The 134519-nt window shown below is 37.5% G+C and overlaps 1 protein-coding gene across 3 annotated transcripts; it reads left to right on the top strand.

Moving 5' to 3' along the window:
* The first annotated feature begins 35717 nt into the window (after window positions 1-35717).
* Window positions 35718-129060, top strand: RB1CC1 (RB1 inducible coiled-coil 1). Of its 3 annotated transcripts, none has more exons than XM_036990788.2 (24): window positions 35719-36083; window positions 58037-58150; window positions 59053-59172; window positions 61064-61190; window positions 61367-61537; window positions 62916-63118; window positions 63644-64070; window positions 83258-83428; window positions 88600-88784; window positions 88947-89133; window positions 89217-89298; window positions 89818-89879; window positions 91258-91361; window positions 91803-91929; window positions 92014-93911; window positions 111005-111170; window positions 113672-113780; window positions 113883-114123; window positions 118437-118491; window positions 119818-119865; window positions 122149-122207; window positions 124377-124504; window positions 126800-126870; window positions 127679-129060. In XM_036990788.2, the coding sequence occupies exons 3-24, from the start codon at window positions 59102-59104 to the stop codon at window positions 127754-127756; spliced, it is 4770 nt and encodes a 1589-aa protein (XP_036846683.2). In that variant the 5' UTR covers window positions 35719-36083; window positions 58037-58150; window positions 59053-59101; the 3' UTR covers window positions 127757-129060. The 3 variants fall into 3 exon arrangements, with proteins under 3 accessions (XP_073085605.1, XP_036846683.2, XP_036846681.2); XM_036990786.2 differs by having other exon boundaries at window positions 35720-36083; window positions 124377-124513; XM_073229504.1 differs by lacking the exons at window positions 124377-124504; window positions 126800-126870; window positions 127679-129060 and adding an exon at window positions 123621-124322 and having other exon boundaries at window positions 35718-36083.
* Window positions 129061-134519: the final 5459 nt, after the last annotated feature.

Below are 134519 nucleotides of genomic sequence, written 5' to 3'. Positions count from 1 at the left end.
CCCCCCATACCCAATTGCAGTCACTGTCCATCAGTGTAGTAACATGCCACAGAATCATACTTGTCTTCTCTGTGCTACACTTTCTTCCCCATGATCCCCCAACACTATGTGTACTAATCGTAATACCCCTCAGTCCCCTTCTTCCTCCCCCGAGGTGTACCAGACCTCTGCTCCTTTCCATAGTTGTGACCAGAATCCAACACGTTGGCGTGTCCATTCAAGCTGCTGCCAAAGAACCCATCCATAACCATCTTCAGTTACATGAACATCTAGTTCACAGGGCCTTGGTGAGTCCATTACATTCAAGTTCTATACGACCTTGACTGCCCACTTGGCAGCACTAAAAGCAGCTGCATGTGTCTCATCCCAGTCCCACCTGATGTCCTTTTGTACCAACTGGTATAAGGGCCTCAGAATTTGTGCCAAGTGCTGGATAAACACTTTTCAGTAGCCCAAAAGACCCCAAAACTCTTGTAATACTGCCACAGTTCTAACAAGATTCTATTGTGTTGCCCATAGAATTTTTCTTTCAGGTCCTGGAGATCTTCACGGGGCCCTGTGCACTTCTCCTTTCAGTCATAGCCCATACTTCCCTCCGTGCCCTTATTGTTTCAACCTCCCCCACATCTGCTAAAGTACAAGTAGCCTCACTTATGGGTTGCCCTAGTTGGGGGGCATTTCCTAGTTCATGTTGTATGTCAACTGAATCCTCAAAAGTATGACAATAACACATTAACTGTGTTTATACTCAGGTTAAATAAAATTATTAGTCTGTGAAATATAGCAGTTTTATTTGCAAGTTCTATGCAGAATAGCCTAAAAAAGAAAGGAAAGGGCTTTTATTAGAACCTGTTGTGTTATTTATGAGTAAGTAAGAGCAATGGGCCTGCCTATATTTCTGGAAAACAGCAACTGTATTCCACAAAACACTGATGGGCTAAGCAAGCTATTAATGACAGTTGCTTTTAACACTTAAAATGGTCAGGCTGTGTTGCCTAACCACAAGGACAAATAGGTCATCATTCTCAAACATTATGCAATATAAGAAACATAAATGAGACCTCTGTGGGGGAAAAAAACCTACAGGTATGGCTCCAGAGTTCTTTTGCTATTCAACTTTAACAGAAAGCATCCCACTTAAAGTTATAAACATGTGTAACTCTTTTTACTAAAAGATTTATCACCGCTTATTTAATTTTCTTTCTAAGGCTGAACAAGGTATTATTAGTCCTAGTGTCTAGCTCCAGTCCTAAAATACACAACCTAATATCTGGAACCAAAATAAAGAAAAAAATTATCCCTTTGTTATTCTTACACTGTAAGATGAATAAATTTCTGCCCCCATACAAACCTGTGTAGTGTCCATCTCTCTGGGTTTAAGAACACCTAACCAATCATTCATAGGTTGCAGAACCACATTCAGTGAATACATGGGGAAACATCTAGATTTTTCATCAGATGAAGAAGGCCTTGTTCATTGGCCGCCTGTCTTTCAAGTCAATGCCTTTCAATGCACTCTTCTTCCTGGTAGTCACTGGACTGCGAGCATTAACCTTACTTAGGATAAATTTAAAAAAATAAAATCTAAAATCAGATATTAAAAAAAAAATAACAGAAATGGAAGGGAAAATAATTCAAAAATAAAGAATAAATCATTAGGAGTCCAAGGAAAATACATTTGAATGAAAATTTAATAAGAAATGCTGAGTAAAATCAAGAAAACTGAAAGAATGAAGACAAAGTAGATACAATAGCAAAGAGAGAGAAAGGAACTGAAACAGAAAATAAGCAAAGAAAGATTTTATATATATATATATATATATCATATTTAATTGAACAGAATATAAATATATAATTGGAATCCTTGAAGAAAACAAAATAATGGAACAGAACCAATACTTAATACCACAATCCAAGAAAGTTATTTCTAGAAATGAGAAAAGTTAAGTCTATATACAAAGAAACCTAGAATAATTAGACAGAAATGATCAACCTTGAGAATTATCCTAGTAAAACATGAACAATGGAAAATATGTCAATACTTCAAGGCAAAAAAAGTAAGGATAAGAAAATAGACTTGCATCAGAAATATCAAGAGCAAAATAATATTTTCAAGAAAGTCAAGGAAAAAAACTGTAAGCCAAGGATTTTATGTTCAGTCAAGCTGTCATTCAAGGGGCCAGACTACAGAAAAACTTCTTAGAACGTGCAAGATCTGTGACTGTACTGTACACCTGAGCCTTTCTTGAGGAATATACTGGTGGATTAGTTTTATGCAAATGGGAGATCAGTGGGGAAATATCAGCAAAAGAACTAATGACAAATATCTAACATTTAATTTTGGAATTTATGTGAAAAAAAGATGACAGCCTGAGTGGAAGAACAGTATATAAACATTGCATATTTTAACAAAGTAGCAAGAATGAAACAGGAATAAATGGGAAGAAAAGGAAAGTAATACAGGATTGTTGACTATAATAAAGGTAACAAGTGAGTCAAAGGATGTCATTTAAAAGGTTATATAGGAATACTGAGTATTAAAAACATTATAAAATAGATAAGTTCTGTAGAGAAATAAGCCACTGATAGTTACAGGTGAGAAGTAAAATGATCACATTGGTCTTTTAAAAAAGACCAGTCCCCAAGATGGCAGTGTGAGTAGAGCACTGGAAATATCCTCCCAAAACAATATATATATATATATTTGAAAATATAACAAATACAACTATTCCTAAAAGAGAAACCAGAAGGTACAGTACAACAGCCAGACTACATCTACATCTGCGAGAACCAAGCGCCTCACGAAGGGGGTAAGATACAAGCCGTGGCATGGTGGGACCCAAGTGCACCCCTCACCCGAGCTCCCCAGTGGGAGAAGAGGAGTCTGAGCAGGGAGGGAGAGGGAGCCCAGGACTCCTAAATACCCAGCCCTAGCCATTCACACCAGGAGCACAGACACACAGTGCATGGTGTGCTGGATACTAGCAAAATGGGACAGTAAAACCTGCCAGTGAGTCCCCACAGCCGGCGACCCTGTGACAAAAGAAAAGCGAGTGTTTTTTGAAACTCTTAAAGGGACAGGGGCCTCACAGCTGGATGGAAGCATCCTGACACACTTAGCCCAGCAGCTGGGAATCCGGGGGAACTCCAGGCACCCTAATCCCCTGGGTGGCAGCACAGCTCGGAGGCCCCTCATGGTGATAAACAGCCTCCAGCCCATTCCTCCTCCAGAGTGGTCCCACCAGAGCAGGGCAGCAGCCTGAGGCCGGCCGTGCCCATAGCAACAGCGCAGAGCTTACTCCACAGTGGCCAGGCAAGAATAAGATAACCTGTCTGCACGCAACTGCCCAGCACACGCCACTGGGGGTCACCATTCTCATAGGAGAGGAAGGCCACAAATTAGCAAGAAGGGACGTTCTCCCAGCTGACAAACATGCCAACTCCCCACAACTACCTCTATCGCCATGAAAAGGCAGAAGAATTTGTTCCAGACCAGAATCACACTGACATCCTCCCCTGAGAGGGAACCTGGGGAGACAGACCTAACCAATCTTCCTGAAAAAGAATTCAAAATAAAGGTCATAACCATGCTGATGGAGCTGCAGAGAAAAATGCAACAGATAACTGACAAAGTAGGAAGGGAGACTATAGAAATAAAACAATCTCTGGAAGGACTTAAAAGCAGAATAGACAAGATGCAAGAGGCCATTAATGGAATAGAAACCAGAAAACAGAACACATAGAAGCTGAAGCAGAGAGAGATATAAGGATCTCCAGAAATGAAACAATATTAAGAGAACTGTGTGAATAATCCAAAAGGAACAATATCCACATTACAGGGGCACCAGAAGAAGAAGAAGAAGAGAGAAAAAGGGATAGAAAGTGTCTTTGAAGAAATGATTCCTGAGAACTTCCCCAAACTGGGGGAGGAAATAATCGATCAGGCCACGGAAGTACACAGAACTCCCAACACAAGGGATCCAAGGAGGACAACACCAAGACACATAATAATTAAAATGGCAAAGATCAAGGACAAGGACAGAGTTTTAAAGGTAGCTAGAGAGAGGAAAAAGGTTACCTACAAAGAAAACCCCATCAGGCTTTCATCAGACTTCTCAACAGAAACCTTACAGGACAGAAGAGAATGGCATGATATATTTAATGCAATGAAGCAGAAGGGCCCTGAACCAAGGATACAGAATCCAGCATAATTATCATTTAAATATAAAGGAGGAATTAAACAATTCCCAGACAAGCAAAAGTTGAGGGAATTTGCCTCCCACAAACCACCTTACCAGGTATTTTAGAGGGACTGCTCTAAATGGAAACACTCCTAAGGCTAAACAGATGTCACCAGAGAAATAAAATCACAGCAAAGAAAGCAGACCAACCAAATACTAACTAAAGGCAAAAAATAAAATCAACTATTCCCAAAAGAAGTCAAAGGAAACACAAAAGAGCACAGAATAAAACACCCAACATATAAAGAATGGAGGAGGAGGAGGAATAAGAAGTGAGAGAAAAAAAGAAACATCACACAGTGTTTATAATAGCTCAGTAAGCGAGTTAAGTTAGACAGTAAGATACTAAAGACACTAACCTTGAACCTTTGGTAACCATGAATCTAAAGCCTGCAAAGGCAGTAAGTACATATCAATAGTCACCCTAAATGTAAATGGACTTAATGCACCAATCAAAAGACACAGAGTCTTTTGTGTCTTTTGTGTCCATCCAATAGAATGGATAAAAAAGCAAGACCCATCTATATGCTGCTTACAAGAAACTCACCTTAAACCCAAAGACAAGCACAGACGAAAAGTCAAGGGATGGAAAAACATATTTCAGGCAAACAACAGTGAGAAGAAAGCAGGGGTTGCAGTACTAATATCAGACAAAATAGACTTCAAAACAAAGAAAGTAACAAGAGATAAAGAAAGACACTACATAATGATAAAAGGCTCAGTTCAACAAGAGGATATAACCATTCTAAATATACATGCACCCAACACAGGAGCACCAGCATTTGTGAAACAAATACTAACAGAACTAAAGAGGGAAAAAGACTGCAATGAATTCATGTTAGGAGACTTCAACACACCACTCACCCCAAAGGATAGATCCACCGGGCAGAAAATAAGAAAGGACACACAGGCACTGAACAACACACTAGAACAGATGGACCTAATAGACATCTATAGAACTCTACATCCAAAAGCAACAGGATATACATTCTTCTCAAGTGCACATGGAACATTCTCCAGAATAGACCACATACTAGCTGACAAAAAGAGCCTCAGTAAATTCCAAAATATTGAAATTTTACCAACCAATTTTTCAGACCACAAAGGTATGAAAGTAGAAATAAATTCTACAAAGAAAACAAAAAGGCTCACAAACACATGGAGGCTTAACAACATGCTACTAAATAATCAATGGATCAATGAACAAATCAAAATAGAGATCAAGGAATATATAGAAACAAATGACAACAACAACACTAAGCCCCAACTTTTGTGGGACGCAGCTGAAGCAGTCTTAAGAGGAAAGTATATAACAATCCAGGCACACTTGAAGAAGGAAGAACAATCCCAAATGAATAGTCTAACATCACAATTATCAAAACTGGAAAAAGAAGAACAAATGAGGCCTAAAGTCAGCAGAAGGAGGGACATAATAAAGATCAGAGAAGAAATAAACAAAATTGAGAAGAATAAAACAGTAGCAAAAATCAATGAAACCAAGAGCTGGTTCTTTGAGAAAATAAACAAAATAGATAATCCTCTAGCCAAACTTATTAAGAGAAAAAGAGAATCAACACACATCAACAGAATCAGAAATGAAAAATCATGACAGACTCCACAGAAATACAAAGAATTATTAAAGACTACTATAAAAACCTATATGCCAACAAGCTGGAAAACCTTGAAGAAATGGACAACTTCCTAGAAAAATACAACCTCCCAAGACTGACCAAGGAAGAAACACAAAACTTAAACAAACCAATTACGAGCAAAGAAATTCAAACAGTAATCAAAAAACTACCCAAGAACAAAATCCCGGGGCCGGACGGATTTACCTCGGAATTTTATCAGACACACAGAGAAGACATAATACCCATTCTCCTTAAAGTGTTCCAAAAAATAGAAGAGGAGGGAATACTCCCAAACTCATTCTATGAATCCAACATCACCCTAATACCAAAACCAGGCAAAGACCCCACCAAAATAGAAAACTACAGACCAATATCCCTGATGAGTGTAGATGCAAAAATACTCAATAAAATATTAGCAAACAGAATTCAACAGTATATCAAAATGATCATACACCATGACCAAGTGGGATTCATCCCAGGGATAAAAGAATGGTACGACATTCAAAAATCCATCAACATCATCCACCACATCAACAAAAAGAAAGACAAAAACCACATGATCATCTCCATAGATGCTGAAAAAGCATTTGACAAAATTCAACATCCATTCATGATAAAAATTCTCAGCAAAATGGGAATAGAGGGCAAGTACCTCAACAATATAAAGGCCATATATGATAAACCCACAGCCAGCATTATACTGAACAGCGAGAAGCTGAAAGCATTTCCTCTGAGATCGGGAACCAGACAGGAATGCCACTCTCCCCACTGTTATTTAACATAGTACTGGAGGTCCTAGCCATGGCAGTCAGACAAAACAAAGAAATACAAGGAATCCAGATAGGTAAAGAAGAAGTTAAACTGTCACTATTTGCAGATGATATGATACACTACATAAAAAACCCTAAAGGCTCCACTCCAAAACTACTAGAACTGATATCAGAATACAGCAAAGCTGCAGGATACAAAATTAACACACAGAAATCTGTAGATTTCCTATACTCTAACAATGAACCAATAGAAAGAGAAATCAGGAAAACAATTCCATTCGCAATTGCATCAAAAAGAATAAAATACCTAGGAATAAACCTAACCAAAGAAGTGAAAGACTTATACTCTGAAAACTACAAGTCACTCTTAAGAGAAATTAAAGGGGACACTAACAAATGGAAACTCATCCCATGCTCATGACCAGGAAGAATTAATATCGTCAAAATGGCCATCCTGCCTAAAACAATATACAGATTTGATGCACTCCCTCTCAAATTACCAGCAACATTCTTCAATGAATTGGAACAAATAATTCAAAAATTCATATGGAAACACCAAAGACGCCGAATAGCCAAAGCAATCCTGAGAAAGAAGAATAATGCAGGGGGGATCTCACTCCCCAACTTCAAACTCTACTACAAAGCCATAGTAATCAAGACAATTTGGTACCGGCACAAGAACAGAGCCACAGACCAGTGGAACAGATTAGAGACCCCAGACATTAACCCAAACATATATGGTCAATTAATATTTGTTAAAGGAGCCACGGACATACAATGGCAAAATGACAGTCTCTTCAACAGATGGTGCTGGCAAAACTGCACAGCTACATGTAGGAGAATGAAACTGGACCTTTGTCTAACCCCATATACAAAGGTAAACTCAAAATGGATCAAACACCTGAATGTAAGTCATGAAACCATTAAACTCTTGGAAAAAAACATAGGCAAAAACCTCTTAGACATAAACATGAGTGACCTCTTCTTGAACATATCTCCCCGGGCAAGGGAAACAACAGCAAAAATGAGCAAGTGAGACTACATTAAGCTGAAAAGCTTCTGTATAGCGTAGGACACCATCAATAGAACAAAAAGGAACCCTACAGTATGGGAGAATATATTTGAAAATGACAGATCCGATAAAGGCTTGACGTCCAGAATATATAAGGAGCTCACACGCCTCAACAAACGAAAAACAAATAACCCAATTAAAAAATGGGCAGAGGAACTGAACAGACAGTTCTCTAAAAAAGAAATACAGATGGCCAACAGACACATGAAAAGATGCTCCACATCGCTAATTATCAGAGAAATGCAAATTAAAACAACAATGAGGTATCACCTCACACCAGTAAGGATAGCTGCCATCCAAAAGACAAACAACAACAAATGTTGGCGAGGCTGTGGAGAAAGGGGAACCCTCCTACACTGCTGGTGGGAATGTAAATTAGTTCAACCATTGTGGAAAGCAGTGTGGAGGTTCATCAAAATGCTCAAAACGGACCTACCATTTGACCCAGGAATTCCACTCCTAGGAATTTACCCTAAGAACGCAGCAATCAAGTTTGAGAAAGACAGATGCACCCCTATGTTTATCGCAGCGCTATTTACAATAGCCAAGAATTGGAAGCAACCTAAATGTCCATCGGTAGATGAATGGATAAAGAAGATGTAGTATATATACACAATGGAATACTACTCAGCCATAAGAAGTGGAAAAATCCAACCATTTGAAGCAACATGGATGGAGCTGGAGAGTATTATGCTCAGTGAAATAAGCCAAGCAGAGAAAGAGAAATACCAAATGATTTCACTCATCTGAGGAGTATAGGAACAAAGGAAAAACTGAAGGAACAAAACAGCAGCGGAATTACAGAATCCAAAAATGGACTAACAGGTACCAAAGGGAAAGGAACTGGGGAGGATGGGTGGGCAGGGAGGGATGGGGGGGGGAAGAAGAAGGGGGGTATTAAGATTAGCATGCATCGGGGGGAGGGAGAAAGGGGAGGGTGAGCTGCACAACACAGAGAGGACAAGTAGTGACTCTACAACATTTTGCTAAGCTGATGGACAGTAACCGTAATGTGGTTGTTAGGGGGGACCTGATATAGGGGAGAGCATAGTAAACATAGTATTCTTCATGTAAGTGTACATTAAAAATTAAAAAAAAAAAAAAGAAAGAAAGAAAGAAAAGGGGGATTACTCCTCGACAGGATAAAACTATTGGTAAAGCAAAGATCAACGCATGCTTTAAATATCCTTAATGTTGATCACTTAAAGGGTGTCAGATGATTAGCTATGGAGGTACTCTTTTCTGATAATATTCCTTTCTCTTAATTTAAAAAAAAAAAAAAGCAGTTACTGCGTGCTGACCTCCAATGAGTTCTGCACAGTGGTATAAAGGGCATGTCAAAGTTTATGTCTTAGACATAAACATGAGTGACCTCTTCTTGAACATATCTCCCCGGGCAAGGGAAACAACAGCAAAAATGAGCAAGTGAGACTACATTAAGCTGAAAAGCTTCTGTATAGCGTAGGACACCATCAATAGAACAAAAAGGAACCTGTTTGTTTCTATGCAGAAGATCAAGGCCTAGCTTGGATACCCAGAAAATGAACTAAGATACAATATGAGGAGGAGCTTCCGGCATCAGCACTCTCTGGAGGACTTGTGCCGGGGGATGATCATCAAAAAGCCTCCACAGGGATCCGGACGATGCTGCGGTTGTGGCTGCATCCAGCCCACCGTCTCCTGGAGTTGCCATAGGAATGAGGAGGGAGATGTCTAGGCTGGCATGTGCATACAGTGAGACAACGAATTTGACCGGATCTGTACTGTTGGAACTCAATCAGGAGTTGGGAGGGGTGCAAGTTGTAGCGCTCCAAAATCTTACGACTATAGACTATCTACGGTTAAAAGAACATATGGGATGTGAACAGATCCAGAAATGGGTTGCTTTAATTTGTCTGACTTCTCTCAGACTGTTCAAGTACAGTTGGACAATATCCATCATATCATAGACTAATTTTCACAAATGCCTAGGGTGCCAAAATGGTTTTCTTGGCTTCACTGGGGATGGCTGGTAATTATAGATTTGCTTTGTTTATGTCACCCTATTCCTATTATGTTAATATGTGTGTGCAAGTTAGTTAGTAGTTTAAAACCTATACATACTTAAGGTGCTCTACAAGAAGATATGTCAAAGAAATAATCAATCCTCCTATGTTTTCTTCTATATGCTACCTCTATAGCTTTTCTTCTTCCTTCCTAATTACAACCCTTAAATAGATTTCGTGCCTCATATCGAATTTACCGAGTATCATAATTCCTCCAGGTGGTAAAGATACCTCGAGACAAGTGCTGGGCATAGAAGCCACAGGGCATAAATCTGCAAAGAAGTAAAAAGCTAACCTTTTCAAACAATATGGCTTCTCTCTCACTTACCAACTTTACATTTCCCTGTATGGCCCCGGAAGATGACTGGTTAGCCAGAGACAGGTAAGATTCCTCAAGGGAGGAACAAACTAAGACAGGCACAGTCGCAGGGGGGCCATCAGGTGAGAAATTGGGGAACAACAGTGGTGAAGCTTAGAACCTCACCCCCCCACCCCCCCGTGTTGAGAGAAAGCTTCTGCATCCATGGATGTTTTATTGCCTTTGTCTAGCTCGGATTAGCACATAGTCTACAGGCACACACCTGATCATCTACAATTGCTCTCTTACAACACTAAACTATGTTTTCTACCTTTATCTTGTATCTACCTACCACTTCAGCAGTTTATTAAAAATAAAAATAATAATAAAGGGATAAATGTGGGATCCACATATAAATCAAGTATAAAAATCAAATGAATATTCATATTTGACCTGATTGTTTATAGTTCATAATGCATGATCGAAACCAAAAGTTTCTGTGATGAATGCCATTGTACTGTTCACCATGTAAGAACTTATTCACTATGTAAGAATTCGTTCACCATGTAAGAACTTGTTCATTATGCTTCAGAAGATTGGAGACTGAAGAGAACTAGGCTTGAGATGGATTAATGACTGTGCATTGAGCATTGACCCCCCTATACAGAATTTTATTGTTGTTAACAACCATTTGATCAATAAATATGAGAGATGCCCTCCCCCAAAAAAAAATGAACTAAATCTAGATCTACCTCAAGAAAAAATTCCCTAATATCTGTGGATTTAATGTAACAGTGTTTTTAATGCATGTTAAGAGAAACATATAACTATTAAAATAAATTTGTTAAATTGTGTTTCACTAAAAAAAAAAAGATAGAAAAAAAAAGGAGACCAAACCAACCTCTCTGGTCCAGATATGCCCTTGCTATCCCATGTAATCACCTATTAATATGGATATGGACTGCTTCTCTCCACCCCTTGGAAACACTTATTGATATGGAGATGCACTAATGACAGGCAAGAGATTCTTGAAATATTGCAATTTTACCCAGAGTCCACCCCTCCAGAAGTCTCGCCTCACAATCTATTTGCTCTCCATCTTCCCCAATGGCCCCTGTGTAACATACAGTAACAACAGCAATAAAATCATGACAGTCCTCAAGCTGGAGGACTCAGTTAGGTTCAAAGTCCCATGCAGAATAAGTGCATAGCTCACCCATTCCAAAGGCAGTCAGTAGCTGAATGCATAGTGAGTTCAGAGAAATCATCATGCAGCAGCTTCAGCCAGGGAGTGGGTCCAGGCCACAGGGACTGAAGAAGAAAATAACCTTAAGGTAGATAAGATACATGTTTTAAGACACCAGCATAGGCAAATCTTGACCATCATCTAGGATACATGCAAGAGAATAGTCCTGTGATAGGACAGTGGCAGAAATGGGATCTCGCCTCCCTGTGGGAGTTACAGATGGGTCAATATATAGGGCTACAAGAGGTACATACACTGGCCATAACGATAAAACAATACTTCCCCATAATATGCTCTTAACTCCCAGATGTTTGGGTATACTACCTTGATCTTTGGATGCCATTCTGCTGTTACTCTAGGAACACACAGGAGGCCAACTTGCAGGCCTTTTCTCCAAGGTGCCAGAAGGGCCTGTCATCACCAGTCCAAGTGTTGAAGTGTCCAGGGCCAGGTCCACTTGACAGAATCTCTAGGGTTTAATGCAATTGGGGCTGGCAGCAGGATGTGGCTCTGTTGGCCATATCCTGGCTTCAATGACTCCTCTTTGGTTTGCATGTACAGTTGTATAGGAGAGGCAGCAATGTGTGTCAGCAAGTCCAGAGCACTCAAGGATCATTTTTGGGGCATCTCATTCAAATGCCTAAGCACTGTTCATAGCAAACTGACTAGCCTTGTAGAATATTAGTGTCTGAATTCACACCAGATTTCAACAAACTATTATAGCTCTCTATCATGCCTGCCCCAGTAAGGTTATATGGCGCATAAAACTTCCACTTTATTCCTAATTGCTGCACCCATCCTTGTAATGCATGTCCAGTACAGTGGGTGCCTTGATCACTCTCAATTACCTGTGGCCAGCCATAGGGTGCAAACGGACACTCTAGGTCATTTGCCGATCTGCACAACATGCAGGAAAAGCAACCAACAGTCCAGTAGCTGTGTCCGCAAAAGTCATGGCATACAGATATCTTGATATGGGCAGAGACTCAATATAGTCTATCTGCCACCTGACAAGGGGTATTGGCCCCTTTACTCTACTGCCCTATGTTGCTGTGGGACTCGGTGTAAGTTCCCCCTAGAGCACACAATTCACTCTCCCCAGGCTCTGCTGACTTCTTCAAACAGCAACGGCAAGCCCCACCAATGGGCTAAAGCCCACATGGACTTTTGCCCCACATGCAGCAAACGTTGACATAACCACTGAGGTACATCAGAGGCAGGCTTTTCTTCTAGTCAATACATCTGGGCAAATGTGCCTGCTTCATCATCCCCAGGGGATGCCAAAGGCAAATGGCCAGACACATGATATACGGTAACAGTCTTAGTCTGACTAAAGGCCCGTAAGTCTTGCCACAACTCTTGACCCCAAAGGGGCTGGTGATCAAATAACCAGTTGGCATGGTACCATGTTGGTAGCCACAGGGTCAAGCCCCAATAGACGGTCCAGTTGTCAGTGCTCACAGGTATAGGTGAGAGCTCCTGAGTGATCATGAGCCATACTGCCACAACTCAGGTCATTGACTGCTCTTCCCCTCTCCATCCTCCATCCATATTGTCTCAGTCTTAGGATGGAAAACCACAGTCCTCCATTTCAGGGACTGTGCACAACTAGAGCCGTCTGTATTCCAAGCATCTTCAGTTATAGGGGCTTTTCCCTCCTGAAAAGGACTCTCCACTACCAATGGCTAAAAAGCAAGTTCTTCCTGCTTTCCACTGGTATACATCACTTGCCCCAGAAAGTGTTGGAGTTCTTCACTTAAGGGGCTAGTAGAGAGGGTGCTATGCTACTGTAAATATGCACCCCATTCGGCCAGTGTAGGCATCTGTGCCACACAATTCCATGGCCTTTGGGTCCAATCTCACACCCAGCCTGCACTGGGATAGGTGGTTATTACCTTGGTCAGAGCTGTTCTGGTGATGAGCTCCTAGCCAGCAAGGCATGGTACATGGCAGCCAGTTGCTCCTCTTATCAGGGTGTACTGGAAAGCCTGGACCTTGTCTATGACTGTGTAAGGGATAACTTTAGTTTTACCCAAACAGAAAACCCCCAAGAATTTTACAGACAAACAAGGTTCCTGAACCTTGGTGGTGTTTACAACTTATCCTTTTACCTGTAGATGTTGCAACAGTATAGGAACTGCCCCTTCTAAATCTGCAAGAGAATCAGACATGAGCATAATATCATCAATGTAGTCACACAGCTGCACTGTGTTTGCAACTTCTTCCATGTGGACAAGTCCTGGGCTACAAGTCCATGACAGATGGTGGGACTGTGGAGGTATCCCTGTGGAAGGACAGTGAATGTCCACTGATGGCCTTCCCACATGAAGGCAAACTGTTCCTGCCTTTCCTGTGCTTTGTCAATAGAGAAGAAAGCATTAGCAAGGTCCACAACATAATGATACAGCCCTAGTTCATGACTGAGGGTGTCTATAAGGGCCGCTATAAAGGGTTCAGCTGCATGCAAAGGGGGTGTGACTTTATTCAATTCCCTGTAATTCACAGTCATATGCCAGGAGCTGTCTGGCTTTTTCTCTGGCTACACAGGAATTAAAAGGACTATGAGTGGGCTTTATGATGCCCATCTTCTCCAACTCCTGCAGAGTTTCTCCAATTTCCTTGTGTCCCCCAGACAATTCATATTGCTTAGTATTTGTCACCCACAGAGATACAGGCAAGAGCTAAGGTGGGAGCTTAACATGTCCCCTCAGTTTACCACATGTACCCTCAGTCTGAACTCACCTATGGTGGTCTGTAACCACAGGCCCTGCAGAATATCCATCCCCAAAATATATTCAGGGATGGGAGAAATGTACACAGTGTACTCCTTTAGGGGTAAATGCCCTATACCCAATGGGATTTGGGCTTTCTTCCCTCTAATTGCCTTACCCCCATAGCCATCTATCACAGCAGAGGTCCTGGGAAAATGCTCAGAGTTGCATTAAATGAGACAACATTCACCGTGTTCACCAATGCCAGGACACATTGTACATTCAGAGGGGACCAGTGAATTGCTAATTTTACATGTGGTCTCTGGTCATTATCCCAACTTGGGAGCTGTGACCCCACCTCAGTCAAAGTGCAACACCCAAACATCCTCCTTTTGGGGTGATAGTCTAGGCAGAGCCTGAATACTGTCCCCCAGGAAGTCTTGCATGGACACAGGCCAGACATGGGGCTTTGGCTCTGGCTTCTGTGTCCTGGACCTCAGAGGCTGGAACTGCTGCTCTGGCTTTAATTGGTGCCACAGTTCTAACGAAATCCTATTGGGCTGCCCATCATGTTTTTCTTTCATTGCCCCGACCTTTATCAAATCAACCCACATCTGGGACCTCAAGACCTTCACAGAACCCTGTGCAACCTCCCCTTTCGGTCATAGCCCATACTTCCTTTCATGCTCTTATTGTGTGAACCTCCCCCAGATCTGCTAAAGTACAAGTAGCCTCACTTATGGGTTGCTCGATGTGAGGGGCAAGAACAGTCACTAGGTACCCAAAGAGAGATGGAGGAGCTGTATGGAGCACCAGATTTCTCATTCCTACAGTGGACAACTCCTAGAAGTGGAGTTACTAGGTCATATGATATTTCTGTTTTTAGTTTTTTGAGGAAACTCCACACCACTTTCCACAGTGGCTGCACAAATTTACACTCCCACCAACAGTGTAGGAGAGTTGCCATTTCTCTATATCCTTGCTGACACTTATCATTTGTCTATTGTATAGTGGCAATTATAATTGGTGTGAGGTGATATCTCATTGTGGTTTTGATTTGCATTTCCCTGAAGATTACCAATGTGGAGCATCTTTTTTTTCATGTGCCTGTTGGCCATCTGTATTTCTTCTTTGGAGAAATGTCTGTTCATGTCCTCTGCTCATTTTTTAATTGGTTTATGTGCTTTTTTGGTGTTGAGAACTATGAGTTATTTATATATTTTAGATGGTAACCTTTATCAGATAAGTCATTTATGAATATATTCTTCATATTGTAGGCTGCCTTTTCGTTCTGCTGATGGTGCCCTTTGCTGTACAGAAGCTTTTTAGGGTGATGTAGTCCCACTCGCTCATTTAAAAAATTTTTCCTTGCCCAAGATGGCTGGGGAAAAAATTGCTCATGCTTAGGTTCAAGACGTTTTTGCCTGTGTTTTCTTCTAAGAGTTTTATCCTTGCATCCCTGAGATGAAACCCACTTGATTATGGTGTATGATCCTCTTGGTGTACTTTTTAAATTTGGTTTGCTAGTATTTTGTTGACTTATTTTGCATCTATGTCCATCAGGAATATTGTTCTGTAATTTTCTTTTTTGTGGGGTCTTTGCCTCACTTGATATTAGAGTGGTGCTGGCTTCATAGAATGAGTTTGGAAGTATTCTCTCCTCTTCTATTTTTTTTTTTTAAACTTTAAGGAGAATGGGTATTATATCTTCTCTATATGTCTGATAAAATTCAGTGGTGAATCCATCTGGTCCAGGGTTTTGTTCTTGGATAGGTTTTTGATTACCAATTCAATTTCGTTGCTTGTAATTGTTATGTTTAGATTTTCTGTTTCTTTCTTAGTCAGTCTTGGAAGGTTGTATTTTTTTAGGAAGTTGTTCATTTCTTCTAGGTGTTCCAGCTTGTTAGCATATAGATTCTCATAGTATTCTCTAATAATTCTTTTTATTTCCATGGGGTCCATCATGATTTTTCCTTTCTCATTTCTGATTCTGTTGATGTGTGTAGATTCTCTTTTTCTCTTAATAAGTCTGGCTAGGGGTTTATCTATTTTGTTTATTTTCTCAAAGAACCAGCTCTTGGTTTCATTGATTTTTTCTATTGTTTTATTCTTCTCAATTTTATTTATTTCTTCTCTTATATTTATTATGTCCCTCCTTCTACTGACTTTGGGCTTCATTTGTTCTTCTTTTTCCAGTTTCAGCAATTGTGACTTTAGACTATTCATTTGGGATTGTTCTTCCTTCTTTAAATAGGCCTGGATTGCGATATAGTTTTCTTTTAGAACTGCCTTTGCTGTATCCCACAGAAGTTGGGGCTTTGTGCTGTTGTTGTCATTTGTCTCCATATATTGGTTGAACTCTATTGTAATTTAGCCATTGATCCATTGATTATTTAGGTATTTAGGAGCATGTTGTTAAGCCTCCATGTGTTTGTGAGCCTTCTTGTTTTCTTTGCACAATTTATTTCTAGTTTTATCCTTTTGTGGTCTGAGAAGTTGGTTGGTTGGTAGAATTTCAATCTTTTTGAGTTTACTGAGGCTCTTTTTGTGACCTACTATGTGGTCTGTTCTGGAAATTGTTCCATGTGTACTTTAGAAGAATGTGTATTCTGCTGCTTTTGGGTGCAGAGTTCTGTAGATGTCTGTTAGGTCCATCCGTTCTAGTATTTCACTCAGTGCCTCTGTGTCCTTACTTATTTTCTGTCTGGTGGATCTGTCCTTTAGAGTGAGTGGTATGTTAAAGTCTCCTAGAACGAATACATTGTATTCTATTTCCTCCTGTAATTCTGTTAGTATTTGTTTCACATATGTTGGTGCTCCTGTATTGGGTCCACGTATATTTATAATGGTCATATCCTCTTGTGGAACTGACCCCTTTAGCATTATGTAATGTTCTTTTTTTATCTCTTGTTACTTTCTTTGTTTTGAAGTCTATTTTGTCTGACACAAGTACTACAACACCTGGTCTACACCTGGTCTTTTCTCCCTATTATTTGCATGAAATATCTTTTTCCATCCCTTGTCTTTTAGTCTGTGTATGTCTTTGGGTTTGAGGTGAGTCTCTTGTAAGCCGCATATAGATGGTTCCTACTTTTTTATCCATTCTATTACTCTGTGTCTTTTGATTGGTGCATTTAGGCCATTTACATTTACGGTGATTATTGAAAGATATGGACTTATTGCCATTGCGGGCTTTAGATTCATGGTTACCAAAGGTTTCAAGGGTAGCTTCTTTACTATCTAACCATCTAACTTAACTTGCTTATTATGCTATAATAAACACAGTCTGATGATTCTTTATTTCTCTCCATTCTTTATATGTTAGGTGTTTTATTCTTTCTCGTCTGTGTTTCCTTTGACTGCTTTTGTGAATAGTTGAGTTTATTTTTTTGTCTTTAGTTAGTATTTGTTTGGTCTGCTTTCTTTGCTGTGATTTTATTTTCTCTGGTGACATGTATTTAGCCTTAGGAGTGCTTCCATCTAGAGCACTCCCTTTAAAATATCCTGCAGAGGTGGTTTGTGGGAGGCAAATTCCTTCAGCTTTTGCTTGTCTGGGAATTGTTTATTCCCTCCTTCATATTTAAATGATAATTGGGCTGAATACAATATTCTTGGTTCAAAGCTCTTCTGTTTCATTGCATTAAATATATCATGCCATTCTCTTCTGGCCTGTAAGGTTACTGTTGAGAAGTCTGATGATAGCCTGATGGGTTTTCCTTTGTAGGTGACCTTTTTTCTCTCTCTGGCTGCCTTTTATACTCTGTCCTTGTCCTTGATCTTTGCAATTTAATTATTATATGTCTTGGTGTTGTCCTCCTTGTGTCCCTTGTGTTGGGAGTTCTGTGGACTTCCATGGTCTGAGAGACTATTTCCTCCCCCAGTTTGGGGAAGTTTTCAACAATTATTTCTTCAAAGACACTTTCCATCCCTTTTTCTCTCTCTCCTTGTTGTACCCTTATAATGCAAATATTGTTTCATTTGGATTGGTCACAGAGTTCTCTTAATATTGTTTCATTCCTGGAGATCCTTTATCTCTCTCTGCCTCAGCTTCTCTGTACCCCTGTTCTCTGATTTCTATTTCATTAATGGTCTCTTGCACCTCATCCAGTCGGCTCTTAAGTCCTTCCAGAGATTGTTTTATTTCTGTATTCTCCCTCTTGACTTGATCCCTTAGCTCTTGCATCTTTCTCTGCAGGTCCATCAGCATGGTTATGACCTTTCTTTTGAATTTTTTTTCAGGTAGATTGGTTATATCTATCTCCCCAGGCCCTCTGTTGGGGGTTGTCTGGGTAATTCTGGACGGGAATAGATTCTTCTGCCTTTTTGTGGTGATAGAGGTAGTTGCAGGTAGGTTGTACATGTGTCAGCTGGGAGAACAAAGTTCCTTCCTCCTTGCTGGTCATCTTGCCCTTCTCCACTGCCTGTGCGGTTACCTGCACACCAGGAGCAGCATCTGGATTAATCCCCTGAGCCGCCATGAGCAGGGCAGCTCTCAGGGTAGCCCAGAGCCCTGTAGGGAGTGACAGGCACTCCAGGTGTGCTTTCTTGTGAGAACCACGCCCCTTTGTGCCTTGCCCAGGCTTCCTCTGCCTGCGCCGGGCAGCTGCACACCTGCAGCAGCCTCTGGGTCTGGCTCGGTTGGCTGTGCACTGGGAGGAGACTCTGGGCAGTTGCTGTGGGCAGGGTCGCTCTCCGGCTTCTCGGCCACTGTGATGGGGCCGCACCAGTGGGGGAACAAATGGCATGCTTGCTATCGCCATGAGGGGCTTTAGGGCTGCATTGCCACCTATGGGGCTCCAGTACCTGAAGTTCCTTAGGATTCCCAGCCTGTTGGGCTGAGTGTGCTTGGATGATTCTGTGCAGCTGTGAGGCCCCTGTCCCTTTAAGAGTTTCAAAAAGCACTTGCATTTTTTTTTTTTTTTTTTTTTTTTGTCCCATGGGAGCTGGCTGTGGGGACCCGTTCACAGATTTTACTTTTCCATTTCCCTAATATCCCACACACCATGCAATGTGTATCTGCACTCCCAGTGCAGAATCTAGGGCTGGTTATTTAGCAATCCTGTGCTTCCACTCCCTCCCCACTCCAACCCCTTTCCACCCAATGGTGAGCTGGGGTGGGAGGAATACTCGGGTCTCAAAGGGCCATGGCTTGTATCTTACCCCCTTTGGTGAGATGCTGGGTTCTCGCAGATGTAGATGTAGCAGGGCTGTTGTACTATATCCTCTGGTCTCTCTTTTAGGAATAGTTGTATTTGTTGTATTTTTTAAAATATATATGATTTTGGAGGAGATTTCTGCTGCCCTACTCATGCCGTCATCTTGGCTACCTCCTGTTGGTGTATTTTAAAATTCAGCTTGCTAATATATTGTTGAGATTTTTCCATCTATGTTCATAAGTAATATTGGTATATTATTTTTCCTTATTGTAGTGTCTGTGTCTGTTTTTCATATTAGTGATACTGGTCTCATAAGATGAGTTTTGAAGTATTCCTCTTCTGTATTTTAGAATACTTTAAGAAGGCTGGACATTAGCTCTTTAAATGTTTGGCAGAACTCAGCTGTGAAGTCATCTGGTTCTGGATTTTGTTTTGGGGAGTTTTTTGATTACCAATTAAATTTCATAACTGGTATTTGGTCTCTTCAGATTTTCTGTTTCTTCCTGGGTTAGTCTTGGAAGGGTGTACTTCTCTAGGAATTTTTCCATTTCTGCTAGCTTTTCCAATTTATTGGCATAAAATTTTTCATAGAATTATCTGCAAATTCTTTGTATTTCTGTTTTATCTGTTGTGTTCATTCCTTTTTCGTTTCTGAATTTATTTATTTATTTGTGTATTCTCTTTTGTTCTTGATAGGCTAGGGGTTTGTCTAGTTTATTTTCTCAAGGAACCAGCTCTTGCTTTAGCTGATTTTTTCTATTGTTTTATTTTTTTCTGCTCTGATTGTTATTATGTCCCTCCTCCTACTAACTTTGGGTTTTATTTGTTCTTCATTGTCTAATTTCTTTCATTGTGTGTTGAGGCTTTATTTAGGATTGTTCTTGTTTCTTGAGGTAGGCCTGTATACTTCCATCTTAGAACTCCTTTTGCAGCATCCCACGTATTTTGAAATGTGTTCTTTTTCTTTTCATGTTTCCATATATTGCTTGATTTCTTTGAGTTGTTCATTATTTAGAAGCATGTTGTTTACCCTTCATGTGTTTGTGGTTTCTTCATGTTATTTATTTCTAATTTCATACAGTTGTGGTCTGAGAAGTTCCTTGATACAATTTCAATCTTTTAAAATCTATTGCAGCTCTTTTTGTAGCTTAGTATATTATCTATTTGGAGTATGTTCCATGTACGCTGAAGAAAAATGTGTATCCTGTTGTTTTTGGGTAGAATAGTCTGTATATATATATCTGTTAAGTCCATCTGATCCAATGTGTTGCTCAGTGCCTCTCTTTCCTTACTTATTTTCTGTCAAGTAGATCTATTGATATAAGTGGTGTGTTAAGGTCCCCTAATATGATTGAGTTGCAGTCTATTTCTCCCTTTAGTTCTGTTTGTATTTATTTTACATATTTAGGTGCTCTATTTTATGTCATAGATATTATAATGGTTGTGCCCTCTTTTTGGACTGATCCCTTTATAATTATATTATATCCCTGTTTGCTGTTACTTTGTTTTGATATTATTTTTTTCTGATACAAGTACTACTTTTTCTCCCTAGTACTTGCATGAAATCTTTTTCCATCTCCTCATTTTCAGTCTGTTTATGTCTTTAAGTTTGAAATGAGTGTCCTGTAGTCAGCATATACATGGGACTTGTTTGTTTACACATTTTACTGCCCATGTCTTTTGACTGGTGCATTCAGTCCATTCACATTTAAGGTGTACTTGTTGCCATTTTGTTGTTTTCTGGTTTTGTTTTGTTTTTTGTATTCCTCTCTGTTTCTTTGTTCTTCTCTTATACTCTTCTCTTGTTAATTGATGATTTTCTTTAGGGTTGTGATTGGATTTCTCTTTTTTAATTTTTGTGTTATCTGCTATTGGCTTTAGGTTATGGTTACCATAAGGTTCACAGATAGCTTCCTAAGTATATAACAGTGTATATGATATTGAGGATTGCTCTGTTTCAACCATAATCTAAAAGTACTTTTTAAAATTCTTCTCTCTCCTCCACAATTTGTTAGATGTCATGATCAGCATTTTTTGTGTATCCCTTGACTGATTTTTTGTATAGTTGGTTGCACTTTTTTATAATTTCATGTTTGCTTGGTAATTGGTCTACTATGTTTAATGAGGATTTGTTTTCTGTGATGAAAAATACTTAAGCTTAAGAACATTTCCATCTACATAAGTCCCTTTAACATATCCTGTAAAGCAGGTTGAGTAGTTTATTAATTCCTTGAGCCTTCATTGATCTGAGAAATGTTTAACCTCTCCTTCAAATTTGAATGTAAATCTTTCTGGGTAAAGGATTTCTTGGTCAAAGTTCCTTCTGTTTCAATACATTAACTAATTCAAACCAGTCCCTTCTGGCGTATAAAGTTTATGTTGAGGATTTTCTTGATAGCCTGATGGGGTTTCCCTTACAAGTAATCTTTTTTCTCTGACTGCTTTCAATGTCTCTTTGTCCTTAATCTTTGTCATTTTAATTATGTCTTGTTTTCTTCCTGGGGTTCCTTTTGTTAGGGCCTCTCTGTGCTTCCAGGACCGGGGTTCCTATTTCCTTCCACAGACTCTTATTTCTAGAGATTCCTTTTCTTCTGTTCCTCGGCTTTGTTGTTCCCTGTTTTCTTATTTCCATCTCCTTTACTTCCAGAAACCTATTATTGTCTCCATTGTCCCCTTTACTTCCAGAATCCTATTATTCATTCCCTCCATTGTATTTTTCATTTCAGTTACTGTATTTTTCAGCTCTCGGTGGTTCTTTTTCAACTTTGTCACTCTCCTCCCTGAGATCTTCAGTATTTTCCTGCAGATCAATGAGTATATTTATGACTGTTACGTTGAAATCTTATCAAGAAGATTAGTGAACTCTGTTTCACTTACCCTCTTTGCCGTGTCTTATCCTGTAGTTTTGTTTGGAACATAATCCTCTACCTTATTTTGTCAGGATTTCTGTTTCTTTGTTTTAGATAGATTCACTAAGCTTCTTAGACTAGAGCAATGGCTTTCTGAAGAAGGCACTCTGTGGTGTCCAGAAGTTCAAGACTCTTCACTTACTTGCAGTAGAGGCCCAGTTGCTGCTGTTGAGCTATGGGCAAGACTGTCTTTCTGTCTGTTTGCTGGCAGTGGTCTATCTCAGTCTGTCATGGATAGCAGTTTTCTGCAATTGGCCCTTGATGATCTGAGAAGAGATGCATCTGCTGAGATTGGGCAGTGTCACTCTCTGCCTGCCCTGCAGTGCTGGTGGTGCTGCTGGGCTAATGGGATGGCAGGGCAGATGCACAGCTCTGGGACAAGTTGCTGCAGGAGGACATGTAGTGTCTCAGCACAAGGCTGGGACACCTCAGAGAAGGGAGCACTGAGAAGTTGTCTCCCACAGGCCCCTCCCCAGTTGGTCTGTGACAGGGCCAAGGAAGCTGGGAAAGCCTCCTTCTGCTTGGCAGCAAAGTCTCCCTCCTCCTGCCAAAAAGCAGTCTGACCCTGCTGGGCCAAGCAGGCTGGGCAGGTGGTTATGCATTCAAGTGTCTTGGGGCTGAGCTGCCAGCCAGGGGGTTGAAGCACTTGCAGCTCCTGCGAATGCCTGACCTATTGGGCTTATGTAAGGATGGGCAAGTGTATACCTGACCTTTCTCCATTGGAGAGAGCTCTGTCCAACCCTCCCTCCTCTGGCACTCTTCCCACTGCTGGTAAATCTTTCAAACTGCTGCCTCTATTTTGGATCTCATCAGGACTGCTGGTGTCTGTCCTCCACATGCAACAGGAGTCTCAGCTTTCCAGGTGCTCAAACTCTCCCTTGTGCCCAGCCCCGCTAATCTCCTAAGTGGATGCAATGTGGACTCATGTTCCCACAGCCAATCTCCAGGGCCAGGTGTGCAACATCCCTGAGAGGCTGTCCCCTCCTGCTCCATTCCTCTTCCTCCCACTTGTGGGCTAGGATTGGGGAAGGGCTGGGGTCTCAAATGATCATGGCACTGCCCCTTTACCCTCTTCTGTGTGATGGTCTGCTCTGCAGTCTTCAGGTTGTTTTCAAGGTTAGTATTTGCTGTAGTTGCTTCCTTGGTGTGTGTGTGGGAGGAGGTTTCTGCTTTGCCCTCCTATTCCACCATCTTTTTTCCCCTTCAAAAATAATTTTTCTACATTTTTATATCTTAGAATTTTAGTTTGATTTTTTGCTAATAGAACCTATATGAAGTTTTAATGTAAATAAGTCTAGCAACTAAGAAGTGAGTTTTAATAAAACTAAAACATCAAGATATCTTAGGTGACTACTAAATCATACTGCTGTTATTTCTTGATTTGTTTTTAATTTTAAGTGGACCAATAAGCATTTAAGGATAAATTCCAATTTTAAAGATATTATGGAAATTCTGTAAAATATTTCAAGAGTTACATTTTGCACATACCAGTGGTCCCACAGAATGATGGAATGGAATGATGGGATGGAGTCAAAAGCCACAACTATCTCCAATAGAAGGCACAGAAGAGCAAAGATGGGGAGACTAGAAGTAGGTGTAACTAGGTTTGCAGATTACCTGGCAGAGAAGGGTGAAGAAGTTTTTTCTTTTAGCTTCTATTTCTTCAGTGATACAGGAAGTGAGTTTATTTACCAAGAATGAGAACCAGAAAGGAGTAAGGATTAGGGTTTCAGAGCAGCGTGGACAGTGTATGGGGAACAGAGGTGGCTGCTAGGGATCACAGCACAGAGACTGAGGCAAAACTGGACACTAGGTTTCCAGACATGCAGTGCAGCGCTCCTCTTTATAAACTACTGAAAACAGATGCAGGGAGTGGAGGAGGGTTTGGGGAAGTATATTAAAATGTACAAAGTTACAATTGTAAAATAACAGACATAGGATACAATGCACAGCATAGTGAATATAGTTAATGATGTGTAACAACTCTGTATGGTGATTTATCATGGTGATGATTTGGAAAGGTGTGTGAATATTGAATCACTATGTTTTCTACCTGAAATGAATATAACACTCTATGTCAACTACACTTCATGTTTAAAAAAGAAACAAAGAAAGAAAGATAAAGGGTGCCTGTTGGGTAAAGTTTTGCACACAAGGACAGCAGGCAGGGTTGACAAGAACAAAGGGATAAAGTAATAGCAAAAAACAAATGAAGCTATTAACATAAATGAAGATCAGCAAATTGGAAAAAACTTGAATGTTATGTGGTGAAACACTATGGACACCTCTTTAAATTACAGAAGACTAAAGATACATTTTTAGAAGACTTGCAGTTTGGAAAGTGCAGAAAAATGTACAAAGAAAGGAAAAAATCCACTCATTTTACTTTAACAGAATTTTTAAACTATGTATAGATGTCATTAGACTCCTTTTATCATTGCTCTTGTGCATACATAAAAAGGAAAATATAAGCCAAATACACTGGTAAAGATATTTTTTAAATTTCATCATTTTCAAAATCTAACTCTTCTCAATTACATTTCACTCAGAAGTTGTCTTAGCTTTTTCCATACTGTTTATCCTTTTCACCACTGAAAGCACTGTCAACAAGTATTTTCTGGGAATCCATAATAGGACAAAAGTTACGGTGCTCGTCTCCTATGTGGCTTCACAATGCTTTGGAGATGGTGTGCTCTGGACTTCTTTAGTTAGGTTTGTCTGATTTGTCATCTCTCCCATTCCCTCCACAAACTTTTGGTAACTCTGGTTTGAAGGAATGCTCCACAATGGTTTGCCATAATCAGTGGTCTCTAGTGAGTGGAAGCTCGGACCTCTGTTAACATCCTAAAATGTAGAGGATGGCACCAAACACAAGGAATTATCCAGTCCAAAATGCCAACAGTGCTGAGATTCTGTAGCCTATGGCTAGACTTTATAGCTTTCACTTTCCCCCCTTCACAATCCCACTGAACCAAGGGACAGCATAGTGTAGAGCTTAAGGACACAGCCTGTAGAATTGGGTAACTAGGGTTCAAATACTGGCCCTAACAGTTACTAGCTTAAATACATTACCTAGCAGGAATTAGTAACTTAACCTCTCATTTCCCCATTTGTAAAAATGGAGAGAACTAATAGAAACCTAATAGATCTCTTAAGACAATAGGTTTAAATGTCAAGCCTACATATGGCATCAAGAATACATTCACAAGTGTTCCATAGGCTTATGATTTTCTAAAACACAGTCACACACTTCACTGGTGAGAATATAGTCAAAATAGGAAGACACTGATGGAAAAACCAAAGAAATCTCAAGGTATGGGGCCTATGTCATTGAATCTAATATTTTTCAAGCCATCAGAGGGTGATAAAATTTAACGGGTCAAGACTAGCCCTGGGAAAATAAGAATGTAATAGAAAATATCAAGAACATGGTTTCATTGACATTAGGTCTGTCAAGTCCCAATGTTAAAGTGTATTTCTTAATGTGAGTCACAGGCAAATAAGTTTGAAAGGCACCACCTAAAGTCCAATGATCAGTTGGTGTTTAAGTCCAGTCCTTACCTGTATATGTTCTACTTTATGGCTTTTCTGCTGTACCTTTTTTTTTTTTTTTGTATATTTTGCTAAGAACCTGTTCTTCAAAATAATGAAGGATAAGAAATTAATGTGAAAATTGACTAAAAATGTTTTGTCTCCATCTGTTGATAAATTAAGCATGTTCAAAGTATCTTCTATGTGTTGCAACATTAGAAACAGTGTTGCTCACTAGCTGATTGAGCTCATCACTAGGATGACAGTCACTCATTAATAAAAGATCATTATTATTAATATGTGAGCACCAACAGACTAGCTGAGCTGGGCTTTAAGGTCTGTAAATAGTACTGAACACAATGGTATAATAATAGGTCCAGTAGCCTCTTAATAGTACATGACCATATTTTACACACCAAATTAGTTATGATCTTAAAAACAAAGTCCAAAACTTTTTCAAAGGTTTAAAATTTCTATTAAAAACCGACAGGTGTGATTCAAGTCAAAATATGTCAATTGCTGTTGCTGGCTATTTAAACGTGACCTAAACAAAAATTAGGGTAATGACACAAAGTTGTTTGAAAAATATCTAATGCATGTGGAATGAAATCCCAAATCAAAGTTCACAAAATGAAGCTGTGTATCATCTTGGTGTATTTTGGGTAAAGAATTAATTCAAACTTGGCACTACAATGACTTTTTTTTGTATCATTAATCTACAATTACAGAAAAGAACATTATGTTTACTAGGTTCCCCCCTTCACCAAGTCCCCCCAACATACTCCTTCACAGTCACTGTCCATCTGTGTAGTAAGATGCTGTAAAATCACTACTTGTCTTCTCTGTGTTGCACAGCCCTCCCTGTGTCCCCCATGCACTATATATGCTAATCGTAATGCCCTCCTTCTTTTTCCCTGCCCTTATGCCTCCCTTCCCACCCATCATCCCCAGTCCGTTTCCCTTTGGTAACTGTTAGTCCATTCTTGGGTTCTGTGATTCTGCTGCTGTTTTGTTCCTTCAGTTTTCCTTTGTTCTTAGACTCCACATATGAGTGAAATCATTTGGTACTTGTCCTTCTCCACCTCGCTTATTTCACTGAGCATGAAACCCTCTAGCTCCATCCATGTTGTTGCGAATGGTAGGATCTGTTTTTTTCTTATGGCTGAATATTCCATTGTGTATATGTACCACCTCTTCTTTATCCATTCATCTACTGATGGACACTTAGGTTGCTTCCATATCTTGGCTATTGTAAACAGTATAGCGGTAAACATAGGGGTGCATCTGTCTTTTTCAAACTGGGCTGCTGCATTCTTAGGGTAAATTCCTAGAAGTGGAATTCCTGGGTCAAATGGTATTTCTATTTTGAGCATTCTGAGGAACCTCCATACTGCTTTCCACAATGGCTGAACTAGTTTACATTCCCACCAGAGCAGTGTAGGAGGGTTCCCCTTTCTCTACAACCTCGCCAACATTTGTTATTGTTTGTCTTTTCCATAATGGTGATCCTTACTGGTGTAAGGTGGTATCTCATTGTGGTTTTAATTTGCATTTCTCTGATGATTAGCGATGTGGAGCATCTTTTCATGTGCCTGTTGGCCATCTGGATTTCTTCTTTAGAGAATGGTCTATTCAGCTCCTCTGCCCATTTTTTAATTGGATCATTTGCTTTTTGTTTGTTGAGGCATGTGAGCTCTCTATATATTTTGGATGTCAATCCTTTATCGGATCTGTCATTTATGAATATGTTCTCCCATACTGTAGGATACGTTTTTGTTCTATTGATGGTGTCCTTTGCTGTACAGAAGCTTTTTAGCTTGATATAGTCCCACTTGTTCATTTTTGCCTTTGTTTCCCTTGCCCAGGGAGATATGTTTATGAAGAAGTCACTCATGTTTATGTCCATGAGATTTTGGCCTATGCTTTTTTCTAAGAGTTTTATGGTTTCATGACTTACATTCAGGTCTTTGATCCATTCGGAGTTTACTTTTGTGAATGGGGTTAGACAGTGATCCAGTTTCATTTTCTTAAATGTAGCTGTCCAGTTTTGCCAGCACCATCTGTTGAAGAGACTGTCATTTCCCCATTGTATGTCCATGGCTCCTTTATCAAATGTTAACTGGCCATATATGTTTGGGTTAATGTCTGGAGTCTCTATTCTGTTCCACTGGTCTGTGGCTCTGTTCTTGTGCCAGTACCAAATTGTCTTCATTACTGTGGCTTTGTAGTAGAGCTTGAAGTTGGGGAGCGAGATCCCCCCCACTTTATTCTTCCTTCTCAGGATTGCGTTGGCTATTCGGGGTCTTTGACAGTTCCATATGAATTTTTGAACTATTTGTTCCAGTTCATTGAAGAATGCTGTTGGTAATTTGATAGGGATTGCATAGAATCTGTATATTGCTTTGGGCAGGATGGCCATTTTGATGATATTAATTCTTCCTAGCCAGGAACATGGGATGAGTTTTCATTTGTTAGTGACCTCTTTAATTACTCTTAAGAGTGTCTTGTAGTTTTCAGGGTATAGGTCTTTCACTTCTTTGGTTAGGTTTATTCCTAGGTTTTATTTTGTTTTGATGCTATTGTGAATGGAATTGTTTTCCTGATATCTCTTTCTATTATTTCATTGTTAGTATATAGGAAAGCTACAGATTTCCGTGTGTTAATCTTGTATCCTGCAACTTTGCTGAATTCCGATATTAGTTCTAGTAGTTTTGCAGTGGAGTCTTTAGGGTTTTTTATGTACAATATCATGTCATCTGCAAATAGTGACAGTTTGACTTCTTCTTTACCAATCTGGATTCCTTGTATTTCTTTGTTTTGTCTGATTGCCGTGGTTAGGACCTCCAGTACCACGTTGAATAACAGTGGGGAGAGTGGGCATCCCTGTCTTGTTCCCGAACTCAGAGGAAAAGCTTTCAGCCTCTCGCTGTTCAGTATGATGTTATCTGTGGGTTTATCATATATGGCCTTTATTATGTTGAGGTACTTGCCCTCTATGCCCATTTTGTTGAGAGTTTTTATCATGAATGGATGTTGAATTTTGTCAAATGGTTTTTCAGCATCTATGGAGATGATCATGTGGTTTTTGTCCTTCTTTTTGTTGATGTGGTGGATGGTATTGATGGATTTTCGAATGTTGTACCATCCTTGCATCCCTGGGATGAATCCCACTTGATCATGGTGTATGATGCTCTTGATGTATTTTTGAATTCAGTTTGCTAATATTTTGTTGAGTATTTTTGCATCTACATTCATCAGGGATATTGGTCTGTAGTTTTCTTTTTTGGTGGGATCTTTGCCTGGTTTTGGTATTAGGGTGATGTTGGCTTCATAGAATGAGTTTGGGAGTATTCCCTCCTCTTCTATTTTTTGGAAAACTTTAAGGAGAATGGGTGTTATGTCTTCTTTGTATGTCTGATAAAATTCTGAGGTAAATCCATCTGGCCTGGGGGTTTTCCTCTTGGGTTGTTTTTTGATTACCAATTCAATTTCATTGCTGGTAACTGGTCTGTTTAGATTTTCTGTTTCTTTCTGGGTCAGTCTTGGAAGGTTATATTTTTCTAAGAAGTTGTCCATTTCTCCTAGGTTTTCCAGCTTGGTAGCATATAGGTTTTCATAGTATTCTCTAATAATTCTCTGTATTTCTATGGGGTCCATCATGATTTTTCCTTTCTCATTTCTAATTCTGTTGATGTGTGTTGACTCTCTTTTTCTCTTAAGAAGTTTGGCTAGAGGCTTATCTATTTTGTTTATTTTCTTGAAGAACCAGGTCTTGGTTTCATTGATTTTTTCTATTGTTTTATTCCTCTCAATTTTATTTATTTCTTCTCTGATCTTTATTATGTCCCTCCGTCTGCTGACCTTCGGCCTCATTTGTTCTTCTTTTTCCAATTTCGATAATTGTGTCATTAGACTAATCATTTGGGATTGTTCTTCCTTCTTTAAATATGCCTGGATTGCTATATACTTTCCTCTTAAGACTGTTTTTGCTGCATCCCACAGAAGTTGGGGCTTTTTGTTATTGTTGTCAGTTGTTTACATATATAGCTGCATCTCCATTTTAATTTGGTCATTGATCCATTGATTATTTAGGAGCATGTTGTTAAGCCTCCATCTGTTTGTGATCCTTTTTGCTTTCTTTGTACAATTTATTTCTAGTTTTATACCTTTGTGGTCTGAAAAGTTGGCTGGTAGGATTTCAATCTTTTTGAATTTACTGAGGCTCTTTTTGTGGCCTCGTATGTGGTCTATTCTGGAGAATGTTCCATGTGCACTTGAGAAGAATGTGTATCCTGTTGCTTTTGGATGTAGAGTTCTTTAGATGTCTATTAGGTCCATCTGTTCTAGCGTATTGTTCAGTGCCTCTGTGTCCTTACTTATTTTCTGTCTGGTGGAGCTGTCCTTTGGGTTGAGTGGTGTGTTAAAGTCTCCCAAAATGAATGCATTGCATTCTATTTCCTCCTTTAATTCTGTTAGTATTTGTTTCACATATATTGGTGGTCCTATATTGGGTGCATATATGTTTATAATGGTTATATCCTCTTGTTGGACTGATCCCTTTATCATCATGTAATGTCCTTCTTTGTCTCTTGTTACTTTCTTTATTTTGAGGTCTATTTTATCTGATACTAGTATTGCAACACCTGCTTTTTTCTCTCTGTTGTTTGCATGAAATATCTTTCTCCATCCCTTGACTTTTAATCTGTGCATGTCTTTGGGTTTGAGGTGAGTCTCTTGTAAGCAGCATATAGATTTCTTGCTTTTTTATCCATTCTATTATTCTGTGTCTTTTGATTGGTGCATTTAGTCCATTTACATTTAGGGTGATTATTGAAAGATATGTACTTATTGCCATTGCAGGCATTAGATTTGTGGTTAGCAAAGGTTCAAGGTTAGCTTGTTTACTACCTTACTGTCTGACCTCACTCGCTTATTGAGCTGTTATAAACACAGTCTGATGATTATTTCTTTCCTTTTTCCTCCTCCTCCATTCTTCATATGTTGGGTGTTTTGTTCCATGCTCTTTTTAGGAGTGCTCCCATGTAGAGCAGTCCCTCTAAGATAGCCTGTAGAGGTGGTTTGTGGGAGGCAAATTCCCTCAACTTTTGCTAGTCTGGGAATTGTTTAATCCCTCCTTCATATTTAAATGATAATCGTGCTGGATACAGTATCCTTGGGTCAAGGCCCTTCCGGTTCATTGCATTGAATATATCATGCCATTCTCTTCTGGCCTGTAAGGTTTCTGTTGAGAAGTCTGATTATCGCCTGATGGGTTTTCCTTTGTAGGTGACCTTTCTACTCTCTCTGGCTGCCTTTAATACTCTGTCCCTGTCCTTGATCTTTGCCATTTTAATTATGTGTCTTGGTGTTGACCTCTTTGGATCCTGTCTCTACAGAATTCTGTGTGCCTCCAGAGTCTGAGCAACTATTTCCTCCCCCAGTTTGGGGATGTTCTCATCAACTATTTCTTCAAAGACACTTTCTATCCCTTTTTCTCTCTCTTCTTCCTCTGGTACCCCTATAATGCAGATATTGTTACTTTTGGATTGGTCACAGAGTTCTCTTAATATTGTTTCATTCCTGGAGATCCTTTTATCTCTCTCTGCATCAGCTTCTATGCGTTCCTGTTTTCTGGTTTCTATTCCATCAATGGCCTCTTGCATCTTATCCATTCTGCTTACAAATCCTTCCAGTTTGTTTCACTTCTGTAATCTCCCTCTGGACATCTGTGATCTCCCTCTGGATGTCTGTAATCTCCCTCCAGACTTCATCCCTTAGCTCTTGCATATTTCTCTGCAGCTCTGTCAGTGTGTTTATGATTTTTATTTTGAATTCTTTTTCAGAGAGTGGTTAGGTCTGCCTCTGCAGATCCTTTCTCAGGTGTAACTATCTTGGTCTGGACCAGATTTTTTTGCCTTTTCATGGTGATTGCAGTGGCTGTAGGCAGGTTGCAGGTGTGTCAGCTGGGAGAAGAAAGTACTTTCCTGCTTGCTGGATGCCTTGCCCTTCTCCGCTGCCTGTGACAGCTACCTGCACTCCTGGAGCAGCCACCGGGTTAATCTCCTAAGCTGCTGTGGGCGGGGTGTCCGTCAGTGCAGCACAGAGCCCTGCAGGGAGTGGCAGGCACACCAGGTGCACTCCTCCATGCTAGCGGCGACCCTGTCAGGCAGCTGTGTGGCATCAGCGGCCTTTAGGTCTGGCCCAGGCGGCTGTGCATTGGGCTGAGATACCAGTTGGCTCCTGGGAGCATGCCTGATCCCTCTGGCTCTGTTGCTGTTGCGCACTGGGCTTGTCTGCACAGGTTTCTACAGGGCTCTGGCTTCACTGCCGCCCGCCCGGGTTGTTTGGTCGCACCGCTGCGGACTAGCCCTGTGGCACACGGATCTGCTCTCAGTTCCTTCTAGCGCTTCCGCCTCCAGCACGCGCTCCCACTCTCCTGTTACTGGGCCCGTGTGTCGGGGTTCTCGCCAGTTGGAGGAATTACTGGCAGGAGAAATTAAGTTGGAGAAATTAAGAACTGAAAAAAAAACAGAATTTATAGATTTGAAATGATTTGAAGTACTTAAAGTGTCTATCATAGACTTTATATATATATCCCTATATACTCCACTGAAGAGAACTACTTTCTTTTGTCCTCACTATAAATCTATCACAGAACTTGAATATTTGTTACATTTTTTAAAATGTGGTAAGAACAACTTTCATTTTGTCTCAAATGATGCAGCATATTATATTTGCATTACTGGCAGGCTGCCTCATCCTGCGAGGGGCTTAAGAGCTGCACTGCCTCCATTTAGGGTGCCTAAGTTTCCTCAGTACTCACAGCTGCCAGGACAGCTTCGTCTAGCTTTGGGGTTCCTGACTCTTTAAGACTTGCAGAAAGCACTTGCTTTTCTTTTGTCTCAGGGGCGCCGGTTGCAGGGACCTGCCCCCAGGTTTTGCTTTTCCGTTTCTCTAATATCCAGCACCCCGTGCACCTTGTCTGCCTTCCTGGTGCGGATTTCTAGAGCTGGTCGTTGAGCAGTCCTAGGCTTTCACTCCCTCCCCATTCTGACTCCTTTCTTCCTGCCGTGTTTTGGGGTGGGGGTGCGTTTGGGTCCCGCCTAGTCATGGCTTGTATCTTACCCCCTTCGTGTGATGCTGAGTTCTCGCAGATGTAGATGTATCCTGGCTGTTGTAGTGCATCCACTGGTGTCTCTTTTAGGAATAGTTGTATTTATTGTATTTTCATAAATAAATGTGTTTTGGGGAAGAGATTTCCTCTGAACTACTCACGCTGCTATCTTCCTGTGATCTACAATGACTTTTGAATGGTCCCCTGTACAAACCTTTGAGGTAATTGAGGGCAGGAATTTTCCATAGTAACTTAGCTATTTGACCTTCAATATAAATATTTGTGGTATTTATTACATACAACAAATACTCAAATTAATTGTTATGTGCCAAGCTCTGTACAATAACGTTCTAGGAACCTAAAAATTAGTAATTCATAGTTCTATTCTTAAAGGTTTCACAGACTCAAGAGGGAAGACAATAATTTATAGTTGCATGATATGGAGCAGAGGGAGTAGGAGGGTGAGTAGATGACTCTGTTGTTCAAAGGTTGGAAGCTGGCTGGTGTCCAAGCTTCGTTGTACAGGATGACTCTCAAGGGTGGAGAACATTCTTGGAGGAGGAAACTCGAGTTAAGTGCCATGAAATACAGCTGGAGAGATGTGCTGGGACATAATGAAGAGATTTTTATGCCATGTTAGTAGGTGTTAATTTTATCTAATACACACACAAAAAACACAACTGAAGGTTGTTAAAGAGACATGATCAGATTGGTCTTGAATGACGGGCTCTAGCTGGTAGGCAAGGCCAGGTGTAAATGAAGGCCTGAATCAGGTGTAGGGCACTGCCAACAGATGTTTGAGTGCATACCCCTGTACCCAGGTACTGAGGAAAACAGTTTCTCTATTAAAAAGGACTCATTTCAGCAAGTTAAAAAGATACTGAAAGTTTTAAGAATCCACATGAATACAGGCATGTGTGGAAAGGGCTCCCTGAGTAAGTGGCACTGAAATTAAGAACTGAAAAAAAAACAGGATTTATAGATTTGAAATGATTTGAAGTACTTAAAGTGTCTATCATAGACTTTATATATATATCCCTATATACTCCACTGAAGAGAACTACTTTCTTTTGTCCTCACTATAAATCTATCACAGAACTTGAATATTTGTTACATTTTTTAAAATGTGGTAAGAACAACTTTCATTTTGTCTCAAATGATGCAGCATATTATATTTGCATCATTTATATGATATAATTACTCGAGAATTTGGAAGAGGACCAAATACAAGGACAGATTTAAGAACCAAGAGGGAGATGATGCAAAAAGGGAAGAAGAAAAAATGAGTAATTTAAAATGGCAAATGCTATAAAAGGTTCAAGTAAAGTCTCAGCATCATCCATTTAATGAATTAATTTGGGCATCCCTATTTATCTGTTTGCATTTCCAGTGAGAAAAGAACAGTAGGTGGAAATGAGACTGGATTGAGGACTTCCTGTCAAGAAGCTTGGCTAAGAGTAATGCTGCAATGAGAGATTTTGTTTTTGTTTTATTTATTAAGGAAGGGAGAATATAGAGGATTTCCAATATCCTTGGTTTGAAGGAATATTTATTGAGACATATTATTACAGACAGCAACTTGTAATAGTATTTACTCCAGCAATATGCATAGATCGATAGATACTTCAGAACTAACCATACTTATCACAAGGAAATATTAGATGCATATAAATTCCTAACTTTTACATTCTGGAGAATGTAAAAACCTTTAAGGTATTTACCCACTCATTTCTGGTTATTTCTTCCAAGCTATGACTAACATGAGGAATGAATTTTTTTTCCCAAAGAAATAAGTCAGAAAGAAAAGTAATGTTTAAAATATTTTATTATTTAATAGGTTATCACTGGCATATTCCAGTGATAGTTTATCATCTAAGCTGTATTATATTTGTAACTGATAACTAAGAGGACATTTAAGCAGCGATATATTCTTCAGAGACTGGAGGTTGTTGTATTTTACTTTACCTAGTTTCTGACCAAACCCCTCCTCACCACTTAGATTCCGTTTTCTCATTACTGTGCTGTGCCTTAAAAAATTAGCGTCTTTCTTCAGTTTTCCCAGTACACACTTTTACCCCAAAGCATAATAATTCACTCTCTTAATTTTCACTTCTCTGCTGTATCTTGCTGGGGTATTGTATTTTTTTAATTCCTGCTTTAAAAATACCAGAAAAAAAAAAAAGCCTTGCCGTAGACAAGATTCTATGCGATATATGCAGGAATGCAAACTGAAAACAAAGGTAAAAACAATAAGCCCTTTCTCTTTCCCTTCAGTGTGACGGACACTGAAAATCCCTACCGTGTACAAGTCAGTCGTTCAATGTCTTTTCATGATCGGTTTCCATCCTGACACGACGTATCGCAAACTGCTTCCAGTCAGTGTTTGCCCTTGGCGCCGGTGGAATCGGCGCCGAGTGCTTTCCTTCTGGCACTCCGGTCAACAGCTGCTCCTCCCGTGTCAACGCACCGGCTGGGGGCTGCGGCCGCCCCAGGGACGCGGCGCTACAGACTCGAATCTTGGCGCTGAAACTCCGCCCACCCTCCCTACCTGGGGAAAAACAGCGCCCGCGACCCGGAGGCCGAGAAAGGCAGTGGCAGCTCCTCGGGGCGGCACCCTCCTTGGACCCTGGCCCGGTCCGCCAGGGCCCCCGGTGGGTTTGCGAGAACCGCCGACCACCCACCGATCCTGACCAGGTCCGCGGGCGCCGGTGGGCTGCTTCTCGGCGGCCGGCTGAAGACGAGCTCACTGACCCCGCGGCCAACTCCAAACTGGGCGGACAGCCCAGCCCGGGCCCACTTGCTGCAGCAACAAGGGTCAAGCTCACCTTGAGGTGTGCCGCCTGGATACCGCCCGCCGCCTCGGAATCGGCAAAGAACACCCCGGAGGCGCCCACTTCCGGGCCTGCGCGAACCGTCCCTTTCCACAGCTCCCATTTCCGGGTCTGCGCGCACCGTCTCCCGTCAGGTCTCGCCCCGCCCTCCGTTTCCCGGCGTGCTCTGCGAGGGCAGGCGCGGGTCGACAATAACAAATCGGTGGCGGAATCCGCGGCCCTGCCGATCCTTGGGCAAAGCCTTGGCCACTGCTCCCGGCTTCCCGGCCCCTCGGCTCCGACCGGCCGCGGTCCCCGCCGGCGCTCCCGCCCCAGAGTCGAGGGCCCTGACGGCGTGCCCGTCTTGGCCGACCGCCTCCTGCCCGGGGCTCGGGACCGCGGCCGGCACTCGGGGCGCAGGCAGTTGTGTTGGTTGGCGGAGCCAGATGGGCAGTTGGTAGCTGCCGCCGAGACGAAGCGGCGGCGGAAGATGGTGCCGGAGGCTGCCGGCTCTGCTGCTGCCGCCGGCGCAGAAGAAGGTGCTGCCAGGTGAGCGCTGCCGCTGTGTCCCCTTTCCCGCATCCGGGAGTGCGGCCCTGGGTGCGGGGACCCCGATGGCCCGGTCCACCCCGCGCGCAGGTGTGAGCGGCCCCCGCCCGGCTCCCGGCAAGCCCCTGGGCTCCGAGAGGGACCAGGCCCTCAGGCTGCCGCCTGCCTAGGCTCCTTGGCCGGGCCTCGGGCCCTCCCTGCCCCCTTGCGTCTACCCGGACGCACCCTGCTTGTTGCCGCGGCTGCGCTCGGCCCTAGGGGCCTTTGACTCGAGGAACTGGGAGTGGAATTGGGGCGAGACCGAACCGAGCGCACCGCGGGAGGAGCGAGTGGCCTCTCGGTCCCGACCCCGACCCGGAGAGCGAGGATCGGTGTTAAGTTACTCTCTGGAGTGACTCAGCCCCCGCCCGCCCACCGGTAGATTTGGGATGGGGTGTGTGCGGATTTCACAACTTCGTTGGGAGAAACAGGACGGCGGGAGAAACGGCCGCCTCTGAGGGGACTGCCTGGAGTCTCTTCACCGTCTGGCGAATGCGCCCTGTTCATTGTTTGTCGTTTCCTAGTCCAACCTTTTTTCCATCATGACTCTTGAAAAAAGTGTGGTCCTGCCACGGGGCAGTGCGGGTCTGGGTGCCAAGAGACTGGTGTGCTCACTGCTGATAAAGTCTCATTACTGCCAGATACGAAGCCAGGTGGAGATGTCCGCTTTTAAGTACACAATCTGTCTTTATAAAGAATCTCATTATTTTGAAGTCTGGTACAAAGATAATCCTTCCAATTCTGGTAGGATTTGACTATGAGAAGCAAAAGGACCGAGAAGGTAGTTGACTTGATACTTTGGGTTATTTCATCTATAAGCAGACCATTATTAGGAGTGTGGAGATACTGCTTTTTGTATTTAGTGTTGTAATATGGGCTGAATGAACATATTTTCTGAGTAACATCCTGTCATGTTTTTATTTTGGTGTTTTAGTTTTAAACAGTAGCTGTTCAAAGGGGTGCTTCATTTTGATAAGTGTTTATTCTGATAAATACCTGTTGTTGGAAATGAGATATGGAGTCAGACCACTTTTTTTTGTTATCTTTAATCTACAGTTACATGAAGAACATTATGTTTACTAGGGTCCCCCCTTCACCAAGGCCCCCCCAGAAACCCCATTACAGTCACTGTCAGACCACTTTTTAAAAGTAATTTTTAGTCCGTTTTGAATCTTCTATGTTAATCAAAGTTAGAATTAGCTATGGTCTAGTTTTTATCTGGTGTTACAGGGTGACAGAGAAGCCAGTATTGTTGTCTCTAAGAAATTTTTCTGGCCTTGCTAACAAACACAAGGTCAGAATGCAGGGCAAATTGAGTTTGAGCAAGTCAAATTCATAGAGTCTGAAAGGGCAGAAGACACAAAATACTTGTTTCTGAAAAGTCATGCTTTTGAACCTAAAGTTTTATTGTATAAGCTTGAGGTGAGCTTTATTTGACTTGTAATTTTGAGATTGCCTTCAAATTTTAATGTATTTGGAATATGTTCGAGTACCTGCTGTATGCATTACTTTGCAGATGTATATAACTTACCAATATTTTTAAAAAAGGAATGGCCAGTAAAATGTTCTAATATGGGTAGTGCTATTCTCTAACCCCAATCAAGCTTTCGTTTTGTAGCACAGGGAAGACTGGCTCAAGAAACGCAAGTGAAAATCCAGTAGTCCCTTTTCGCACAAACTCAGAGTTATTTTTTACGTATCACAGAAGACCATTGAACCAGTTATTACAAGGAATAGAAGAATGTGTAAGAAGTTGTTCTTGCCTTATAAAAGAATATTTCCAGGAGAAGCATGGTACAGCATGGAAAGTTACTTCACTTCTCTTTAAAAAATGTCCTAGTTACCTTAATGAGTTTTGACTTGGTGTTGTGTACCTACTATGCCAGGCACTGCTGTAGAAATGCTGGGGATTTAGCAGTGAACAAACCAAATTAGAACCCTGTATTCACTCAAGAAAATATGGAGTAAGAGGTTTGCTAGGAAGGAAAAATAAAGCAGAAGAGGGAGGAGATGAAGTATCAGGATTGGAGGATTGACAGGAGGTAAAGTGCTTGAGGAAGGCCTCACCCATTGGTCTAATAACTGGAAATAAAGACCCAAGAGAAGTGAGGAAGCTTAGCTGTATCACTACATGGGGTAAAAGAATGTACTTGCATAAAGAATAGAATAGTCAATGCAAAGGCTCTGATATACTTTGCACATACAGGGAAAAGTGAAAAGGTAATTGAGGGTGGACTGGAGTGAATGAGAGGGAGAGTAGTGGGACCATGTGGTAGTGGGGCCTCTTACAGATACTTAGTTTTTTTTGAGTCATAGTAAGAAAACTATAATGTACTCTAATCTTGCATGTGCAGAGGGCACAGAGGTTTGTTCCAATAAATGCAGCAAGGCTGGAGGGCAACTTGTAGCTAGAGTCATTCATTTTTTTTGTGAAATGTTGGTTAAATCCCTCCAGTACATAGTTTAAGCTCTGGCAGCATGAACCATGAATGAGATGAACTGTGCATGTAAACTTTGTATATAAGATTGTGGAAAACAGTGAGTCTTTGGAAATTTTAAAGAAGATAAATTGCAAATGTTTTGAGATGCTGGAATAGATGTAGTGCCATAATAGCAGGAGATTGTGGAGTGCCAGGTTGAAGATTTTGACCTACTGTCATAGAATTATGTAAATTTTAACTATCACATTTCTCTGATTTTTTTTCATTATTGTGTGCCTAATAAAGTAAGCTTACTTTGCCTGTTACATGAACCTGTGTGTCCAGGTTCCTGATGGGATGGTGTTTCCTTCCATCCTGCAGTGAGGTTGAGTCTCTGTTAAAATTGTTGCAGGTAAGCACTCTGGTGCCTTTTCTTTCATTGGTTAGGAAGGGAAAGCACCCTTTCTTTCATTGGTTAGTCTCTGCCGTCACAGCTGTTTAGCGAGTTCTGTGAGGATTATGGATCAGCTGCCCCCCACCCCCACTCCCGTGATTTTTCTGTCTTGAATTCTCATGTTTTTTTTGGCTTGTAATCATACTAAGAAATGAAAATAATTGTGACCCATTTCCATTTTTTGGTACTGGTTTGGGACTATCCATATTTTTCCTTTGTATTTCGCACGGAGTAATTGGTCAGTAACTGTCCAGAGTATCTATTGAAATATTAGTCAAATAAGTACCACCTAGTTAATATTTTATGTTTGATTTTTTTAGCTGTTACATTGCAAACTCCAGACTTGCACATCCTTTTTCGATACTGCTTTATGTTTACGGATAGTCTTGGTTTAATAGAATGAAGGTAATTTAACATTTGTTAAATAGATAATTTTGGTCTCTTTTTTTTAACTCTTAGTATATTATAAAGTGAAACATAGAGCTAGAAAGTTTTTGCTGTAGACATAATTGATGTATTCACAGTTGGAAAAAACAGAATTCACATTTAAAGGAAGTGTCACAGTTAATACTGCTACCCCTTAAAAACAATACCATGCACAACCCTGGGTGTCGTATCTCAGCTGGTGACAGTAATACAGTAAAAATGAATGTGATTTGTAGTCTTGGTATACTTTGGAAGCATCAGAGCTGTTTTTTAGTAGACTTGACTTAAATTAATTTTAATGGTTCTTTTGATTCTATTGAGCAGAAATTTCCAAATGCCATGACAAATATGAAAAAACATTCTTAAATGCAATAATACTTATAAAGTGAATTTAGTTTTTATGCATGAGACTAATTCAAAATGTCAAAGTCTTAATGATGTTCTTGATTAGGACAGCTTTTTGAAAAAATAAGACTGGTCATTTACTAACGTATCCAAATACAAATTTTCTTTTTAAGTCATGTATTTACATAATTTTTATGAATGGCAGGGCACAAAATATATAATATGTTCATGTGTACTGATATGGAGAGATTCCCCATGTTGTATTATTCGGCTCAAACCTACAGGACTTATTTCAAACTGTTGAAAATATTCCTGTTATCTTCATTCTTTTGGTGCTGTTCTTACTTCAAGTTGCTTGAGGCCCTCCACCTTTATAGAAAACGTTTGCTTTGGGGGAGCATGAGGAAGATGGCTGGTCTAGTCCTCTTTCTTTCCTTCTTTTTCTCTTCCTCTCTTGCGAGAAAGTTAGGATCAGATGGGAATAAATCTGATTTGGAGAGATTGAAGCACACTTCCTTTGCGGTGAACATTATTTTCATTGATACAGCACCCAGTGACCCCTCAATGAGGTAAAATTGCTTTGTATTGCAATTTTTGGAATTAAGAGCAGATAAAATTATTCCCACTCTTTATTTTTTCCCTCTGAAGATTTTGGCCACTTTATTTAGTGCCATTCAAATTCCATGTATTCCAGACTGGAAAACAACTTGAGGGTGGCTGTATTCCCGGCACCCAACACAGTTTCTGTTGGCTTATGTTGACTGTTCAGCGAATGTTGGGTGAATGATGATGGAAGGTGTTCTCTTTTGGAGGTCAGTGATTTTCATCTAGCATTTTCTCCTTTGTTGTCCATATATAAGGAAGCTGATACTAAGTTTTGAGTAGATTAGGTCTGTCATTCTTGTTTTGTGCCCACTAATGGTATGGTAGTAATCTCAAAGAGGAAAGTGTAAATTACTCTCCAATTGAATTGGATAGACAGTGTTTTTTATGAGTGTAGGAAATGTTTTCTTATTTTTCTTATGGACATAAAAGTACAGTTGCAACCACTGTATATCTAGGAATAAATGCAAAGGAATCAGTATTTTAAAAAGTACTTCTGTCCTTTTCCCCTTATTTATAGGTGATCCCAGAAGGATCCAGGAGGAACAAATGTCCTTTCACAATGTGAGATATTTTTCCCCAATATAAGATAATTCATATTACGATATATAGCTGGTTAAGAACTCTGTAAGTTCAAAAGAGGGGAAAAGAGTTCCATGAGCTACCTGTGATTAGGGGAGACTTCCCAAAAGTGCTAATAGGACATATTTTTGGACCATACTTGGATGAGTGAAATTCAGGTGAGCAGAAATAGGGAGAACTTTATCTGGCAGGACTGTGTGAAATAAGAGTATAGGTTTCTTATAGGGAAGTAGTTGAAAGTACTTGTAGAAGGATAAACGGGTTGATTATGAAGCCCTTGAACACTAGAATTTAAAGTTACAATTGCTGTTATTTTTAATGCATTTGTTGTTATAGACCTTGCATCGAAAGGAATCTGAAATACATTATTGCTATACCTCTCATCCACTCTGTAAAAAGTATCATTTTTTCACAGCTGGTAAACTGAGTGCGTACATCATCTAAGCATCAGTGGGAGAGATGGGATTCCAACACAGATAAATATTGCTCCAAAATCTGCCACTTTAATGCTAATTTAGCTTTTTGACAGAGTTGGCAAATTCACATGCTTTTAACAGGGCAGGAAGATAGTGAAATCATCTGGGTACAGAAATAGGTGCTGCACTGAGGTGAAAGGAGAGGAGCTGCAAAACAACAGAGCAGGGTGGTCCATTGACCCGCTGGAGAAGCAGCACATTTCAGTGGCTGTAACTGGTGGGAAGTTGGAACAGGGTGGAGTCTTACAGGCAGGGAGAAGAGTTTCCAGGCCCTAAAATAAGGGTCATGCCATTGGAAAATGGGGGTTGGATTTATACAGGAAGAATGGATAGAATCTGGATAGAAATAATTGAGATTTTCAGTAAAAGGAGAATGATAGTTCTGTTGACAAAGGTTAGGGAGCAGTTTTAAACGAAAAGCACTGAACTGAAAATGAACACATTGACTTTGTGGTAACTATGGTATCTAATTAGTGATATTTAAGTGCTAGTCCTGGGCTCAAAACAGAGATCTGGATTAGCTTGTAACCAGAACTGATGTTTGTGTTGGACTTTAGTTTGCATGACTTCATGTATGTGTATATTGTTCACATACAACCCTGTGAGATAGGTAGCTTTTTTCCTTTTTGTAATAAAATGTTAGATGATGTCACCCAGGGTCACATAGTCACTGGGGACAGGACTTGAGTGTAGGTCTTCTTACTCCAAATCTCGTTCTTTTTATAGTTCTGTTGCCCCTCTAAAGTGTACATAAAGATAACAATTAGAGAACTAAATACAAATGACCATCTAGGGAAAATTGTAGAGTAGGAGTCACATCTCCACTGGGACATCAGATTGGGGGCTAGAATGGAGACAGCATTTGGGGATCATCGTCTTGCTCTTAGTTGGACCAGCCTCTTCTAGAGCAAGCATATTCAGGTTCTTTATTTCTTTGTAAGGAAAACAAGTGTTCTTTTCTTCTTTTTCAAAATGGAAATAAGTATATTTTCCCCTGATTATAAATGTGACTTAAGTAGATCAGAGAAAATGAAAGTCGTACACCCAGAAATGGCCATTGTTAAAAGGACTGATATCAAATTGTTCCAGACCTTTTAAATGGTTGTGTATGCATATGCATTTTTTAGCATTAGTTAATAAAATCCAGGGTCACATACATTCTATAACTTGCTTTTCTTACAGTCAACATGTATAGGTCTGACATTTTTAACTAATTATTATCACTTTATATAGTTAGAATTTATTTGACCAACTCCTATTGATAGTCAGTTTTCTGTTCTTTCATTGTTAAAGATAATGGTGTAATGAAAGTCATTGGATATATATATTTGGATACTTGTCTTTTTATTTGTTTCTAATATATTTCCAGAGTTTAGAATTGTTGGTTTGCACATTTTAAATTTTGGTACATATTGCCAGATTAAATCTCCTTAAAAGTTGTACCAGTTTATAGTCTTGTCAAAACTGTGCCAGTGTGCTGTTATCTTGTCAACACTTTGCATTCATTTTAATCATTAGTAATAATCTAAAGGGTCAAAAATGTTTTTACAGATAGACTTAATTTTTCTGCATGCTATGGATAGCAATTTGCCACAATACCATTGCATATACAGTTTATTCTTCCCCCAATTTGAATTTTTCTGCTGTTGCTATATATAAAGATGTTTGAGTCTGGTCTGTTCTGCATGTTGTCTGTTAATGAGCTAGAGTCCCAATTTTAATTACTTTTTGGGTATGTTTGACATGTTTTGATAAATGCTCTCTCCTACAATGTCTGTCTGACCATATGTATGTATATGTATATATAGTAGGCACTTAATAGTTACTGTCTCAGTGGACAGAAACTAAAGACATTGTTTAGGCAAGGGGCCACATAATGCCTTTACGAAAATCCTGTGTCAATTGTTGAGGTACTAACCTGTTGCTTTTAATTTGGAATTGGTTTATGTTGACATGTGTAACAGTATGATTTCATTGTGTAGGAATTAAGAAAAGTTTATATATAAGGAGTATTATGCCAATTTTAGAAAATTTTGACTATTTAGTAAAAAGAAATACTGTCTTATGTACTAGCATCATAAACTTAGTTAAATTTGATTTATCAATTAAACTTTTATATGACATTAAAGTTAATGTCATGTATATTTCTAACTCCTACAAGCAGTGGTAAACATCTGTCGTGGTAATTTACGACTCTGTGTGATAACTTCAGTTCTAGATCATTTACACTCAACCCACTTAAGAAGTTTAATAGATTTTATATAAACTAAAGGAAAATTACATAATGAGCAACCCCAACATTATAAGTTGGCAAAAGGATTAGCTGTTTGTAATGACTGACTACTTAAATTAGTGATATACTAAGCTTTTCCTCTTAAGTTTCCCCTTTTAAGTCTCAGTAAATGTGATCAAGAAGGGTAAATCTTAAGTTTCTAGCTGGTACTCAATTTTACATATCCTTTTTGATGGTTTTTGATATGACACCTCTTTTATTGGAATTCTTGCCCATTTCTTCTCAGTATAACTTGTGCGTACCTCTCTGAAATATATATTGCATTATATTGTCATGCTCATTTTTGCGATTAAGCTCTTTGAAGGCTCATAAGCATGTAAGTTTTATTTTTTTTAATTTTGGTTAGTAGCACATGAAATAAATTAGAACTGGTTATTATATATAATCTGACTATATGGCATTTTACAGAAGCATGGAGGAATCAGCCAGTGCACCCCTTTCAATTTTCAGATGAGGAAACTGAGATTTAGTAAATTAGGTACTGTTCTGTCAAGGCCACAGAGGTAACGATGTGAAGCTAGACTAAAAACACAGATCTCTTACTTCTTCTGTTCAAACTGACCAAATCTGTGCTTGGTTACTAATGTCCCCTTTTGCTTAATTTTTTAATGATTACATACAAAGAAGTGAATTTAGGTCTATTGGATCATCTCATTTTTGTAGCAAGCATATAGAGATATGCAAATAAACTATACATTCTTATAAATAAATACAGTTCCTGTGGGGGTTTTTTTTTTGAGCCTTTCTTCTGATTTTCAGTGTTGGTGCTTGTTCTCTTCTCCACGGCCTTGGCCTCATTGGCTGTCCAGGGCCCAGGTAGTGTATATTAGGTACTGTGGTACAGAGAGAGGTGTAGGCATGGCTAAGTACTCTGGTCACTCACAGTCAGTTTGGGGAATGTAAGGCATTCATCACGTGGGACAGAAGTATAGCAGGACATTTGTTTATGTTCTGGATATAAACACTGTTATGTAATTAGTTGAAATTTGATGTGTGGGCCATAAATGCTCAACGAAGAGTCTTGGCAGGCAGTAGATTGGTGAAGACTCTGACAGGATGTTTGAGAAGAGACCACAAAATGGAGGCAATGAAATGACATGACTGAAGGCCTGAGCAACCAAGGCTTATTCCTCTCTAGTCAGGAGGCCCCTTTCAATGGCATGGAGCTTCCTGTAGTGAGACTTGAAGGGCAATACTAGAGTATTAGTCCAAGGAATATAGACAGCTAAGTAGATGTTATGAAACATATTTAGTTTTGGGAGAAGTACATTGACATTGAAATAAGACCTACGATTATTTAGTTGGTGATGTCCTGTAAGTTGCATTTGAGTTGAAATCTGCATGTAGATGTTGCTCAGTAAGGTTATTGTCAGTGCTCAGATATGTAGTAGTAAACACTAATTAGATAGCTTATGGGAATAAAGTGGTGGAAGAGAGGGATTCACAGACTTGGTGACTTAGATCTGGGGCTAGGGAGTACTTTATCACATATGACACACATGTTAAACCAAGTTGATTACCACAGTGAAACCAGAAGTCAGTAGGAGAAATAGTGTGGAGAGGAAGAAAAGATTAAGGTAGGGGTGATGATTATTGGCTTTTAGTTTTTATTTTTTAAATAAAGAGCTGTAGAATATGTTGGCTAATATACTGTCAAAAATTAGCTGCTTGGATATAATTTGTCTCAGTTACCATTTGTACTCTGCTTTGTCATTTATGTAACTGCTTGCAGTGTCCTAAAAGTACTTTTGCTTGTAAGAGCCTATTCACTCAGTAGATGCCCTTGAATACTGTTTGTTTTGTTTGGTACTTCCTGTCCGTAGGTAACATTTTGGAGCATTTACTGTGAGGTTGATATTGTTTAAATAACAACTTTGGCATGGATTTTACTTCTTTTTTCACAACAGGCATACAGGGCAGGTGTTATTAACATCCCCATTTTACGGATTAAGAAACAGAAATTTAGACAGCTGTGTACTGATGAGAGTTTTAAACTCTACTTTTTTCTACTTGATAAAGTCATGCGGCTCATAGATTGAATGGAGAAGATGCACTTCACTAACATTTTATAACTGATTATACAAAATTAGTCTTTATTAAAATATTAAGACATTTCTCTTAATAGAACTTAAAATGTTATCATGAGTAATTATATTTTGTTCATTGGCCATTTAGTACATTTAGTTAATTTTATAAGCCATGCTTTTCAGGCAGAATCTGACCAAAGCTTTTACTCTGCTTACACAAAAATTCGTATTTCCATTCCCTTACTTGTGTCCAGTCTGTGATACGAAAAAAAATTAGATGTAGAAATAAAGTATTTCCTACACGAAAGTAATGCCGCTGTGAAGCTACAAGATGCCCACCTAAAAACTAGTAATCCAAAGCTCAAGGTAGAAATTGGGTTTTTAAAAAGACTCTATACTCTTGAAGGAGCTAAGGTATGAGGAGATGTAGGTAAGGGAAAAGTGGAGATCTGTGATAACTCTTGGAGCTCATGGAAGAGAATGACAGAACTCCTGGACATGTACTGTTTATTTCCCACTTGGCTCTCTGAATTGTTCTTTGCGTTTTGTTACCCCAGTAAAATTGTGTAGCCCTTCAAGATAGTTTCAGTTTTGCTATTTCCCTAGATACTGAATAGATGGCTTGAGAGACTTATACATAAAGCATTCTTAGAGAATCTTGAGTACCCAGGCATGCTGGGTGTCATCACAGATGGATTCCTCTGATTGCAATGACAGACCCTAGGAGCTCTTAACTCTAAGGCATATTTCATTTTTCAGTTCTGTGGGGATTTTTGCTGAAAAACTAAGGCTGAGCAAATAGTTTAAGAGTAAGAAAGCTTTGAATATCCTTTTATACTGTGTATTGATTAGTGTTGGTGCAAAATGGAAGTTTAATTTGTATGTTTCTGTGTATACATGCTTGCTTACAGGAAGTGGTAATGTTCACAAAGCCTTGGTGTTTTAAACATTATTTGTATATTCTGCTCATGTTCATGGATTGGCTGCAAATATGACACGCTGAGAGCTGATATATGCTGGGTCCAGACTTACATAACAACATATTGACAGTTTTCTTTGAAAAATCGTGGAAAAGAAAAATTTCTTGGCTGTCTTACCACAATGAAATACAGTTTTCAGAAAGTGTTTCAATAACTTCTGTCAACATAAGAAAAGATGACCAGTAGGTATTGGGGAAAATTAAACTTTCTGCAGCATGCATCGTAGATGATATGGCATGTAATTTCTAGCACTCATGCAGCCCTTGTATAGACGTTGCCAGCAGTAAGGATTCAGAGTGAAAATGGTTCTTTAGCCTTTTATAGGATGGAGTTGCTTTTCTGTAATAGAACTTAGCACTGGTCAAAAAAAAAAAAAATCCAGAGTAAAAAATCAGGTTATTGATCAAAGCCTTTAGCTATATTATTTTTCCTGTTAGAGGGATGGGGAGCCTTTGGAACTGTTCCATAAGTTTTGTTTTTTTATTTTTATATTTACTTATTATGGAAATTAAAAACAAAAAATAGGCAGTAGAATAATGAGTCCCATGCAACCATCAGTTTCAAAAGTTTATTATCTTATAGCCAATCTTGTTTCAGTTACATTGTTCTCCTCCCTCCACTTTTCTCACTGCTTTGGTCTTGTAAATGTTGAAGAAAAGTTTACCCAAAGTATCTCTACAAGGAATATATCTCTACTTTTAAGATGAGAAAATTAAATCTGAGAGAGTGTAATTTACTTTGCTCAAGTTACCTGGCTTGTAAATGGAAGAATAGGAATTTAAACCAAGTCTGTTAGGCTCTTCCTTGTAAAAGTCAACTAGTTTTCCTTTACGTCAGATTATAACCTGGAAGGTGGTGTATTCTGGTAGCAGCTAAACATTTAACTAGAGTATTACTAAACCCAGTACTTAGAGTTACTAAATTTTTACCATTTTGGTATAGTATACTTCTTCCTTTAATCTTTTTCCCTCTACAATCCTTTTACATGATTGCAACAATATTGTATGTGGTGTTTTTATTTAATATTGTATGTCTTTTTAAAAATTCCATGTGCTGTCTTACCATATGAATAGGCCAATGAGTAGCTAAATATTAACAATATTCATAAGTAGTGAAGTATCATATATATTTCAACTCTTGCAAATCATTTTCTTAATATGATTTTTTATGGTAGAATTACTGACTTAAGAGAAATATGTGTTTATGAAACTTGCTTGCCTTCCCCATGTACATGTGTCTGTTGCTTTCCAGGAAGATAATAGCCAATTCCCACCTATAATGTATGAATATTGAATATTAAAATGTGATTATTGTAATTGTACTATGGAAATTTGCAAACATATACAAAAGTAGACCGTTACAGTGAATTTAATCTATCCATCCATGTACTGTAGGAGTTACCAGTGTTTTGTTGATCTTACCTATTCCCCTGTCTAGCTAACTTTCTCTCTCTCCCCTCTTTTGTTTGTTTGCTAGACTTTTAAAACTTCTCAAATATATTTTACACATTAATTTTTTAGAATTCATTATTTTATAACTGGAGGATGCCATTATCATATCCCAAAAAGGAATAGTAATATTTCAGTATAATACCTAATCCATATTTAGATTTCCGTATTTATTTTAAAGAAGACTATTTACAGCAGTTTGTTTGATTCAGTGTCCGAACAGGTCCACACATTACATTTGGTTATTGTTTCTTCCATCTCCTTTAATAGATAGAATTCTTCCTCCCTTGAGTTACTATTCTGTAAGAATGCTCATTTACGAATTTAGCTAATTATTTTCTTCTGTTTGTTTTTTCTCTATACCCGTGTTACCTAAAGTAGCTTTCTTAAAATTAGGTTAAGCTTCAGTTCGGGTGGTGGGCAGTACAAGAATGCTTTATAGATGTACTGTGTGCTTTTAGTTGAAGCACAGACGTGTCTGTAGCAAAGTGTTCATGTTTGACAGCCTAATTTACCTGTTAAATTTCTAATAATTATTTTAACATCTACTGATGTCTAGATCCATTATCTTATTGCGAAATGGTTATCTTCTATATTATGTCTGTAGTATTAGCTGGAGTTTTCCATAAAAAGTTTTCTGTGAAAAAATGTTTTCCTTCATCAAATATTGGTTATCCTGAAATACAGCTCATGTAGGAAAGAGATAACTAAATGCTTAATTCTTAACTTTTTCAGTTTTATGGTACATTGCTGTCCTAGTTCACTGAGGGTTTCTTTCCCCTTCCTTGGCTATCATTTTGAACAAATGAATTTTCATGGGCTTCATACTAATTATTTGTAATCATTCTTTTTTTTTTTTTTGCGAGGGCATCTCTCATATTTATTGATCAAATGGTTGTTAACAATAAAATAATGTATAGGGGACTCAATGCACAATCATTAATCAACCCCAAGCCTAACTCTCAACAGTCTCCAATCTTCTGAAGCATAACGAACAAGTTCTTACATGGTGAATAAGTTCTTACATGGTGAACAGTGCAAGGGCAGTCATATCACAGAAACTTTCGGTTTTGATCACGCATCATCAAGTCAGATATGATTATTCATTTGATTTTTATACTTGATTTATATGTGAATCCCACATTTCTCCCTTTTTTTTTTTTTAATAAAATGCTGAAGTGGTAGGTATATGCAAGATAAAGACAGAAAGCATAATTTAGTGCTGTAAGAGGGCAAGTGTAGATGATCAGGTCTGTGCCTATAGACTAAGTATTAATCCAAGCTAGACAAGGGCAACAAAACATCCACGGATGCAGAAGATTTCTCTCAAAACAGTAGGGGGTAAGGTTCTAAGCCTCACCCTGTTGATCCCCAATTTCTCACCCGATGGCCCCCCTGCGACTGTCCCTGTCTTAGGTTGTTCCTCCCTTGAGGAATCTTACCCGACTCTGGCTAACCAGCAGTTTTCCTGGGCCATACAGGGAAATGTAAAGTTGGTAAGTGAGAGAAAAGCAATATTCTTTGAAAAGGTTAGCTTTTTACTTCTTTGCAGATTTATGCCCTGTGGCTTCTATGCCCAGCATTTGTCTTGAGGTATCTTTACCACTTGGAAGAATTATGATACTTAGTAATTTTCTATATGAGTTATGAATTCTACTAAAGGGCTGTAATTAGGAAGGAAGAAGAAAAGCTATAGAAGTAGCAGACGGAAGAAAACATGGGAAGATTGATTATTTCTTTGACATAACTTCTTGTAGAGTAACATAAACATGTATAGGTTTTAACAAACTACTAATTAAATTGCGTACACACACTAACAGAATAGGAATACAGATACATAACAAAAGCAGACCTACAAATACTGGCCATATCCAGTGAAACCAAGAAAACCAGTTAGGTACCCTACGCATCTGTGAAAACTTATCAATAATATGTAATCATTCTTTTGATGCTCAAACTATCCCATTTTAGTCAGTGGGATTCCCTTCAAGTTGATTTCTTTGCCCTTTGATGTAGTCTTATCAGTCTTTGATAGATGGTCCAGACTAAGGTGATTGGTACTTGAGACCTTTGGAATCAGCCACTTCTCCAAAGGTTCCTTTTAGAAAGCACAATACAGGTATGAAGTGCTTCTCATTATCTCTAGGGTTAGAATTGAATGGCAGCCACCAGTTCAATAGTGCCCAGGGTCAAAAAAAAAAGTCACCCTTACTTGCAGCCAGCTGATGAAAATTCAGGAGTCCAGAATTTCCTGGAACAGCTCACAGAACTCTGACAAGTGTTACACTTATGACTGTAATCTTATTATAGTGAAAGGATTCAACTCAGAATTAAAGTCAGGCAGAAGAAGACACACGCAGAACAGTCAGGAAAAGCTGCAAATGCAGAGCTTCTGTTCACTCACCCTCTCTCATGGGGTCAGGGACTGCATTACCTCCCCTTGGCCAGGAAGGGTGACTACACAGAACTGCTAACTAGGGGATCTCACCTGAGTCTTTGGCGTCCAGAGTTTTTATTGGGGCTCTATCACCTACTGCCTATGTAGCTGACCTTTGGTTTCCAGGTCTCCCTGGAGGCCGCACTAATGTCTTTTTAGTCTCCATTTCCTGGAGGTCGGAACTGATAAAGTATGTCCTAAAGCCCCTAGACAAGCAAAGATACTCCTGTCAGGTGGGACATTCCAGGGGCCTGAAGTTCCCCTTCTGGTAGCCCACAGGTAGGGCTAGACCTTCTTTGAGTAAGGCCCCCTCCTCACTACACGGACACTGTGGGTATTTAGTGCTCTAGAGTGGTTGCTGTCTTTTTTTCCAGTGGGTCTGTGGAATATGTATTTTATGAAAAGAGAAGAATTTCTTGGGCATCCATCTCTAAAGTAGTTTTTTTGACTGTTTTATTTTATCTCTTAGGTTGAAAATCTTGCCTGTTTGATAGGTGGAGTAGTGCCCTTCTTAGGTTTTTATTTCTTTTATTACTGAAGAGGTTTCACATAGTTTCCAATTTGTTAGCTTTTTGCATTACTTCCTCAATGCACTTCGCCTATTTTTTGTGGATCTCTGTGCTTTTCTTCTAATTCATATAAACTTTTTAAAAGATGATTAATCCTTAATTACTTAAAACACTGTCCCACTTACCAGTTTTGAGGAGAAAGTTAAATTACCTCTTGATACTCAAATTAAATGAAAGGGTGGGTAATGGGAAGATTCATCCATTTTTGGTTGTCTCCTCTTTCCCTATTCCCCCATGAGTCAGAAAAAAGTAACTTCTGTGATCTATCCAGAGTCTTGTAGAAAGCAAGCTGGGAAATTGGGCCTGTCTCCTGGAAGGTTTCCTGGCTGCTGCTGCTCTAGTCATTTCCCTTTGTTGTTGCTGTTGTTGAGACAGCATGTGCTCATGTGGAGCTCCAGTCTTTGACTTAGGTGCCAGTGGTAACCAAGGTATGCACAGCTCTCACTGAATTGGCTGTAGTTGCTCAAGCTTTAGAGCAGAAGTTGGCAGCCATTCTCTGTAAAAGACCAGATCGTTAAGTATTTAGCCTTGGCTGGTCAAGACTCAAGATTAAGGCTATTGTGTAGGTGCTTATCTAATTAGAGAAAAAATTCCTCCCCTCCTCTGTCCCATTTGTCCAGATTGGGCCTTACAGGGTGGTGGGCATGCTGTGTGTTCCTTTGCCATCAGTTTGAGCTTTTTTTTAGAGCCACAAGGGACCTCTTATGGGGTATGAGCCTAGCAGGCTGGGGTAGAGGCCAACACAATAAGTTTTACTGTCTGAGCAGAGATGCTCAGATCCTCAGTTACCCTTCTCTTCTTCCTGAAGGCCCAGCAGGAGAACTGGTGACCTGCTGGGTCTCTCACTGCAGGTCTGAGATTCTACACCTTGCTGCCCACAGTAGCAGCAGAGTCGCTGACATGTATAGCTGTCACTCACTGTGTGCCCTGGGTAGGAAAAAGCAGCAACTGGGAGTGGAGTGGCATCTGCGACCTCAACAGCTGTCCCTTAGAACAGCACATGCTCAGTCCATGGACTGCAGAGCAGGGGAGGTCCCTGGTGGCACTGCACACTCTTCTGCTGCTGCAGGCAAGTTCTCCTCTATACATATCTTCAGCTCTGAAGTCCTCAAAATCCCACAGTGCAAAGATGACTCAGGAATAGAAGAATTTTTGGCTTTTGCTACATGCCAGGAATCATTCATATCCATGGATCCAAGGAAATCTTATTCTCCCAGTAGGTGCATGCCAGGTCTTGGATGGTGACTTTCCTTTCTTCTGAAAACCTTCCTGTGTCACATTTTGAAGTGTTCTGTTATCCCAGCCCCTCTTACTTGATCTTGGAGGTTCTTCTGCATCTTACTCTTTTTAGAAAAATTAAGACTTAAAAATGGTTGCAGAAACTGGTAAAATTGGTGGGGTGAGAAAGTAGTATTGGACTTCCTAAAGGAATTATAGAATGGCAAGTTACAGAATGTATGTGATCCATGTGTTTCGGTAGTATATTCATGTTCTACCTTCCTTGATCCAGCCATAGATTTTAATTCTGGTTTTACCACTTTCTTGCTCTGTGACTTTGGGGAGTAGCTGAACTTTTGAGAGCCATGGTTTCGTTATTTGATTGGTGGGGATAATATTAGCCTTTCTCACAAGTAGGAATTGTGAGGATATCATGTAGTTGCTATAATCTTTATAGTTCATGTTTCCAGTCAATAGTAGCTGTTGTTTAGCCAACAATATCCATGTCTTTAAAGAAGAAAACATAGAGAAGTGTCAAGCATATTTTGGAATTGCTTTTACTTGAAAAGCCTAAGATATACTAGATTCTAGGTGATATTTTTACTACATAAATGTTGTATGTCACCTTGGGTTCAAGTCCCTGGATCTTTTATTTACCAAGTTTCTGCCTTTAAGCAAGCAGGATAACCTGAATCTTTTTCTTCATCTACAAAGGAAGCCCTAATTATATGGGTATCTTATATGTTGTGAAGAAAGTAAGTGAAGTCATGCATATAAAAGTACTGAGCAGAATGGTTAGCATGGACTGAATCACTTAGTAAGTGTTAGCAATGATCATTTTATGTGCTGTATTCATACAACATATGAAATAAGAGCATTTTGTAGCCACAGAAGCCACAAGCCTGACATTTAATCACAGATCACCAGGACTGGTAGATCCATGGGAGCAAAAATGACTTATCTTACGAGTTTAAGATTTTTCTCTTATGTTATTCCAGGAGAGGCCCTTTGGGGTAGCTGACAGTAAATGAAGATGTAAAGAACGAAGATCCAGGAGGGGGGATTCTGGTTAAAGCTGCCAGCCTGATGGCTATAAACAATATATAATGGATGAAAACATGGGAGACCTTATTGGGGTGTGGCAGGAATTGCTTCTCAAAATGATACTGTCACTAACATCACTTAGGAGCTGTTAGAAATGAACTAAATGACAAATAGTAGTATCAAGTGTGCCTTTATAGTAGAGTCAGACTTTACCCGAGGTTCCAGAGTCACTGCATTCACAGCTGTCTTTGAAATAATTTCTGTTGTTCATGGAATGAGAAATTCCCAAATAAGTTTTGTTCACTCAGCTTTTTTGGTAAGCATTGTTAACGACTGTGGTTTCTTAGGGAGGGTGAACACCAGATGAAGAGATTGCTGTTTGTTTAAATGCGCTTAGTAGCTGCTGCCAGTTGTCAAGAGTTTCCCTCGATTTCTGTAAGTTGTTATGGAACGGGAATGGCACTGAGGTCATCTTGACTCTTAAATTATTTCTAAAGCCTCTGATGGATTGAGAGCACTGTTACCCCTAGATCACTAAAAGAAAAAGAAAGGTTGATGAACTGTCCCAGATTGAAGGAGATTAAATAGATTTTACAACTAAATGCAGTATATGATACTGAATTGGATCCTGAAAGTGTGGGGGGGGGGGGGTGGAGAGCACTTTAGGGTATTATTGGAACAGTAGTTTGAATATGGACTGTGAATTAAATAATATTGCATCAGTGTTGAAATTCATGATTTGATAAATGTATTTTAGTATGTGTGAGGAAATCCTTGCTGTTAAAAAAATTCACATTCTGAAGTATTTTATGGATAAAGAGACATTGTATCTGCAAGTTATTTTCAAATAGTTCAGAAAAAATATATCAGGTGTGTGTGTGTATTTGCATGTAAATGGAGAAAGAGGAGCATGCATGGAATATGAACTGGCCCACATGGTAAAAGCAGATGGAGCACAGCGCACCGTTTGTGAGACTGGGCCAAGGGCATAAGGGAGTCCTTTGCACTCTTGAAATTATATTAAAACAAAAGAGGTACACGATATTTAAAAGGAAAGAAAAGACAAAAAATTTAGAATAATGCAGCTGATCATTACTATAAAGTTTTTGTTTCATCTCAAAGAAGTGCTGTAGTCTTGCCCTTGTCACCCCATTGTGACAGGACAGGCCTTGCTTCACCCTTGACATCACGGAAACGTACCCCACGTGGAGACCTGCCCTGATCACCCACCTGAATCAGCCCCCTTTGCCTACCACTCTTATTAAATGTATTTATGCTACTTTATACCACGTTTGCTTTCTTTTTGTTTAATGACCTTTTCTCCTGGAAGACTGAACTGCATCAGGCAAAGATCACGTCTGTCTTCCTCACAGAATACCCAGTCCTGGCGCTTAAGCTCAATAGGTGTTTGTTGGGTTTGGATGAATAATATTCCTTCCATTGTAGTCACCATAGTTTTTAGCTATGTTATCCTTAAGAAAACAAACAGGTTGACTCCTTTTGACCTGTAAGCTAAAGTCTATACATTTGGATTTGACAGTTAGTGGCACTTATTAATTCATTTGCTCCTTCATTGATTAAACCTTTATTGGACACAGACATGTAATTGCCTGCTTCCCTAGTTTCCTCTCTTCCAGCATCTCTTAGAGAGGACTGCCTGTCTTTCCTAGAGCTGCCCCCTCTGGCTGCTCTTCTCTTCTCAGTCCGTATGCCTTTCATTTTTCTCTGTCATTTTCTACACACTTCTTAGTATCCTGCTTATGATAATTCTGCCCACAGATAACTACCTTTTTTTAAAGGTCATTTTTATATCTTTAGTACCTGGTACTTACTTTACAAGATCTGTGTTTGTGGGTATTCTTACTAAGTACGTGTTTTAAATGTCTTGGGTGTATTTATAAAGTGCGTTAGGTGCTTTTCTCTGTTTTGTCTTTCTTAATCTTTAAATTAACCATATAAGAGGGCTTTCAATTTTTCTGCTAATTGAGGATCAGTCGTCCTAGGAGTGTGTTAATCATATTCACTGTTACAGTTCGTGGCTAACATGGTGTGTCGTGCATAGTTGGCAATATGTGACTAAATAAAGTTCAAACTCACTAATAATCAAAGACAATGCTTAAATATAAGGTAACAATATTAGCAAGCATTTAAAAATGATATTGGCAAGAACATAGTGACATTGTTCACCTGGCGCATTGCCTGAGGTGGATAAGTTGGTGAAAGAAACAACCCTAATAAGCCTTTAAATATTTGAGTGCTTTGACCCACCAGTTTTACTTCTAGGAATCTACTTTATGGAAGTAATCATAAGCATAACAAGAAATTACACAGACGGTACATTTGTGAGGTTAAAGAATAAAATTTTTATTACATAAAATTTAAGAATTTTATAAGGGAGTTAGTAAGGAAATAAACTGGTGAGTTTGCAAATTGAAATGCTTTTTGGCCATCAATATTGATGTTTATGAAGCATTTGTAATTTGGAAACATGGTCATTATAAAGTCAGGATATACTAGTAATGCTCTGTTAGGGAATACTCAAACTTTTTAGTGACTTTTAATGTTTTTCTCTCTCACACTACAAGCCCTATAGGAGGTGGCAGGGACCTTGCTTATTTTTACTCACCCAGGGACCCTAGCTTTGTTACTTTGGAGACTGATGATCGGCTGTTTGTCATTTTATTCTGTTAGCTTCCTAGTTATTTTGCCTCATTCACTAGAAGATTCAGTAGTAATCTGTAGCATAACAGGAATACATACCTTAGTATATGTTAACTAGGTATCTGTTTACTTGGACTGAGGCTTTGGAACTGCATTTGTAGTCCCTCAGCATCACCCATGAATGGTGGGGGTGAGGGAGTGTGCTTATGATGGATGGAATGGAGCCTTACTTATTGTCATGGAGATAACAGTTCTGGAGAAAAACCTGAAAGAATCCTGGGGTGATCTCAAGCATGTGACTTCTTAGCAGTCTTCACAGTGATATAGAAGAATCTTACTGGTATAGGATTATTCACTGATTTTATTTAGAAACTGTCTTAGAGCTGGTTCCCAGAAATGCATGGTCCTTGCTTTAAAGAAGCTTATATTAAATAAAGGTGGGAAATATGAGAAGAAACATCACAATATATGCAAGCATAGAAGCACACATAGAGTACATAGCATAGCTAATGATTTGATTGCATGATTAAAGCTGTGGAAGAAAACATGTAGGGGAAGAGTCAAGCTGGCGAAAGGAGTGATGATAGCTGGTAGGGGAAGAAGGATTCTAAGGGAGTACAAGCCCTGATGAAGGCTGACTTTATGTATCTATGTATGTATGTATTTTAATTTTTTATTAAGGTATGATTGATATACACTCTTATGAAGGTTTCACATGAAAAAACAATGTGGTTACTACATTTACCCATATTATCAAGTCCCCACCCATACCCCAATGCAGTCACTGTCCATCAGTGCAGGAAGTTGCCAGAGATCCACTGTGTCCCTTCTCTGTGATACACTGTCCTCCCTGTGATCCCCCACACCATGTGTACTAAACATAATACCCCTCAGTCCCCTTCTCCCTCTCTCCCCACCCAGCCTCCCACAGCCCTCCCTCCACACCCCTCCCCTTTGGTAACCAGTAGTTCATTCTTGGAGTCACTAAATCTGCTGTGAAGGCTGACTTTAAATGGCACGTTTTGTTCAGGGAGTTTAAGCAGTGTGGTGTTTGGGAGTGAAAAGTTGGAAGTGGTAGGGGGTATGAGGGTGGGAGGTTGTGGTGGAGGGGAAGAAGCCATATGTTTGCTGTCTTACTGGATGTTACTGTAGGAGCCAAAGGAAACAGAAGGTGGAACTGGACTGCCTGGGTTTGAATCCTCACTAATTAACCTATGACATTACTTAAGTCCTTAATTCTTAGTTTCCTTATCTATAAAATGAGGATATTATTGTATACCTCAAAGGGTTTTTGTGAGGATCAAGTGAAAGCATTCCACTTAAGAAAGCATTTAGAATAGCTGCCGAGAATATAGTAAACACTGATAAATGGTAGCTGCTGCTGTAAAAATCATAGTCACTGTTGGTTTTACGCAGCAGAAAAACCTGCTCATCCTGGCATCTGGAATGGTCTCCTTGAAGGCAGTGTGGAGGCTGATGGATGAAGAATAAGGAGGGAGGGGAATGGTATCAGAACTGCACCAGAGTATGGATACCTTGAGGTGGCAGGGCTGCCTTAGAGGCTGTCTGCTACAGGTGCCATTTTTATTCCTGTTGTATGAGAGAAGAAACAAAAACCATAAAGGAGCAAAGCTAAGATCATGTGCAGCTAGTGGGGGCCAGAGTCAAACCCGGACAGTCTGACTCCACAGCCTGGGCTCTTTTTTCACCATTTAATTTTAAGGACTGAGAAATGGCTGTAGGGTTTGGTGGTTTGGGGAGTTCTTTGGATGCCTTCCAATGGAGTGGTGTGGGTGGAAGTGAATGTGGAGGCACAAAAACAGGAGATTACTCCTTCAGAAGGTAATCTTGAAGAGAGTAGTATAACCACATGTTTTGTCACATACTGAATTACTCCTCTCCATAATAATTCAGAAATATTTCTCTTCCAGTTCACTGAATTTAACCAGTAATGCCATTCAGTTGCCAATATAAGCAAAGCAAATATAAGCCAGTTTTAATCGGCTTCTGAAGAAAAGTGATAGTCCTTTTCACAGTGCCGCACGGTAAGTTGCAGTTCCTACCTTTATAACAGTTTTTGATCTAATGTATTTAAATAATTTAAAAAATACTAATTTTAAACATTTGCACTTTCCTTCTTAACTGATAATTTTACTCTAAAATTCCTGTGAAAAGAGATCTCATTTTTGTTGTTGTCTTTCATCACTTTCATTAGTCTTTAGGGTTTTTTGCCTCCAGTTAAAAAAATGCTAGATTTTGAAATCTGTTCCTTTATTTTATAGAGAAAGAAGCTGTATTTTATACATGAGGTTTTAACTTGGGCAACTAGTTAATGGCAGAGTTCTTTTGACTCTGATTTCTAGATCTGTGCACTTTCCACAGAATGATGTAACTATTAGGGCCACAGTTTCTTATATGGGGCAAATTTAACTCAGTATGAGGTGGTAGAACTCAGTTTAAGAGACAGCAGGTAAGAAAAATTCTGAGTAACGTATTTCCCCTAACTTGGAAGTAGTGGCTACTATTTGCTATTACTAAGTTTATCTTAAGACAAGTTTTTATTGTTACAAGGAAGAAGTGGGGGAAGAACTTTTGGACTTAGGAAGATATTTGACTATGTTTTTATATTTATTTTTTTCTTAATATAGAGGGATACATGAGAACTTTGTGAAATGTACACATAACTTTTATTCTAACCACTGGTCTCTTTCTTCCTTAAAGCAAATTATTTTTTCATGACAGAACAGCTATAATACTCTTCAGTAGTCTCATTTATTACTTTTTTTTGAGCAACAAGTTTACTGAATTGCCCAGTTAGCCATCTTAGCCATCAAAACCTATTTTGGTTTTTAAATTATTTATTTAGTACAACTGTGCTGTGTCTTATGTGAGGGTATTTGTATTTGCAGTGTGTTTGTAAAATTGACCACTTGTCTGTTTCTTTTAGTAACTGTATCCAAGTGTGAGAGAAACTCACAGAACCCAGAGAAATCATCATGAAGTTATATGTATTTCTGGTTAACACTGGGACTACCCTGACATTTGACACTGAACTTGCAGTGCAGACGTGAGCTGCATTTCATTTATTCTCATCAGTATTGCATTTTGTGTATGCAAAAAGTTAAGAATGATTTTGAGAAAACCATTCTTTTGCTAAATAACAGTAGCAATATGGCAAGTCTTAAATCTTTTATCTTAGCATATTACATATGCAATTGTCATCTTTCTCCAAAATGCTAAAATTAAATACATTAAATTGTGTGTTCTGTTTGTGGGGATATATTATACACAATTTTAAAAAAAACCTTACCTGTACTGATTTCAAACTGAAGCTATCAGAAGTAAGTTTTCATAGCTGATTACTATTCTTAAATTTCACAGGACATTGCTAAGGGAATTTCTAGCTATGGCAACATGTATCAGTCCTGTGCTTTTTAGTGATTTTCTTTTTTTCCCCTCATATGAGTGAACTCAGTAGTGTTTGTTTTCTCAGTTAGTGGGACTTAATGGCTAGTAACTCTCCAGCTTTGCAAGGTTTCAAATATTTGACTAACAAATTCCTTCTTATATTTGTGAAAAATAGGGAGAGGTCTCAGTGTGGGGAGGATATGTTTTGTGGCCACACAGGAAGGAAATAGAGGAGCAAATATTTCCAAACCTTATATTTTTATAGTGGCCATAATCAAGATGACAGCAATACAGAATAAAAACATCTGACACTGATATTACAATTAATTTGTAGAATTAATAATCTTAGTTTTAAAAATGGAATTACATAAAAATAGAAATACCATTTGACCCGGGAATTCTACTCCTAGGAATTTACCCAAAGAATACAAGTTCTCAGATTCAAAAAGACATATGCACCCCTATGTTTATAGCAGCACCATTTACAATAGCCAAGAAATGGAAGCAACCTAAGTGTCAGTAGATGAATGGATAAGGAAGAGTGGTACATATACACGATGGAATACTATTCAGCCATAAGAAAGAAGGAAATCCTACCATTTGCAACAACGTGGATGGAGCTAGAGGATATTATGCTCAGTGAAATAAGGCAGGCGAATAAAGACAAATACCAGATGATTTCCCTCATTTATGGAGTATAACAACGAAGCAAAACTGAAGGAGGAAAATAGCAGCAGACTTACAGACTCCAAGAAGGGACTAGTGGTTACCAAAGGGGAGGGGTGAGGGAGTCGGGTTAGGAGAGAGGGAGAAGGGGATTGAGGGGTATTATGATTAGTACACATGGTGTGGGAGATCATGGGGAAGACAGTGTAGCACAGAGAAGACAAGTAGTCTGTGGCATCTTCAGTGATGGACAGTGACTGCAGTGGGGCATGGGGGGGACTCGATAATAAGGGTGAATGGAGTAGCCACATTGTTTTTCTTGTGAAACCTTCATTAGATTGTATATCAATGATACCTTAATTAAAAAAACAGTTACCAAATAAAAAATAAATAAAATGGAATTGCAAAATTTTTTAATGTACGTTCTAGATTTTATAAAAATTTTACTTGTTAAGGGTTGATTGTTCTGAAATGCAGGAAAAGGAAGCAATTTTCATATGGTTTCGACTCAGTGTAGTTTGTATAATATTATGTGGGGATTTTAACACCCTTTGTTCTAAGGATTTTTGTGGAACTAATGTGAATTTGAACATAATCCTGCCTGTTATATAAAGAGCACAGAAATAAATACATCTATTGTCTGTATTTAGTAGACTCACTTTTAGATGTGATATATGGGTGATATATTCACCTAAGTATCAGCCAATTAATTATAGAATCCAATTCCAGAAACAGAAAGCTTGTATTTTTTAGTAGTATTCTTGGTGAGAAATTTTAGGGTGAAATTTATTTTCTTCAGATATCTTACATAGTGCTACTTTGATAATGAAAAAGTTTGTCACTGGGTAAATGGAAATAACTGATTTTTGCCTTTTTCTAAAAAGTGTGGCAGACCTTAAGCATGCCATTCATAGCAAATACAAGATTGCTATTCAGCATCAGGTGCTGGTGGTCAATGGAGGAGAATGCATGGCTGCAGACAGGAGAGTGTGCACCTACAGTGCTGGGACGGTAGGTGTCTAAGAGCCCTGTCATTCAGACATGTGCCAGCTTCACACCGCATTGGGGATCTGGAGCTCAGCAGTCAAAAGGGGGGCTCATCTGCTTCCTATGTTGAGGGCAGTGCACACACTCAATGTTTTCAACATTTTACTTATGTTTCCTTTTCTTTGCATTTACTTCTGTAGGACACAAATCCAATTTTTCTTTTTAACAAGGAAATGATCTTATGTGATCGTCCACCTGCTATTCCTAAAACTACCTTTTCAGCAGAAAATGACATGGAAATAAAAGTTGAAGAGTCTCTTATGATGCCTGCAGTTTTTCACACTGTTGCTTCAAGAACACAACTTGCAGTGGTAAGATACAAATATAATTACTTTTTGAGACATAACACTTATTTACCCCTCATACATTTTAAAATTAAAAATTGGTGTATTTAACACAGTGATGTGTTACTTACATATTTGGTAATATTTACATGAATTATTAGCTTATTAGGCATTGGCAAACGTTGTAATGAATTGATTGCTTCTAAAAGTGTTTAAATCTAAATAGCCAGTGTTCCAGATTATGGAGGAAGCATGCAAAAAAAATCATGAAAAATAACAAACTTGTTTTGAAAAAATATTTTCTGAATAATATGTCTTGGTATTAAATTTTGGGCCGGTTCATTATTAGTCATTCTACATTTGCAAATAACTACAAGATCTTAGAGTAGAAAAGCTGTTTTAAACATGTCCGATTTCTTTCCTAAAAGATGGCATGTAGATAATGACTTCTGAACATTGCTTTTATCAGTAAACCACATATGTTAGAATAGACATAAATGATGAGAGCTTACATAATTCTAAAAAATGTGACTTTTTCCTCCATATCCATATTTCAGTCCTTGAGAAAAACCAAGTGTCTTCCCAATACATTCCTCTTATATTGCCTCTTACCATCTGGTTTTCCTTTCTGACTTGCTACTGCTTTACTGTAATATTGGCTCTAAGCTATCAGTAGTGAGACACATTTTACTTTCAGACATGAAAAAATGTTTTGAATAAACCAAATAACAGTACTTACCTTTTGTAAAAATAAACAAGTTAATAAAGAATAGATTTTTATTGAGTGTTATTATTTACTTTTTAAAGTAAATCTCTTAGAGCAGTTAATATTAAAGTACTATATACATGCGTTAAACAACCCAGTTTTTCACTTAGGATACAACATAAAAAGAGAATAAACATCTTTCTAGAATGTAGTTAATAAGCATTAAAGAATCCAGGAATGTTTTTGGGAAAACAAAGTTATGTTTAAAAGCAAAAAAATCTATAAATGAAATTCATTTATTAAATTCCTTTAGATTTCTTTTCTGATTAACTAGAAAAGAACAGTCTTGGTTTAGAAATACAGGCATACCTCAATCTATTGCATTGTGCTTCATAGATACTTTGTTTTTTACAAATTGAAGATTTGTGGCTACCCTACATTGAGCAAGCCTTTGCTGAGTTGCTCTTTGTAGATGCTCTACCAGCATATACTCCCAGCAGCAATGAGTTGGGAATTTCTCTTCCTCTTCACTAATACAGCAACAAGCAGGAGTGATAAGATAAATTAAAACATTCCCTTGACAATGCTTTCTTTAAAATGTGTTTAGAATATATCCATGCATACTAGTAAGTTCACATATGCAAACGTGCACACAAATGTTAGGTTCTTTCACTGTTTGTTTCTTCTTTTTCAAAATAGGAAATGTATGAAGTTGCCAAGAAACTTTGCTCTTTCTGTGAAGGTCTGGTCCATGATGAACATCTTCAACACCAAGGCTGGGCTGCAATCATGGCAAATCTAGAGGACTGTTCAAATTCATACCAAAAACTACTTTTCAAGTTTGAAAGTATTTATTCAAATTATCTGCAATCCATAGAAGACATCAAGTTAAAACTTACTCAGTATGTTTGCCATTAAAATGGATGATAAGATGTTTGCTTAAATTACCTGTGCAATTTGTCAATTTTAGTAACTATAATTTTGTTTCTAATAGGCCATATATTTATTTTAAAGGAAGTTCATGTTAATGAGACTTATGACTTTTATAGTCTCTAAAATCTAAAAGTTTTGGTCAATCTTATTCACATATTTTAAGGATCTCTCACATTTCTTTTTCTTGTCTTGTTTTCTTAATGAAAAGGCTCAAAATACTTTTGAAATCATTTATAAACCCAAGAATCTTTGCCTCCTTGCCCTGCTACCAACTTTACAATAAAGTAAAGCAAAATGTAAAAACATATCTAATGAAAATGGAAGTTTTCAGACATTAGGCAACTGAGGAAAATTTTCCTTTCTAAATATTGCCATATGATATAGCTAAGATAGTGGTAAGGTTGTATATCTGATAAAATGTTATCTATGTCAAAATGTTAATCTCTCACTAGAGCCATCCTATTATTTTACTGACAGACATTTTGTATTTTAAGTTTAGGAACTGCGGTTTCCATAATGGCCAAGATCCCGCTTTTGGAGTGCCTGACCAGACATAGTTACAGAGAATGTTTGGGAAGACTGGATTCTTCACCTGAACATGAAGGCCCAGAGCAGGCTGAGATGAAAACTTCCACTGATCCAGTGCTCTCGCCTGATCTGCCCAGAACAGCTAACCAGTCCTCATTAACCTTACTTCACAAGTCAGTGGAACATGCAGCCCCAGATACCACAGATGCTGAGAGTGGAAAAGAAATGAAAGAATCTTGTCAAAGCACCATCCATCAGGGTGAAGCTCCAGTAGATACTAAAGATGGTGATCCACCTTTTTTTAACGTATCTTTGTTAGACTGGATAAATGTTCAAGACAGACCTAATGATGTGGAATCATTGGTCAGAAAGTGCTTTGATTCCATGAGCAGGGTAAGTATTGTCAGTTTCTTGTGTCATTTTAACTACTTGAGATTGTATTATTTGTACTAAATATTTTATGTAATGGATGGACAGGTTTTACGTTGTTGCAGAAGCCTTGAAGTAAAACTGCATAGTTTTGACCTTGGACAAATCAAATCATTTAACTTGCAAACCTTCTTGATGAAGTGATAATAAGTATGAAGATTATTAGAGGTAAATAGGTAAAATTTCTATTGCGTTGTCAGGCTTTAAAGTGTCTACTCAAATGGTGATGATGCTTTTGGTAGTGGTAGAAAAATTTTTTTCCTAACCCTGTTAAGTTAATTGGATGTTTTAATACCTATCCCTTTTATCTGTTTCTCAGTTAGGCTCTTCCATCTGTTCGGTAAAACCTGATCAGTCTTAGTGTTTCCATTCTTGAGCTGTGAGTACTGAGCACTCTCTGTAAATAAAAGTCAATAGGTAAAATGGTAGTATTTGGTCACCTCTGGCCTGCCCTATTAATTTAATAACAGATCAGATGATGACTTTCAAACATTTTTTGGAAAAATATTAAAAGATATAATTCTGTTTTTACCTTCACAGTTAAATTTTGTTTTTTAGACACTGAGAATCATTTACATTCAGTAAAATACACAAGTTCTTGAGTGGGTAGTTCATGGAGTAACCACCACCCAAAAGAAGATACTAAACTTTTCCTTTTCCCAGAAAATCCCTGTGTGCTCCTTTCTAATCAGCACTGTCTTGGAGGAGACCTCTTTTTGACTTTTAAAAGGAGAAAATTTAAATACTGCGTCTGCCTGAGATATTTTGTAATTCAAAACCTCAGACATTGGATTTTTAGTTCTATTTTGTAATTATGGTAAGCTTGTGTTTTGGATTAAGTTCTCCCCCAGATGCACTTACAGAAACTTAAACCTCTTCATATCTGATCCATAATCTGATAGAATATCTTTGAAGCCAGAAAGGAAGTTGATAGGGACACATGTTTCAGTGATGCAGAAATATGACCTTGTGTTTTGAAGGCTGCTGTTATCCAAAGGTAAATGGCAGAAACAGCTAAACTTTCCTGAAAGGGCACTCATTTGGGAAAGATACTTCATCTTTGATTAATTACTGAGAGGACAGGCATTGCCTGGAATGCCTGGTAAATAGCACATAGTTGTCTTGTTTAAAACATACAACAGTAAAGTGGAAACTTTAAATCCTTGGTTTCTCCTTAATTCTTTCAATATCTATTTCACTGATGACACCTTGTAGAGTAAGCATTTCATGTTGGCCATTTATAATTGTCATCAAAGGAAACTTAAGACATCTGTTCCTGGTCATAGGAGTATGTAATTTGCAAAGATTACTTCCACAAATGAATGAAAACTAGTGTTCTGTTTAAATTATTGACATTTAGTAGCCAAGAAATTTCAACTACGATTGTGGAATATCAACTATGCTTATGATTAGGATGAATGAGGCATTATTTTTTTAAATTCCACTTGCATCAGAGATCAAGGCTACAGACAATGAAGAGAACCGCATTTTTTTTCCTAGTGGATTCTTTTTTTTTGTTTTAATTGAAGTATAGTTGATACACAATCTTAGTTTCAGGCATACAACACAGTGGTTCATGTGTTGACCCATATTAAATCCTCACCACAACTAGTACGGTTACTGTCTGTCAACAAAGGAAGATGTTACAGAATCATTGGTTATATCCTCCATGCTGTACTATCATCCCTATGACCAGCTTACATTATGATTGAGAATTTTTGTGCCCCTTTATCCCCCATCCTACCCACCCATTCCATCCCCTCCCCCATGGCAACCACCAGTCACTTCTCAGTGTTTTTGGGTCTACTGCTCTTATATTCATTTTGTTTTTGCTTTGTTTTTAGATTCTACCAATAAGTGAAATCATATGGTATTTGTAATTTTCTACCTTGCTTATTTCACTTAGCATAATGGTCTATCCATGTTGTCACAAATGGCAGGAGTTCTTTCTTTTCTATGAGTGAACAGCATTCCATTGTGTATAAGTACATGTGCTCTTTATTCATTCATCTATTCATTGGCACTTTGGTTTCGTCCATATCTTGGTTATTGTAAAATAATGTGGCAGTAAACATAGGGGTGGGGTGCATATATCTTCTCAAATCAGGGATTTTTTTTCCTTTTGGTAAATTCCTAGAAGTGGAGTTACTGGGTCATATGGTGTTTTTATTTTAAGATTTTTGAGGACCTTTCATACTGCTTTCCACAGTGGCTCCACCAATTTACATTTCCACCAACAGTGCACAGGGGTTCCCTTTATTCCACATACTCACCAACACTTATTATTTCTTATCATTTGGATAGTGGCCATTATTTTTTTTTTTAGTTTATGTCCCTTGCCTCAAGAGACATGTCCAGAAAAATATTGCTTATGCTTATGTTCAAGAGATTTTTGCCTGTGTTTTTCCTCAGTTTTATGTTTTCATGGCTTATGTTTGGGACTCTCATCCATTTCGAGTTTCCTTTTGTGCATGGAGTTTAAAGAGTAATCAGTTTTCATTCTCTTGCATGTAGCTGTCCATTTTTCCCAGCACCGGTTATTGAAGAGACAGTCTTTTCCCCATTGTATATTCATGACTCCTTTATCATGTCTTAATTGACCATATATGTGTGGATTTATATCTGGGCTCTCTGTTCTGTTCCATTGATCTATGGGTCTGTTCTGGTACCAGTACCATACTGTTTTTGATTACTGTAGCTTTGTAGTATAGCTTGAAGGTGCAGAACATGATACCCCCAGCTTTGTTCTTCTTTCTCAGGATTGCTTTGGCTATTTGGGATCTCTTGTAGTTCCATAAGAATTTTAGGATTATTTGCTCTAGTTCATTGAAAAATGTCATGGGTATTTTTGTAGGGATTGCATCGATTATGTAAATTGCCTTGAGAAGGATTGTCATTTTGACAATATTAATTCTTCCTATCCATGAGTGGGGAGTAGATTTCCATACTTTTGTGTCTTTAATTTCTCTCATCAGTGTCTTAGTAGTTTTAAGAATACAGGCCTTTTACCTCCTTGGTTAGATTTATTCTGAGGTGTTTTATTCTTTTTTGATGCAATTGTAAATAGAATGATTTTCCTTTCTCTTTCTAGTTCACTGTTAGTATATGCAAATGCAACAGATTTCTGTGTATTAATTTTTTATCCTGCAACTTTGCTTTATCCATTTATTAGTTCTAATAGTTTTCAGTGGAGTCTTTAGGTTTTTCTATATGTAGAACCATGGCATCTGCAAAGAGTGACAGTTTTACTCCTTCCTTACCATTTTGGATGCCTTTTATCTCTAGCTTGTTTGATTGTCGAGGGTGAATAAAAGTGGTCAGAGCAGGCATCCATGTCTTGTTCCTGATCTTAGAGGGAAAGCTTTCAGCTTTTTGCCATTGAGTATGATGTTAGCTGTGGGTTTGTCGTATGTGACTTTTATTATGTTGAGGTACGTTCCCTCTATAACCATTTTGTTGAGAGGTTTTATCATGAATGGATGTTGAATTTTGTCAAATCCTTTTTCAACAACTATTGAGATGATCATATGGTTTTTATTCTTCCTTTTGTTAATGGGGTATATCACATTGGTTTTATGAATATTGTGCCGTTCTTGCATCCCTGTAATAAATCCCACTTCGTCATGATGGATGATCCTTTTGATGTGTTTTTGAATTTGCCTTGCTAATAATTTAATGAGGATTTTTGTATCTATATTCATCAATGAAATTGGTCTATATAGTGTCCGTGTCTAGTTTTGGTATTAGAATGATGCTGGCTCATAGATGAGTTTGGAATTATTCTCCTTTCTACTTTTTGGAGTACATTAAGGAGGATGGGTATCAGCTCTTCTTTACATGTTTGGTAGAATTCAGCTGTGAAGTCAACTGGACCTGGACTTTTATTTGTTGGGAGTTTTTTTGATTACCAGTCCTGTTACTGGTAATTGGTCTGTCCAGATTTTCTGTTTCTTCTTGGGTTGTCTTGGAAGGTTGTACTTTTCCATTTCTTTTAGATTGTCCAATCTATTGACTTATAATTTTTCTTAACATTCTTTGATAATTCTTTGTATTTCTGTTGTATCTATTGTGACTATTTCTTTTTCATTTGTACTCTTTTTTTTTCTTGACAGCCTAGGACTGTCTACTCTATTTTCTCAAAGAACCAACTCTTGGTTTTGCTGATTTTTTTTTCCCATTGTTTTATTCATCTCTATTTTATTTCTGCTCTGATATTTATTATGTTCCTCCTCCTACTAACTTTGGGTTTCATCTGTTTATCATTTTCTAGTTTCTTTCATTGTGCGTTTAGACTGTTTATTTGGGATTGTTCTTGTTTCTTGAGGTAGGCCTTTATTGCTGTGTACTTCCCTCTCAGAGCTGCTTTTGTGGCATATGGCAAATTTTGGACTATTGTATTTTTGTTTTCATTTTTCTCCAAGTATTGTTTGATTTATTCTTTGAGTTGTTCATTGATCCATTATTTAGAAGCATGTTTAGCTTCCATGTGTTTGTGGGCTTTTTTGTTTTCTTCCTTATTCATTTCTAGTTTTGTACTATTGTGGTCTGAGAAGTTGCTTGATACAATTTTAATGTTTTTTAATTTATTGTGGCTCTTTTTGTGGCTTCTGTCTGGTTGATCTATCCACTGATGTAAGTATGAGTTAAAGTCCCTTAATAACATTAAGTTGCAGTCTGTTTCTTCCTCTAGTTCCATTAATATTTATTTTACATATTTATGTCCTTCTATGTTGGGTGTGTAGATATTTATAATTGTTATATACTCTTGTTGGACTGATCCCTGTATCATTATATCTTTGTCTCTGTTACTTTCTTTGTTTTGAGGTCTATTTTTTTTTACACAAGTACTGCTACTCCTGCTTTTTTTCCCCCTGTTATTGACAAAATAATTTTCCATCCCTTCACTTTCAGTCTGTTTATGCTTTTCAGTCTGAAATGAGTCTGATAGGCAGCATATAGATGGGTCTTTGTGTCTTTCTTCATTCTGCCACCCTATGTATTTTGATTGGTGCACTCAGTCCATTTAAGGTGGTTAGGTATGTACTTACTCCATTTTATTGTTGCCTGGTTGTTTTTGTAGTTCACCTCTGAATCTTCCTCTCTTATACTCATTATCTTGTTGGTTTTCTTTAGTGTTGTGATTGGATTTTTTTTTCTTTTAATTAATTTTTTTTATGTGTTATTATTTTTCAGTTTGTGGTTACCGTAAGGTTCCTGGATAGTTACGTAAATGTGTAACAGGTAAAAGTACTTCTTTTTTCTTCTAACCGCTCCATAATTTGTGTGTTAAATGTCATAATCTGAATTCTTTGTGTATCCCTTGATTGATTTTGTGTATAGTTGATAGTATTCTTTTTTTGAATGTCATAAGTGCTTAGTGAGTAATTGGTCTACTACCTTTAGAGTGGGTTCATTTTCACTGATGAAAAATATTTATGCTTAACATTTCCAGCTGTAGAAGTCCCTTTAACACATCCTGTAAGGTCAGTTTCATGGTGCTGAATTCATTTAACTTTTATTTGTCTGAGAACTTTGAATCTTTACTTTAATTCTGAATGATAACCTTGCTCAGTAGAGGATTCTTGGTTGAAGGGCTTTCTGTCTCAATACATTAAATATTGTTGTCACTCCTTTCTGGCCTGTAACATTTCTGCTGAGAAATCTACTGATAGCCTGATGGGGTATCCCTTATAAGTAATTTCTTGCCTCTTTCTAGCTGCTTTCAGTACCCTCTCTTTATTCTTAATCTTTGTCATTTTTATTATTATATGTTCTTGGTATTGTCTTCCTTGGGTTCCTTTTGTTAGGGACTCTCCAGTTTCCAGGATTTGGGTGTCTCTTTCCTTCTCCAGATTGGTGAAGTTGTCAGCAATTAATTACTCAAATAGACTTTCTGCTCTTTTGTTTCTCTCTTCTCCTTCTGGTACTCCTATTATGCAAATACAGTTTCATTTGGAGTTGTCACACAGCTCTCAGCATTCTTTCCTTCCTAGAGATTCATTTTTTCTCTGTTCGTTAGCTTCATTGTTTTCCTATTCTCTAATTTCCATTTTATTGTCTCCTTTACTTGCAGCAATCTAGCATTCATTCCCTCCATTGTATTTTTCATTTCAGTTAGTTTTCTTCAACTCTGAGTTCCTCTTTTTTAGCTTTTCTTTTTGTTGAAGTCCTCCCTGAGATCAAGAGTATTTTTCTGCAGTTCAATGAGCATATTTATACCTGTTGCTTTGAAGTCTTTGTCAAGTTTAGTAATCTGTTTCATTTGGCCCTCCTTCTGGTGTTTTTTCTCCTGTTACACTGTTTATCTTTATCTTCTCATTTTAATTGGGTTTCTGTGTTTCATCCTTTGTATTACATAGTTTGCTGTGCCTCCTGGTTTAGTAAGTAATGACTCAATGAAGGTGTTCTGTGGTGCCCAGAATCTCAAGACTCTTTGCTCACCTCTCCCTGGTTCTCCTTTGCCATAGAGCTCCAGTTGTTGTCGTTGAGCTGTGGGCAGGGCCACCTTTCTGCCTGTCTGCCGGCAGTTCCTGATCTCTCTCAGCAGAGGCCCTTTGTGGGCTTAGTTAGCAGCATTTCTGCTGGAATCATTGTGGGTGGGTGGGTGCACAGGAAAGCAATTGGTGGTTGAGTCACCAGCAGTGGGTATGGAGGTTTGGGGGCTTTCAGAGCACACCTGTCCACTTGGGCTGGGGGAGGGCTCGGGAAGCATCACCTACCTGACCTCCTGTGGAAGTAAGTTCCATCTAAACCCTGCCCCTGTTGCACTCCCGCCAGTAAATCTTTTGAACTGCCACCTCTGTGTTGGGTCTCAGCGGGACTGGCAGAACATGTTAGTCCTTCACAAGCACTAGGGGTCTCAGCCTCACAGAATGCTCCAGCTCTCCCTAGTATCCAGCCCTGCTAAATCACCAGAACCCAAGGCAGTGTGGATTCATGTTCTCAGAGCAGATCTCCAAGGCCAGGTGTGCAGAGTTCCTGATTTCTTATCCCTGCCATACTCTGTTCCTCTTCCTCCCACCTGTGGGCTGAAATGCAGGAAGGGCTGGGGTACCAATGGATCATGGCTCTGCCACTTTACCCTTCTCTCTGTGGTCTTCACCAGGTGTAGGTGGTCTGGCAGGGTTAGTTGTATTTGCTGTAGTTGCTTCCTTGGGGTGTCTGTGTGGGAGGTTTCGACCTTGCCTTCCAACTCCACCATCTTTTTTGCCAGAAGTCTCAAGAACCACTTTTTGAAAGGACTTGAAATTGCCTTTATGTTGGCATGTTTAAATGAAATCTCACAGAGCCATAGGTTTTATTCACTTTGTATCACAAGACAAGAAAAAAATACAGAAATTAGCTATCTCATTATTACTAGCAAAATTGTTATAGTAATACTACTTATTACATTATTGAATTTCAGACGTTAATGGCTACTTTCTTAGGACAGAGCAACACTACCTGAAGGTCTTGTGATATTTCACATGGCTGTTACATTGTTTAAGCCAAACCTAAAGTTTTAATTCGGTTGTACTAATTCCCTATAAAGTTAGTGAAGGGCAGCTAGAACTTGGCCTGCAACACAGCACTCTGAACAGCTGCACATGCCCATTAGGCTTTCTTTTTTTTCCATTATTGTTCATATGTGTCTTTTTTTTTTCCATCTTTGTCACAAGTATTTATTTTTCTTACTTATGTTGTCCTACAGTGGTGCATGGATAAATTTCAATTTTGAAAACTAGCATGGCTTCTTTTTTATTAAGCTATTTTATCTTGGCATTTTGTTTTTATTTAAATGACTAATTCAAGTAATCATTCATCACATATTTATTGAGCCAACACTATGGTGACAGATAACTATCGTAGCACTAGCGTATAAGGTAAACAAAACAAGCAAGGACTGTGCCTTCACAAATTTTAAAACCTAGAAAGAATACATTGATATTAGGTCATACAAATTTAGTTTGATTGCAATTCCAGAAATGATCAATATTCTCAATCTCCCACCTAGATCAGTTACTGTATAAATGGTTTGATTTTGACTGACTCATAACAAAGAAGTTTTGCTTTATTGTTTAAAAATGTCAACTTTTGCTACTCTGGGTAGATTAAATTCTTTTGAGTGTAGTGCCCAATCATTGAAAGAATTCTTAACAATATATATATATATTTTTTGAGAGGACATCTCATATATATCTTATGTCGGTTTCAAATGTACACCACAGTGGTACAGCAGTCCCTGTGATCAACTTATATTGTGATTGCGAATTATTGTGCCCCTGTATCCCTCTTCCCTTTGGGTAAACACTAGGCACTTATCAGTGTCTGTGAATCTATTGCTGTTTTTTCCTTCTGTTTTACTTTGTTTTTATATTCCACAAGTAAGTGAAATCATATGGTATTTGTCTTTCTTCGCCTAGCTTCTTTCACTGAGCATAATACCCTCTAGATCCATCCAAGTTGTTGCATAGGAGGATTTCTTTTCTTTTTATGGCTGAATAGTATTCCATTGTGTGTATGTACCACATTTTCTTTATCCATTTCATTTACAGTGGATACTCAGGTTGCTTCCATATCTTGGCTATTGCAAATAGTTTGGCAGTAAACATAAGGATGCATATATCTTTTCAAATCAGGGATTATGCTTTCTTCAGGTAAATTCCTAGGAGTACAATTACTGGGTCAAATGGTATTTCTATTTTTAGTTTTTAGAGGAATATCCATACTGCTTTCGACAGCGGTTGTACCTATTTACATTCCCACCAACAGTGTAGGAGTGTTCCAGTTTCTCTGCATCCTCACCAGCATTTGTTGTTTCTTATCTTTTGGAAGATTACCATTCTGCCTGATGTGAGGTGATATGTCATGGTGGTTTTAACTTTCATTTACCTGATGATTAGTTATGTGGGTGGAGCATCTTTTGATGTGCCTGTTGGCTATTTATATTTCTTCATTGGTGAAGACTCATTAGTTTTTTTATTTTTTAACAGCTTCAAATATATTTTAATGGATCCCTCATCCATGAAATATTCCTTAGCTTTCCTATTCATTTTTTATTTTTCATTAAGGCATTACTGATATACATTCCCATGAAGGCCTCACACAAAAGAACAACATGGTCACCATGTTCACCCTTACCATCAAGTCCCCACCCACACCCCACTGCAGTCACTGTCCATCGGTGCAGCAAGATGCCACAGGTTCACTGTTTGCCTTCTCTGTGCTATACTGTCTTCCATGTAACCCTTCACTCCAGGTGTATGAAACATAATACCCCTCAATCCCCTTCTCCCTTCCTCACCACCTGACTTCCTACACCCCTCCTCTTTGGTAACCGCTAGTCTCTTCTTGAAGTCTGAGTCTTGTGCTTTTTTGTTCCTTCAGTTTTGGTTCGTTGTTATTCTCCACAAATGAGAGAAATCATTTGGCACTTGTCTTTCTCCACCTGGCTTATTTCACGGAGCATAATATCCTCCAGCTCTGTCCATGCTGCAAATAGTAGGATTTGTTTCTTTCTTATGGCTGAATAGTATTCCATTGTGTATATGTACCACATCTTTATCTGTTCATCTACTGATGGACACTTAGGTTGCTTCCATATCTTGACTATTGTAAATAGTGCTACGGTAAACATAGGGGTGCATGTGTCTTTTTTAATCTGAGAACTTGTATTCTTTGGGTAAATTCCAAGGAGTGGGATTCCCAGGTCAGATGATATTTCTATTTTTACTTTTTTGAGGAACCTCCATATTGCATTCCACAATGGTTGAACTAGCTTACCTTCCCACCAGCAGTGTAGGAGGGTTCCCCTTTCTCCACATCCTTGCCATTATTTGTTGTTCTTAGTCTTTTCAGTGCTGGCCATCCTTACTGGTGTGAGGTGATATCTCATTGTGGTTTTAACTTGCATTTCCCTGATGATTAGTGACGTGGAGTGATCTTTTCATGTGTCTGTTGGGCATCTGAATTTCTCTGGAGAATTGTCTCTTCATATCCTCCACCCATTTTTTTTTTAAATTTTGGTATCAATAATCTACAGTTACATGAGGATCATTATGTTTACCAGACTCCCCCTTCACCAAGCCCCACCACATACCCCATTAGTCATTGTCCATCAGCATAGTAAGATGCTGTAAAATCACTACATGTCTTCTCTGTGTTGCACAGCCCTCCCTGTGTCCCCGCCACATTATACATGCTAATCATAAGGTCCCCTTTCTTCTCCCTCCCTTCCCACCAATCCTCCCCAGTCCCTTTCCCTTTGGTAACTGTTAGTCCTTTCTTGGGTTCTGTGATTCTGCTGCTGTTTTGTTCCTTCAGTTTTTCCTTTGTTCTTATATTCCACATATGAGTGAAATCATTTGGTACTTGTCTTTCTCCTCCTGGCTTATTTCACTGAGCATAATACTCTCTAGCTCCATCCATGTTGTTGCAAATGGTAGGATTTGTTTTCTTCTGAATAATATTCCATTGTGTATATGTACCACATCTTCTTTTATCCATTCATCTACTGATGGTCACTTAGGTTGCTTCCATTTCTTGGCTATTGTACATAGTGCTGTGATAAACTTAGGGGTGCATCTGTCTTTTTTCAAATTGGGCTGCTGCATTCTTAGGGTGAATTCCTAGAAGTGGGATTCCTGAGTCAAATGGTATTTCTATTTTGAGCTTTTTGAGGAACCTCCATACTGCTTTCCACAATGGTTGAACTAATTTACATTCCACCAGCAGTGTAGGAGGGTTCCCGTTTCTCCACAACCTCGCCAACATTTGTTGTTGTTGTCTTTTGGATGGTGGTAATCCTTACTGGTCTGAGGTAGTATCTCTTTGTGGTTTTAATTTGCATTTCTCTGATGACTAGCGATGCCTCCACCCATTTTTTAATCGGGTTATTTACTTTTTGGGTGTTGAGGCATGTGAGTTCTCTAAATATTTTTGGATGTTAACCCCTTGTCGGGTATGTCGTTAACAAATATATTCTCCCATACTGTAAGATACTATTTTGATCTGTTGATGGTATCCTTTGCTGTACAGAAGCTTTTTTGTTTGATGTAGTCAGATGTGTTCATTTTTGCTTTTGCTTTCCTTGTTGGAGGAGATGTGTTTAGGAAGAGGTTGCTCAAGTTTATATTCAGGAGATTTTTCCTATGTTGTCTTCTTAAGAGTTATGGTTTCCTGACTTACATTCAGGTCTTTAATCCATTTTGAATTTACTTTTGTGTATGGGGCTAAACAATAATCCAGTTTCATTCTCTTGCATGTAGCTGTCCAGTTTTGCCAACACCAGTTGTTGGAGAGTCTGTCATTTCCCCATTGTTTGTCCATAGCTCCTTTATCGTATATTAATTGACCATATAGGTTTGGGTTTATATCTGGGTTCTCTAGTCTCTTCATTGCTCTATTGTGCTGTTCTTGTGCCAGTACCAAATTGTCTCGATTACTGTGGCGTTGTAGTAGACCTTGAAGTTGAGAAGCGAGATCCCCCCCACTTTATTCTTCATTCTCAGAATTGTTTTGGCTATTCGGGGCCTTTGATGGTTCCATATGAATTTTAGAACTATCTGTTCCAGTTCACTGAAGAATGTTGTTGGTATTTTGATAGAGATTGCATTGAATCTGTAGATTGCTTTGGGCAGGATGGCCATTTTGACAATATTAATTCTTCCTAGCCGAGAATGTGGGATAAGTTTCCATTTGTTAGTGTCCTCTTTAATTTCTCTTAAGAATATCTTGTAGTTTTCAGGGCATAGGTCTTTCACTTCCTTGCTTAGATTTATTCCTAGGTATTTTATTCTTTTTGATGCTATTGTGGATGGAATTGTTTTTCTGATTTCTCTTTCTGCTAGTTCATCGTTACTGTATAGGAATGCAACAGATTTCTGTGTATTAATTTTGTATCCTGCAGCTTTGCCGAATGAAGATATTAGATCTAGTAGTTTTGGAGTGGATTCTTTTTATTGTACTTAAAAAAATACAATATCATGTCATCTGCAAACAGTATCAGTTAAACTTCTTCCTTACCAAACTGGATGCCCTTTATTTCTTTGTATTGTCTGATTGCTGTGGCGAGGACCTCCACAACTATTTTGAATAGAAGTGCAGAGAGTGGGCATCCTTGTCTTGTTCCAAATCTTAAAGGAAAGGCTTTCACCTTCTCGCTGTTAAGTATGTTTGCTGTCAGTTTGTCATATATGGCCTTTATTATGTTGAGGTACTTGCCCTCTATACCCATTTGGCTGAGAGTTTTTATCATGAGTGGATGTTGAATTTTGTTGAATGCTTTTTCAGCATTTATGGAGATGATCATGTGGTTTTTGTCCTTTTTGTTGATGTTATGAATGATGTTGATGGATTTTCTATTGTACCATCCTTGCAGCCCTGGAATAAATCCTACTTGATCATCGTGGATGATATTTTTGATATATTTTTGAATTCGATTTGCTAATATTTTGTTGAGTATTTTCGTATCTATGTTCATCAGGGATATTGCTCTGTAATTTTCTTTTTTTGTGGTGTCTTTGCCTGGTTTTGGTATTAGAGTGATGCTGGCCCCATAGAATGAGTTTGGGAATATTCCCTCTTCTACTTTTTGGAAGACTTTAAGGAGGGTGAGTATTAGGTCTTTACTAAAAGTTTGATAAAATTCAGCAGTGAAGTCATCTGGTACAGGCCTTTTGTTCTTAGGTAGTTTTTTGATTACCAATTCAATTCCATTGCTGGTAATTGGGCTGTTCAGATCTTCTATTTCTTCCTGGGTCAGCCTTGGAAGGTTGTATTTTTCTAGAAAGTTGTCCATTTCTTCTGGGTTACCCAGTTTTTTATCATATAATTTTTCATAGTATTCTCTAATAGTTCTTTGTAGTTCTGTGATGTCTGTAGTGATTTTTCCTTTTTCATTAATGATTGTCTTTATATGTGTAGACTCTTTCTTGATAAGTCTGGCTAGGGTTTTATTTATTTATTTTATCTATTGTGTTTATTTTCTCGAAGAACCAGCTCCTGCTCTCATTGATTCTTTCTATTGTTTCATTCTTCTCAATTTTGTTTATTTATGCTCTAATCTTTATTATGTCCCTCCTTCTTCTGACTTTGGGTCCCATTTGTTCTTTTTCTACTTTTGTTAATTGTGAGTTTATACTGCTTATATGGGATTGTTCTTCTTTCCTGAGGTAGGCCTGTATTGCAATATACTTTCCTCTTAGCACAGCCTTTGCTGCATCCCACAGATTTTGCAGTGTTGAATTATTGTCATTTTTCTCCATATATTGCTTGATCTCTGTTTTTATTTGATCATTGATGCATTGGCTATTTAGGAGCATGTTCTGAAGCCTCCATGTGTTTGTGGCATTTTTCATTTTATTTGCATAATTTATTTCTAGTTTCATACCTTTGTGGTCTGAGAAACTGGCTGGTACAATTTCCATTTTTCTGAATTTACCGAGGCTCTTTTTGTGGCCTAGTATCTGATTTTCTTCTTGAAACTGTTCCACATGCACTTGCGATGAAAGTGTTTTCTGCTCATTTTAGGTGGAGAGTTCTGTAGATGTCTGTTAGGTCCATCTGTTCTAATGTGTTGTTCAGTGCCTCTGTTGCCTTACTTAATTTTTGTGTGATTGATTTCTCCTTTGGATTGAGTGGGGGGTTGAAGTCTCCCAGAATGAATGCATTGCATACTATTTCCCCTTTTAATTCTCTTAGTATTTGTTTCACATATGTAGGTGCTCCTCTGTTGGGTACATATATATTCATAATGGTTATATCCTCTTGATGGATTGACCCCTTTATCATTATGTAATGTCCCTCTTTGTCTCTTGTTACTTTCTTTGTTTTGTAGTCTATTTGTCTGATACAAGTACTGCAACACCTGCTTTTTTCTCCCTATTAGTTGCATGAAATATCTTTTTCCATCCCTTCACTTTTAGTCTTTGTATGTATTTGGGTTTAAAGTGAGTCTCTTGTAGACAGTATATAGGAGGTCTTGTTTTTTTTATCCATTCAGTGACTCTGTGTCTTTTGATTGGTGCATTTAGACCATTGACATTTAGTGTGATTATCGATAGGTATCTATTAATTGCCATTGCAGGCTTTAGATTTATGGTTACCAAAGGTTCAAGGTTAACTTCCTTACTTTCTAAGAGTCTTCCTTAACTCACTTAGTATGCTATTTAAAATATAATCTAAAGGTTCTTTTTTTCTCCTCCATTTTCTTCTTCCTCCATTCTTTATATATTAGGTATCATATTTTGTACTCTTTGTCTATCCCTTGATTTACTTTGGGGTAGTTGATTTAATTTTGCATTTGCTTAGTAATTTACTGTTCTACTTTCTTTACTGTGGTTTTATTACCTCTGGTGACAGCTATTAAACCTTAGGAACACTTCCATCTATAGCAGTCCCTCCAACATACTCTTTAGAGATGGTTTGTGGGATGTAAATTCTCTCAGCTTTTGCCTATCTGGAAATTGTTTAATTCCTCCTTCAAATTTAAAATATAATCTTGCCAGTTAATGTGTTGGTTCAAGGCCTTTTTGCTTCATTGCATTATATATATCATGCCACTCCCTTAGGGCCTGTAAGGTTTTCTGCTGAAAAGTCTGATGTTAGCCTGATGGGCTTTCCTTTGTATGTGATCTTATTTCTGTCTCTGGCTGCTTTTAACAGTCTGTCCTTATCCTTGATCTTTTCCATTTTAATTACTATGTGTCTTGGTGTTGTCTTCCTTGGGTCCCTTGTGTTGGGAGATTTGTGGATCTCCATGGCCTGAGAGGCTATCTCCTTTCCCAGATTGGGGAAGTTTTCAGCAATTACTTCCTCGAAGACACTTTCTATCCCTTTTTCTCTCTTCTTCTTCTGGTATCCCTATAATACAAATAATGTTCTGTTTCGATTGGTCACACAGTTCTCTCAGTATTCTTTCATTCTTAGAGATTCTCTCTGTGCTTCAGCTTCTTTGTATTCCTATTCTCTAATATCTATTTCATTTATCGTCTCCTCCACTGTATCTAATCTGCTTTTAAAACCTTCCAGGGTATGTTTTATTTCTGATACTGTGTTCTGTAATGTTGGGTCTCTAACTGGAATTCATTCCTGAGTTCTTGAATATTTTTCTGCACCTCTATTAGCATGTTTATGACTCTTAATTTGAACTGTCTTTCAGGAAGATTCATCAAGTGCATTTCATTTGACTCTTTCTCTGGTGTATTTATGATTTTGCTTTGAACCAGGTTCCTTTGATGTTTCATATTTGTATGTGGCGCCTCTAGTGCTCAGAAACTACTCTCTGGAGCTGCTCAGCCCCTGGAGCAATGTCGGGGATCGCCGGGGAGCAGCATTTGTGTCTGGGGAGAGAAAAGGTCTGTTTCCTGCTTCCGGGCTGCTATGCCTGTCTCCCCTGCCAGAAACAGTGGGCTGAGCACACAGGTATAAGCCTTCATGCTTTGCGTTTGTAGCTGCTGTAGGCGGGGCTTCTCTCTTGCTGTCCTGACACTAGGGCAGGTTTTGCTGGTTTGCAAGCCAGGTGCGGGCTGGCCAGGCAGAAGGCACAGTAGGCTGCATACCTTGGAGGGGCAGCCTTGGAGTTGCATAGCCAGCCAGAGGCTGGAGTGCCTGAAGATCGTGAAAGTTCCCAACCTGCTGGGCAGAGTGCACCCAGACAGTTTGTCTACCTGTTCTTTCTCCTGAGCAGTAAGCTCTGTGCAATCCTAGCCCCTTTAGCAGCCTTCCCACTGTTAGGAAGTCTCTCAGACTGCCCGCCTTTCTTTTGTCCCATAGCAGCCAGATACCGTTCCCTGTTTTCCACTAGAATCTTAGTCTCTCCAAGTATTCTGCCTGTCTTAGCTTTCCAACCCCCCTAATCACAAGAGCATGAAATGTAGGTTTGTGCACCCAGAGCAGATCTCCAGAGCTAGGTGTTTAGCAGTCCCAGGCCTCCACTTCCTCCCCGCTCCTTTTCTCTTCCTCCCGCCAGTGTGCTGGGGTGGGGTAAAGGCTTGGGTTCCGCCGGGTCACGGCTTTTGTACGTTACCCTGTTCTTTGAGGTTTATTCTTTTCTTCAGGTGTATGTGGTTTGGCAGAACCCTCTTTCCTGTTGCTCTTTCAGGTTTAGTTGTATTAATTATATTTTCATATCATATGCGGTTTTAGGAGGAGGCCTCTGTCTCGCCTCTCATGCTGCCATCCTTAATCTCGGCAAGTCAGGACCCATTAGGTTTTAAAAATACTTGCTAAAAAGCAGCAAAAATCCACTTTGAATAATTTTTTCATATATTTATGCTTGTGCTTTGCACAATACAAAGTGTTCTGTTAATAGAATGCAGCATATAGTCAACAGCACTCTGCTCTGACATTACTAGATTATTTTCCTCCGCTAGTTTTATGTATGTATTCTTGATACCACTAGTACCATTTCTAAAGATTGATTGAACTGAATATGGGATTTCTATCAGATACCTTCTTTTTAATCTCACACTTATAGTTTTCTAAAACAGCTAGCCTGTTGGATTATCTAATGGCAGTAGTGCTGTTTACCAAGAAATTTTTAAATGTGCCAAGGTTTGATGTTCTTCTGTAACAGTAAATTATGTTTAGAGCCATCACTTTAAAAGAGAGAATCCCATTTTTTTATTACAGAAATCCCAATTTCAACAATATTTGTAACATGTATTTCACCAAAATCAAATATGTTTTTCAAGAAATTAATTAAAACGTATGTATTATGGAACTTGCATAAAGACTTAGGATCGTAAGGGCCCTTATGAGGTCATTTGAATCCCCCATTTTATAATGTCTGTGTGGTAATAATTGCTCATTTCATGAACTATTTAGTTTTTCTACATATAATAAAGATTTAGAATTGTTTCTGCATTTTGATATCCCCACATGTTTTCTTAGATTGTAGTGTGTTCATATTAGAACTATTCTTGGATATTCTATTTCAATTTATCCTGCAAAAGGCAAACTGATTCATGTATCTGATGATTAATAATCTGAAGCATGCATGTTCAGCCCACTTCTAAGCTGTCTAGAATAATACCAGCATAATTTATTGAAGTTTAGTATTTCATTCAGGATAATTGTGATCTCACTGGAACATTACTATTTGCTCTAAGCAGTGGGATGGGGTTTAAATGTGGGAAGGGAAGAATGGAGAGGGTAAGAAAATTGTTATAGTTCTTCTTCTCTATTATAATGTTAAGCTTTGTGGATGTCAAGGAAAGAGCCCAAGAATAAAAAGTGAATTTAGCACTGTGTTTAAATATTGAAAATTTGCTACGTAATTATTAATGTAATTCTGTGGTTTTAAAATACATAATTCAAAAAAGTTTTTGATTATTTGGAAATTTTAATTTTATTACTGTGGACAAGTGAAATAAAATATTAATAGAATAGGAAATCAAGTTATACACCTGTATTCAGTGTCTTATAGAGTAGTCTCCCATGCTTGTCAGTGTAGTTGTATTATACTTTTAATGAATTATGAAATGTAGACCTGGTTTGGGTCGTGTTTTTTCTTCTTTAAGTTATTGTTATGTTAAGCTTTTGTGTAGTTGTAATTTTGCCCAAGTTGAAAATTTGAATCTATTTTAGTTGTGTTTTCTAGCCCTTTATCAACATAATGATTTAAAACTAGTCTGGCTTGTATAATACTTTGGATTGGGAATGTGTACACATTGGACTCAGTTACCATGAAATTGAGAAAAGTGAGAAAATATTCACATATGCACAAGTTTTAGTTAATGTGGAAAAAGCAAGTGCTGCCTATATTTAATAATGTCTCTGTTTCCTTTTGATGTTAGAAATACAGCCTCTTATTTACTATACCGGATTATGAATAATAACAGTAGAGTAGTTCAGTTTTAGCTGCTTTTGTATGTTATCTGTGTACTAGACGCTGTACATAAAATAAATAAGTTATGGTCCTTTCAACTGTAGAGATCAGAGAAGGCATCATGAAGGAAGTAATTTTTGACTAGCGGACTTAGGAAGAGAGAGAGACAGGCTTTTAAATAGCTAGGAGGTATGGTCAGTGTGAACAAAGATCAGAGCTAGAGAAATGGGGTTTTTCTGCATGTAGTAGGCAGTAGAGTTTGAAAAAGAAGGTAGGCCTGGAAGGACTTACTGGTACCAGATCACTGAAACCTTTATTTGTTCTGTTTTTTGGTGTTGGCAAAAGGAAACCATTTAGGGATTCAACAGGAGACAACTGAATGAATTAGTAACAGAAGATATCATGGTTGATAACTACATGGAGATATTAGCAAGCAGTCAGAAACACAGGCAGAAAATTTGTGAGAAGGATCAGAGATCAAAAAAGGGTTGCGAGTTAGTGCCATAAAGTTATGCCTGATGCTGAAATCATAAGGTATAATAAGATGGGCTAAGCATAGAGTCCTTTGGATTGTCTATACTTAGGGTTTAGACAGGAAGAGTGACAAAGGAAGGGCACTGTTAATGAACCATTGAAGTAACGCCCCAAAACTTCTAGAGTTAAAGGTTATGTTCAATGCTAAATGTTTAAGGGCCTCACATGAAATGAGGTCATTGGCTGAATCGTTTTTATGAAGCGTTCATACAGAAAACTGCTGGTGAAGGTATTCTTTCAGGGAAAGGGGAGCAGTGTTAAGAGAAATTTTTTAGGTTTCATGAATTCTAGTAAATTTGTAGATTTCAAGCCAAGGAACAAAAGAGAATGAAGGTAAGAAAGTTAAAGAAAATTCCTTGAGGAGATAGAGACTAAGTATAAAGGTATCTCCAAAGGGAGGTAAGTTTGAAGATGTCTTAGAGGGAAGTTGGGTCAAAGACAACTAATGACCAAAGAATGTGTTCTGCTAACTCTGCTTTACTTCGTAAGACCTTGAAAATAACATTTTCTGTGGAATATTGAGAACTGAGTAAATTTTGGCATTGGTTAAAAGGTAGTAATTCCTGGAATTATATTCCAAATTATTTATTCCAATATACAGTAAAAATTGTTTTTATTAACATAATAATTACCTTCTTGTGAAACTATAACCTTAGTGTCCCTCCCTTTTGCTTTTCTGTATTTTTCTCTATTTTTTATAGATATATAAAGGTGTATAGATGTATATAGGTATATATCACAATAGTGTGAAATGTATGTTAAATCATTTGCTGAAAATTGTATTCATATGTGTTTCCTTGTCATTTAGCTTGATCCAAGGATTATTCGACCATTTTTAGCAGAATGCCGTCAAACTATTGCCAAACTTGATAATCAGAATATGAAAGCCATCAAAGGACTTGAAGACCGGCTATATGCCCTGGACCAGATGATTGCCAGCTGCAGCCGACTGGTGAATGAACAGAAGGAGCTCGCTCAGGTGTGCACTGCAGGAAGAGGAGTTGAAGTTTTCTGTAACAATGTTTTATGTGCAATATCAAATTGGTTCGCACCATTATTCTACCTCAACTTTGAATATTGTTAATGCAGTATTACTGTTTTCCACATAATAAAGAAGAAAGCATGTCCTGAATATTCAGGTTTAATAAAATAAAGTGAGCTGAGGCCACTTGAGATGACAGTTGAAAGATAAACCATTAAAGTGCTTTGAGCAGCGGGGGAAAACAAACATTGAAAGAACATGATAAAGCAAATGTTTCACCGAATGTCTGAGAACTTCCTGCCCCCTCCCCCTTAAAAAACTAAGAAGGAAAAAAAATTAGTTAAATTTATGAAAGACAGAAGGAAAATGTGAAGTCTTAAAGAATTTACTAATACTTTGGTTTTTAGGTCTGATTTAATGCAGTATTCCAAGAATTCTGTTATCAGATTTGATTTGTAACTGAAAGAAAGTGATAAGAGTTCCAGAGTGGTTTAACCTAGACGTTTCCCCTACACTGATGGCTTTAACTCATGACTACTTTGTCCTCCACCACCCTGACAGGTACTTTGGCCAAACAGCATGTAGCAAAATAGCTGACTTTATGATCTTGATTCTTTTTTTTAATTATTATTGTTACAATTTTTTAAATAAGGTATTGTTGATATACACTCTTAAGAAGGTTTCACATGAAAAACAGTGTCATTACTACATTCACCCATATTACCGAGTAACCCCCATACCCCATTGCAGTCACTGTCCATCAGTGTAGTAAGATGCCACAGAGTCACTACTTGTCTTCTCTGTGCTACACTGTCTTCCTCATGATCCCCCTTACACCATGTATACTAATCATAATACCCCTCAATCCCCTCCTCCCTCCCTCCCTCCCCACTCACTGTCCCCCACCCCTCCCCTTTGGTAACTGTATGATCTTGATTCTAACACATTTTTCTAGTTTAACTTTGTTCTATCGACATTTCCCTCTAAATGTGTTCTTTCATTAGAACATACAAATAATCATTTTGATGATTTTTTATTTTATTTTACCTGCATGGTAGAGTATACACAGTGTAGTGTACGTAGATAAAATGTGATATAGCCTTGCTCTACTATTTTTAATTTTAGATATTTATTGTCTTTTTATCGTTTTCTAATTTAATTCATCTTGCGATTCCCAGATTCTTTCCTATTCTCTCTTGAGTTTGGATCTAGCCACCTTACTATGAACTGAATTTATCTTGTGTTTTTGCATTGGCTGGAACCCCAGGACAATGCTGAGTAGATGTGATAGTGCGTGTCCTTGTTTAATTCCTGATCTATAGAAAGTGGTTAACATTTCACCGTTATGTTTGTGGTAGTTACTTTTTCTCTTTGTTTTAATAGCTATTCAGCAGATTAAGAAAATTACATTCTATTTAAAATTTTGACCCTCCTTAAATTCTTATAATAAATTCAACATAGTTGTACTGTCTTTTGTATATATTTCTGGATTCAGTTTAACATATTGGCAGACTGAATTATATTGACTTGTGTGTATATATTTTTCATTTATTACATGTCAAGTTTTGGCATCAAGGTTATGGTGACCTCTTAAATTGTGAAATCTTTTAATTTGAAACATCTAGTCCACTTATTCACTGTCTGTCTTTAAATTTCCAATTTTTCTCTTCCAGTTTTCCTTCTTTTTTTCTTTCAATTCTGTATCCTTTTTTCTCTCTCCTTTTGCTCTTAAGATTTTTATTACTTAAAATTTTTTATTTGAGTTGTTATTATTCATTATTCTATCCCCCATATTAGCTTTTTTTCATTTTAAGCAGTATATCCATTCTAGATGTAATATACCATTAAAGTATCTTCTAGCATTTCAGTTTTTCTCATTTGAAAATTTCTCCAAACCTTTATTTCTGAAGGAAGGAAAAGCAAATTTCCAGTAATGGAATTGCTCAACTGGGGTGTTTGTGCGTTTTAAATATTAATTAGTAAGGTTATAATGCTCTCCATAAAGGAAAGATTAATACTCTGAGTAATTAATGACAAGAGCAATTTCCCTTTTATCAATGTGTTTGCCATGTAGTTCCTCTGAATTGTCATTTGCCAAATTTTCTTAGTCCTCATGTTTTTGTAAGAATTTGTCATATATAGTCTGGATAATCCCTTGTATATTACAAATACTATAATATTACAGATACTGTCTCTCCCTTTGTTGACAGTATGTCTCCCTCATGTTATACAGAAATGCTTATTTTTAATGTAGTCAAATATATTAGTAATTTTTTCATATTTAATTTTATGAAGCCATCATTCCATTAATACCTCCAGATTTCTTTATAGTTATTTCTCAGATTGAATAAACCAGTACTTCTCATTCTCTTAACTTAGATAATCTTATTTATTTTTTCTCTTTTTTGGCTCCTGCAAATTTCTTGTTTTTAAAAAAAATGCTAATATTTCTACTGTAATCAGGCAGCTACATTGAATGGTTTAAATTTTCTTTTCTTTCTTTTTTTTTTAATCTATTGCCCATGTAATCCTCAAATTTAAATTGGATTTAGTAAATGGAGTTTTGTAATGCAAAGATGAGTCATTCTTCTGGGAGTTTGGTTGCTGTGATGAAGGGGGTAATAGTATTTATTTTCTCAAAATAATAAAAAGTATTTATTTTAGAAAAGAGCCTTTCATGTATGGTTTCTAGGTTTGACCCTTAAACCTTCTTGAACCCAAACTGAAGTAAAATAAACTATGGTAATTCATAAAACTTTAATTTTAGAACATACTGTCCTAACTGGAGGTAATATTCCTTTTAAAAATATTTTTCTTTTTTTGATTTTGATACTGAAGTAATATAGTCCTTTTTAACATTGAGGCAGTTACTCATTTAATTATTCTAAAGTGAATATTTCTTAATATCCTAATGCATTTTAAAATGAGTGTTTTTAGAAATTATTTTGATTATCTGTTTACATATTGGGAGCAAAACAAAAACAAATTAAGGCAGTAAAGTAGTTGGATTTCAACTGGCTTTGCCTGCATGAATCTGCCTGTGAGAGAAATTAAGCATAGTAATCTTTCATTTTCCTTGCTTATCCAGTTTTTATTTCTTTTAAAATGTGGTTGGTGAAAGTAGCTAAATTCAGATCAGTCAGTTGCAGAAAATGATTTTAAATCTTGGATAAACAGTTTTTTGTAGTTTTCTAGCTACATAGTAATTAAATCCTCTGAACACTTTGGACTAAAGAGAAGGGAAAAGAGATAATGGAAAGGGATTTATTTATTGCCTTAACATCTTATAAGATAAAGACCAGTTCAGATGGCTTTAACAGAGTACTTTTTTTTTTTTTTTTAAACCATCACACTTTTGAGGATGTTTGTAGATCCTTCTACCTGGTATGGCAGGCAGGGAAACTTGACCAAACCTATGAAGCTACGTAACACTGCAGCCCTGGAAATTTATTCAGAATGTATTAATTCCCTAGCTATCTTGTTATCCTTGAGGATTATCAGCAAAATAAGAAAATAACAGGCAATTTTCTTCCTAAACTAAAAGATCACAAAATGCATATTGAGAAGAGTTGTGAGTACTGTAGTACCTAACAAGTAGTTACATTTCTTTAGAATATTGTCATAATTATTTAGCTTAAATTAAGTAACCCAGCAAAATTCATAATTTGGATATGGTAGTATAGTTTAAATTCTGCTGTCAGTCTTCAGTCAGTCTGCTGTATAGTTTTCTTTAGAACTTTTATATATTGTAGCTATCAAACCTTATATACATAGAAAAATATACCAAATAATATCAGGAATTTTTCTGTTTAGTCTAAATTATACAGAGGATGATTTGAGAAATACAGAATTTATTGTATTAAAAAGAAATTTACATTTTTTTTCTTCTGGCAATACTTGGAATATGTGTTTTTGGTGTCAGGAAATCCTTTAAGGTTTAGAATTCAGATTTGGGGATTCTGTATTTTTCTCAGATTCACTAAAAAGTAAGTGGAAACCTAAGACTTTAACAGGAGATAAAATCAGTAAGTTATTTTTAAATAGATTCAATTACAGAAATAGTCAACTTGAGCATAAGGCAGCATATTGAAAGAATAGGATATAAAATTACTATTTAAGGTATCCTATTTTCAGATATTGAACCATTTGCCTTTATTTTAATGCACATCATTTAAATTTAAATCTTTTCATGATACTTAGAAAATCATGATTTAGAAAGGAGAGAGAGAGAACTACCAGAAAGTAAAGTCCTTAGAAAGATAATTATTTTCAATAGCAAGTATAGCAGTGAGATAGATGTGCAAATCCTAAAACTTCTTTAACATATTAACTATTTAGTAAATAGATTAGGAAAAAACCTGTAAATACAATTTAATAACCTCATCAAGATGTCTTGGACTTTTTAAAAGAGTTTGCTGTTGGTTTTCGTTTTGCTGGTTGTGTGTACAAAAATAAATGATTTTATATATGGCATATGTGTCTAAATTAATTTACAGCCTGAACCAGCAATCCCTATTTAACAAGATAATGCAAAGTTCATGTTTAAGGATGAAAATAAGTAAGGATCGCTAAGAAAAAGTGTATTTACTTACACCAAACAGTAAAATATAGTGTAAAATTATACAGTTCAGTCATTGTTCTAAAGAGATGAACACACAAAAATATATTTACTATCAGTGAAACAAAATATAGTCCAGAAATACCAGAGGAAGGAAAAGTGTGTAAAGTCAGTTGATTGTTTTTTAATTCGGGGATGTATATAGTATACCGTTAAATGTCATTGTTAGATTAAATAGTTCTTACTTTTCATGGCTTTACATTAAAATCAGTGACTATGTTTTAATGTCATTTTCTGACTGACCTGTGATGTACTAGACATATAAGTTCTAGTTTGTATTTCATCATGAAGTGTGTCCTTTGATAAGTTAATTTGTCTTCCTGGGTTTCTTTTTTTTTTCTAGCATGAAAATGGAACAGAGCTAGATGAATATAGATTTCTTAAAAATTCTGAATCTTTTACTGTAAACACATCTACTGCATTCAGAAAAATAGATTTTCAAAAATCTTATTTGAAATTAAAACAGCTCAGTTTAACAAAGATTTTCCTCTTACATGATTAAGTTTTTCATAAAACAAAGTTGATATTCTTTAAATGCTTTCTCTCAAAGGGATTTTTAGCTAATCAGATGAGAGCTGAAAACTTGAAGGATGCTTCTGTGTTACCTGATTTGTGCCTGAGTCATGCAAATCAGTTGATGATCATGTTGCAAAATCATAGGAAACTGTTGGATATTAAACAGAAGTGTACCACTGCCAAACAGGAACTAGCAAGTAACCTACATGTCAGACTGAAGTAAGTACTGTTACATTTAATTTAGGATGCTTAGAGTTGATATTTTTTATTTCTCCCAAATGATAATTTTCTCTTATCACTAATTTGAAATTGTTGATTGGTTGATTAACTTGGGGTTTGATTATTTTTATAGAGTTTGTATGTCTTGATTTTATTCTGTAGGTGGTGTTGCTTTGTAATGCTGCATGCTGATCAAGATGGAGAGAAATTGCAAGCTTTGCTCCGCCTCGTAATGGAGCTTTTAGAAAGAGTCAAAATTGTTGAAGCTCTTAGTACAGTTCCCCAGATGTACTGCTTAGCTGTTGTTGAGGTTGTAAGGAGAAAAATGTTCATAAAACACTACAGGGAGGTATGCAAGTTGAATTCTACTTTAATTGTGTATGAGCCTTAATGATTGATGTGTAGTATTAACATATGCTTTTCTTCTCTTAGTGGGCTGGTGCTTTAGTGAAAGATGGAAAGCGATTATATGAAGCTGAGAAGTCAAAAAGGGAATCCTTTGGGAAATTATTTAGTAAGTGTTGTTCATTAATAACTAAAATATAATTTTTAAAGAAAATTGGTATTTTTATTTCATAGAAATGAATGTAGCATTACAGTTGGTTAGGGGCACCATTCCCCATATAGTAAAAAATCTGTCTATATAACTTTCGACTCCCCCAAAACTTTACTAATAACATACTCTTGAATGGAAGCCTTACTTATAATAGTCAGTTGACACCTGTTTTCTATGTCATGTATTTATATACTGTGTTCTTAAAATAAAGCAAGCTAGAGAAAATGGTTTTTCAAATTGTCAGTGATCTCCAAAACTTTTTCCAATATACTTACTGAAAGGAAGTCCTCATATAAGTGGACCCATGCATTTCAAATCTGTGTTGTTCAAATAATTACCATTGAAATCTAGAAGCCTATAGAATTGAATCCATTGTTAAATTTTAAATAAGATTTGCCAAATATTTTTTCAAAAACCAGAGATTTTTTATTTTACCTTACGTTATAAAATAATCCTATTGTTCATTTCTTCACACAGGGAAATCTTTTTTAAGAAATCATCTGTTTAGGGGATTGGACTCTTGGCCCTCGTCCTTTTGTGTATGTATTTATTTTCTAACCATGACAGTTCTGTATGTGTTCAGACCTTTATTTCAGAATCAGAGGTATTTATCAGAAACTTAGAGAAATTTTTTTATCAACAAAATGTCTGTGGCTTTAAAAGCCAGTTGTGACAAAGCTTTAAGATATATTCCTAGTTTTTGATTAAGAGTTTTTGTAACACAGGAGGATGTTACACTACACTGGTAAGATTGGTAAGAATAGATTCTCTATTCTTTTTGGTCTTTCTCTTTCCCCCTCCTCTCTCCCAGTTTTTTAATCTTTCTCCCCGCTTCCCTCCTCCCTGCCCTTCCTTTTCCTCCTGTTCTCTCCCCTCTCTTCCCCTTTTTCATTCTGTTAACCATTTTCCCTGCTTTCATTCCTGTTTCAACAAATCAGACTAGGGTTACTTCTCAGGTTCTCAGGTCATCTGCATTGAAACCATGGAAAAATAAGTTTGGTCTGTTTCTAAACCAGATTATCAGGGGACCATTAATCTTACATGAGAAAAATGACTACACAGTTAAGTGTGGGAGATGCTGTAGATTTTGTTGTTTTGTTTTTTCCTCAGACATATTGCTTAGCTGTTAAACATGTTTCTGTACTGCAGGATTTCTTAAAGCACAGGATTTTCTGTCCTTTAAATATTAGTGTTTTTGAAATCTAAGAATGAGCCGGATAATAGGCCGGGTTTCCCACACTCATTTGTCTGGGAGCCCTGTGAAGGAAGAGCACCTGGACATTACTAAGTCTGCTTAAATAATCATTGAAACAATTCGAGTTACTTTTAAAAGGTGTATTTCTTGGCAATATTTTAAAGAAATTGTAGGACTTTGCAGATACTTTTTTTTTTGAAGAAGCTAAAATTGACTAAGAGTCTGTATTTTGGAAAATGCAATGGAAAGGTCTAGTAAATGGCAAGGAAAGAAGTGTTATGTAGGAAAACACTAATGTTTACCATGTCGAAAGAACAAGGCAGTAGTAGGTGATAGGGGTTGATGTAGGGACTGGAGATTGTGATGGTGCTGTAAGTTAAGGAAAATTTTGGAAATAGCCAATGTACTAGTGAGACAGATGGGTTCCATATTGTTGGTGGAAATACTAGAATCCCATAAGAAGCTTAAAAAGCATAAACAGAAAAGGAAAGGAACAAGCAGATAATTTGATTACTAATAGTTTACATGCCCTAGTTATTTAAGACTCAGAAAAATAGTATACTATGTTGTCATTGAATAGTCTTCATTTTCATTATTCTGTTTTTTAAGTGTGAGTAGATTATTTGGAGCATTTTTTACTTGTTTTTATATTTAATTTAATTATGGTAAGAAACCATTTATAAATTTATCCTGTATATTTGTTGGTAAATTATTTTGTACAGACACAGAAGCCTCGAAAGTTTGACTGTGAACTTCCAGATATTTCATTAAAAGATTTACAGTTTCTGCAATCATTTTGTCCTTCAGAAGTCCAGCCATTCCTCAGGTAAACATCATTAGTATTTTTAACTTTGGTGATCACTTTATAAGGTTTTCATTATTCTGGAGCTGTGGAAAGGTAGCACCAGTACTCAAGGAAGGTGTCACAATAGAGAAATATCTTATGACACACTGGCTTTCCAACAGACACCTTAGGAAATCTCTGGAGAATATAAAAATGTTCCAAAAATGAATGTAAAGTAGAAGGGGATTAATGTCTTCCATATGATTAATTTTTTTTCTAATAGTTACTCTTAACTTTGCATACTGTGGGAGATTTCTAATTTATCACTCTAATGATTATATCCTAGGCTTCTTAAACAATTCCTGGTATTGATTGAAAGAGGATGGTAATGTTGTGTTATTTTTGTCATAGATAAAATATTTGGCCCTAGTTACCCATCTTTTTATTAAATCAGAAATCTAATTTGATTGCATTCTGTTTCAGGGTTCCCTTACTTTGTGACTTTGAACCTCTACACCAGCATGTTCTTGCTCTACATAATTTGGTAAAAGCAGCACAAAGTTTGGATGAAATGTCACAGACCATTACAGATCTACTGAGTGAACAAAAGGCAAATTAAATTCTTTCAAGTGGTTCACTTCGTTAGTGTGTTTACATTGCTGCAGCTCTGTAAGCCTGTCCCTCTCTTTTCCAGGCATCCATGAGTCAGACATCCCCACAGTCGGCTTCCTCTCCAAGGATAGAAAGTGCAACAGGAATTATAACTACTACCTCACCGAGAACTCCTCCACTCACTGTTCAGGATCCCTTATGCCCTGCAGTGTGCCCCTTAGAAGAATTATCCCCAGATAGTATTGATGCCCACACATTTGATTTTGAAACTATCCCCCATCCAAACATAGAACAGACTATTCACCAAGTTTCATTAGACTTGGATTCATTAGCAGAAAGTCCTGAATCAGATTTTATGTCTGCTGTGAATGAGTTTGTAATAGAAGAAAACTTATCATCCCCTAATCCTATAAGTGATCCACAGAGTCCAGAAATGATGGTGGAGTCACTTTATTCATCAGTTATCAATGCAATAGACAGTAGAAGAATGCAGGATACAAATATATGTGATAAAGGGGATTTAGGAGACCATGCTTCTCTAAAACTCCACTTGGAAAAATGTAGAGTCGTTGCCCAAGACTCACACTTCAGTATACAAACCATCAAGGAAGACCTTTGCCACTTTAGAACATTTGTGCAAAAAGAACAGTGTAACTTCTCAAATTCTTTAAAATGTACAGCAGTAGAAATAAGAAGCATTATTGAAAAGGTAAAATGTTCTCTGGAAATAACACTAAATAAAAAACATCATGAGGAAGTACAGTCTTTAAAAAGTGATTATGAAGGCAAACTCGGTGAGTTAATAAAGGAGAGTGAAGAAAATGAAAACAAAATTAAAAAGCTGAAGGGAGATTTAGTATGCCTTGAGGAGGTTTTACAAAATAAAGATAATGAATTTGCTGTGGTTAAACATGAGAAAGAAGTTGTCATCTGCCTGCAGAGTGAAAAGGATCAGAAGTTGTTAGAAATGGAAAATAAAATGCACACTCAAGATTGTGAAATTACAGAACTGAAACAGTCACGAGAGACAGTGTTAGAAGACCTAAAAAAGCTCCATGTTGAGAATGATGAAAAGATCCAGTTGTTGAGGGCAGAGCTCCAGTGCTTAGAGCAAAGTCATCTGAAGGAATTAGAGGACAGTCTCCATGTCAGGCACACACAGGAGATTGAGAAAGTTAGGACAGACCACGAAGTTTCTTTGGAGGAATTAAAAAAGGAAAATCAACAACGAATCGATAAAATACAAGAGTCTCATGCCACAATTATACAGGAAAAAGAACAGCAGCTACAGGAATTAAAACTCAAGGTTTCTGACTTGTCAGACATGAGATGTAAGTTAGAGGTTGAACTGGCATTGAAGGAGGCAGAAACCGATGAAATAAAAATTCTGCTGGAAGAAAGCAGAGCCCAGCAGAAGGAGACCTTAAAATCCCTCCTTGAACAAGAAACGGAATATTTGAGAACAGAGATCAGTAAACTAAACCAAAAGATTCAGGACAATAATGAAAATTATCAGGTGGGTTTGGCAGAGCTAAGAACTTTAATGACACTTGAAAAAGATCAGTGCATTTCAGAGTTAATTAGCAGACATGAAGAAGAATCTGATATACTTAAAGCTGAATTAAACAAAGAAACATTATTGCATCACCAAGCATGTGAAGTAGAAAAAAACCTGAAAGAAGAAATAATTGCACTACAGAGTAAATTGGACTCAGAATTGAGTGCTCTTGAAAAACAAAAATATGAAAAAATCACCCAGCAGGAAGAGAAATATGAAGCCATTATCCAGAAACTTGAGAAAGACAAAGAGAAATTCATCTTGAGCCAGGAACAAGACAAAGAACAGTTAATTCAGAAGTTTAATTGTGAAAAAGAAGAAGCTATTCAGACTGCCCTAAAAGAATTTAAATTGGAGAGAGAAGCTGTTGAGAAAGAGTTACTAGAAAAAGTTAAGCATCTTAAGAATCAAATAGCAAAAAGGTAAGAAATAACGTTAGTCTGTGATTATAAAATTAAAATATTGGTGATTCAAATTTTAATTGTGTGTAATCACAGTACCTTAATCCATGAATTTATCTTTGGTAAATCTAGCAATTGAGATATTTTTACAAAGTAAAAACTTTTATTTTTTAAAGTGTTTCTTGTAAACATTTAAAAAATACCAGACTGCATAAATTCATGAGCGACTTAAAAATGGATTATTTGGATTCCCAGAGAAACAAATTTTTTTGAAAAATTTGAATGTTTCTCAGAAGCTTTTTTCTCTCTTTTTAATTCGCAAATTTTCTCCTTTTGGTTTATTTGAAGATTTCTCCTTAAAGCCTTCAGTTGAAAATTATTTCATGCTTTTTAAATTGTGTATGTATAAAAGCTGTTTCCTCTGAGCAATGTTTGTTAAAGGCCAAATTCTAAACTGGGGCTGTACAGTTGATCAGTTTATTTTCTCTATGGTTCAAAAGATGTTTTTAAATTCAGGTTTTATACAGTGGTGGGTGGGTTTTTTTTTTTGCATTTTTATTTTCTGATATTACTGACTTCATCAGAGAATGGTCTTCAGTATTTCTATTCTTTAAAATTTTCAGAGGGGTTTTGTGGCCTAATAAACAATATCTAGAACATTACTAATTCTATCATTAATTCTTCCAACTGAATATAGTATATATACAATATATATTTTAACCTGTTTCTTGCCATATCATTGTTACATTGTATCTTGTGATTGACTCTCTGCCGTGTAATATTCATATATCAGTATATAGTTATACCTCCCCTTCTAATTGAAAGCAGAAACTCCTTGTGTGTTTAGGGGGTTTGGAGGGCTTATAGAGGGACTAGGGCCTGCATAAGTGTTTCCAGAACTGGGGGTTAAGGTTGCACGAGTCGCTGCTACAGTCCAGTAGAGTTCTGAGTGAAATACCATGAAAGCATATAGTGAGGCGCCCACCAGAGCTGATGCTTTTCCATGGCTCACAACACTCAGGAATCTCTTCAAAGCCTGCAACACAGAATGGGTAGTTTTCAGTCACTTGGCAGGAAGGGAGCTGCTGTGTAAAGAAGTGTATCTGGCTGCAGCTACCTGTGGAGGGTAAGCCTGGGCTGCTTTTCTTCTTTGCAAACTGTGCGTGTTCTTCTCATTGGCACACTTGCAGCTGCTGGGGATTCTGGGATATGTAGAGTCTGTATTCCTGTGTAGGTGAGTTCCTGAGGGGGTGGCGAGACGCTGGCAGATGGCCTGCACTGTCCTGCCTGAGACCCAGGTACTCATATGTCATCCTGCATATGTCCTCTATCCATACTGAACTTCCAAACAAAGACACATACCACATCATGTTTCTGTCTAAGGTAATTCAGCTTATATCCCTTTTCTATCCTAAGATATCTCACCCTCTTTCAAGAGGTCAGGCTCAACCTTACAGCACTCGAGCCGGCCTAGAGTGAACATTTTGATGTCCATTCATCTTTCAAAAAAGCATTGTCTTTTTGGTATTACATAGGTTAAATGCTGAAATATGGGGTCAAACTACAACTGTCACAGCATATATAAAATCCTAAGCAAAGAGGATAAAGATAAAAAATGGGTTAAAAGATATGGGCTTGGGGGGGCCATCGGGTGAGAAATTGGGGATCAACAGAGGTGAGGCTTAGAACCTCACCCCCCCTGTTTTGAGAGAAATCTTCTGCATCCGTGGATGTTTTATTGCCCTTGTCTAGCTTGGATTAACACATAGTCTACAGGCACACACCTGATCATCTACATTTACTCTCTTACAACACTAAACTATGTTTTCTACCTTTATCTTGCATCTACCTACCACTTCAGCATTTTATTAAAAATAATAATAATAATAATAATAAAGGGAGAAATGTGGGATCCACATATAAATCAAGTATAAAAATCAAACAAATATTCATATTTGACTTGATTGTTTATAGTTCATGATGCGTGATCAAAACCGAAAGTTTCTGTGATGACTGCCCTTGTACTGTTCACCATGTAAGAAATTATTCACTATGTAAGAATTTGTTCACCATGTAAGAACTTGTTCGTTATGCTTCAGAAGATTGGAGACTGATGAGAATTAGGCTTGGGGTGGATTAATGATTGTGCATTGAGCATTTACTCCCCTATACTGAATTTTATTGTTGTTAACAACCATTTGATCAATAAATATGAGAGATGCCCTCTCAAAAAAAAAAAAAAAGATATGGGCTTGATCACTATGGTCTTCATTTCTGTAACTGGCCTTGTATGTCTAGTAGTATTTACGTCTCCCTTCTTTTACCCACTCCATTTTTTCCCTTAGCTTTACCTCAGCTGATTTTACTTCTTGTCCTGAAGAGACTGCCATTCATTTGACTCTGTCACTGGACATGGCAGTGCCACCATACAGCCTAGAGAAGCCCCTGACTTCTAGTAATATTCCTCCTTACCCTTATTAAATAGGAGCATTTGTCACCCATTGATATCATATCAGTGCATACAGCAAGTTCACGCAGCAGTCTTCCTTGCATGTTGGCTCAGTGTCAGGAGGAGCCCTAAGTAGCCAAGTAGTTTAAACTTTCAGATCAGAGGCATCCTGTCTGTATCTTCTGGTAAAAGAATTCTTTTGATGGGTTGCTAAACCAGCTTTATAAATCAGCATGACCCAAAATTGTAGGGACAAGAAGCAGAAGTTTTGCTAGTGGCTTATTGTGGTAGTGGTTATTCCAGTTTCTATCCCTGGTTCTCCAACCTGTGCATTCTATGGGGATTAGTCTTACAGAGCAATATCTGGTTCAGAGTTTGTAGTAAGTGCATTCTTTACACAGACCATGCAGGATCTCATCCATCTGCTACTATGACTAGATTTCGAATAGATGGGTCCACAGTTCTATCAGGCAGGCGCTTTAGGGATTGCATATTTGTAAAGCCAGTGATTTTCATACACATGTGGCCAGGGCTACACCTCATTGACTTGTTCAGAAGCAATTTTAGTGGAATTACATACCAATGAATAAGCTGTTTTGTAAGTTCAGCGATGGTGTTTTTGCAAAAATATTGTAGGCATGGAAGGTAAATTTGCATGGAGACTAATGGTCTGTTCTTGTGAGGACCAATTACTGTCCCTTCCTGATAGAAGTGGGCCAGTGTAATCGACCTGCCACCAAGTGGCTGGCTATCTTGTCTCCTGATGGAGCACTATGTCAGGGGGCTCTATGTCAGTTACTGGATGTGTAGAAATCCATATTGCCAAGCCTATACACAGCTTCATTTCCTGCCTTTATGGACAGCTTGTTCATTAGCCTTCTGAACAGGACTGGTGTGGCTTGGGAAGGCAGTTGACTGATAACGAATATTCACCTTGCCCCTGATTAAGAAGCTCCTCAAAATGGGACACAATATACTCAGAGGACTTAAGTATCCTTATACTGGTGCCCATTTTAAAAGGTTCATCCATATTTCTCTTCTGTAGATCTTGTCACCAGATTTCAGCTTCATTTCTTGCAAGTTCCTTACTATTCAGCCAAGCCTTTGGCTTGAGGCACTGTAGATCTATGCCTCTGGCTGTCTTTCTTCTTCAGCAACTTCAGGTATACTGCCTGGCACTTCCATGGGGAAGAATTCCCATCATGGAATGTGTGGAATCTTCAGGGCCACTCCTCAGAGGGGCTCCATGCTTCAATTGTGCTTTTGAATTGTGTCAGCATATTGTGCAGGATCACATGAAATCAGGCCTGCCAGTTTTTCCCTTGTAGTGAGCACCTCAGCTGTGATGAGAAAGGAGACCTGCTGGCAGGAGTCAGACCCTGGAATCCAACTCTCTTGTGCATGGCTTGTGTCTCAGGACATGTTTGGGCTCCATCTCATGCATGCCACACCTATGCACTGTATGTAGCACGTGCTCACAACTTCATGGCTTAACAGGGTAGACAACATCCATTTCATGAAGGGCAACTGAGGTCACACAGAAACTTGAGAGACTGTGGTCAGTCATTATACAGAGCTATTGTACAGAAGGAAAATTGTTGTATGCTTTAAAATCCTAAGGGTCTAAACTGTGGTTCTCCATAGGACTTGACAAATGCACCATACAGTATCCCTTTATGCTGCAGACACTTAAGCATCTTCTGGGAAATGTGGTCCAAGTAATAGAACAACTTATATGTCAGAGTGGACCTGTTGCAAGAGAACCTCTTGCTCTGGGCCTTAAACAGACCAGACAGCCTTAAAAGTTACTTGCAAATGAGTTAGGGCAGCATGCCCATATGTACTGTAGATTGCTTCCAGAATCCAGAGATGCTCACCTAGCAGTGGCTTGTCCCTCCGTAGAGGGGCCATCTCACATGCCAGACTATTGGATACTTGGGAATTTTACTGCTGACAAGCTCCTTGATTTTCATGGGCTGTTTTGTTTCTGGCACTCCTGTGTTCTACCTTTAGCTCAGGTAGTTGCTTTCTACTTACAAGGTCTGATGAGCATATTGCCATAAACATGTTGGTTTAGTGTGATATCTTGAGGGATAGCAAGAAGAACTATATCCCTGTCAACTAGATTTTAACAGAGGAGTAGATGACAAGATCGAATTAAGACAGTGAAAGGCTGCTACTGTCCCTGTATGTAAACCACACTGCTGCTTTGGTCTATATCAGGGATTGACAAACTGTCCTTAGGAACCCAGCCCACCACTTCCTTTTTTGGGATACAGAGGTACCTCTCCTTACTGCCTGTGGCTGCTTTTGGTGAAGTTAATTAGTTGTGACAGATCATTTTTACTATTTGTCTCTACAGAAACATATTTTGTTAATCGCTAGTCTATACTAATAGGAATAGAGGGGAAAGAAATCACCAGATCAATAGCTACATGTCAAGTAATAGTGGCCTTTTTGATTTGCTCCAGCAAAGAGGTCATATGTGAAAGAGCAGTTTTATTGTGGTCATGACCTGATAATATTTATGGTAATACAGTGCTTGTTTTTATAGGTTTCTGCAGGAAACATACTTATGATAAAAGAATGTGATAGAAATCTCTTTCCTTGTGTCATTTGAAGTATGACAGTTTTAGAGATTTTTCTTGCTGCCTTCTATAATAATAGTCCTCATTCAGTGAGTTAGGGGACCAACAGGAATTCCCCAACAGTTAGTTGCTTTTATGTTTGTTCCACTATAGATTCTGGGTGTAAGGATGTACCTCTTGCCTGTGGTGAGGGACCCATTGGGCCCAAATTCAGTTTGTCACCTGACAGTAATCTAGTGGACCACAGTGACATTAGAATCACCTCAGGGCCAGTGTTCAGTAGTACCCCAAAAGTTGGTTAATTACCTTCCCTGAATGCACACTAAATATGGACAATGGCCACAGGCCCCTTGGTGAAGGGTAGAAGACTTCACAATATAGACTTGTGCATTGTAGTTGGTGACTGACTTGGAATTAGGTGAGGGGATGGTGATTCTTTTGTTCTAAGTTAGAACTCTGAACACCATGCCACATAGGGAGTTCTTGTTTGTTTGTTTGTTTTAAAGTTTTAATAAGACCTTATTAGCCCATTCCATTACAGCCCTAGGGACAGTCACGCCAAAGATTTTTCTGGGTCAGGCCTTCTGATTACTGCTCTGGCTCTGCTGCCTTTGATGGCACCACATCATGTCTCCAGTTAAGTGCTACCAGTTGGCCTCTTCCATTCCAGAATTCTGTCATTGCCATTAAACTCATTGAATTTCAGTAGTTTTGTCTCCCCTCTGCTCACCCTATCCTGCAGAGCAGAGCCTTTTGAGGTGAAGGCAGTGTTCTCTAGACTCTAAAGGGTGTACATAAATCCCATCTAGTATGCCTGTCACCATCATTCTTTGGATGCCTTCCTCTTAACTAAGAGTCAGTATATTTGTTCTTTAAAGGGACACATGGTAAATACTTCAGGATTTGCTGGTCACATGCAATCTTTGTCACATTTGAGAGCGTGTGTGTGTGTGTGTGTGTGTGAGACTGTGTCTGTTACCACTCTTTAGGTAAAATCAAGAGCAAATGGTCCTTTAACTTTGGTCTCAGTACCCTTTACACACTCAAAAATTTTTGAGGACCTCAAAGTGGTTTTGTTTCTATAGATTATAACTCTCAATATTATCTGTATTTTAAATTAAACAAATTTGAAAGATATTTAGTTATTTTAAAATAGTAAGCATACTGCATGTTAGCATAAATAAGAGTTTTTTAAAGAAAACTATTTTCTAAACTAAAAATTAGAAGAGTAGGTTTTTTTAATATATATATTTGCAAACCTTTAATGTTCAGCTTAATGGATTCTCATGTCTGTTTCTGCATCCAATCTATTGTAGTATTTTTTTATTTAAAGTATATGATGAAAATCCAGCCTTTTAATTTAATTGGAATAGAGAGGAATATTAAAATAGGTTTTTTAGATAATTACAGATATTTTTCCTTGAGACAATAAAATCCAACAAATGATTATTTTTTAATAGTTTCACTATGGAATATGAAACTGTCAGTAGACTTTTTTCAAATTCTTTATGCTAATATCTACTGAACTATCTATCTTGCATTTTGAGTATTTTACCCATACATGACTTTGTAGCACAAGGAATTAATCATTTGGAAAATACTGGTTCGCTGAGTTAGGAAGATTTGCAGATGTTGACACATCTTCTTAACACACACACACAAAAAAGCACATTTGTGAATAACACCTGTTCTATAAAAAAGCTCTTAGATACCAGGAAACTCTCCAGCTCATAGTGGCAGATATAAATTTTCTAACAGTTTAATATCCTTTTAAAGAATCACATTTTATCCTTGGTAGCAAACTGTGTAAGTTTATTGACATAACAGGCTCACGTTGATCATTTTTGAAAATGACCAAAACCCAAATTTAAAGAATTAGGCATTGTCATTTTTCAACCAGAAATAGTGTGCCATGAGAAAAGTAGCTAGTTCAGCATACAACCAAAGCAATTATACACATACTTTCCCAGGAGATAAACATACTTTGTAAGTGGCATTAGTACTTTATATGTATTCTCATTTCATCAAGGAACCTAAAAAGATGTCTATTCAGTGGTCAGGATCAAATAATAATAATAGTTTTTACTACACCAGAGATACTCCAAAGTAAAAACCTACCTTTTTTACTTAGAATGACTTGAAGTAAAGGATACAGTGACTAAAAATATAGTTTGGTGCTCTTGTCTTTAATTTATGTCAAGGTATCAGCAGTTTTCATTTGTACAAGTGTCAACGATTGTAGAAGACCTTATAGAAAGCAAAAATCATCCTCTTATTACATGAAAATAGTTAAAACCTTACTGATCCCCTGGAAGTATTCTAGGGTTCTGTGGATCACACTTTGAGCATCATTTGTATAGTCATTGGCAAACTTCCTGTGAAGTGGCACATTGTAAATATTTTAAACTTTGTGGGCCAGATGGTCTCTATCCAAGCCACTAATTTTACTATTATAGCAAGAGAGGAGTAAGACAGTATAAATGATGGGTGTGGCTGTGTTCCAATAAAACTTTAATTATAGAAACAGGTAGCAGGTTGTATCTGGTCTGTAGACCTTTGTTTGCCTACCTGTGGTCTACCAGAGTATCTCCTTTGGTATTTTGCTTACATTTACTGTTGGCCATTAGGTCAAGATTTTAGGCAATTAACCTAGCAAACTGTTAAAAGCTAACATTAAATCTAGAATCTCTGGTTGTTATATCCATACAAATAATTTTGACCTGATTCAGTATTATGTTTTTTCTTCCCATTCTAACTCCCGTTGGATCCATTACCATGCATAGTTCCTATTCCTACATTTTCTGCCAACATAAAAGGAAGATTTTGCAAATGCAATTCCTCTTTGGTTAGATTTTTAACTCCTCTGGGATATGCAGATTCAAAAGTTGGAATGCTCTGAAAGTGATGAAATGGTGGGAGAGATTGTTGAGAAGGATCAACTTGGTGAGAAGGGAACTTCAGGCAGGGTGACACTGATCTCCTCAGATAATGGTGAGAGGCTCTGCTTCTGGCATGGGAGGTTTGGTGGGATTTTGAGGAACAGTTGGGACATCTCCAAAATGTTGCTGCTTATGACTACCTGATCCAAGACAACTATTGGTGTCAGCTGTCCTGCCATGGAATATCCTGCTCTACAGAATTAATTTGTACTGTCAGTGAGGTCATTAGTGCTTGCACATCAGAGCAGATGAGAGAATCAACTGCAGATTCCCATCTTTATGGTCTTTTCCCCCCTCTATGATCATATTTGTATCTGTCTGGATTGATGTCAGAAAACATAATACTCTCTTCATAATATTCTAGGATTAAAGAGTTTAATATTAGAATTAGAACTTACCATGAGTTTGGGGAGTGGTAAGGAAGCTGTGGCTGAAGGCCTGGAAACCTGTAGGTTCACAATCCCCTGAAACCAGAACAGGTGGCTACTAAGGAGACAGCTGCAATTCTTTGGAGTCTTCTGCCAGTGGTCTGCTGAGATACCAGCACCAAGCCACTTCTAGAGAACAATGTACTCTCTTTAGCATTCCAGGTCTTGTGTGGGCAGATTTCATTGGCAAACCTGAACCCAGACCTTACTGGGAAGGGAATCTGGATGCTGTAGTTCTTGGCTTCTCTGTCATGCAGAGGAAACACTTGAAAAGGGATGAGGAAACCTTCACAAATAAATGATGCTGTTTGATGACACACAGTCCAGCACATTTCCCATCTTCTGCCACATGGTTTTACATATATGCCAGAGGCACCATTTAAGGACCAACTGCCTGGAAGAAACATTGGCAAGATATAAGTAAAATATTAATTGTATCTGTAATGTCAAAGAGATTCCATGAGTCAATAAGGAAAGGGCAAATGATACATTAGAAAAGTGGGCAGAGGATATGAACAGATAAAGAAGAAACACAAATGGCCAATATGGGAATAGCTGTAGGGTCTGCTTGGGATTAAGGAATGTAAAATGAAAATAAGATACTTACTCTTCCGTGTAACTGTGTAACTGGGGAAAGTTAAGTCCGTAGCATACATTATTTTTTGAGGATTTAGAGGAAAGGGCTTTCTCATATACCTGTGTTGAAAGAACATGAGTAAGAATATGTGTGTGTGTGGTTTGCATGTGCCAGGAAATCCACCTCCTACACTGTTCATGATCGTCCTTCCAAAGGGTAGTTGATGTGGATCTGGGTGAGTATGGGACCATTTGAATTTTGTAATTTTAATACTATTTTTAAATCTCAAAAGAGTTTTTAAAATCGATGATAAACAGTAATTGTTTATTAGATCCAGATTTGATAGTCAGTGATAGAAAAGGTCCAGACATCGAGATAGTCTAGTTTGCATTCAGTGTAGATTTTCCAGTTACTAGAAGTATTGGGTATAATAGTCTTTTGCTGACTCCACATACCCCTCTCTCTAGCTCTAAAGGAGAAGACATGGAAAACAAGTCCTTTACCTTGTCTTTTGATTAATTGAGTTATGGGATAGGTGTTTTCCCATTCAAGCCTTTTTGGAAATTAAGCAAGAAGTCTCAGACTGCATACTCCATGTTTGGCAAATTAAAACCATACCTTAGGAGAAAATGGGCAGCAAGTTTATCAGGATTACTAGATTTCATCAATAAGTATGAATAAAAGAATCACAATTCACAATTTCCTATATGATTATCAGTTACTATTAATGTGATTGTTTTTTTTTGTTATAATTAATCTACAATTACATGAAGAACATTATGTTTACTAGGGGCACCCGTTCAACAAGTCCTCCCCACAAACCACATTACAGTACTGTCCATCAGCATAGTAAGATGTTGTAGAATCACTACTTCTCTTCTGTATGTTGCACAGCCCTCACCATGCCTCCCCCCCCGCATTATACATGCTAATCGTAATACCTCCTTTCTTTTTCCCCACCCTTATCCCTCCCTTCCCACCCATCCTCCCCAGTCCCTTTCCCTTCGGTAACTGTTAGTCCTTTCTTGGGTTCTGTGAGTCTGCTGCTGTTTTGTTCCTTCAGTTTTTCTTTGTTCTTACACTCCACATATCAGTGAAATCATTTGGTATTTGTCTTTCTCCGCCTGGCTTATTTCACTGACCATAATACCCTCTAGCTCCATCCATGTTGTTGCAAATGGTAGGATTTGTTTTCTTCTTATGACTGAATAATATTCCGTTGTGTATATATACCACATGTTCTTTATCCATTCATCTACTGATGGTCACTTAGGTTGCTTCCATTTCTTGGCTATTGTAAACAGTGCTGCGATAAACATAGGGGTACATCTGTCTTTTTCAAACTGGGCTGCTGCATTCTTAGGGTAAATTCCTTAAAGTGGAATTCCTGGGTCATATGGTATGTCTATTTTGAGCTTTTTGAGGAACCTCCATACTGCTTTCCATAGTGGTTGAACTAATTTACATTCCCACCAGCAGTGTAGGAGGCTTCCCCTTTCTCCACAACCTTGCCAACATTTGTTTTGGTTTGTCTTCTGGATAGTAGCCATCCTTACTGGTGTGAGGTGATATTTCATTGTGGTTTTTATTTGCATTTCTCTGATGATTAGCAATGTGGAGCATCTTTTCATGTCTGTTGGCCATCTGAATTTCTTCCTTGGAGAACTGTCTGTTCAGCTCCTCTGCCCATTTTTTAATTGGATTATTTACTTTTTGTTTGTTGAGGTGAGTGAGCTCTTTATATATTTTGGATGTCAAGCCCTTATCAGATCTGTCATTTATGAATATATTCTCCCATACTGTAGGGTACCTTTTTGTTCTATTGATGGTGTCCTTTGCTGTACAGAAGCTTTTCAGCTTAATATAGTCCCACTTGTACATTTTTGCTTTTGTTTTCCTTGCCCAGGGAGATATGTTCATGAAGAAGTCACTCACGTTTATGTCCAAGAGATTTTTGCCTATGTTTTTTTCTAAGAGTTTTATGGTTTCATGACTTACATTCAGGTCTTTGATCCATTTCAAAATTACTTTTCTGTATGGGGTTAGACAGTGATCCAGTTTCATCCTCTTACATGTAGCTGTCCAGTTTTGCCAGCACCATCTGTTGAAGAGACTGTCATTTCCCCATTGTATGTCCATGGCTCCTTTATCATATAGTAATTGACCATGTATTTTTGGATTAAAGTCTGGAGTCTCTATTCTGTTCCACTGGTCTGTGGCTCTGTTCTTGTGCCAGTACCTAATTGTCTTGATTACTGTGGCTTTGTAGTAGAGCTTGAAGTTGGGGAGCGAGATCCCCCTACTTTATTCTTCCTTCTCAGGATTGCTTTGGCTATTCGGGGTCTTTGGTGTTTCCATATGAATTTTTGAACTATTTGTTCCAGTTCGCTGAAGAATGCTGTTGGTAATTTGATAGGGATTGCATCAAACCTGCATATTGCTTTGGGCAGGATGGCCATTTTGACGATATTAATTCTTCCTAGCCACAAGCATGGGATGAGTTTCCATTTGTTAGTGTCCTCTTTAATTTCTCTTAAGAGTGTCTTATAATTTTCAGGGTATAGGTCTTTCACTTCTTTGGTTAGGTTTATTCCTAGGTATTTTATTCTTTTTGAATTTATTCTTTTTGAATAAAATTCCATTCTTTTTGTGAATGGAATTGTTTTCCTGATTTCTCTTTCTATTGGTTCATTGTTAGTGTATAGGAAAGCCACAGATTTCTGTGTATTGATTTTGTATCCTGCAACTTTGCTAGTAGTCCTGTAGTGGAATCTTTAGGGTTTTTTATGTACAATCATGTCATCTGCAAATAGTGACGGTTTAACTTCTTCTTTACCAATTTGGATTCCTTGTATTTCTTTGTTTTGTCTAATTGCCGTGGCTAGGACCTCCAGTACTATGTTGAATAACAGTGGGGAGAGTGAGCATCCCTGTCTTGTTCCCGAGCTCAGAGGAAAAGCTTTCAGCTTCTCTCTCTTCAGTATGATGTTAGCTGTGGGCTTATCATATATGGCCTTTATTATGTTGAGGTACTTGCCCTCTATACCCATTTTGTTGAGAGGTTTTATCATGAATGGATGTTGAATTTTGTCGAATGCTTTTTCAGCATCTATGGAGATGATCATGTGGTTTTTGTCCTTCTTTTTGTTGATGTGGTGGATGATGTTGATGGATTTTCGAATGTTGTACCGCCCTTGCATCCCTGGGATGAATTGCACTTGGTCATGGTGTATGATCCTTTTGATAAATTTTTGAGTTCGGTTTGCTAATATTTTATTGAGTATTTTTGCATCTACATTCATCAGGGATATTGGTCTGTAATTTTCTTCTTTGGTGGGGGTCTTTGCCAGGTTTTGGTATTAGGGTGATGTTGGCTTCATAGAATGCGTTTGGGAGTATTCCCTCCTCTTCTGTTTTTTGGAAAACATTAAGGAGAATGGGTATTATGTCTTCTCTGTATGTCTGATAAAATTCCGAGGTAAATTCATCTGGCCTGGTGGTTTTGCTCTTGGGTAGTTTTTTGATTACTGCTTCAATTTCGTTGCTTATAATTGGTTTGTTTAAATTTTGTGTTTCTTCCTTGGTCAGTCTTGGAAGGTTGTATTTTTCTAGGAAGTTGTCCATTTCTTCTAGGTTTTCCAGCTTGTCAGTATTAGGTTTTCATAGTATTCTCTAATAATTCTTTGTATTTCTGTGGGGTCTGTTGTGATTTTTACTTTCTCGTTTATGATTCTGTTGATGTGTGTTGATTCTCTTTTTCTCTTAGTAAGTTTGGCTAGAGGCTTATCTATTTTGTTTATTTTATCAAAGAGCCAGATCTTGTTTTCATTAATTTTTTTTCTATTGTTTTATTCTTAGTTTTATTTATTTCTTCTCTGATCTTTATTATGTCCCTCCTTCTGTTGACTTTAGGCCTCATATGTTCTTCTTTTTCTAATTTCAATAATTGTGACATTAGACTATTCATTTGGGATTGTTCTTCTTTAAGTATGCCTGGATTGCTATATACTTTCCTCTTGAGACTGCTTTCGCTGCGTCCCACAGAAGTTGTGGCTTTCTGTTATTGTTGTCATTTGTTTCCATATATTCCTTGATCTCGATTTTAATTTGTTCATTGATCCATTGATTATTTAGGAGCATGTTGTTAAGCCTTCATGTGTTTGTGAGCCTTTTTGTTTTCTTTGTACGATTTATTTCTAGTTTTATACCTTTGTGTTCTGAAAAGTTGGTTGGTAGAATTTCAATCATTTGGAATTTACTGAGGCTCTTTTTGTGGCCTAGTATGTGGTCTATTCTGGAAATTGTTCCATGTGTACTTGAGAAGAATGTGTATCCTGTTGCTTTTGGTTGTAGAGTTCTGTAGATGTCTACTAGGTCCATCTGTTCTAGTGTGTTGTTCAGAGCCTCTGTGTCCTTACTTATTTTCTGTCTGCTGGATCTATCCTTGGAGTGAGTGGTGTGTTGAAGTCTCCTAAAATGAATTCATTGCAGTCTATTTCCCCCTTTAGTTCTGTTAGTATTTGTTTCACATATGCTGGTGCTCCTGTGTTGGGTGCATATATATTTATAATGGTTATATCCTCTTGTTGGACTGAGCCCTTTATCATTATGTAATGTCCTTCTTTATCTCTTGTTACTTTCTTTGTTTTGAAGTCTATTTTGTCTGATACTAGTACTGCAACACCTGCTTTCTTCTCCCTGTTGTTTGCATGAAATATCTTTTTCCATCCCTTGACTTTTAGTCTGTGTATGTCTTTGGGTTTGATGTGAGTCTCTTGTAAGCAGCATATAGATGGGTTTTCCTTTATTATCCATTCTCTTACGCTGTGTCTTTTGATTGGTGCATTCAGTCCATTTACATTTAGGGTGATTATTGAAAGATATGTACTTATTGCCATTGCAGGCTTTAGATTCATGGTTACGAAATGTTCAAGGTTATCTTCTTTAATATCTTACTGTCTAACTTAACTTGCTTATTGAGCTATTATAAATACTGTCTGGTGATTCTTTATTTCTCTCCCTTCTTATTCCTCCTTCTCCATTCCTTATATGGTGGTTGTTTTATTCTGTGCTCTTTTGTGTTTCCTGTAACTGCTTTTCTGAGTTGTTGATTTTATTTTTTGCTTTTAGTTAGTATTTGGTTGGTCTGCTTTCTTTGCTGTGGTTTTATTTTCTCTGGTGACATCTGTTTAGCCTTAGGAGTGTTTCCATTTAGAGCAGTCCCTCTAAAATACCCTGTTTAGGTGGTTTGTGGGAGGCAAATTCCTCAACTTCTGCTTGTCTGGGAATTGTTTAATCCCTCCTTCATATTTAAGTGATAAATGCTGGATCCAGTATTCTTTGTTCAAGGCCCGTCTGTTTCGTTGCATTAAATAGATCATGCCATTCTCTTCTGGCCTGTAAGGTTTCTGTTGAGAAGTCTGAAAGCCTGATGGATTTTCCTTTGTAGGTGACCTTTTTCCTCTCTCTAGCTGCCTTTAAAACTCTGTTCTTGTCCTTGGTCTTTGCCATTTTAATTATTATGTGTCTTGGTGTTGTCCTCCTTGGGTCACTTCTGTTGGGAATTCTGTGTACTTCTGTGGTCTGATCAATTATTTCCTCTTCCAGTTTGGGTAAGTTTTCAGCAATTATTTCTTCAAATACATTTTCTATCCCTTTTTCTCTCTGTTCTTCTTCTGGTACCCCTATAATGCAGATATTGTACCTTTTGGATTGGTCACACAGTTCTCTTAATATTGTTTCATTCCTGGAGATCCTTTTATCTCTCTCTGCGTCAGCTTCTATGCGTTCCTGTTCTCTGTTTTCTGTTCCATCAATGGCCTCTTGCATCTTCTCCATTCTGCTTATAAATCCTTCCAGAGATTGTTCCATTTCTGTAATCTCCTTCCGGATGTCATCTCTTAGCTCTTGCATATTTCTCTGCAGCTCTATCAGCATGGTTATGACCTTTATTTTGAATTCTTTTTCAGTGAGATTTGTTAGGTCTATCTCCCCAGATTCCTTCTCAGGGGAGGATGTCTGCGTTAGTCTGGTTTGCATCAAATTTTTCTGCATTTTCATGGCAATAGAGGTGGTTGTGGGGAGCTGCGTTTGTCCGCTGAGAGAACGTCCCTTGCTGGTTTGTGGCTTTCATCTCCTAGGAGAACAGCGACCCCTAGCAGCTTGTGCTGGGAAGCTGCACTCAGATGGGGCCTCTGATTCTTGCCCGGCCACTGTGGAGCTCTGTGGTTGCTGTGGGTCTGGCCAGCCTCAGGCTGCTGCTCCAATATAGCAGAGCCGCGTCGTAGGGGATATGGGCGGGAAGCTGTTTATTGCTGTGAGGAGCCTCCGAGTTGCGCTGCTGCCCAGGGGGTTAGGGCGCCCAGAGTTCCCTGGGATTCCAGCTGCTGGGCTAAGTGTCCTGGGATGCTTCTGTCCAGCTGTGGGGTCCCTGTCCTTTTAAGATTTTCAAAAAGCACTTGCTTTTCTTTGACCCAGGTGTGCCGGCTGCGGGGGACCCGCTCACAGGTCTTACTGTCCTGTTTCCCTAGTATCCAGCACCCCATGCACTGTGTGTCCATGCTCTGGAGCAGATGGCTAGGGCTGGGTGTTTAGCAGTCTTGGGCTCCCTCTCCCTCCCCGCTCCGACTCCTCTCTTCTCACTGCGAGCTGGGGTGAGGGGTGCTCGGGTCCCGCTGGGCCGTGGCTTATATCTTACCCCCTTCGCAAGGCGCTGGGTTCTCGCAGGTATAGATGTAGTCTGGCTAGAGGGGTGCTTGGGTCCCGCTGGGCCGTGGCTTATATCTTACCCCCTTCGCAAGGCGCTGGGTTCTCGCAGGTGTAGATGTAGTCTGGCTATTGTCCTGTGTCTTCTGGTCTCTCTTTTAGGAATAGTTGTATTTGTTGTATTTTCAAAAATATATATGGTTTTGGCCGGGCAAGAATCAGAGGCCCCATCTGAGTGCAGCTTCCCAGCACAAGCTGCTAGGGGTCGCTGTTCTCCTAGGAGACGAAAGGCACAAACCAGCAAGAAGGTACGTTCTCTCAGTGGACACACTGATGAGATGAGGCCTTAGGAGGCCTGAGTTCTCTTACCTCCTAGGTGATCTCATATACATCATTTAACCTCTTAACAACTCAGATCACATTTTTGCAAAATGAAAGTGTTTATAGTACAACATCGATAATACTTGAAAATTTTCCGCTGCTCTACTCATGCCGCCATCTTGGCCCCGCCTCCTAGATTGTTTTATTATTAGGTGAGCAATTAAATACAACAGTTTGAATAGCCACGTTGATTGTAAAATGTATCCTGATTCCAAAATTGAGTAAATGTACACATAAAATGATCAGTTGGCTTAGTTGCTAGACTAGTTTGGGAATATTCATTAACATGTCAACCGTTTCCTGTGGTTGAGCCTATTTTAACTCTTTCGATGGGATTGATTATCTACTTCTTGGACGGTTTTGATGTAAAGGCTTATTGGGTGAAAAATGATAAGATCAACTTTTGTACCAGAAGTTAATTACTGGCTAGTCCATCATGCTTTCCTCCTTGCCTTGTCCTGTCTGGCACTTTGTCAGCAACTCCCTTAGTAGTTAGCAGATTTTAAGGGACATAAATATTAATTCAGGGAAATGTAGATTTGTTATGTGTGAACATTTAAGTTTCGGTTTAGTTTTGTGTCACTTATTCATCAACTAACAAATGGAGCCAAAACCTATTTAAAAAATGAAAACTTTGTACATATGTAATCTTAGGTGTGTGATTCTTTTTTTTTCTCTCAGTAGCTGTGTTTATTGCAGTTATAGGAATAACAGCAAAACTGAAACTTAGAGCTTAGCTCCTGAGAGGTATATTGAATTTTATATTGAAAATATTACCATTTTCTGGTAGAAGCAGGTTATCATGAATTTATCAGATACCATCATTCAACCTTGTTGGTGTCAAGAGAGTATAATATATATTAATGTTTCCCTTTTTTTGGTAAATAAAAAGAGGGTTTACAAAGAAATATCCTTAACACAGTTAGCTCCTGTTAGGTTTAAAGAAGATACATAGGCTTTCTGATGTTAGCTAATTATTAATTTGGTATATTTGTGATCATGTCTGTACTTTTGAAGAAAATTTTAATGCTGTATTTAATTTTCAAGTCTTGCTGTTGAATCTGCCAGAGAAGATTCTTCAAGCCTAGTTGCTGAACTTCAAGAAAAGCTTCAGGAAGAAAAAGCTAAGTTTCTAGAACAACTTGAAGAGCAAGAGAAAAGAAAAAATGAAGAAATGCAAAATTTTCGGACATCTTTGATTGCTGAACAACAGGTATGTTCCCCTACCGCCATTTCATTTATTTTGGATCTAAAGAAGGTAAGCATAAATTAAAAAATATAATTTGTGTAACTGAGGGTTTCTTATATCTTAGATGATGATTTGTACATTCACTCTGTTAATATTTGTTAATATTTTCTTTATAATAAAAGCATTTCTTTTCAGTGGTCATTATGTCACATAGGCACTTCAAAAATGAAATAATCCTAGATGAGGCCTTAGGAGGCCTGAGTTCTCTTACCTCCTAGGTGATCTCATATACATCATTTAACTTCTTAACAACTCAGATCACTTTTTTTGCAAAATGAAAGTGTTTATAGTACTATATCGATAATACTTGAAAATTTTCCCCTAAGTGCTGGATTTTTGTTATTTTGAATTACATGCTGATCAGTACAAATTTCTTTCTATAATTCTTAATCCATATGGTACTGGTGGTAGAGTATAGTAAAATCTTGTTGAACTTGCTGGTTTACTTATTAATACTGATCAGTGGTGAGAGATAAAGCCTGGGAAGGTGAGGGCCAGACCACAAGGACTGGGATGCCTTGCCAGGGAGCAGGCACTCACCTGAGGTGCTGGATGCAGTTAGAGAGGAAATGAAGTAGTGACACGACTGAGTTTATCCTTCATCGGGATCACCCACTGGGATGTGGAGAAAGAGAACTGCAAGACCTAGGGAGGCATTGGAGCAGCTGGGTGTCTGCTGTCATGATTGAGCCGCAGGAAACATTGATGTACTTCTTTTTTAATCTTGAATAAATTTTGGAAACTAGTACACATGTTATAGTATATGTGCACATCTAATAGAGTATTTTCCTTTTCTTAAAATGGTACTATTAAATTAATATCTTTTTAGAGTTTAAAAAAATGTCAAATAGGAAACAGATGAAAATGTTAATCAGTGAACAGAAATAAAATTTTTAACGAATTATAGTTCAGAACCCTTAGGAACTTTAAATTTAAGGCATGGGGAAAGAGTAACCAGATATAAGAAGTATGACTTCATGGGAGCTAAGTGTTGGGAGAGGGAGTAGCCGCTGGTCTTAAGTTAGAATTACTAATGAAGAGTTCATTAGTAAGGTGTTTTTAAAGGTCTGAATTTGTACATTCTTTTCTGTGATTGATTCTACATAAAACAGATCTTTCCCTCCTACTCTCTTGCCTTGCTTCTCTCTGTGTGATCCTTTGTGAGCATATATGCAATTTCAGATTTCCAGAAGTTAGCAGATGAATTAACTGAATGTTAAATGAATGATAAAGTATAACATTGACAGCTATCTAAAATTAATTCTTCTTAGTTTAAGGCTTCTTTTAGTATGTGTAGAATGAGATTAGGAGAGGTGACTCTAAGGTACCTTCCAGTAAGTGGTAATTATTCAGGTTGATTTGTAGTAGTTTTATACAGGTGACTTTCGCCTAGTTTTTTTCTTAACTAGTCCTGTTTCTAATATGCTTACTATAAACGATGTTAACTTTTCTAAAAATCTATTTCATATTACAGAAACAGCAAAGATCATGAAACAAAATGACTAATATACTATTATAAATATTATTAATCTTCTAACCATATGTATATATATATAGAGAGAGAGACTTGGCTTAAAGATGTCATAAATATTACGTTTGAGGGATCTTCCTGTATGCTTTCTGGCTAGAAATTACGTTTAACAGTATTTAATGAATTCAGTAGTTTTGATCTGAAATACCATTTTCTTGTTAAATCTTGTTTTCCAGCATTATTGGCATTATTCATTGGTTGAATTATCACAGACTCTTGACTTTGGAATTGGAAATGCTGGGCAGGTGGGAAGTCAGATTAGATTATTTCCTCATTCATTTTTTATTCTTAAGTTTCAAAAGATCTTAATGGAGATCTTATAAATGAAGTGTTTGACACTGCTCTCATTTTTATTAAAGAAACTGTGCACTTAGAACTGCCAAATTGACATGTGAGATGCATGCAGTCGGACATGTGAGCCTAGCCGTCATAAACCCAGAGGTGCAGTGGCCTTTGCAAATATCCAAATTAGAGCAAGAGATGGGATAAAGTCATCTCTAAAATGTTACTGTGGTAATCAAGATTTAGTTAAAAAACAAAAGGAAGATTCTAGAGACAGAAAGATTATTAAAAGAGAAAGTAAAGTAAGTGTATAGCACCAGTTAACTGGCTGATCATTTTTGTCTTTCCCCATGATTTAAAAATCATTTGCTATGCTTTTCCTCAAACAATAAATAATGTGGACAATAATGAGAAAACAGGATTTATTTTCAGGGTATTAAATTGGAACACATCTTAATGTCAAAACAGAAAATACAATTTACATTGTATTTATTACAGTATAATATTTTCATTTAAAAATAAACATTATTTGAGAATTACACTTTTTCTTCTCCACATACAAATGGAACATACAAAAATGTACACAAGTTTATTTCCTTTAGTCATGGCTGCTGTGTGCATGCACTTAATTTTAGTTATTCTGTTGTTCCAGACCAATTTTAACACTGTTTTAACAAGAGAAAAAATGAGAAAAGAAACCATAATCAATGATCTTAGTGATAAGTTGAAAAGTACAATGCAACAGCAAGAGCGAGATAAAGGTTAGTAACATTTTGTAATACCATATTTTTTATGCCCTTTTAAAATTAAAAAAAAAATCATGAAAGACTCTGTAATGCTTATTTCAACTTGGGGGTATTCAGATTTGATAGAGTCACTGTCTGAAGGTCGAGCTCGTTTGCTGGAGGAAAAGAAAAAACTTGAAGAAGAAGTCAGTAGGTTGCGTAGCGGCAGCTTTGTTCCTTCAGCATACGCGGCCATGGCCCCAGAGCTTTGTGGAGCTTGTGCACCTGCACCCCCAAGTGGAGCAGAGAGGCCAGCCATGGAAACACAAGAGGAAGGAAGAGTGGACTCAGCAATGGAGACAAGCATGATGTCTGTCCAGTAAGCACATCTGGCCTCACCTGTCTTAATTGGGCTTTAAGCACTAGTACACTTCTGTAAGGTAAAAGCCCTGAACTTTACATGTGTGCTGAGCACTACTGACTGTCCGCAGCCCATGTATCTGCAAATTGTGCCATTTTCATTCTTAAAGCTATAAATGTGAGAAGTATTTTAACATTACTGATTGTGTGTCTATATGAATTACTTTGGCATGTTCTCATATATGTGCACCAAAGTTTTCATGGGCTACTAGGATAAGGATCACTGCACCAGTGTTGAGCTGTTCTTTATAGGGAGTGTTAAACTTTGAGGTCCATTACCTAGGAGGAATAGATGTTACCTATAGAAATAAATATATTCTTTTTGGTGAGGACGTATTGGATGGGAAAGGCAGAGGAGTTTTTTGAAAAGTGAAAATGTATGTAGGTTTCTTTTTAGTTCAAAAGAAAGGACTAAGAAACTGGTTCGAGTTCTTGGAATGTTGTAAAGCTTAAGAATATATGTGAAAAAAAACAAAATGTAATTCAGAAAGGTGAGGCATAAACATATAAAGAGACCATGGTAATTAGAAAACAAAATGACAGAAATTCAAACACATGAAAAGGTAAACCAACCTGTCACAACAAAATCTCCCAGAAAAAATAAAAGCATCCAACTGCATTCCGCATACAAGAAGCACCTAAAGAAAAACGATAAATAGAGCATTTAATGTGATGTGGTTGAAAAAGATATATAAGGCAAGTAAAAAGAAAAAAAAGTATATAAGCCATTCAAAGCAAAAAGTTTTTAGAAGAGGAACTTTGATGTATATAACAATTTGTTGTTAACTTGTAGGTACTTAAAAACATTTTGCTGAATTGTGTGTGAATTAAAACTACAATGAGTACTTTCTAGAGCCACAGGACAGAAAACTTACTCATCTCAGGAAACAATGAAGTAAAAAAACAACAAAAATACAGTTAAGAAAACTAAGTACATGCCAAAGCACAAAGGAAGTCTCAGAAGTTCTAAATATTGATATAATCTATATCACTAACATAAGCTATAATACTAAAAATTAGTAACAAAAGGGGGAGTTTATAATCTGGAAATTTATATGCCTACATATTCGTATCTATACATAGGTACAGATGGGAATGTGGTAATTGAGTTATTCAAGACTAAACAAAAGAACCAAAAAAACGAGAGATAAAATCAAGGTGGTACACTAGGAATGCTATATAATTTCAAGTACATTAATTAAGAAAGGAAATTAATAAAAGTAAATGAGCTGTGGTAAAATAATGATCAAGTATAAGAAGGTACAAATTGTGGAACGAATAGAACCATAACCACAGGTATGGTTTTAAAAACTTCTGAGAATAAAATAGAGGTTAATTTCACTTGTGAATACAGATGTAGCAAATCCTAAAGACAGAGTATTTCAAATACAGTAGAGTATTAAGATGATATAACCATCATGACTCAGTGGAGTAGTTCAGGAATGCAATAATAATAGTTAAAAACATAAGAATATCACTCACTGTTGGTCAGTCACATGAGAATAATAATGTGATCATCTCAGGAGATAAATGACAGTTGACAGAATTCAGTGCCAATTCGTTAAAAATAGCATTTTAAACAAAACCATATGAGCAAACTAGGAATAGAAGGGAACTTTCATAGTTTGAGAGAGTGTATGTGAGACCCTTATAGCAAATATCATATTCACTGTTGAAACATTTAGAAGCATTTTCCATAAGTTTAGGGAGAATATAAGTATGCCAGCTGTCATCATTACTGTTCAAAAAGAAAATAAATAATAAAAATTGTCAAGTAAAGTCTGCACTGTCATCATTTCAGGATAATGTCCCTTTCAAACCATAAAGAACTAACGAACAATTACAACTAGTTAGGACTCATCAAAATACAGGTCATAGATGATGTCCAAGAAAGAGCTATTTGCATATTTACTAGCAAGAGCAGATTTGAATATTAGACTCCCAATAAAATTTTTTTAACTTTTTATTAAGGTATTATTGATATACACTCTTCTGAAGGTTTCATATGAAAAAACAATGTGGTTACTACATTTACCCATATTATCAAGTCCCCACCCAAACCCCTTTGCAGTCACTGTCCATCAGTGTAATAAGATGCCACAGATTCACTATTTGCCTTCTCTGTGCTACACTGTTTTCCCTGTGACCCCTCACACCATGTGTACTAAACATAATACCCCTCCCAATAAAAATTTAAGGAAATAATTTGTTAGTAGTGAATTTAACAACAACAAAAATGCACAGTACTCTTGAGAAGAAAATGTTAGAACTTCATGAAAGATAATAAAAGACCTGAACATTAAAGATGGAGGGAAATACAGTTTTCTCATCAGATTTATATATTCAGTTATTTATACCCAGTTAAAATTTCAGGATAAGTGAGGTAAAATTTTATGTGGGGTACTAAAATTTATATAGAAAAATAAATGTGCAAAAATAGTTGATAACATTTTCAAAAAGATCAGTGAGAGGGAGCTTACCCTGCTGAGTGTTAAGTACAGTCTTAGCTACATATTTAGTCATTAACTCAGTATACGTTTGTAAAGTCACAGGCAAATAGATGATTAGAATTGGTAGTCTTGAAATCTTTGGATATGTGGAAACCTATTTATAGCATTTTAAATCAGTTTGGGAAAAGAAATGGGACATGCTAGTAATTGGTTACTCACTGGTGGATGGTAGCCCATATTTTATATTACATACCAAAAGATATTATGGATTTATTCAAGACTAAAAATGTTTTTAACCTATAGAACTTCTTAAAATAGGTGACTGTGGAGTATGGAAGCATAAGGAAAAGACTTATAAATTTGTTAAGTGTTAACATCAAAATTTAAAACTTGAATGCGGTCAAAGATACCACAGAGTGCAAAAGACTGGCAGTTAATATTTTTAACAGATTAAAGATAAATGTGTCAAAGATATAAATAGTTAACACCAGTTCTTCATAGTCTTTTCCAAAAACTAGAAGAGAGCTTTTCCCCCTCATTCTTTGAGGGCATTGTTACACTGATACCAAAATCAAATAATCACAATAAAGAAAATCTCTTTTTTTAAGAACACAAGGAAGTATCTTAACTTGACAGGTATGTTTAGTTACTTGGTTGTGATGATGGTGTTGTCATCGGTTATGCACATGTCCAAACTCATCAAGATGGTATACATTAAATGCGTGTGACTTCTTTATCAACCATAACCTCAATAGAGCTAAACAAAACAAAGAGTCAGAAGCAGCTTGGGGCTAGTCATGCAGACTCGGTCCTTTCCTGATAGCTGGCTACATGTGCTGCTTTCTACCTGTTTCAACCTTGTTTAGAAACCCCCTTAGTTTTCTGTTTGTATTTCTGAAGTTACAGAACAAAACTCATTTTAGAAAAATAAGAAACTGTTAGTACAGCCATTCTAAATTCATTTCTGGACAAGGAACAGAAAAATTACTGTTAAGCTTCTTGGAAATTATCTTGGCACCCATGCCAGTCCTGCTGAATTAGAAGCTTACATCATCAGTAAATTCATTTATATTACATTAAGAAAATATCTCTCTCAAAACTATAGATGGAAATATTCTCAACAAAACACTAATAAACTGAATTCAGTGACATACAAAAGGGATTCTTAACCGGGTTTATCCCAGGAATACAAGGTAACCAGTATCTAAAAATCAATGTATGTAATATACCATATCAATATCAATGGATGCAGAGAAAGCATGTGATAAAATACAACAGCCTCTCATAAAAACACTGAAGAAACTAGGAATTGAATAAAATTAACTCAGCCTAATAGCAGACATCTATATGAAAACCAACAATTAAGACCAGAATGCTTTTCCGCTGTAATCAAGAATAGTCCAGTCTTGCTACCGGTGCTCAACATTGTATTTGAGGTTCTATGAAGGGCACTTAGGCAAGAAAAAGAAATTATGGCATCCAGATTGGAAAGGAAGAAGTAAAATCATCTCTATTATATAAATATCATCTTTTAGATAGAGAATCCTAAAGATTCCACTAAAAATCTATTAGAACTTATAAAATGGTTCAGTAGGTTGCACAAGTATCTAAAAATCAGTTGTCTAACAGTGGACCAGAAATTACTGATGAAATATATCTTCTCTGAAGAAACAAATAAGCTGATTCTAAAATTCATGTGGAAATGAAAGGACCCGAAAATAATACAAACCCTTCAAAGTACTCTGTGTTAATAGTTAAGTTTCCATAATATAAAGTCCAGAATTTTAAAAGACTTAAACTAAAATAAATCATTCTCTCTTAGAGAAAACATCCATATGCTTTCTGAAGAAAAACAGAGGATAATGCTGTTAGAACGAGTAAGTAAATTGTTTTCCTGAAATACAGTGTTTAATGTGTTAACTCTGGGGATGCAGTTTAATAAACCTTATGCTAAAACATACTGTATTTGGTCAATAAATTAGATTTCTTCAATTTTTTTGTTTGTTTAGGTGTTAATGTTTTGAGAAGTCCTGTAATTTTTTTTTTCAAAGTGGTCAATCAGTAGTAGTATCTCAGGCTTCTTACTTCTCGCATCTTCCCAATAAATTAAGTCTGTATCAGAGAAAAAGGTTGGTGGACTTTATAAAATAAATATATGAAATAATGGTTTTATTCAGTAATAGTTCAGAATTCAGCAAAACAAATGAATTTTACACATTTATTTCAAAAACGTATTAAATATTTTCTAGAATTGAGCAAAAATATCTGTGAATGACAAAAAGTTGTGGCTTTATTAGAGATTAATTGAAATGAGCAGGAAAAAATTGGCAATAAGGGGTTTCCTCCTTATGTACTATGAGATAATATGTAATTTTGATTCATATTTAACATACCTTGTTCATAGACAACTTTTCATTCCTTAGGATTTTAAAATTTTCAACAGGTGCTTTTTACAAGCTTGCTTGTTCAAGAATCCAAAGTCAAAATTGTACAACTTTGTGTTGTAGCGTGTGTTCTTCTATTATTAAGGGGCTGTGTAATCCAACCTAAATTGGATCAGCAGGGCGTAAGTTATAGCAGATTCCTCCTCTTAGGCCAGACCTACTAACAGGCTTCTGGAGGATCTCAGATACTTAACTGCATGTTTACAAGCTCCACAAATGATTCTACTGTATACTAAGCTTTAAGAACCCTTGGCTGAGGCAGACGTACCTACAATTGTTCTAATTCTCTTTTTTTTTTATTAAGGTATTATTGATATACACTCTTATGAAGGTTTCACATGAAAAACAATGTGGTCACTACATTCACCCATATTATTGAGTGCACCCCCATACCCCACTGCAGTGACTGTCCATCAGTATAGTAAGATGTTACACAGTCACTGTTTGTCTTCTCTGTGCTACACTGTCTTCCCGATGATCCCCCCCCACACCATGTGTGCCAATCATAATACCCCTCAATCCCTTTCTCCCTCCCTCCCCACCCACCCTCCCCTTTGTAACCGCTAGTCCCTTTAATTCTCTTTTTAGCCAGTAAATTATTAGAGCAGTTGGAAAGGATCCATAAAAAGAATATGCCCACTAACTTCTCAACTAGAACTGAACATTAATCTGAAGATTAAGAAGGTTTTGACATTCATTATATTTGAATTGGAGGAGGTGCAAGGATAAACCGCGGATCTCTCTTTCTCTTCATTGCAGACATTACAATTAAAAGAAGAAGAAAACAAGCGGTTAAATCAAAGACTGGTAAGCTTTTTTCTGCCCAGTTGAGCTTAACATTTAAAAACTTTTTGCATTGTACTTCATTATAAAGATCTACCATCAGAAGTGTGTATGACTAATTTATTTCTAAGTAAATGGCTTTCATTGAGCCATGTTTGTCATCAAAGACTATTGGTTCTTAGGTGATGGCATTAGGTTAAGAGTTACCTTCTGTGACTGTAGACCTGACCAATATAATTACTAATATGATTTTAAGAGCAGTCAACAAGATTGATGGTCTTTTCAGATTAGTAATATGTTATGATCTCTTAGGAATTCCATAATTAAATGTTTTTGATACATCAAGTTAGGATTCTTATTTGTCAGTAAATAGGTTAGAGCTATACTCTTCCTTCATAAGCCTTTTGAAGATTAAACATGGTCACTCATAAGTATGCATAATTAATGCATCATGTCTTTTTATGAGTCTTTTTTTATCCCAAGAAGGTGTTTGAACCTGACACCTTGCATGAGATCCTTTGTGGTCTTCTGAATTACCTCACTTTATTCTAACCTGTGAATTGTTAAAGTGGTCCGTTGAATAGTTATTTTTATAAGTGCTTTAATAAAGCAGTTATTTCATTTTTCAAGTTCTAATAATTACAGTTTACAAGAAAATGGGAACAGTTTTAAGGCCTGTGTTCAATACTTTTGGAAAGTTTGAAGATGCTGATTAAAATTGAACTTTTTAAAAACCAAGTGTGTTGAGAGGAAACATGCTTTTCTTTGTCTTTCTTGAACAGCAAGAACTACACATTAATTCTGTAATTATTAGACTGTCAATCATTAATTTATCACCAAAATAATCTTGAAGCTATTTCTTTAAGTAGAATAAAACATTTTTCGAGAAGACTTGAGAGTTGCCTATCCCAGACATCACTCAACATTCTGTTTTATGCAGCATCCCCAGTAGAATATAAGCTCAGTTTGGCAAGGGTTTTAGTTAATTTTTTTCATTGCTCTGCTCCAAGCACCTCAAATAGTAACTGGTACACAGTAGGTGCTTGAGCAGTGTTTATGAATAAAAGAATTTCGCCCTTGAGATCTGAAGAAGACCTCACTTCCACTCAGGGAGGTGTCTCAGTGTAAGTAAGTCAGACTTTCATACTGATTTATAACTGTATTCACATAGTGTTTCCTAAAATCTAAGCCCTCATTTGTAATAAGCATATGAAAAACTTAAGCTTTTTAAAAAAAAATCTAAAGTTGAATATGGTCTGAAAATGGATGGTCCAGCTTGTCTTCACTGGCAGCAGATGGGCCATTTCGATGATTTTGATAAATTGCTCTGCACTTACAGGCCGTTCTTATTTGTTGTTATTCTTCTTATCCTCAGTTTGTTTTTAAACACTTTAAATTTTCTTTTGTTAACACCTTCGTTGTTCCAGATAGTGCTCAGAGGGAAGTGTAAAAAATTCTAAGCCTCAAAACTAGACTTAATAAATAAACAGAGAAATCATCTCATCTGCCCTTGATTTGGATGATTGCATTGGGCCCACTCTATCTGGGAAGCTTAAGGGTCCTTGCCGTCTTTCTGTCTCCAAGACCTTGGGCCACATCTCCCTTGTGTTATGTGATGGTAGGAAAAGTGTATCTAAGCCTGTTTGAAAAGCAAGTAGCCCCTGCTGAGCTAAGGCAACACAAGCCCAACCCATCTCTTTGTGCTGATATCAGGAGCGGAAATGGGTGGCAGTCTCTCTCACCTTCTGTTATTCGGTGATTGTTCAGAATAATGGTGTTTTACACCAAGGCATCTCCAGTGTTGCCTTGGAGATGAGAGAAGAGGGATTTTATCAACTCTCAGTACTTCATTCTCTCACCCATTTCAACCAGATTAGTAGAGTATTTTTATTTGTTTTTCCTAATTAGATTTTGGACTTTTGAATAAGATTTTTTCTAAAGAGTTTTTTTGGTTTATTTATTCTTTTGTCAAAAGGAGAGATTTGAAGTCAATGTGTTAGAATTTTCACATTCTTCTTGAATGTTGATCTCATTCCCTATGATATATTCAAGTATGTAATTATAAGTAAAATATTCTATATTCATTTTTTAATCCAGCCAAATTTGATTAAGAAAATAAGAATGTAGGTAAATTTATCCACTGAATAATTGTTAAGGAAAGAATTTATATTGGTGACCATATGTTTTGGCTTCTAAAATCTGGACACAGACATGAATGTGTGTAACACTGAAACAAACTTTTTCAGTAAAGACCTAATAAATAATGTAGTGTTTTCATTGTGTAAGTTTTATGAACTATTTTTTTAGATGTCTCAGAGCATGTCTTCAGTATCTTCAAGACATTCTGAAAAGATAGCTATCAGAGAGTAAGTATTTTATTTAAATTTTGTGTTTTTTCTGTGGAAAAAAGTTGAATCATATTGAATTGTTACTGAAAATGTATTTCACTAGCTATCATCCTTCAGATCCACCAGGTTCATTAAACTGATTGCTTTGTACTCATTGGTAGTAAATATTTTTTATTGTACGGCAAGGTCTTTCTAAATTATTTTGGTAACATTGGGATTGCATTTGAAGGCATTTCTATTACAGCTTTAATTATCATTTACACATAAGCATTGCTAAAGCTTTTTTGGCTTAGTTCAGTTTTCAGCTCGTGGCACCTCTTTTAAATACCATTTATCATTTTTTCATCTTATATTGGAGAGACTATACTTTAAAGTGGCTGTTTCCTCATTTTTATTTTCTTTCTTTATCGATATGTTGCAAATTCACAGTATGCTGTTAAATTGATCAGTGTAGTAATTTAATAAGTCTTCTGGACCATGTTACCTCATAATATAATACAAGGCAGACTCCAGACATATTACAGATTTGGTTTGACACCACTACAATAAAGTGAGTCAAATGAATTTTTTGGTTTCCCAGTGCATATAAGTTATGTTTACACTACACTGTAGTCTGTTAAGTATACCATAGCTTTAAGTCTTTAAAAAAGAAAAAAGAAGTACATACCTTAATTAAAAAGTATGTAATTGCTGAAAAATGCTAACCATCATCTGAGCTTTCAGCAAATCATAATCACTGATCACAGATCACCATACCAAACATAATAGTAATGAAAAAATTTAAAATGTTGCAAGATTTACTAGACTGTGACACAGAGACATGGTGCTAGCAAAGGCTGTTGAGAAAATGGTGCCATAGGTTTGCTTGATGCAGGGTTACCACAGACTTTTAATTTGTAAAAAAAAAAAAAAAAAAAGCGTTATTTGCAAAATGCGATAAAACCAAGCATAATAAAATGAGGTATGCCTGTGTATTGGTTTTTGTCATGGGTTATTTAAAGGAGGGCTTCTGTAATAATAAAAGTATTATCAGCCTTCTGTGCCAGTCAGAACTGATACAAAAGTCTGTAAACTATTTTTAAAAGACCATTAATTTTGTCTAATATGTCTGTAGATGAGATTAGTTGTCAGGTATCTGCAGTTACCTTTAACTTCCCCTTAGAACTTTATCTTTTATCTGATTTGAAAGGACTGGGTGGTGTCTGTCTCTACCTACCAGCTGTATGTCGATTCAGATAAGTTTGGTCTTTCAAAGATTAGAGAGAGAAGAGCTAAAACAAACCTGCCTTTAGAGAGGCTCCACCTACCTTTTTAAATGATACTGTCTTTCTGGTATTGAGGGAAAGCAGTGCCTACCACTTCTTGTCAAGCAGGCAACAAGTATTTGTAGAATAAACAATTAGTGAATAAATAATTGTTATCTTTGAAAAGCTTCCCCAGGGATTTTGATGATTTATCAGGTGCCAGACCTACTAAATTATCCTGACAACAAGAAATCGAGATTACCTGTTAAGGTCTGTTGATATTTTGAACCACATTTCTAAAAAAGATGGAAAAGACAGAAATCACTTACAGCATTATAGGCAAGTTGTACCAACTTCTTTCCTTCCTTACTCTCTTTTAGGCCTTCACCCTAAACCTGTACTTTCCATTGACTTTTTTAAAACCTACTTAAGTATGTGAACCCAGCTCAATTGGTTTCTCTTTGAATTTGAAGAGTCCTATACTCTGAGACTGGAGAAATAGTATATTTATATATAGTTCTTCTTTGTCACTGTGACTAAGTTCACTCCCTCTGACTTTAAATTTCTTATTGTAAAATGAAAGATTAGGTTGAATATTCTTCCTATGACTAGATGAACTACAAAGGGTGTTTTTTTCCTCCCCTATCTAAGCCTTTTTATTTTGTTTTGTTTTTAAACAGTAGATATTATTGGAAATTGAGTTTTAAAAACTTATGGTCTTTGACAGTCTCTGGCAACGTCTTTTGAATATCTACTTTGTATGACTTGCACTCCCATTAGAAGCTGGGTAGAATTAAAAAATATACTTCATTAACTGAAAGTTAGTATTACATTGATATTTGAACATATAGTTAACCACTGAATAATATTTACTTATTAAAGTTTTCAAAATAGGGTGATAATAACTCTTTTAGGTCAATAAAATTACATTCCTTTAATCCAGTTTTCAGGTGGGAGATTTGGTACTCATCATCCTAGACGAACGCCATGACAATTATGTATTATTTACTGTCAGTCCAACCTTGTATTTCCTGCATTCAGAGTCTCTGCCTGCCCTGGATCTCAAACCAGGTGAGCGTGGTAAGTGTCACATCCATAATTGAAATAGTAAACCTGGAGTAGAGAGAACAGATTAAACATTTTTCTCCCCTGTTGTCTAATTGTATCAGTTAACTCACCAAGAGGGAGCTCTGCTTAAGCCATATGTGCATTGTTCAGGTTATTTTCCTGGATTCTGTTAATACTTCAAAACTCAGAGTACAGCTCTGTGACTGGATCAGATATCTCCTACCCCAACAACAGCAGAATTATATTGTCAAAGTTCTCATATAAATACAACATGTTTAAGTTGTATTTCCTCTGGTCTCCCCCCAAAAATTCTCTTAAATTATAAAGCATCTTTTCTATCCTATTTATCATCCTGTATTTCCTACTTAGTTTTTCTTTAAACTTGTCAATACTTTAATTTTTTTAAAAAAGGCTTTAAGCTTTGTTAAAGTATACTATAGTGTCTGTTATCTATTACTTTGATCTTAATGAATTCAGAAGAACAGAATAGATAGCTGGGATAGGTAGCCTAAATAGAGTTAGTAGAAAACAAGAATAATGTCCATTTGCATTGATATTCCTATTTGGCATGACTTACCAACATAGAACAATACCAGTTCCTGAACTAGGCCAATGTCATGTGACCCATCCATTGTGGCTGTTGGTAGTAGATTATAAAGAATGTCCATACATGCATATGCTTGCCATGTTCCCATGAAAAATGAAAAGATAAACTTAAAACTTACTGGCTTTGTACATTGAAAACAACTTGATACCCTTTTTTTTTTTTTTACAGGCTTTTTTGTTTTTCATTTGTTTAAACTTTATTTCAAGATGATTTTTAAATTTACCAAAAAGTTGCCTAAGTTCATTACCAAAAAAACCCCATATACCTTTACTCGGGTTCATCTATTAACTTTTTGCTCCATTTGCATTATCTCTACTTGTGTATATACAAACAAATAAATACAAACATGAGCACATTTTTGTTTCCAGAACCATATGAGACTAAGTTCTGCCATGGCCCTTTATCTTTAAATATTTCAGCATTCATTTCCTAAGAATAGGAAGAGTTTAGTGTTTAAGAAACACTATTACACAGAGATTTTAATGCACTTCACCGTTTTTAAGGCTCTCACAAGTTTCGCAGAAAAGTGTTTATTTAAAATCTTACTTTACCATGCATATCTATATACATACACACCCTATTTTTTTGTTTGTTTTTGAGGACTACAGAAGAGAAGGTGCCCACTGGGGCAGTGCTGTTCCCCCTGTGTTGTTGCCCCGGGAATATGGGTTACCAGAGTGTGACAGTGGGACTCACTGCCTCTCAGACATAAAATAAAAGCATTAGTTTTAGGAGACAACTTTTCAGAAATTATGATTTACCTGCCGAGTGCTATGTCACTCTTCAGGGTTGTTTTCCACATCCTTTACTCCAGGGGCTTTTATCTTTCACATGGTAGTATGTACATAGGTTCATTTCTAATGGTTTATTCAGGACAGCTGTCATTTATATCTTGCCAAATTATATTTATGGGCTAAAAATCAGTTTTGCCTTCTCGGGAATGTCAAGGGCTTTAGGTCAAACCAGGTAATTTACTGGCTGAATACTTTTTACATCAACTTTTATAACCTCTCTTTTGATGAATTTTAAATGGGAATGAGTATTCATCACTTATTAGCTTGTCACACTTCAGCTCTGTAAGGACTAGCTTTTTCATTTCACCCTGTCCTCCAACATCTTCCATTTCTCATTCACACAAGTACTACCTTTCTAAGCTCTCTTTGGTTCTTCATTGGTTATTTATTGGACACTGACTGTGTTCACATGCCATAGGGGTGTTGTGGAGGACAGGTGAGGAAGGTACCGTCCCGACTCTTGAGCACTGGTGTTAAAAGCACCCCCCCTCACAAAGCAGTGCTTTTCTCTGAACCTAGAAAATAAACATAATCATACCTTTGTCTGCATTCAGAAATGGAAAGGGTCATCTTTAACACTTTCGGTAGATGGCACTGTTGAGCTAATTTAGAATTCCTGTATTTATTTGGTCGTGATTTGTACTTGGATTACTGTATTCTTGAAGTTGAGTTCTGTGATTTGGCTTATCTATAGTTAGTGAGCAAATAAAGCCAAAATTATGGTGGAAAGTAAAATCAGTTTTGTTTTAGAAATCGTTAGCTTTTCAGGGATTTCAGCAGTTTTGAAAGTCTTACACATTGCTTAACTCTTGGGAACTTAGTCTGTTTTGATTCTGGCAGTTACGTTTTTCATGAGTTATTGTTAACAGTACTTTCAAAAACAATTTGATCCAATAGCTTCAGGTACATCTAGAAGACCCTGGGTACTTGGAAAAGTAATGGAAAAGGAATACTGTCAAGCCAAAAAGGTAAGAGCTGCCTCATCTGATAAAAACCTAGGAATTCAAAGATTCTCGTCCTACTTAATGTAGAAATCATTAATAGTGCTGCCTTTGGCCTTTGCGCTCACTTGATGTAGACCTTAAATTTAATGAGTGTGATTTTGAACCAGCAGGTTTATAAGTATTTACATTATTTATCTTCAGGTGGTATTGTTGTAGTAGTGGAGTAATAGATAGTAGATACCAACATGCCATCAACCTGTACAAGGAAGCCACTATGTTTCTGTTCTGTGTCTTAGTTTATTGGTGTTTTCATGTGCAGAAAAAGACCACAGCATAACTGGTGGTCCACAGTGAAGCTTTCTGTAGGTAAAGTTGATGTTTAATTTTCATACACTACCGCCATTGAAGAACATAAAATACTAGATGGCTAGAAGTGCACTTAACTGTAATGTCAGCAGTGTTAGTGCTGTGGGATCAGTGAAATCTAGTGAGCATTCTTCCTAACTCAGTAATTTTGGGCCCCTCTGCTCTGAAACACTGATAGAACTTGTGGAATTGAGGTTTCTTGGTATTTAAAGAATTGACATATTGCTCAGTTTATGCCATATTCTTTAGCAATGATCTACCAACTCTTTCTTCTATCAGTAATAGTGGTGTGTGATCTATCAGTAATGGTGTGTGATATAGTCTTACCTGGTGAGGGATGGACCTTGTATAGTTTGATAGACACACCCCTCACTCCAATGCCCTACCATTGAGTTATAGGGTAGGATGGTACCTATGTAATTTGGTTTTATAATTTAAGTAACTCCCTTTCTTCTTTCCTTCTTAGGCACAGAACAGATTTAAAGTTCCTTTGGGGACAAAGTTTTACAGAGTGAAAGCTGTGTCATGGAATAAGAAAGTGTAACTTAAGGAAGAAATCAGTGTCTTCTGTGACATGTTTCTGATTTGTCCTACAGAGCTTATTCATCACTCCAAAACAGCAGGCCATCTTTATATACAAAGTTATCGTGATAGTATACTTCATTGGTGTATATCATTTACTTTTTAACTGGTTACATTTTAGGAAAAATAAATTTATCAAAATCCTTGGCTGAATTAAAAAAAAATTTTTTTTATACCCAAAAAACTCTAGAAATACGGACCAAACTAGTTAATTTTCTCAAAGGGCATACTCTGTACATTGTGGCTCATGATTAGCCATGTTAATTGCCTGTTACATATACATTAGCTTGAACTTAGATATTAAATGTTAGTTATTATTACCAGCATTTGTCCTTTTGTGAAATCAGTATCAGAAAACTTGCACTCTTTAACACATTCTTTATAAAATGTATGAATTCTTCAAAACTATTTAAAGAGGAGTGTTACTGCATGCAGATAATCATAATTTTGAGTTTGCCTCTGTAGATTACTAAAGTAAATTGTTTGATTAATTTTTTTAAATGCCCTTTGATGTTTCAAAACAAAAAAGAACTCTAATTTGATTGACTGATTTTAAGGTCAGCCATAATCCGCAGTCTTCAAAAGCACTTTGAGGAGATTGGCCGCCTGGGTCCTAGATGAGTGCTGCTGGCAGTTTCAAAGCCAACACTAAAACCTTCCCAGTATCCTTGTGATTCTGTTTAGAGTAATCATACTGATGAAGCCGTAATTTGTGGTTCAGTTTTGGAAAACAATATTCATGTACATTAACCATTTAGAGGTCATTTAAATAACAAAATATTGTATCGTCAAAGACATGTAGAATTTTAAAACAATAAAGATTTGAACCTGTAAATGTGTGTGCCTTTTAAAGGAGGATACATTTTTTAGTATATTTGGGTGATTGCTGGGAAGTGTGAAAAACTTGTTCTGTATCACATCAAAAGAAAAACATGTTAATTTACAAAAATGTTCTTTAACTATATATAACTGTAACAGGGTAAACAGTGTTCTGTAGACTAGAATTTTGTGAACTAGGTCTTTAGACAGATTGCTGTGGAGCAAAGTATTTAAATTAGCCAAGTAGGTGAGGCTTGTTTCAGGGTCTGTTACTAGAGAACAATAATAAAGTGATTCTTTTTCAGAAAATATTTAATTTCTTCATAAAAATAAGTTAAATATATTTTTAAATATGTATATCTAATAGTACAAAAAATGGAATAAACACCATAGTGTATAGAAAACTGAATTTGACAACATTCATAAATAAATGAACAAATGATTTCACATGTTTCTATTCAGTCCTTCCATGACATCTTAATCCAAAGAATACTGAAGCAATAAACTATACACAGTGGTTTTGTTAAGCAGATTTCATTGGGTCTAAATAAATCTGCCATAATGACTTAATTGGTGCCTTCAAATTTAAATGCGGTCGTCTGCTATGGTGGGACTGTTGTGGGCTGATCCATGATGCCATCTCATTCACATTGCTTTTTAACACTCCATCTTGTTGCTGCTAATTCTTATATAGCATTTTATATCCATCCTATCAGTGTTCACATAAGCCTTGATAAAGCAAACAAATAGAAAATGCAATTTTCTTAGTTAAAAAGAAGAAACATGAAACCTGGCAGTGAAAACTCAGGAGTTGAGTTCTTTGGGTGGATGTTAGACTATGATCTTTGCATCGGGATGCCTGAGTTCCAGTTCCTGAGTTAACTTGAATTTTGGGCAAGTTACAGAGGCTGTGAACCTCAGTTTTCTCATGTATAGAATGGTATAATAGTAGGACCTACCTCATAGGGTTATTTTGAAGATTAAGTGATGAAAATTAGCATAAAGGGCTTTGAACAGCTTCAAAAAACATAAGCTGCTTAAATACTAACTTGTAAAGATTGCTTTGTATGATTAAAACCTCTAAATTCACTATTCAGACTCTAATGGAAATTTAACTTTATTATTAAAAGAATATTTAAATCCTGTTTTACCACAAGTAAACTTTAAGCATACATGAATTATGTGGATAGCTTTATTTGACAGAGGTATCTGGAAATACTAAATAGAATAAGCAAAAATTATATAAGTTTTCCTTCTCATTAATTGAAAAAAATTACCATGGTGTAAAATATAACTGCTTTCAAAAAAGTTAATATGCCCCCAAGCCCCTCTCCTATTTCTAGTTTTGCCACCTAGAGGTAATAACTTTTAGTCATGTTAATTAATCTTATGTGCCAAATAATAGTGCTTTTTTTAATACATACATACTTTTTATTAAGGTATCATCAATGATATACAATCAGATTTCACATGAGCAACATTGTGATTATTGTATTCACCAATATAATCAAGTCCCACACACACACACACACACACAGCACCACAGTCACTATCCGTCAGCATAGTAAGATGCTATAGAGTCACTACTTGTTTTCTCTGTGCTATAATGCCTTCCCTGTGACCCCCTCTTAATTATGTGTGCTAATCATAATGCCCCTGAATTCCCTTCTCCCTCCCTCCTGATGCAATTCCCTTTGGTAATCTCTAGTCCCTTCTTGGAGTCTGTGAGTCTACTGTTGTTTTGTTTCTTCAGTTTTGCTGTTACACTCCACAAATGAGTGAAATCATTTGGTACTTGTCTTTCTCTGCCTGGCTTATTTCACTGAGCATAATACTCTCTAGCTCCATCCATGTTACAAATGGTATGAATTGTGTTCTTATGACTGAATAATATTCCATTGTGTATATGTACCGCATCTCTTAATCCATTCATCTATTGATGGACACTTAATTTTCTTCCATGTTGTGGCTATTGTAAATAGTGCTATGATAAACATAGGGGAGCATATGTCTTTTTCAAGTAAATTCCTAGGAGTGGAATTCCTAGGTCAAATGGTATTTCTATTTTTAGTTTTTTGAGGAACCTCCATATTTCTTTCCACAATGGTTGCACTAATTTACATTACCACCAGCAGTGTAGGAGGGTTCCCCCTTCTCCACCTCCTCATCAACATTTGTTGTTGCTTGTCTTTTGTATGTTGGCCTAATTGGTGTGAGGTGATATCTCATTGTGGTTATAATTTGCATTTCCCTGATGATTAGCAATGTGGAGCATCTTTTCATGTGCCTATCGGCCATCTGAATTTCTTTGGAGAATTGTCCGTTCATATCCACCCATTCTTTAATAGGGTTACTTGCTTTTTGGGTGTTGAGGTGTGTGAGTTCTTTATATATTTTGGATGTTAACCCCTTATCAGATACGTCATTTACGAATATATTCTCCCATGCTGTAGGATACCTTTTTGTTCTGATGGTGTCCTTTGCTGTACAGAAGCTTTTCAGTTCAATGTAGTCCCATTTGTTCATTTTTGCTTTTGTTTCCCTTGCCCAAGGAGATGCATTCAGGAAAAAGTTGCTCATCTTCATTTTAAAGAGATTTTTGCCTATGTTTTCTAACAGTTTTATAGTTAATGATTTATAGTCAGGTGTTCGATCCACTTTGGTGTAAGGGGTTAGAAAATCCAGTTTCATTCTCTTGCATGTAGCTGTCCAGTTTTGCCAATACCAGTTGTTGAACAGGCTGTCATTTCCCCATTGTATATTCATGACTCCTTTATTGTATATTAATTGACCATATATGCTTGGGTTTATATCTGGGCTTTGTAGTCTGTTCCATTGATCTATGGGTCTGTTCTTGTGCCAATACCAAATTGTCTTGATTACTGTGGCTTTGTAGTAGAGCTTGAAGTCGGGGAGCATAAGCCCTGAAGCTTCATTCTTCCATCTCAGGATTGCCTTGGCTATTCGGGGTCTTTTGTGGTTCCATATGAAATTTAGAACTATTTGCTCTAGTCCGTGGAAGAATGCCATTGGTATTTTGATAGGGATTGCACTGAATCTGTAGATTGCTTTAGGAAGGATGGCCATTTTGACAATGTTAATTCATACTATCCATGACCATGGGATGTATTTCCATTTATTGGTATCTTTAATTTCTCTCATGGGTGTCTTGTAGTTTTCAGGGTATAGGTCTTTCACTTCTTTGGTTAAGTTTGTTCCTAGGTATTTTATTCTTTTTAATGCAATTGTGAATGGAATTGTTTTCCTGATTTCTTTCTGCTAGTTCATCATTAGTGTATAGGAATGCAGCAGATTTCTGTGTATTAATTTTGTATCCTGCAACTTTGCTGAATTCAGTTATTCTAGTAGTTTTGGGGTGGATTCTTTGGGGTTTTTATGTACAATATCATGCCATCTTCAAACAGTGACTGTTTAACTTCTTCCTTACTAATCTGGATGTCTCTTATTTCTTTGTTTTGTCTGATTGCCATGGCTAGGACTTCCACAACTATGTTGAATAACAGTGGGGAGAGTGGGCATCCTTGTCTTCTTCTCAGTCTTAGAGGAAAAGCTTTTAGCTTCTTGCTGTTAAGTATGATGTTGTCTGTGGGTTTGTCATATATGGCCTTTATTATATTGAGGTACTTGCCTCTATACTCATTGTGTTGAGAGTTTTTATCATGAATGGATGTTGAATTTTGTTGAATGCTTTTGCAGCATCTATGGAGATGATTGTGTGGTTTTTGTCTTTTTGTTTATATGGTGTATGATGTTGATGGATTTTCAAATATTGTACCATCCTTGCATCCCTAGAGTAAATCCTACCTGATCATGATGGATGATCTTTTTAATGTAATTCTGAATTCGGTTTGCTAATATTTTGTTGAGTATTTTTGCATCTGTGTTCATCAGGGATATTGGTCTGTAATTTTCTTTTTTTATGGTATCCTTGGTTTTGGTAAGAGTGATGCTGGCTTCATAGAATGAGTTTGGAAGTATTCCCTCCTTTTCTTTTTGGAAAACTTTAAGGAGAATGGGTATTAGGTCTTCACTAAATGTTTGATAAAATTCAGCAGTGAAACCATCTGGTCCAGGGGTTTTGTTCTTAGGTAGTTTTTTGATGACCAATTCAATTTCATTGCTGGTAATTGGGCTATTCAGATTTCCTGTTTCTTCCTGGGTCAGCCTTGGAAGGTTGCATTTTTCTAGAAAGTTGTCCATTCTAGGTTATCCAGTTTGTTAGCATCTAAGTTTTCATAGTAGTGTCTAGTAATCTGTTGTATTTCTGATTCTCTCTATGGGTGTAGACTTTTTTTTTTCTTGATAAGTGTGGCTAGGGGTTTATCTATTTTGTTTATTTTCTTAAAAAACCAGCTCCTGCTTTCATTGATTCTATTGTTTTATTCTTCTCGATTTTATTTATTTCTGCTCTGATCTTTCTTATGTCCCTTGTACTGAGTTTGGGCTTTTCATATAGGATTGTTCTTTCCTGAAGTAAGTTTGTATTGCAATATACTTCCCTCTTAGCATGGCCTTCACTAAGTCCCTCAGATTTTGCAGTGTTGAGTTATTGTCATTTGTCTCCATATATTGCTTGATCTCTTTTTATTTGGTCATTGATCCATTGATTATTTAGGAGCATGTTGTTAAGCCTCCATGTGTTTTGGAGCTTTTTGTGGCCTACTATATAATCTAGTCTTGAAAATGTTCCATGTACACTTGAGAATAATAATGTGTATCCTGCTGCTTTTGGGTGAAGCGTTCTGTAGATGTCTGTGAGGTCCACCTGTTCTAATATATTGTTCAGTGCCTCTGGCTCCTTTCTGTCTGGTTGATCTCTCCTTTGGAATGAGTGGTGTGTTGAAGTCTCCTAAAATGAATGCATTGCATTCTATTTCCCCTTTTAATTCTGTTAGTATTTGTTTCACATATGTAGGTGCTCCTATGTTGGGTGCATAGATATTCATAAGGGGTATATCCTCTTGTTGGACTGATCTCATTATGTAATGTCCTTCATTGTCTCTTGTTATTTACTTTATTTTGAAGTCTGTTTTGTCTGATACAAGTACTGCAACTCCTGCTTTTTTTTCTTCCTATTAGTTACATGAAATATCTTTTTCCATCCCTTCACTTTTAGTCTGCATATGTCTTTGGGTATAAAGTGAGTCTCTTGTAGGCAGCATATAAATGGGCCATGTTTTTTTATCCATTCAGTGACTGTCATTTGATTGGTGCATTCAGTCCATTTATGTTCAGGGAGATTATCAGTAGGTATATACTTATTGCCATTGCAGGCTTTGGATTCATGGTTGCCAAAGGTTCAAGGTTAACTTCCTTACTATCTAACAGTCTAACTCACTTAGTATGCTATTAAAAACACAATCTAAAGGGGGTGTTTTTCCCTCCTTTTTCTTCCTTCTCCATTCTTTATATATTAGTATCATATTCTGTACTCTTTGTCTATCCCTGACATTTTGGGGGTGGTTGATTTGATTCTGCATCTGCTTAGTAATTAATTGACCTATTTTTTTTACTGTGGTTTTATTTCCTCTCGTGACAGCTATTTAGCCTTAGAAGCACTTCCCTGTATAGCAGTCCCTCCTAATTACACTGTAGAGATGGTTTGTAAGAGGTAAATTCAGCTTTTGCTCATCTGAAAATTGTTTAATCCCTCCTTCACTGGGTAGAGTATTCTTGGTTTGAGGCCCTTCTGCTTCATTGCATTAAATATATCATCCCACTCCTATCTGATCTGTAAGGTTTCTGTTTGGAAGTCTGATGGGTTTTCCTTTGTATGTGATCTTTTTTCTCTGTGGCTGCTTTTAATAGTCTGTCTTTATCCTTTATCTTTGCCATTTTAATTATTATATGTCTTGGTGTTGTATTCCTTGTGTCCCTTGTTTTGG

Source organism: Manis javanica, chromosome 2, assembly GCF_040802235.1.
Source record: "Manis javanica isolate MJ-LG chromosome 2, MJ_LKY, whole genome shotgun sequence".
Lineage (NCBI taxonomy): Eukaryota > Metazoa > Chordata > Mammalia > Pholidota > Manidae > Manis > Manis javanica.
This window is presented reverse-complemented; position numbering and strand designations above follow the sequence as displayed.

Excerpts from the sequence above, each read along its gene's own strand:
- RB1CC1 (XM_036990786.2), top strand. The coding sequence starts at position 59,102 with ATGAAGTTATATGTATTTCTGGTTAACACTGGGACTACCCTGACATTT. Across the intron at positions 89,134-89,216 it reads TCATAAAACACTACAGGGAG|TGGGCTGGTGCTTTAGTGAA; the intron begins GTATGCAAGTTG and ends TTCTTCTCTTAG. Across the intron at positions 91,930-92,013 it reads ATCTACTGAGTGAACAAAAG|GCATCCATGAGTCAGACATC; the intron begins GCAAATTAAATT and ends TCTCTTTTCCAG.